General features: G+C 40.6%; 1 protein-coding gene across 3 annotated transcripts; it reads right to left on the bottom strand.

Moving 5' to 3' along the window:
• Window positions 1-13971: 13971 nt before the first annotated feature.
• Window positions 13972-91792, bottom strand: LOC148011582 (uncharacterized). 3 transcript variants are annotated; one of them, XM_087670137.1, is made up of 6 exons: window positions 91306-91792; window positions 88716-90564; window positions 88154-88617; window positions 15391-15788; window positions 15016-15076; window positions 13972-14920 (listed from the first exon to the last, which is right to left on the bottom strand). In XM_087670137.1, exons 2-6 carry the CDS (start codon window positions 90484-90486, stop codon window positions 14114-14116), a joined length of 3501 nt encoding a protein of 1166 aa, XP_087526263.1. In that variant the 5' UTR covers window positions 90487-90564; window positions 91306-91792; the 3' UTR covers window positions 13972-14113. The 3 variants fall into 3 exon arrangements, with proteins under 3 accessions (XP_087526263.1, XP_087526262.1, XP_087526264.1); XM_087670136.1 differs by lacking the exon at window positions 91306-91792 and adding an exon at window positions 90810-91135; XM_087670138.1 differs by lacking the exon at window positions 91306-91792 and adding an exon at window positions 90810-91134 and having other exon boundaries at window positions 15391-15776.
• Window positions 91793-134075: the final 42283 nt, after the last annotated feature.

The raw sequence follows: 134075 nt of genomic DNA, 5'->3' as shown, positions 1-134075 counted from the left end.
AAATCTCTTGACAACTAATTAGTTTGTAGTTCAAATATTCCCCCATGCATCTTCAAGCATAGCCTCAGTTTTATCTTTTCCTATTCATAAGGATTTCCTAATGCTTGCTGATACCAAACTCTCTTCACAACTAATTAGTTTATAGTACAAATATTCCCCCATACATCTTCAAGCAAAGCCTCAGTCCTATCTTTTCCTTTGTGCATTTCAAGATCTAGAAATCCACAAGCTCTTCATTGTCATGTAACTCTATAGTTGCAAAATTATCACCAACACCTAGTACATTGATTAAAGAATCAATATGCCCTTCATATGCTGGAACTTACATCTCATCATCATCATCATCATTAACATCATTTGAAGATTCAAGGGTAACATATTCCATGGTAGAACATGTATTTTTCTAGAACACCTCTTCCAAAGTCCTTGCATACAAGTACTATAGAAGCATGAAAGTTGCCTACATTCTAGAGCCTTTCCATTTGTCAAGGAATAGCTAGATACACAATATAATCCACATGCATTGGGCACATGTTTACAATCTAAATGCATGCTTCTATCCACATTTCCCTTTGTCAAGGAATAGCTAGATACACAATATAATCCACATGCATTGGACACATGTTTACAATCTAAATGCATGCTTCTATCCACATTTCCCTTCTTAACCTCCCAAAATACTTGAGTAACTAGTCATTCTTTAAAAGGATATATGGTCGTAGCCCTTTAGACATGGTTATCCTTAAAAAAGACACCATATCATCCACACATTACAGCTTCACAAAGTTTGTCTTTAGTTGCTCTTGAGTTAGATGTGTCTTGATAACAACACTTGCACCATCGTGTTTGCCCTTTTGTCACTCCCGCAAGCTTCACTATTGGACTTGACAAAATGCTTATTGTTTCAAGTGCTTCATCCAATTCGGCAATGGCTACCTCTTAGATAGCCGATACACTCCTCATACTCATCAATCTGTCCATTCTTCTCCCAAATGATATGAAAGTAAGAATAAACAAATCAACGACGGTGTAGTGAACTTAGTGTCTTACTTTCTGCTTAACATTGTGAAGCAAAAGCTTGATGATGGCTTTATGATCAGTGTGGTGGGTATTGATCCACCTCCCCTACTCCATAATTCCCAATCCAATCCACAAGAACTTGATCCAAGAGAGGAAATGCAAAGAAGAAGAGAGACAACATAATGTTTCCTCCAATTTGCCTCTCACCCAAGAAGGAGAAGAAGAGAAGAGTGTGTGTAAGGAAGAATCTTCACCTCTCAAGTCTCTCTCTCTCCCTCACTCTCAAGATGGAGTACAAGTAGATAGAATAGAAGTAACAAGAAGAAGCATACTCTCGAGTTTACACACCACAAGAATGAGCTTATCCATTTACTTTCTAGCCTTTATACATGGGGTTTTGATATTGTGCTTTCACTCAAATTGAATCCCTATCTCTCCTATTTGTTCTTGACCAATCTTTTTTGATTTATACATACACATTTAGATTACATCAACTATCATAAAAGTGAACAAAAGCTAGTACTTGCACCCTTTCCGAGTTGTGGGTGTAGGAAATATTACAACTTGCATGGGCACTATGCATGGCCCTTGAAATAATATTACAATTAATTGTATGACTATGGACATTGATAAAAAATCATTATATGCCTTGCACATTTTTCTTGATTTACACCTCTTTGATTTATGGCTTTTATCCACCTTCCTCAATTGGCTCTACCATTCTGTCGCATTTCCATTTTATAGTTGACATTATCCCCTCCTAGCTGCAATGGCACTTTCTAACAAAGGTAGTATGCTTCAACTTGCCTTAGAGATGAGAAATGATAGTTGTGGGGTCATTGAGAGGAGATTAGACACTATTATTGGAGCTCAACCTGGATATTGAAGTTGTTGGGAGTTCAATGTGGGAATTGGAGTTGTTTTAGTGTTGTCCCAAACTTAAAGACCCAATCAATGTATATGCTATGGTGCACTTACTATGTGAGTGCACATGCTTGCATATGCTATTACATAGTTAGAAGACTACATGATGGCTTCCTTTTGTTGATTGTTAATGAAGTAGGGTACCAATTGATTAGTAGCTAATGGAAAGTATTATCAATGGGGCATCATGAGAAGAACCTTGAAGTGCTTTGTGGCCCATGGAGCTCACAATCATGAATATGATGACAAAGGTTCTTTACTGTTTACAATGAATAGAGGTTATAATGCTAAGTAGGATAGTAGTATTAAATGATGCCAAGTTGACTTGTTGATTGTTGTGCTTCTTATATTGTTGCCATAGTAGTGAGAGATTGAAAAGGCTTGAAAGAAAAAACTTTTGTGAGTGACTCAAGTATATAGGTCTAACCACCATCAGTAAGCTAAGATTATTTGAGATGTGTCCTACCCTTGATGTGCCTTGAGTTTACATAGGGGAATATGAAGTGGGGCTAGGGAATTAGGGATGGAGTCAACCATTCGAGGCCACTTGGCATACCTAACTTAAAGACCCCTACTTGTGGTGCCATGTTATGTGTGTGCATATTTTTCTTTTTCTTTTCTTCATTTCTTTGTTTTGAAATACAATGCAGTGTAAAAGGATTTTTCAACCTTAGCGAGAGAAATGCAATAGCAAGATCAAGAGACTTAAAGAGGGCCCTAAGGAGGGATAAGCTAGTTGATGTCGAAGAAGTAATGATAGAATGATTTTATGGGACTCAAGGCAAGTCATCTCAAAGCTTGAGGCTTGGTTGATGAAGGAACTTTCATCATTTATAAAATCTTATCTTCTCATTGGTATTATGCCTTGTTTGTGGGGACAGACTGTGGCCAATACATATACCCTTGGAAGGGCGATTGTATGTGGAGCACAATCTTTATAGATGTAGTCTCTAAAGCCTCTTTTTGTCAGGTGTTTCACATAGGTCTTTACTTATTTGTGTTACCTTTGTAATTCTTAAAGGGGATGGCAGTCCTTGGTGGTTTTGCACATTTGATGTGTGAGCTTTATCACCTGTATTATCCTATATTCACTTAATGAAAATGTGAGATTACATACAATTGATATGTTTCAACTCCATTAATAGGACTCTATTAGAAGAAGTATCACTTGAGTTTATTTGTTTTTCTTAAAGGTATAAAGGCTCTTTCTCAACTTGCACACTAGGTGTTCCTTGTCTTTTTCTTCAAGGCCCTTAGGCTATTGCATATAGATCTCATCATAATGCAAGTCCTTGTGTAAAAAAGCCATCTTTACATCCATCTAATTAAGGTTGAGATCTAGTGAAGCAACCAATGCTAGTACCAAGCGTAGGGTCATTATTTTGACAACATGAGATAAGACTTCATCGAAGTCAACTCTATACTCGTGCTTGAAACCCTTCACTACCAATCAGGCCTTATAAGTAGACTTGGGGTATCCATGGATATTTTTTAGCTTGTATATCCACTTGCATAGTAGTGCCTTCTTCCCATTAGGCAAAGGAACCAAGTCTCATTTATGGTTAGTCTATAAGGACTCAAACTCTGATTGCATAGCCATGACCCACGAGTGACTATAATCTATGTACATGGCCTCATCATAAGAGAGAGGTTCACTTGCATCTGTCATCATAACATAATTTATTGAGGGTGTAGAGCACTTAAGCGGATGTCTAGCTCTAGTATGATGTCTCAAAGCAAGTGTGGGCAGCTAGAGCATTAGTTGTTGCTACAAGCTATCTATGTGGTTGTACGAGAGCAAGGGGATTCCTCTTAAAAGATCACCCTATATACCTCAACCACCTGCTCATGCTACTTATACATATTTTCGTCATAAAAAATGACATCATGGTTGTGAATAACCTTGCAAGCTTGTGGATCCCATAAGCGATAGTCCATCTCACTTGCATTCCCATAACCAAGAAAGATGCATTTCACGGACTTAGGGTCCAGCTTATTATGCTTTTCCTTGGAAACATGGCAGAATGCCTCACAACCAAAGACATAAAAATGAGTATATGGTAGAGGTTTTCTAGTCCATGCCTCCTCTATAACCTAGCAATCAATAGTGGTGCAAGGGGGCCTCTTATGTATGGCATTAGTAATTGCCTTAGCCCAAAAGTGTGGGGGTAAGCCTATCTGGCTAAGTATACTGTGGACTCTCTCTTGAATTATCTTATGGCATGCATTTGATAATATCATTTTGGGAAGGGATATAGGGACAATCAAATAACCCTTACCGTGCTCATCGGAAAACTACTCAAAATCTTTTGAAACACAGTTGCCCCCATTATCTGACCTTAGGCATTTTAGCCTATATTGAGATAGTTCTCATGAAGTGCAAGACAACGCTGAAAGGTAGGCAATATATCCAATTTCTAATTAATAGGAAAATTCTAGACCTTATGTGAATAATCGTTAATGATTGTGACAAAGTACTTCGCACCATCGAGTGAATGATAGGGCATGTAACTACATACATGCAAATGAACAAGAGTCAAAGACTCATCCATGCACTTCAAGCAAGACTTCTTATGCATACTACGTGTCTACTTGCCATATAAACAATGATCACAAGACTCAAAACACTTATAGTCTAGGAGAAAAATATATTAAAAATTGGTAAGCATTTTCATTCTTTTCAAAGACATGTGCCCAAGTAATGATGCCAAAGAGATACATGTGTAGCTGCTATAGCCATAGCCAAAACATGGTCAACTGACCCAAATACAAGAAAAGGATAGAGAGTACTAGACTTAGACCACGTGCAATAATAAGATTCCTATGAAAAAACTTCCATGATGAATTACCAAAAGAGACAACATAACCTATAATATCCAAGGTACCATTAGATATAAGGCTCTTCGTGAGATCTAGTACATGATGTATATCATGAAAAGTGAATATGTTATGTGAACCAAAATACAAATGGACATCACCAATATCAATGATTTGCAATCCTAGGTCATTATCCAAATGGATAGATCTAGTTATACTATTATAGGAGTGAAACCACTCTCTAGAGCAGTCACATAAAAGGAAGCCCTTGAAGCTATCAACCAACACTGAGTACATGACAAAGCATCACTAAGCTATGAAACATCCTAAAAGAAGCTATCAAGATAAGATCATTAGATATATCAGATTGCACTACATTAATCTCCTCAATGTTGAGACTAGACTTGCTAGGAACAATGCTGCAATCATCATTCTTGTCCTACACTTTACCCTTTTCCTTTTCCTTGCGCTTGTCTTCACCCATTTTATGGGACTGTGGTTGAATATGAACTACTTTCCCACAATAATGACAAGTAAGACCTGAGTTATAGCCATGGGACTTACTTTGAGACTATACATGTGTCCTAGAGTGAGACCTATTAGAGTCTCTACCATAGCCATTTCCATCCTAGCAGCCTCTTATAATCAATACATGGGATGTATAAGAAGCATCCACATTCTTTCTATTCACCTCTTTTGCCAAGAGCGCACTGTCAACATCTTGCGATTTCAGCCCATCCTTAGCACAAAGAGCCATAGGAAAAGTATCCCATGACTCAAGTAGACTACCAAGCAAAAATAAAGCATGGAAAGTCTCCTTGAACTCAATCTCTTACAAAGAAAAAAATTTAATGATGGAGTGAAACTCATTCAAGTTTGTAGACATAAAAGTCCCTTCCTTCATGTGGAGATCCATCAACCGTTTCAGCTAATACATTTGATATGCATAACTCTACTTGTCATAAAGATTCTTAATATGTGTCTAAAGCTCATATACAATCTGATTTCTAGTTACAACATTATAGTGAACTTGCTTAGAGAGTGATAAAATGATTGTGAACTCGCACAACTCATCCACTTCATCCCAAACCTTAGCCAAAATGTTTTTGGATTTAACACTCCTATTTTTGAATGGTACCATATCTAGGTCTTCCAATAGCTATAATTGGTCTCATCAAGTTTCTCAATATTAAAGATAGCATTGTTGCAAGAACCACTAGCCATAATGAGACCAAGCAAGTGCAAAGAAGGGCAAGATAGGTTGTTGTAATACCCTGTAAATCAGCCCCAAAACCACAACTAAATCAAGTGGGAGATAGGAAAATGCTACCAAAGTAATGAGCTTCTCACAACCTATAAGCAAAATACTTTCAAGTCTAGGTGACATCCCTCAAACATAATGTATAAAATTGAGATGATAGGTTGCTGTAATAAACTGTAGCAATATGCCAACAACCAACTGTGAGCAACCAAGGAAGAAGCTAGGAGTAACTAGCACTAAAGATTGTCACGAATGTAGTGTGTTAGAAACCATATATGCAATAAGTATAGACATCATGCACAACGTAGGTCTCAAAGGTACATGAAGAGAACTGCCAAGATACATAATCTATTGAGAAAAAGCTCAATACATAACCTAGAAGCATACAAGTACCACTAACAATATCTTGAAAGACATAACTACTAGGGCCAAGCCAAGAGATCAAATCATCCCCATGATTGCATCCAATAAATATCAACAGAGCACGTATATGTGAGTCCCACTATCTCACTATCATAAGCTCAAACTCAACTACATAAACAAAATGCTCTGTAGTATATCTAAGTGCTAATGTAGCTTAATACACAAATTCAAGTAGTTCCCACTGAAGAAAAAGTCGAATGCCAAATGAGCAAGCAAAGCTCAAAAAATCATGTGAATGACATCTGAGTATCTAAGATACATGAAGCATAAGCCGGGAGCATAAAATCCAATAGATTCTTCAAGCTCATAAATAACTGCATAAGCTACTGAAGTAACAAAGGCATGTAACCACAGCCAATATCAATGTGATGGAACTCAAATCTTAGCTCAAAGACATGCCATAGTATATCGAAAAGTATACATGACAATTGAAGTAGCAGTACATCCATTGGGTATCCCCTAAAGCATCAATGAGCATTAGGCATAAGCTTTTCACTAATAAAATGCTTGTTACCTATTATTATGGTACTAAAATTATAGTGAAATTTGAGCTATTTTAAGCTCAAATCAGTCCTAAAAGTATAATCATACCATTCATGCATAAAGTAAGCATCCTCAAAGCATCAAACATGCATTATGGAATTTACTTTTTTTTGTGCAAATTAGAACAATTCTATTCTACGTGAAGCAAAGAACCAAAAACTGTACAAAATTAACCTTGTGAGTGTCCAAATTTGTAGATCTCATCATGATCTTCATATCTAGCTATATTCAGAGTGAAAGTACGTGAGTGGAAGCAAGAGCTATGGTGGAAGGAGAGAGAGAGAGGTGTTGTGGAAACTTCAATAGTCACAATGTATAATTGGCCTTCCCTTTATTCAATTGCCATTGAAAGAATAAAGAATCAAGTGACAGTGATGGGTGCTCACAACCTATAGTGTACAGGTGTGTAGGTACAATCAATATGGTAATATACAGGCAGCTAGGCACATGCACCGTTACCCCCAATAACCTCCCAGTTAAAGACATTCCCCTAGTGAGGAGAGAACGAGAAAAATTTGACAAAGTACTTATGTACATAAGTACAACAAGATGAGGAAAGACGACATCTCATCCAATATCCATTAGCTTCCTAAGGAAGGTAAAATACTTTGTTAAGAAACTTTTTGAGAGCAAATTTGTAGGATTTCAATCGGTTGAGATCTTGACAATGTCAATGGACATGTCCTCAATGACCTCTCTGATGAATTGGTAATGCACCTCAATTTGTTTTGTCTTGGTATGGAAGACCGGATTCTTGGTTATGGCTAATTGGATAGGACTCATAGAATCTGAATGTAGTGTAGAGACTGCATCAATAATATGAAGGTTTTCCACCAAAAGGCCGAACTAAAAAGCCTCCTTGCAAGTCTCAATGGTTGCAACATACTTAACCTCCATAGTAGAGAGAGCCTTGCATTTTTTCACCTTGGACATCCAAGAAATATCGTCTCCAATAAATATGAAGACATAGCCAAAGGTGGACTTTCTACTATTTGCATGTCCTTCATAATGAGAGTCAGTATACTCTATGACTCCTATATCATGGCCACCACAATATATGCACATAGTTGTTGTGCCCTTCAAGTACTTCATGATATCATTGATGGCATCCCAATGTTGTCTGCTAGGGATATAGTGTGCCACAGCTCCCACTACAAATGTTATGCCAAGACCAGTGGCTATCATGGCATATATCAAACTATCCACGGGGGATGCATAAGGAATCTTGTTCATCTCAGCCTTGTGCTCATTAGACTATGAACAATTGGCCTAACCAACCTTCACATGAGAAGGTAGAGGATAGTCAATAGGCTTTTCATCCTACATATGAAACCACTAAATGACTTTCTAGATATACTCCTTCTATGATAGATAAAGGAGCCCCTTAGAGTGATCACACGTGATGTGTATCCCAAGAATATGTGAGGCATGTCTCATGTCCTTCATTTCAAAGCTTTTCTTGAGCTAAGTTTCAAGGTATCTAGCTCATCATGAGCTCTCCCAGTAATAAGAATATCATCCACATAGAGTACCAAAATCATAAGGATGTCATCATGACCCTTCTTCGTGTATAAACACAAAACGATAGGACTATGACTCTGTCCATGTGAATGCATAAAAGAATCAAACTTGTGGTACCATTTTCTAGGTGCTTGCTTAAGGCCATAAAGATTCTTTCTAAACTTGCATACTAGGTGTTCCGTGCCTTTTTCTTTAAAGCCCTTAAGTTGTTACATATACATTTCATAATGCAAGTCCCCATGTAAAAAAGCCATCTTTACATCCATTTGATAAAGATCTAGATTTAACTAATAAACCAATGCTAGTACCAAGCATACGGTCATCATTTTGACCACAAGAGAAAAGACCATGAAAATTAATACCATATTTGTACTTGAAATCCTTAGCTACCAATGTGGCCTTATAAGCGAGCTTGGGGCATCTAGCGATGCTTTTTAGCTTGTATACCCACTTGCATGGCAATGCCTTCTTACTACTAGACAAAGGAACCAAATCCCACAGATGTGGCTAATTGATAATATGGTAGTACTTGATGATGAAGCAAATCCTATGGTTTGCAAGTCAGGCCTAGCTTGGTATATTCTAGCTTACACTTATCCTATAGTTATTGTTGGATTTGACCTAACAAAGTTTACATTTGGTCTACACTTAATGCATCCTTATAGTTAACTTATATATACCCAACTTCTACATGTAGCTTATGCTCTCTCTCTCTCTCTCTCTCTCTCTCTCTCTCTCTCTCTCTCTCTCTCTCTCTCTCTCTCTCTCTCTCTCTCTCTCTCTCTCTCTCTCTCTCTCTCTCATATCTAATTATCCTTGTAACACTGGTAAAAGAGCTCTATCTCATCCTTACATTATGCTAGAATGTGAGTATCAAATCATTAGGAAAAGAGCAAAACAAAACACTATGTCAATGTCCATGAAACATTTGTTTCAATTTGAAGAAAAAAAAAGTCTTAATATTTGGTTGGATGAAAGGTTATACCCCAAAGATCCTATAAAAAGTAGTACCCCTCTTTTTTATAATAGCTCTGTATGGATGTGGTTTATTGGTGATGGTTATAATAGTTTTTTAGATTATATGCTTAATCTTATTTTAGAGAAGAATGCTCTTAAATTAGAGAATCACTTATGAACAAAACATAGAGATGTATTGTTGCAAAACTTATAGGATTGTTAACACAAGAATCATTCATTGGAGAAACACATCAAAGCATATAAATGAAAACAACTATTTTAGGCCTTCAAAATTGACAAAGAACTCTCAAGAATATTGAGAATCTCACATAAGGAGGAGATGGAAGCAAGATATACCTTTTTACTTAATCAATGTTGAATATAACTTTACTTATAATACTATCTGAGTTATGATGTTAATCTCATTGATATCTCTTATTTAGCCAAATGTAAGTGAGAGATGCTTCAAAGGCATCTCAATTTTATTATCATCTTTTTCCCTCAACAATCCGAAATGATATTCTTAACAAGAAAAAAATTCAAAAAAGTAAATAGAAAATGCTTAGATTCTTTTATTAAGCATCACTCTTTGGATTTTAAGAAGCTAGTGTAGAAAACTTTGGATATTATTGGTATTAGTTGCTCAAATATAAAACAATAATCGGCTATGTAATTTTTTACTTTCGAGGCCATATATGGTGAAAGCTATCAAACAAAGAGTTAATGGTAAAGTGATAGAAGTTTTGGGTAAGCCTTTCCATATCAAGGCCAACTTCAAGAGCGAAAAGAAAGAGGTTCTTTTTAATGAACTTAACAACATTTTCCTTGATCTACCTATCCTATAACATTTGATGATCATATTTTGTGATTTATCTTTAAAAGAGGTACAAGCCTAGGTAGGTAAGTCATAAATACATGTATGTATCATATGGATTCAACATAAGGGATTTTTAAAATACCATTTTTACACTTTTTTACATAGACAAGGATCCCATATAAAGGGTTTACTTACAGACTGAATAGAAAAGGGTTATGCTTTATTAAGAAAAAATTCTCAAATAAGGATATTTATAAATAAGCCTTTAACACGTGTGATATAGAAGGTATACATGTAGTGAATTACCTGAGGGTACAAGGAGTAGCCAAGTTTGTGATTAAACTTAATGAAAGTGAGATTTTAAACTATACAAAATTAAAAAAAGTCTCTATTACCTTGATAAATAGAGCACTTCTATCATGTCATTGTAGTGATTCAATGCTATTTAGTGTTCAATCGGAACATACTATCTAGCGGTTAAGAGCTTTTGAAATAGACATAGAAAATTTTGATAAATAATATTGGGTTTTCCATCAAACTTCAATACTTGAGGTGATTAAGAGCCAATTAGCAGGAGAAGAGCTATTTGTTAAGGGATTTTAAAACTACAAGCTCGAATGGCACATAGTTAGTGACTTGAAGGCACTCAAGTGCATTTACAATATGTCTAAAGGAGCAAACTCTAGATACCCCTACCTACATTGTATACCCTTAGCTCCACAATTGAGTTCAAGTAATTGGAATAGAGTTCCCTTTAGATATATCAAAGATCCATACTTCAATACAATTTTAGATATTCATTTGGCCAATGTTTGTATATATGTGCTTCATGCACTTTATAGAATAATTAAAAAGCTCATTCATATTTACATAAGGTTTACTTGGAAGCTAAAACCCTTATCAACTAGACAAGATGTTATAACAAACATCGGGTAATTTTCATTTGCGATTGATTTGTGGGAAGGTAATGTTGTTATTCAACCTAATCTTCAAAAGTCCAAAGATGGAAATTATCTTCAAAAAGCTATCTATTGGTGGAGTGAAGGCTAGAAGATTTCCAAGCTTTCATGGAAAGATTGGCAAGATAAACTCTAGAAATAAGGGTTTAACTATTAGATATAATCAATGGAAATCCCTACATAATGTGATTAAGGATCATGTTAATAATTGATAAATAAAAAGTTAAATTTTAAAAAAAATATTTTCAATTATAATAAAGCAAGGATATTGCTCTCTATTGGCCATGATGTATAGGGATAATATAAGAATGATCATACAAAAATATTCCATTCTCTACAAGATATGTCATTCTCCTACCGTTATACATTTCTTTACTAATCAAATCATGTATAATTTCAATAACATCAATAATATACTCGACAGATTGCAATTCCTCAAGATTAGAATAATAATATCTACAAATAAAAGTAAAAATTTTCATAATAAAATCCAATATCTAGTTTAATTTTAAAAAGCATTGAGAATAAAATACTTACATTTCAGTCTATATAATGAAAGGTTTTGAAATGCGGATAAATACATGTTGTACTAAATCTTCTCTTACACTATCCTTGTTTTCTCAAAGTTTGAAATCTTTTATTCTACCCTTCCAAGAAGAGATGAAAGAGCTCTCACATATCTGTATTTTCCTACATTCTATTTGTTGTATGGTTATCTAGCTACATTTACTAATAATGGTAAGAATCTATCTTTCATCAGTTTGGAATGAATTGATTTGAGAGCTTGGGCACCTTATTGAATGTCAAATTTCTACATTTGTGGCAAAGAGAGAGAGAGAGAGAGAGAGAGAGAGAGAGAGAGAGAGAGAGAGAGAGAGAGAGAGAGAGAGAGAGAGAGAGAGAGAGAGAGAGAGAGAGAGAGAGAGAGAGAGAGAGAGAGAGAGAGAGAGAGAGAGAGAGAGAAGCTACCTCTGAGAATAACGAAATAAGAGAGGGGAAAAAAACAAACACCAAGCTTTTTGGTCATTTCACTTTAATATCAATTGTCATTATCATACAATCCCACAAACATGTCATTAATGTAAAGTGGCTGAGACCCTCTATCATTAATACAAAGGATGCCATAATCACAACTATAAGGTAATAAAAATAAATATTCATAAGAAAAATTCATAATATTGTACCCATGTTTATTTATAAACTTATTTTTTTGTTATTTGTATAGTAGTAGAACTTCCCTTCTAGAGGCTTTACTCTCATTGCTCTAGGGTGCTCTCTCTATACATCCTAAAAGGCATATTTGAGACCTCAAGACTTTCCTAATGAGTGTTTTGTACTACATAGGCTCTAATTAATATACAAATCACATTTAAAATCTAGTCATGTTTTGCAAATAAAATTCTCTTTCGAGAAGTATATTATAACTTTACCTATATGATAACATGTTCTTTATTTTCATCACCTTTTGATTTCAATTTTTGTTGCTTGAATAACCATCAACCAAACATTAAGGATATACAAAATTGAACAATCTATAATTGCGAATACTTTACCCTCTAATTGGTGTGATTCTAACTATAATTAGTAATTTCTCTCTTGATTTCCATCCCTTTGTCTTTCCCTCTTTGTTATTGTCTCAATCAAACTTTCTAATTTCAATAATTTCCCTCCCTCTTCTTCATCTATACTAGGTCAACACTAATAATCTAACTTAAAAACAACCTCTACTATATGTTAGCAAATTCTCGTTGTTCCAAAGAAGCCACCCCTTTTGTTCTAATTTTAGTCTCACTATTTATATAGCTATTTTATAGTAATTTACCATGGCTATTTGGGGAGTGTCGAGAACTTAACATTGGTATTTTCTCCATGTGCAATCATGACATGAGAGAATGCAAACAAGAAAAAGCAAGTAATCATGATTTTTGATTTTCTATGACATCAGTATAATAAGCCTTGATATAGACATCAAGATAACCCTCATTTGTATATTGATGCATTGATTTTTGGTTTTCTATGACATCAATATAATAAGCCTTGATATAGACATCAAGATAACCCTTGTTTGATATTGATGCATTGATTTTTGGTTTTCTATGACATCAGTATAATAAGCCTTCATATAGACATCAAGATAACCCTCATTGTATATTGATGCATTGGTAAAGTCATGTATGTAAGCTTTGAACTAATGGAATGAGTTCCATATGAAGTAGTGGACTACCTTGGTTGTTCCTAAGTTGGTTCATGAGCATAACATCTTACAACATCTCATACAATAACTTGTGATATTCATATTCATTGGCAATATGGCATTTATTATAGCGTTCTCCTTCACATCACTTTTGAAAGAAAAGAAGCAAGAACTAATTGCAAGGTGCTCAATTGGAAGAACCTTTGCATGTGGAAGGGTGATGCAATAATGTGAGCAACTTATTAGTATCACGACATTATATAAAAGTGGTATTGTTTAATTGAGAGGAAACTAATAGAGGTGAGGAGGTCATGCACAAGGTGTCATAAGATTTGGGCTAATTGATGGCTATGAACAATTTCATTCACTCGAGGAAGATATGAAAAGTACATGTCACCTCAATTCTTTCAAGCAAGGGTTCTAACAATTGTCACGTACATAAAGCCTAGATATATTTAATGGTTAAGATTTGACAAGGTAAGTAAGCATATACCCTTGTAACTATAATTAGCACGAGTAAATTAGAGATGTAAGCGCCCGAGATTTAGACAAAATAGACGCATATCCTTAGATATTCGATGGATAAGATAAAACATTAGGACACCTTGAAAATGGAGTATTTTTTTCAAACCAAAGCCCACTTTGAAGGACAATTATCAACAATCATCATATTGAAATCATGAGAAACGGAGAATGTCAGAGTGTCGTGGCTCATCGTATAGGTGTTGCATGTCGCCAATATGATGATTATGAAAGCCGTTCGGCTGATCCGCAGTAGATTGTTGGAGGCCAAGGGTTAAGGTCACACCGTTCTTAATGAACGAGCCAGCGGAATGATTCTGGAGAATGGCGTTGCTGTTCAAGCCATGCTGCACATTGCCCACATTAGTAGGTAATGCGTGTTGTGATCTCATCAACTGTTGATGATCATGGTCTGTGGCATATGATCGATGGTTCTGATTGTGTTGGTTGTAGCTGTCGTTGAAAGTTGTGAGAGCGCCACCGAGAGCAGTAATGTCTGGTTGCACATCGATTTGGTTATAGTATTGGCCGCGGCCAATATAATGCGCCCGACTTGCATCATCGTCGCCCAACAGCTGATGTATGGAACTACTGTGGCTGACGGTGTAGCTGTTGTTAGGGAAGGAGGCCGGGAAAGAAACTTTGTGTTTGCCGCTGACATCGGCTTTGTCCGACGTCGATCGCGTTGTGCCTTGCTCACTTAGAACACACGTCGATCTGCTGATCTGCTCACACCTTAATCCAGCTCCAGCTTGGAAAAATGCTCCGCCGCCGCCGCCGCCCGATATTTGATCTGACGGCGCATCGACGGCGTTCGCTGATCCGTGATCTTTAGCCAGCAGCACTTCTGTTGACGACGTTGCTGCTGCTTCTCGCTCCAGCTCTTTCTTTTCCTCGTTGTACATTTCCTCCACCATTGGCTTCCACAGCCTAACTCTTGCATTGATGAACCAATTTGATACCTGACAATATTCAGCACACACATCACAGTTATGCACTCCGTGAAGTATAACCGGACTTATTGAAACAAGGGTTACGACGATCTCCAGGATTGCACCTGGTTTCTGGTGAGACCAGTGAGTCGCGCCAGCATGAGTTTGTCACTGTCTTTTGGGTATCTGAAAGCAGCATACCATGTCAGCTACAAGCCGGGATGAATAATTAATTAGCTTTTAGATGTAGAAGCTGGAAATGCCCTTTATTCGGAACTTGACTATTAAGTAAGAAAAGGAAACTAGAAAACTACGTACGTAATTACTGACTTGGTAACCCTCTGTACCTGTACCTACACACACACATACCTCGGTGGGACAATGACATGATGCTGCTGCTGCTGCTGTTGTTGTTTGTTGTTGAATATTGAATTAGGAGAGAGAGAGAGAGAGAGAGAGAAGGGAAAAAAAAAAAGCGGGGGGAGGGGGGAGGGACGTACGGGTGGAGGAAGTGCTCGAAGAGCCAGGAGCGGAGGACGGAGACGGAGCGCTCGGGCAGGCCGCGCTGGGGTCGCCAGGCCTGGTGCTGGAGGAGGCCGATCTGCTGGAGGGCGCGGTGGTGGCGGAGGCGCTGGTCGAGGAGGCGCAGGCGCGGCGTCTCCCCTCGGCTCAGGATGGGAGCCGCGCTCGACACCTCCTCCCCGAGCGCCTCGCAGGCCGCGCGGATGTGCCCGCCCATCGCGTCCCGCAGCCCCCGGAAGTGCCGCGACATTGCCCGCCGTGCCATCGCCGTGTAGGGCGCCGCCGCCCCCAGCCCCGCCGCCGACTCGAACGACGTCACCACCAGCTGCATCTGCTCCCGATACTGCCGATACCTCCTGTCCAGCTGCACCCACCACTAGCCCGCTTGTTTCCTTCTGTTCCTTTTCCTTTCTTCCACATAATTATTATATCTCTCTCCTCTCGCATCAGCATCACAACCATCTTATTCATATATATTCACACAAGAATCAAGCAAGCCATTTGGACATTCATTTAAATTTGAAAATATTTACTGTTTCATACATCTTCTTTGCAATCGAAAATTCTTGGAGGTTTAATTTTATCAGGAGATTTGCAAAGACTCGTGGCTAGCGACAGTAAGAGAATAGAGCAACTGATTACAGTAGGCTGTCGACAAAGACCAAAATTGACGAGCTTCTTGAGTCCCTCCAAGCTCTCCTGTGTCCCTAAACATAAAGGATCTATGGTCCGCTCCACATCTACAACAATTGTTCCATCCTTGAAACTGTAGTTAGCATGTACTCAAAGATCCCACCTAGCTTAGCACGTTATTCATATTCCCCAAGTTACATTTACAAGTCTCCAAATGAAGAGTCCTGTATGACAAATTTCCTTATTCATTTTAGAGGCCTATTGACAAACAGCCAGAGAACTCAATTGTGAGCACAGGGAGTTTCCGTAGTCCGAAGCCTCTTTCGCCTTTGTGAAAGGTTGCTCCTTGAAATTAGTATTCCTGAGTATATTGACAGTCCTCCACAACCATCGTCTTGCACAAGTTTGAAGTTTGCACGTGAGAAGGAGACTCCCAAAAATTTATTCACAACCAACCTTTGTCAGTAAAAACATTTTGCAAAACTTTTACATGCAATTTTCATGTATCCTTTTCATTGACCATAAGATAAGATAGCGTTTGTCCTTACTAAGTCAAAAGCAAATGTATTCGGCTGTATGGATACACGAGAGACTCGTTATGCATATTGATTGATGGCGCTACGATTTGATGCCCGCCGAAATCCATTTCCTACGAGCCATGATCGCTGTGGGTTGAACAGCATCTGCATAGAAGCTTGTTTCTTCGTGTTAAGCTCAGCATGTCCGACTGCACCGAGTGGAGGGTGGGTTACGATGCATAGACGGGAGCACTGAGCAGACGCATATTATCATGACTTAGTATTACACAGCTGTCTTTCTCCTGTCGAGTTGTATAAGGTACACAATCACAAGTACATATGAAAGGCTGTAATGATTATAATTCATATCGTAGCCTAAGAAGCACCCTTGCTTCCTAATAAATGAAATTGGAGTTCTCTTGCATACATGCTGCATATGGTGATGCATTCCATCTACATACGGCCAAAGTAGCCTAGATTGCTTTTACATTGCGCGATATGGAGTTGAGGGGTATGAATACATGCTCTTTTTTTCATTTTGTTATAGTGACTTCTTGTAGACCCAATATCTTCGAAGCCCTATTCTAAAATTATGTTGTCTATGCGAGAGTGACTCAACCTGGTCCGGCACCTCATAGTTGCCCACGACCACACATCTGTTAGACCTTTCGCACTTCTGTTAGGTTACCAGTCTAAGCTGCCATTGCGAGGCCATTAACCTTGCTTACATTTCTACTATCTGCGCAAGTTCATCTTCGCCGACTTGTCACAGCAAGCTATCTGGTAGCTAACAAACAAGATGCAGAGGGTTTCATCAATCTTCTTGCTTCTAGCTTGCGCATACCCTGAGTAGCTCCATTTATGCACAAACACATGATCTCTCTGCGCCCAATATCACTGATGAACGTGATATACAAGTTGTTTACGAAAGTCCCAAGTAGTAGGCTCAGTCCAGTGATTCAAAGACAGATAATGAGTTCCAATTTGGATTGATTAAAGGCAGGAGCTTAACAGATAATGTGTTGAACACAATGCTCGCTATGGAATGGGCCAAAGTCTCAGGCCAAAAAGCAGTGATGTTGCAGCTGGATGTAGAGAAAGCGTTTGACAAGGTGAAATGGACATACATGAGGGAAGTGATGTTGAAAATGGGAAATTTTGATGCACGCTTGGTAAATCTCCCGTACCTGCTGGGCAAGCAAGGGAAGGCTTTTATCTGCTTCAATGTTACTCTTCTCGAACATTTTGAAGTTAAAAAAGGGATAAGGTAGGGATACCCACCTTAGCCCCCTCCCGTTTGCTGGGCCAAACGGCCATCCAAGGCACACTGCAAGACATAAGATATAAAGGGACATAACCCTTAGGGCAAGGTTATCTGCAGATGATCGGCTCATGTCCATTAAAGCGGAGCAAAGGAAGTTTAAAGATAAAGCTATGGAACTGCTAAGCCTACATACGGCAACAGTAAGCTTCTCAATAATGTAAGTCCTCAGTAATTTTCCTTGCGAATGGCGAGCGGAATTTCGTTTTAGGTGCTTGGGATTTCCTATCGGTATAGATGCAAATGCAGCGACGAGACCTAGGTGGGTTCTAGACAAGCCGAGGAAGAAAGTCAAGAATTGCTCGACTTGACCACTCCCTCTAAAACTTAAGATAACGCAAACATTCTTATACGCCATGCTGTCTACCAATTGTCTACTAGAAGACATGGAATCAAAAGAAATTAGACACGCTGGTGGGAAATCTTTTCTCGGGAAAAGAGAAATTCCAGCAAATAATTAGCCCCAATATCAAGGCAATCTCTAAAACAACCCAAGAATAAAGGAGGATTCAAGTTGTTAAGACCTAACGTGGCAAGTCCATGGCAAGCCAGTCACTTCGAGCCAGTTCTTACTAGAATCATGGCAACAAGAGGTATCTTGGTCTTAGATAATGTGTGAAATTCCAGAGAAAAGTAGCAAAAGGCTCTGTAGCAATTGGGCTGTCGAGGGGGAGGAGATCCTCTAGTCACGAGCCTTGAGGATTGCCAAGGCTCCAAGCATCCTACTAGGTATTCAAGATGGGGCAAATGCCTTTTGGCTTTGGATCTTCGACCACCCAATAGCAAAATTGATAGAAAGAAGAGGACTAAAACTGGTCAAAATGGGGCTAGACAAGATAGAATCTCGGATGGAAAATGCATGTTAGTTGATTGTGAATGAGGCATGCCATAGGTACAATCCATCTCCTTGCCTTAGGATTACTTGGATGTTTATGGCTACCAAGCTAAGAAGTATTGGCCCAGGTTTTAATACAACCCCCTCCAAGGTGCTTGATTTGGTAATTGGGAAGAAAAAACTAGCGAAAAGCTCAAGTACCAAGATTGAGAGGCGATTCTTGCTAAGTGACTCCCCATCCTCTATCAACTGCAAAGAAGTGTGGAAACTAGAGTGCTTACAAGAACTAGTGACAAAGTTGCTTGAGGACATTTGGAAGCTAAAGTTACCTCTCCAAGATCGACTGTTCATATGGAGGGTAGGAACAAGAGCCTTTCTAATCGAGCATAAGTTAAAGAAGAGAGGCCTAACAAATGGACTGTGTAGTTGTGGAGCAAAACATACACTAGAGCATCTTTTCCAGAGCGAGACAAATATATCTTACGAAAAGTCTTGAATGACTGGAATTTTCCAAGCATAAGGAAGTGCTAAGCTTGACGGGGATTCTTGATCAATCCACAAGGGGAAAAAAACCCAAAAATATGCAAAAAGCCTTCGACTTCTCAGGAGACACATAGACCAATTTGATCTCTATTGCACATGTCTCTTCCTCACATAATGATAATGCATCTCAATGTGTGTAGTACATGTATGGAACACTAGGCTCCACGCAAGTGCCAATGTACTTTGACTATTAGAATGAAGATGGTGATGGAAAACGACTATCTAATATCCCAATCAACTAAAGGGGTTTTGAGCCAAACATGCTTAAGCGTAATCATAAAAGTTGTTATGTACATAGCTTCACAACTAAGAGAGGCCATAGTAGATTGCTTCTTACTCAACCACAATATAACAAGTTACCAAATGTGAAGCAAAAATCACTTGTACATATACTAGTGTCATAACTATTAGTCTAATAGTAATCCTTACTTGGGATAAAAATAGCCCAAGGTGTTGAGGACTACTCAAACATCAAAAAGTATGCTTTAGTTTATGCCAATACTTAGTGTTTAGGCTATAACCAAACTTGCTCATCTATGAGACTACAAGTTGGATGTCAAACCATATAATATATACATAAATGAAGCATCCAAAAACCTACTAATAGAGAAAGGCATCAAAGTAGTCCTCAATATCATGAAGGATCCAATTTAGACCTATCTCCATAGGTGCTTGCAAGTCTCAAGATGAAATCTTTGCAATAATATTTCAAGTTAACTCCATCATACTACTTGAACTAACTCCCAAATAATGATGCAATAGCCAAAATCTAACATGTCAAAAGCCAAGTCTAATTGAGTCCTAAAATCAATAATATTTGTCTCATTAGGGCTAGTAAGGAGTATATCATCAATATGAACCACAATGATTACAGGCATATCACCCTCATGTCTTATACAGAAGGTACTCTCACTTGGACTATTCTAAAGACCATGTGGTATTAAGTATACCTTGGATTCAATCTGTACTCTTTGTTTTTCTACTCCTTTTAAAATAAATCACAAGGTTGAAACGTGTATATCTCTTCACATAAATCACCATAGTTGTAATGTCCAATTGATATATATTTGAACTATTATGAGATGCTAACATACAAATGCGATGAATGGTCATCATATGGGAAGTAGGAGCAAAATCATAACTCTCTATCACAAGTCTAGCCTCAGATCAATCAACATTACCATCTACCTTTTGTTTCAACTTGTAAACCTACTTAGTTTTAGTGGCCTTTTTGCCAAGAGACAGGTTATATAAGAACCACATTGCATTTTTAACAATAGCATTATACTCACATTACATAACAGCCATGTAATTTTTCGAATTTTATCTCTTCATGAGAAATTGGCTCATCTACATCACACATACTAGAAACATCCAATGCATAATAATTTGATGAATAAAAGGAACTATGAGAGCTACAATGAGAATAAGTAGACAAAGGTGTCTCCAATTTATTGTCACACAAAATTTGGAGGATCTATTTTTGCATAGCCCTAAGATTGGCCAATCTATATGCTCTCATCAAGAAATATGTCGTCCACATTTGCATCAGAAATAGGTTGATCTATAGATTCATGAGAAACTTGCATAGGGTAAAAAGTTGTCTCATTTGGTATTATATTTGATTACCCACCACTTAAACTAGGTGATAAAGTGTCATATATAACTTCTAACAGTACATCTATCTCCTTGGTACATAAAAGTAAAGGTTACACATTATCGTCTACAAACACAAAATCACTCTATTGATTGAATATGGCTAGTTTGTGTATGATATATTATATTTCATTTACTTTTAGTGCTGCAACTAAAAAAGATACATTTCATAGTCTTTATTAACTTTTTTGCATTGTTATATTAATACTAAAATATAAGCTAGGCAACCAAAAGCAAATAAGCGAGCAATATATAGTATTTTGTGATACCAAGCCTCATATGCAATATAGAGTGTAGTGCATCCATGCAACATCTATTTAGGATATATGCTATAAATAAAATAGTCTTAAGCCAAAAACTTTGTGGCAAAATGCTTTGGTGGGACATCTATTTAGTACATAAGCTCTCAAGGAGAGCAAAGGGGGGGATCACTCATAAATATATATGTGTATCATGTGGGTTCAACATAAGGGATTTTTTAAATACCATTTTCATATTTTTTTACACATAAAAGGCTACCATATCAAGCAGTTCTTTATAGATTAAATAGAAAATGACTATATTTTATAAATGAAAATTTGATAGATAAAGTATTTATAAATAGGCCTTGAATGCACATCATATAGGGGCCATTCTTATTCTCAATTACACCATTTCCTTGTAGCATAGGTAGTACTTGTACTTTAGTGTTTTACCCCGGGTTTAGCTAGAGATATATTAAAGTCATTAAATATGTATCACTCCCAATAAAGAGTGCTCACTTTAGAAGTGAGAAATTTTCAATCGTGTATAAAAACTATTTGAAGAAGCATAAAAACAATTCAAACTTAGCTTTCATGAAATATATCGATACATACCTAGAGTAATCACCAATAAAAGTCGTAATACACTAATACATGCTTGGAACCATCATCAATAGAAGTCAAAAAGTATAGGTAATTACCAAAAGATAGGGTTTCCATCAAACCATAAATATCACTGTGTACAAATTGGAGTTTAAAAATAGCTCTCCCTAAATCATCTCTTGAAAAGAAATCACACTATACTTTACCAAATATGCAACCTCCATAAATATGCTCTATAGGTATATCAAGAGTAGATAATGAAGACATCATGTCAAATTTTTGTAGCTATAGTGAAGAAGAAGCAAACTAACAAAATTGTCAACATCAAAACATGGATGCAATGTTTTGCATTTAAAATGACTAACTTATTGAGCTTGTGTAGCCATAGTGAACCAAATGAAATACTCTTATCATCATATGAGAGAACAGCCCACTTATTGAGCTTGTATAGCCATACTGAAGAGAGATCTTGAATACTACATTTGTCTTCCATAAATTTGATAATCAAGCCAATCTTGGCAAGTGCAAAATGTAATAGCAAATTCTTTTTAATCTTTGGCCCATACAAAGTGTTTGAAAGTGTGAAAATACTTCCAATAGTAGTAGTCAATAAAATTTGGTCAACTCCTTTAATAGGACAAGAGAAGATATTGACATGTGGCAATATTGTGCCCAAGGATATGCTCAAAGCATGTAAAATAAGTGCACTATGAAGTAAAATGCTTAGTAGCTCCACCATCAAAGTAAAAAAGTTTTCCATAGAGTCAACTTTATCCATGCTTTTTCTATAATTTTTCGAGTTGGTGTAGGTTATAGTGAAGGAACTCACATGTGTGTATCTATATAGCGCATTGTTCATTCACTATAACCCACCTAGGTAGAGCTTGAAGGGATCAAAAACTTAAGTACTTGCTTATTACATGCACCATAGCCCACCCTAGTGCACCTAAGCAAGTTTCCTAGGGAAGAGGGAGAATCACCTCCCTCTAGTTAGATCCGCGAAAGACCCATGACAGAGAGGTGCATGGGTGACCAAGCCACCTTGATGGGAAGCCAACTAATGTGGGAGTTTCACCAACTAAAAATCCCTTGTTGATAGGTTCCCACAAAGGGAGTGCCCTACCCATCTTGGGCACATTGGCTTCTACGTGGTGTCCAGTATCGTGATGTTGCACATCCACCACTGCAAACCTGAGGAAGAGTTTTTCATTAGGAATTTAAACTCATTAGTTAGTGTCATTAAGAATTTTGTTTGCATATTGCATGATGCACGAGCACACATAGATAGGCTAGGCACAATTTTTTTAGTGCATACATTATTTTTGTGTGGAGCATCGTTTGATTGGTTGCATAGCATGGATTCGTCATTGCATAATTCTCAAATCATGAATGATTGGGCATGAAGTTTTATTTCATAGCATATTCTTAATAGGGCACATTGCATTGCAACACTTCTCGAAGTGATTAACCCAAAGCACAAGTCATGGATTTCAAAGACAGGTAGCATGGAAATTTTTCTTGTCACGAGATTTTGTGGCATGTTTACCCTACTAGTGGATCATGTCAGTTTCCACATCAAGAGTTAAAGATTGAATTTGGAAGTTGATGCAGCAACATGGTTAATGCTAGATTAGCAATTATTTGAGGTCAGAAGCAAAACATTGATGTTATTACTATTTTTTAAGGACTAGATTTATCAGAAAGAGATCATAACATTACTAAATATATAAAGCACATCCACTGACGATGGGCTTAGCTTGGAAGATCCTTAGTAGATTAAAGATTATTTGGGGGATTGTTCCTCAATCCACAACTAACATGGACACTTTCTAGAAGGAAAAAAAAAAAGATGAGAATGACTAGGCTCGGGTTTCTGATGTGCTTCAAAATTGAAATGAGGATATCAGTTAAACTACTGAAAGTGCATTGCCTAGTCTAGATAAGAGGAATTTTGATATGCCGTTTGAGCAAATGCTTCACATCTAGTCAACTACTGCTACTCCAAAAGCATAGTTTAAGGAGTCCTTATTCAGACGGTTTGGGATGTTTGGTGGTGCAAGCAGAAAGCCAAACAATTTGACGACTTCGCAAATAATACTAATTCAAAAGGATACTAAATGGAGAAAATAGGGGAATTCATTATGTTGATAACAACACAATGGTATGAATGGATCACATGCCTTATTGGCGACTATATTCTCGTAGGCATATAACGACATATTCCACAAGAAAATGTGTCTGATACGACGTCCATTGTTAATTATGGCCAGGATGACAACGTTTTAGAAGGCAATGATGGAGGCAATATGAATTAATATTTTGCATAAGCTACAAGCATAGGATGGCACTATAGTGCTAGGTGGCAGCTATCTTGATCGTGAAGGCAACATAATTTAGATCGTTACAATGATGGTGGCATATTCTATAGGCACGTGACAACGGTATTCATGGCAAATCGATGCAAGCATATTTTGAAACATAGGCAAAAGATAGACTCTTTAAATCAATAACATGACCGCACCTTTTGCAAAGAATCGATGACTAATATGAAATCAAAAGGGAAAAAAGACGACATCAATAATTACTTCGATGATGTAGGCATTGTAGGATGATAACGTTGCTTTTGAAAACCAAAATATTGGCCTAAAAAAGCTATTCGTTTCCATTAAAAGCCTTTAGGCTTTTTACTTTTTGGGAACAAAAATGTTTGAGTTCTTAGCTTTTGAAAAGCTAAAGGCATAAAAGCCGTAAGCTATTTGAAAAGCCAAAAGAAAGCACAATGTGTATGTGAGTATAGAAAAACTATATAAGAAGGGAAGAGAAGAGCGTAATCTTACCTTACCCTATACCTTGTAGAGGCTTTTTGAAAGAAACTTCTTGAATCTTAATAAGAGGACATTGCCTTACTCTTCTCCTTGTTACATTCCCTGTATCTTGTAAAGAGAGTGGAGAGCTTTTTGCATAACATTCTTATGACAAGCGATTTTCGTGAAGGAGGGATTCCATCTCGCAAAGTGTCCTTGTGAGGAGCGACTTTTATGAACTTTCGCATGTATTCCATGTGGCATCTGGTGAACCCGACGTGAAAGTGTCACTTTTGATCATCAAGATGGCAGACCCTTCAAATAATCCACCTTCATCATCGACTGTTTCTTCCTTTTCGATCGATGAGATGAAGACTTTGTTACAAACTCTTTCTTCAGCTATTATGATGCAAAATTAGTAGATGCAAATATCTATGTAGTAGCAATTGGATCAACAACGACTATTGCAATAAGAACAGGAGCATACGCTGGTGCAACTAAAGCGATCAAGGTTGTGGTTAGTGAGGAAAAATTATTTGATGGCCGAAATGTTTCAGCCAACATTAAAGCCTTTGAAATCCAAATGCACTTCTTCGGAATTCCGACCAAGTGGAGCAACTATTTTTTACGGCTTGTCATGCCTACTTTGTAGGTTAGAGTGACGTATTTGTTTGTATAAGACTCTAGCTAAGATGCTTTCAAGAAAGCACTCAAAGATGAATATTTTCTGGAGGATTATGGTATTACTACAAAAAAGACATTCAGAGAGTGGGTTTATCAGCCCAACAAAGGACTTATTGCTCGTGAATTGTTGCACGAGTTTGAAGAGCAATACAATGAGTTGGATGTACTAGAGCAAAGAGCTTTGAACTCAGTGAAAGTGGAGTTATCCTTACAGGTGACTAATCCTACACTTCAAGATGAGTTGGGAGAGCTGCTAGAGGACCATACACAGCCTATGGGATTGAAGATAGATTGGCAGGATGCTATGGATGCGATTTCTATATTGACAAAGAAGCAAAAATGGAAGGCTCGCTTATTACAGAACGGGATAGAGTCACCACTAGCGATATCTTCTCTTACCACGACTTCTCCTGTTGCACCATCTAGTACTTCTCCTATGTCTCACTCTGTGTCTATGCCTATGCCTATTCTTAGTGCAGTTGTCAGACCAACTACAAAACTGACTGTCCAAGATATGATGGAGGAGATATCAAAGAACTTAAAAGATGTTCAAATCAATATGTCTAGAAGGGAGAAGCAGTTGCTTAGTCCAACTCCAAATTTGAGTCCCAAAGCAAAATCTTTCTGGATGGTGAAATCTCAAGGATTCGAAGTGCTTGTTGAGGAGAAGTGGAAAATAGATGATGATCAGTTTGAATGTTTGAAGAGGGTAACTAGGAGGAGTAATCTAGTTTCTCAGCCTTTACTTCATGTCCAGAGCAAAGTATGGTTGAGGTTCAGAAGCCAAAAGTAGAGGAAGATCAGAAAGCCCTGAAGACAAAGGATTCGGCCGAAAAAGCAACCTTGAATCTAGTTGCTTTCCAACATTGAGACGAGTATGGGCTTGAAGAATGTGCTTGGCGATCGAATTCTTAACTACAAAATTGAAATCACTCTTAGTGAACAGGTTCATTCTCTAGCGAAGAATTGCTAAAATTCTAATTTCATGTTGTAAGAAAATTTGGGTGCTGAGAATTCTCAGCAAAAAGTGTTCTTTGCTAAAATATTTCAGCAAAAAGATTTACGAGGTACTGATTTATAGCAGCAAACATGATTTACAACTGAAGTAAGCTGTAAGTCTCAGTGTTGGGCTATTCATATGTGGCCTGAAAAAGATACTACTAATTTTTGTCAATCAAAAGAGTTGGGTGTTGTTTATACACATCAAAATTTGTGTTTGTCAAGGTATTTATAGCAAGGGCTGAAATTTACAGGTTGTAGCAAAGAAGCCAGAGTACAGACAAAATATAAGACAGCTGATAAGAAGATTAGATTGCCTTCGGACAATGAAGAGGATTTGCCAATGTTTATGCCATTTATGGATATGGATATGCATATAAGTGCCAACGTGATCAAGGCACAAACAAGACTTGTTCCATTGAAGGAGCAAAGAGAATTTGGAGCCATGGGATTGTCTAATGATCAACTAGCCAAAGAATAGAAGGATGCTATGGAGAAGATTTCTGCAAGGGAGAAGACCAAGCTATTCGATACTATGATGATCTATGAAAATATACCTACTTTGATTCGTCCATATGATCCAGGAGGATGTTGTGATAACCTATGTCAACTTACCTACTTGTCATATTATCTAGATGATTACCCATATGATCCTGGTGGGAACAATGCTGCAAGTGGTAAACAAGTTGGCACATGCCAGAGGATGTGCAGGTTTGGAGGGGGTGGATATCATGATTCTACGCATCTACCACTGTGAACCTAGGGGCAAAGTTTTTTGCCAAGAATTTGAACTCATTAGTTAGCATAAATAAGAATTTTGTTTGCATACTGCATGACACATGAGCACATGTAGATAGGCTACGTACAATTTCTTCAATTCATACATTATTTTTGCGTCGAGCATCGTTTGATTGGTTGTATAGCATGGATCAGTCATTGCATAATTCTCAAATTATGAATGATTGAGCACAAAGTTCTCTTTCATAGCATATTTTTAATAGGGCACATTGCATCCTAACGAAGTGATTAACCAAAGCACAAGTCATGGATTTCAAAGACATGTAGCAGGAAATTCTTCTTGTCACGAGATTTTGTGACATGTTTGCCCTACCGGTGGATCATGTCAGTTTTCACATCAAGAGTTAAAGATTGAAGTTGAAAGTTGATACAACAACATGGCTAATGCTACATTAGCAACAATTATTTGAGGTCACAAGCAAAACGTTGATGTTACTACTATTTTTCAAGGACTAGATTTATTAGAAATAGATCATAACATTACTAAATATATGGACATGCCTAATAACAATGGGCTTAGCTTGGAAGATCCTTAGTAGATTAAAGATTATTGGGGGATTGTTCCTCAATCCACAGTTGACATGGACACTTTCTGGAAGGAAAAAAAGATGAGAATGACTGGGCTCGAGTTTTGATGTGCTTCAAAAATTGAAATGAGGATATCAATTAAACTATTGAAAGTGCATTGCCTAGTCTAGATAAGAGAAAATTTGATATGTCGTTTGAGCGAATGCTTCATATCTAGTCAACTACTACTTCTCCAAAAACATCGTTTAAGGAGTCCTTATTCACACGATGGTGGTGCAAGCAGAAAGCGGAACAATTTGACAACTTGGCAAATAATACTGATTCAAAAGGATACTAAATGGAGAAAATAGGGGAATTCATTATGTTGATAGCAAATGGTATGAATGGATCACATGCCTGATTGGTGACTAATAAGGACATATTCCACAAGAAAACGCATCTAATATGCCGTCCATTGTTAATTATGGCTAGGATGATAGTGTTTTAGAAGGCGATGATGGAGGCAATACAAATTAATATTTTGCAGAAGCTGCCAGCATAGGATGGCATTACAGGGCTAGGTGGCAACTATCTCGATCGTGAAGGTGGTATGATTTAGATCATTACAATGATGGCGGCATATTCAGTATGTAGGTGATGGCGGTATTCATGGCAAATCGATGTAGGCATATTTTGAAATGTAGGCAAAAGAGAGACAAATTAAATCAATAACATGGCATACAAATTTTGCAAAGAATCAAGGGTTGATATAAAATCAAAGGAAAAAAGAAAGCATCAATAATGACTTTGAGGATGCAAGCATGTAGGATGATAACGGTGCTTCAAGGGTTGACATAAAATCAAAGGGAAAAAAAAGGCATCAATAATGACTTTGAGGATGCAAGCATTGTAGGATGATAACGGTGCTTTTGAAAAACAAAGCATTAGCTTAAAAAAGCTATTCATTTTCATTAAAAGCCTTAAGGCTTTTTCCTTTTTGAAAAAAAAAGTTTAGAGTTCTTAGTTTTTGAAAAGCTAAAGGCATAGGAGCCTTAGGCTTTTTTGAAAAGCCAAAAGAAAGCACAATGTGTATGTGCATATAGGAAAACTATATAAGAAGAGAAGAGAAGAGCTTAAGCCTACCTTACCCTATTCCTTGTAGGGGCTTCTTGAATCTTAATAAGAGGACCTTGTCTTACTCTTCTCCTTGTTATGTTCCTTGTATCAAGAGAGTGGAGAGCTTCTTAGGTAGCATTCTTGCGAAATGCGATTTTCGTGAAGGAGGGCTTCCATCTCGCACAGCGTCCCTACGATGGGCAATTTTTACAAACTCTCGCTTGTATTTTGTGCAACACTAGCCTTGTGAGTTACCTATTAGACCCCTAGCTACAAGTAACTCATTTTGGTGAAGCTAGCCGTTTAGTGATATCGCAAGGCCTTAGCTATTTGGCACATGGTGATCATGCCTTAGGGGTGATTTTGTCCTTTCCCAAGGATAAAAAATTATGAACTATTCGGTTCAGTGGGGGCCTAGCTAGTAGCAACTCGTGAGAGTCGCGAATGAGATTCCCAAGAAATTTGACCCGGAGGTCACTAAAGGTTTCACAGTGGAGCATGACGTGACAGATTGATCTTCCCCTTTCTAGCACACCACAGCACGGGCATAGACATAGTTGTTAGTAGTTATCCTCTAGGGTGAACCGTTTCTTGTAATACTAGGCCGCCAGTTCAGGAGAAGACCCATCTTCACTCACCTTCTCATATTCGTTCGAAATAAGTAACCCCACATGTCCTCATACTTACATTGCAGGTATGGTTTCAAGGCTTGATAGCTATGATGTTTGTCCCGCACTGCTGCGTGTAGTGGCACATTCGCATTTCCCATGTCCAGTTCCCTTCAGGGCTGGGTGTCTCGTCAAATCTCATACCCATGTTTTAAGGTGTGGGTATCTGGCTAAGGCGCAAGGCTCAAGCCCTTTACCCATCGCAGTATGCCACAATTTGGCGGGGGGATGTGTTGTGTAGTTCATGGTGTAGGGTGGACCCTACCTCCCATTATGGTGGAGTCCCTACTCTCCACCACTTTCCACTTGCCATAAGTCTTTCAAGTGAGTGCAACTTGCCCTGATTCAAGGCCCCATGAGTTGTGCACCATAAGTGAGAACCGGTACTACGCAAGCTTTAAAGAAAGTCAGTTGCATCCATGTAGGCACAGATCGTGAAGTGAGGAAGTGCTAGTGCGCATCCTTTCATCCCGCTCCAATGCTCTCCTTCGTGAGCTTGTTGATGGAAAGGTTCTCATCCACTGTGACACCAAGGTGTTTGTATTCGGTGCAGTGCTCGATTACCTCCCAACATAGGAAGAATTGTCTCGCCTTGAAGGACGCTCTCTTTCTGCATCGCTACCACAAAATATGGTAATTTTACGCTTGCTGAATTTGAATTTCATCTCCCACTAGGCCACCCAGTTGGAACTTGGATAGTCTGTCGAGGCTTTATTGGAGCTCATCCAGGCCGTCCGCCAATTGAATGACATCATTCGCAAAGAGTAGTGCTTGAAGCATCTCTCTTAGAAGTTAGGCCCAGTATGCTGCACTCTAGATTCTCCCCTTCATTAATTTAATGATGTCATTAATGGAGATGTTGAATAGGGTGGGTTTGTCGAACATCCCTTCCCACAGGGATGGGATCTGATAGCGAGTTTCCAATGCTCATATGCACAATCGACTGTCGGTGTAGAGCTCTTATTAAGCGAAGGGCCTTGCGCTCCATCCGGCCGTCTATAAGTTCACGAAAAGGGCTTCATTGGGCGTAGAGTCATATGCTTTCTGGAAGTCAATGTAAGCTTGCATATAATGTGGGTTTACCTGCATGATGGCGATGCTTGATTCTGTCATCCAATGTCACGACCTATGCAACACACACTACTCCACTGGTTTGAATCTAACCTGTCCTCCCTACAAGAAATTTCGCTTCTCTCATGTGTCAGATAGGTGTTGTGCCACTGTGGCTAAAAAGAACTTCGAGTAGCATGGATACCAGGGAGATGCCACGGTAGTTGTCCATTACTGTCACGTCAGTCTTTTTAGGTATATACACAATCGTTGAGGTGTCCATTTGTTTTGGTAGTTCACCTGATTACAAGACTACCCTCAGTAGTTTCAGTACGACATGTCCCATCTTGCTCTTATGTGGGATGACGGTAGCAATTACGGCATGAGTCCTTGCGTCTCTTCCATCCCGATGAATTTGCTCAACAGTAGTTGTTGTTGTACTTTACTATGAAGTGCAAAAAAATTGGAACTTCTAGCATTCCCAACACGACCCATTTCTTTGTATTTTCAACTTGCAAGATTGCAATAAGATGTACTTCCATTACTTGCACCATATTCAAGGGCCATTTACAACTAATGCATAACACGTCATAAAAGTCCAAATTGTATGCTTGGTTCCATTCAACTTGCCCGCAAAAGCCAACATATTGAATATATTATTGTTGCCATCCATAACCATCGACAACAACACATGATACAAAGGTTGGTTGTATAGAGGAAAAATTGTTTAAAAAATCAACCTAGGCTATAAAGAGACCCTTACCTCCTTTAGAAATGAAAGAAAATCAACCTATGCTAGTAAGACCCTTACCTCTTGTAGAAATGATTGTTCTTGAAAAATCTACATAAAATGACTAATAGCTTGTATAATATTGAAAATAGTGCAAATGGAGACTAAAATGAAATCGAGTAAAAAACCTAACAATGGCAAGCCCTATGGGCTATCATGTGCCCAATCTTGTCCCTATTAGAGGAAATGAAGTAAAGGATATTGATGACTTCACCAAAGTAGTCGAAGCTTGCTGTGATACTTATTGTTGGACTTAGGCTTATAAGCATGCACATATACAGCTTGGAGAAGAATAATATTGAGGGCAAACAACACAAAGCGTATAGAAAGCTAACAAAGAAGAAAATTAGAAGACTAACCTTGGATCGAATAGGCATACATATGAGACCCAACAAAAAACGTCCTACACAAGGAAAAAAGTGCTATGGTGATCCCAAGTGTATTTATACATATCATTGCCAAAATATGGTAATACAAAAAATATTAGTAGTTGAAGTAATGTAGATGCAATGATTTTTGTCTTTAGTAATCGAGTGTTTTTGGTGCATGGGGTTATAATTTTGGGCAAAAATTATCACTTAGATTTCTCTGTGTATGTATGATTATTTTGTTGCACCCTTTATATTATGGCCTGAGGGTAAGGTAATCATGGGTATCATTAGAATACGATATGATTATGTAAATTAGAAATATGGTATAAACCTTAGCAATAATTAGATAGGTCTTAAAACTTACTAGTGGCAAAACCAAGTTGTTGAAATAAGAAGAGTAGAAATCCCAAAAGTATACTTTTCATGATATTTGCACAAAAAGTAAAGAAATAAATAATTAAATACATACTTCAGGATAGTGTTGACTCATGCATGGGAAGAGATTGTACCTATTATTTTATTGTGCATTCTTATCTCTATTTCTCTCTTACTCTCTTGATTTCTCACAATTTTTTGTGATTAATTGTTAAAAGTATATTGAGGGGAAATAACCACATCACATGACTTCTTCTCTTTTACCGCACAAAAGATTAAGTCTCTTAAAGATATTAAGATAGGATTTGCCTTTGTCATTTCCTTAAGTCAATCATCCTCCATTGATGAAGCAGTCCTAGAACTACTCTATTTTCACCTAAAGCTTCTTTATGGTGTGATGCAATGGATGTTGACATGCAATCCCTTGGAAACAAATGGACTTGGACTCTTAATCCATCATATGTAAATGATCACATTATCAGAAGTAAATTAACATTGATGCACTTTAGTATTATATAAAGCTCTACTTGTTGCTCTATGCTTTAAACAAGAGTATTGTATTGATTATGAAGAGATTGTTTCTACACTTGACTTGGTTCACATTAGACTTATTTTAGCTTAGGACCTACATATGGCCTTTACATTCAACAAATGGATGCATGTATGATGTCTAGACCGCTTTATTAGATGGAGACCTTTTAAAAAAAGTTTGTGTGACATAGCCACACGTTATTACAACAAACCTAAATTTAACAACTATATTTGTCATCTATCGACGAAAGTAAGATCCCCACCAATTGAATGAAAATTTCAATATGTTATGCTCCCAAAGGATTACTTGGCATTGGCCTAGTGTATTAATGTTCATACTAGATAGTGGACACGAAGTTGAAAACATTTCCATTATTCTTCTTTATGTTGATGACATCCTTCATTAGCTTGGTAATGTTGAACAAGTGAAACATGAAATAATTGCCACTTTTTCCATTATGGGCTTAGATATAAGCCAAGAATTAAAAGTGACAAGCATTTTCTTAGTAGATCATTATATCATGTCACCTTCTATTGTATCACATAACCCCCAACACTAAAGTTCCAATTATAGTAGTGATGAAGTGAAAAAATGATTTAGAAAGGTAAACTAGATATAGGGGTATCATTTAGTCACATGCACTTCCTTAGATCTAGCCTTTGCAACTTGGCTATATTTAAGGTTTATACAAGACCCAACAAAGTAACTTGTGTTTAAAGATGCCTTTAAAACTTTATACTATTCTAATTAAATATAATTTTATGGACTAAGATATAAAAGTTCATATTATAGGAGGCTCATCTTAAAGGATATGCAAATGTGAATTGGGGCTCTAGTATACTAAGTCAAATGTCTACTTTTGGACTTGTTTTCTCTTTTCCAAAAGCTGACAAATCACAACAAAGCAAAAGATATCCCAACCTCTCTCTATCTTTTACTAAAGTTGAATGCATAGAAGCAATTAAAGCATCTAACTAAATAAGAGAATTGGATCCCACATCTATAAAAAGAGGTTCAAGTGCCTAGCAAAGTCTAATTAACACTCCAAAACCAAAGCATGTGAACAAACTAAAGCACATTGGCATAATATATTCCTTAATTACAAAACAAGTGGAAAGTCAAAAGGTCCAATTGAAATATGTGTCTAGCAATAATAGGGCAAAAACAACTACCTAGGATAACCACATCAAGTCTCATGATTTCTGAGTTCCCAAGAGTGCTTAATTGTGGGAAAGCAAGATGAAAAATATAGACAATAAGTACAAAACTAAAGAAAACCACAAAACTCAATAGTCACCACCAGAATGAAGAAGGTTCTTTCATGTATAAGTGAAGAGAGAATAAGCAATTAGTAGTTTGTAATTCCCAAGGCACTAGGCATCATGTAGGCCGCATACGGGCATCACACAAGGTAACCAGAGTAGAGTATAAGCATCAAATGCCAATGCCAAGTGTGGCTGCCCTGTTTCTAGCACTGTATAACAGTAAAAATCTGAGCAAACAAGGGCTCAATCCAACTCCAAAAGCCTATCCAAACAATGGCACATAATTCCCAACCATATAGGCATTTACCGAGCACAAAAGGGGCATCATCGGACCATCACCACTGATTTCAGGCATGAGAAGCAGTGGGCTGTCCTATATTACAGCATGTAGATCTGTGATTTTTAGCCTATCTGAAAATGTGGAGTTCAAAGCTCAAAGGTTAAGTCCCATAGATCAGTACCAAAGGGCATAGAGCAAGGCCAAGGTGGTTATTGAGTGCCCAATGAGCTCTAGGAGGAAGTGGGAGCTCGAGGAAGAGGAATGCCACGTGTGTAAAGTGTTGCCACAGCAAGGCACAGCCTGCAAAATCTCAGAGCAAGCCTAGACTGCCACGTGTGCTGGGGAAGACAAATGGAGAGGGTAGGTAGGTACTAGTAGTGCTCCAAGAAGCCTTGAGTGGGCTCAAACCACATGGAGCACAAGGGGGAACTGCTAACGGGCTACCCGCGGAAGCTTCAAATGATGGCTGCCCCTCTTCTTCCACCTGTTTAAAATTGAGAACTGAAGTAAAAAACTCTTCAAACTCTGATGCAATACCTCAAGGGCAAGGCCCTGAAGAAGCCCAACAATGACGGGAGGGAGCTCAGGAAGCCGAGGAGTGTCGGAAGCTCAGGAGATCGGCCATGGCTGCCGGGATGGAGACCCAATGAATGAAGGGAGTTGTTGTGAAGGTAGAGAAGCACCGAGTCGAGCTTGAGCAAGAGGAACCCAAGCTCTAATACCAGTTGAAAGGTGAGAAGGATCAAAGCTTGCACGCGAGCTATGGTGGGAGAGCAAGAGCAAGAAAGAGAGAGACAAGAAATGGGAACTCCAATAGTCACAATGTGTGATCAGGCCTTCCTTTATTTACTAGTCACTAAAATGAATGTAAAGAATAAAGTGATGTGACGGGCGCCCGCCATCTGCAGTGTCCAGTGGTGGGTACTGTCAATGTAGTAATACACGAGGCGGCATGGCGGAGGCGCCTTTACCCCAACACCTCTATTATCATATCTTAAGCATTTCAATATATACCTAGAGTGGTTCTCAACAAGAGCAAGTCAATGCTTCAAGGTAGACAAGACATCAGATTTTTGCTTAAGAGTATAAGCCTAGAACTTATGTGAATAATCATCAATAAATGTGAGTAAGTAATTTGCACTACCTAGAGATTGATAGGGCATGGGACTACATACATCCGAATAAACAAGAGCAAAAAGCTCACCTATGTACTTCATGTCAAACTTCTTACGCATACTATGTGTTTGCATGTCATATAAATAATGATCAGAAGACTCAAAACACTATAGTTTAGGGACAAAAGATACTACAAATTGGTAAGCATTTTTATTATTTTCAAAGATACATACCCAATGCGACGATACTAAAGAGATGCATGTGGAACTGCAGCACCAGCCAAAATATAGTCAACTAGCCTAGATATAAGTAGAGGATAGAGAGTACTTGACTTAACACCCCATGCAATGACAAGATTCCCATGGGAAATCTTCCATGAGCAATCATCAAAAGAAATAACATAACTTGCATAATCCAAGGTGCCAATAGAGATAAGGCTCTTTGTGAGAGCTAGTACATGACGTACATCATGAAGAGTGAATATGCTACTTGAACCAAAGTGCAGTTAGACATCACCAACACCAATGATCTTCAAAGCTAGGTCATTACCCAAACGGACAGATGCAATCATACTATGATAGAAGTGAAACCACTCTATGAGGGATCACATGAAAAAAAGGCGTTGAATCCATCAACCAATAGTGAGTATATTTTGACAAAGCATGACTCAACTATTGGTTCAATCCATCAACCAATAGTGGGTATATTTTGACAAAGCATGACTCAACTATTGGTTGAATCCATCAACCAATAGTGAGTATATTTTGACAAAGCATGACTCAACTATGAAGCATCCAAAAAAGAAGCTACCAAGACAAGATCATCAAATATGTTAGATTACACTACATTAATCTCCTCAATCTTGATACTAGACTTGCTAGGCACAATGTTGTGATCATCTTTCTTGTCTTGCACTTTACTCTTCCCTTTTCCTTGCGCTTGTCTTTGTGCATTTTATGGCATTATGGCCAAATATGACCCGCTTTTTCATAATAATGACAAGTAAGACTGAATTTACACTCATGGGACTTATTGCAACACTGTCCATATATCATAGAAGATTGAGACTTGTTAGAATCTCTATCATAGCCATTTTCATTCTACCATCCTCTCATAGTTAATGAATAGGATGTAAGAAAGCATACACATTCTTTATGTTCAACTCTTTTGTCAAGAGGGCACTCTTAACATCCTACAATTTTAGCCGATCGTTAGCATAGAGAACTGTATGAAAAGTATCCCATGATTCAAGTAGAGTACCAAAAATAAAGGATGTAAAATATCCTCGAGTCAATCTTCTACGTAGCTAAATGACTGATGATGGAGTGAAACTCATTCAAGTTTGCATACATAGAAGTCCCTTCCTTCATGCGAAGGTCCATGGACTATTTTAGCCAATACATTTCAGATGCAAGACTTTTCTTATCATAAAGATTGCTAATCTATGTCCAAACCTCATATACAGTCTGATATATTTAATTATAACATTGAAGTGAACTTGCTTAGAGAGTGATAAAATGATTGTGGACTTGCATAGCTGATGATCCAATTCATCCCAATCCTCAGTAAAACTGTTTTCAGGTTTGGAATCCCCATTTTTGAGTGGTTGAATTTGTAATATTTGCATTAAAACTTACCATATATGGGTCCTCCAATAGTTGTAAGTGGTCCCATTCAGTTTCTCAATATTGAAGATAGCATTATCACAAGAACCAATAGCCATGATGAGACCGAGCAAGTACAGAGAAGAGAAGGATGGGCTATTGTAATACCCTACAACTCATCCCCAAAACCACTACTAAATCAAGAAAAAGATTGAAGATACTACCAAAGTAATGAGCTATCCACAACATGTATACAAAAGATTGTTAAGTCCAAGTGACTGCCCTCACATAGAATACGTAGAATTGAAATGACAGGTTGCTGTAATAAATTGCAGCAATACGCCAACAATCAATATGAGCAACCAAGAAGGAAGAAGCCAAAAACAATTAGCACTGAATACTATCACAATTGCATTGTATCAAAAATCATACATGTAATAGACATAGACTGTGAGAGTGCGCAGCGAAAGAAGAACACGAACACAGAGGAGAGGAGAGATGAAGCAGAGAATGAAGGAATAAAATCTGCACTGACTGAGATGAATGCTTAATACACTGGAATGGACAGAACAGTCCCTGCACGTAGCCCGGAGCGTCAGTGAGGGAACCAGGACAGACTGGAAGCAGAGGCAGCACCAATGCCGGAGACGGAGACGGAGGAAGCAGTGCTGAACCTGCAGAGCATGAAAGAGATGAATGCTGGACTGACTGGGGGGGCAGCTATAAATAGCCCCCAGCCAGAAAACTGGCCGACTTGGCCAGATCTGGTCCGACTGGCCAGATCTGGTCCGACTGGCCAGATCTGGTCCGACTGCCCAAAATAATGGGCAGTCACCCCAAAAACAGCCCAGAACTGGGCTGTAAAATGCCCAGGGCTGCATACATACTAAGGCAGCCTGAAAACACACTGACAGAGCTCCTCTGTCTCCTGTCAGACTCTGACAGGAGCTCACAACCAGGAGATGACAGACTGAGACTGAATAAGAGCAGGCTAACACCCCCTCTCAACTCCTGGGAGAGACTGAAGACCCAAGAACCGCATGTGATGAAGCAAAGAAGCCTGAGGCAAAGGCTTCGTAAAGAGATCAGCTGCATTGGCCGCCGTAGGACAATAGACCACCACCAGCTCCGAATCCACGATCCGCTCTCGAACATAGTGATACTGAACCTCAATGTGCTTCGTACGAGCATGAAACACCGGGTTCTTGGCCAGAGCAAGAGCACTCTGGTTATCCACGCGCAGCTCCGTAGGTCCGGTCTGGGAAAAGCCAATCTCCGCGAGTAAGCGACGGAGCCAAACTGCCTCCATAGCGGTCGAACATAAGGCCCGATACTCAGCCTCTGTAGAAGAAAGTGCCACAGTAGGCTGCTTCTTGCTGCTCCAAGAGACAGCACCAGATCCAAGGGTGAAAGCATAACCTGTAGTGGATCGTCGCGAATCCACATCACCTGCCCAATCAGAATCACTCCATCCAGAAAGGGTAATCCCATCTCCATACATGATCCCAAAGGATCGAGTCCCCTGCAAATAGCGAAGAACCCGTAGGGCCGCCTGCCAGTGATCCTGGGTAGGAGTCTGCATAAAGGAAGACAATAAAGCCACCACAAAGGAGATATCCGGCCGAGTGTGAAGTAGCCAGATAAGAGAGCCAACAAGGCACCTGTAACGGGTGGGATCGGTAAGAGGAACTCCAGCTGTCAAAAGCTTGGACTCACGGTCCATAGGGCATGAGATAGGCCGACACTCAGCCATATCAAACTCCGAAAGAAGCTCGGAGATGTACCTGTGCTGCGAGATAAAAATGCCCTGTGCCATCTGATAGATCTCCAGACCTAGAAAGAAGTGAAGGATCCCTAGATCCGTCATGTCAAACTCTTGCTGTAGAATGGACCGTGTATGCTCCACCTGCTGAGTGTCGCTCCCTGTAATAATAAGATCATCCACATACAAGATGAGAAACACCGAAAGAGAATCCACAACCCGTAAGTAGAGGTTGGGATCATAAGCGGAGCGGGCAAAGCCACTCTGTAGAAAGAAGCGGTCAATCCGCTGGTACCAAGCACGAGGAGCCTGCTTTAGGCCATAAAGAGCCTTCCGCAGCCTGTAGACATGATCCTCCTTCCCCTGCACAAGAAAACCAGGAGGCTGTGAAACATAAATCTCCTCCTCAAGAACGCCATTTAGAAAAGTAGACTTGACGTCCATCTGATAGACAGGCCAACGGTGATGTGCAGCAAGAGCCAAAAGCACTCGGATGGTGGACATCCTAGCTGTAGGAGCAAAAGTCTCAAAGTAATCCAACCCTGCACGCTGGGCAAAACCCTTGGCAACAAGCCTAGCTTTATGCTTGTCCAAGGAGCCATCTGCAAGTTATTTGGTCTTAAAGACCCATTTCACACCAATCACCTTCCGTTTCGCGGGACGCGGAACAAGCTCCCACGTATGGTTTCGCTCGATGGAGTCAAGCTCGGCCTGCATAGCCTGTCTCCAAATATCCTATGCAAGAGCCTCCTCCACAGTGGAAGGCTCGGAATCCTGAAGAATCTGTGACATAAGAGCATAGTTCACACATAGTGAACTGTCCCGCTGGGCCTGTAAACGGGCTGATCGACGAGGACCTGTAGAAGAAGTAGGAAAGTGAGTAACACCTGAATCCTGCATGAGCCGGCGATACCATAAAGGAATCCTGAGAGACTCCTTCTGTGAGGGAGACCGGGGGGTCTCCGGAACGTGTAAAGCACCCGAATCGGAGAGGGACTCCCCCTCACCGAGTGAAGGTAAATCCTCCGCATCTGAAGAAGGCTGTGTATCCCGTGAAAACCCCGAAGAGGCGGTAGAAGAGCTCGTAGAAGACGAAGGCACATCCACCAAAGGGGTAAGGGAAGCCGAAGAAGGAGGAGGAATAGGGGGGGTGCTAAGGGTGATCCTGGAAGGAAGTGAAGGGAGAGAAGGTGGGGGGGGTCCGTCGATGACGAAGAAACATCGAAAATAGAACCATCAATCGAATCCTCAGAGGCCGAAGCCTCATCAAAGATCACATCCCTGCTCACCTCAACCTGCCGCGTCGTCGGGTCGTAGAGCCGATATCCCTTCGTGGTCGTACTATAACCAACGAAGATAAGCTTTCTCGACTTAGAGTCGAACTTCGTCTTCCTCTTCTTCTTGTCCACATGGACAAAAGCATCGCACCCAAAGATGCGAAAATGGGACACGGAAGGCTTCTTTCCAAAGAAAGCCTCATATGGAGTCATGTCCTGTAACGCCGAAGTCGGAGAGCGGTTGCGTATATGCACCGCTGTAGCCACCGCCTCACCCCAAAGGAAATGAGGAAGACTCCTATGCTCCAGCATAGATCGGGCCATCTCAATCATGGTCCGATTTGCACGCTCCACCACACCATTCTCTGATGGTGTGTTCGGATGGGAATACTCCACCCGAATACCATGCTCCCTGCAAAACTGAGAGAAAAGGTGAGAAGTGAACTCTCCACCGTGATCAGCTCGAACACCACGGACTTTGGAAGTTGTTTGGGTCTCCACAAACACCTGCCACTCACAGAAACGGGAGTACGCCTCGCTCTTGTACTCCAAGAAATAAGGCCACACATAACGACTAAAGTCGTCCACAATCAGCATCAAATACTTGGCCTTCCCAAGGGAGGCCGTGCCCATAGGTCCGCAAAGGTCGGTATGAACCAACTCAAGCGGTGAAGTAGCCCTCCTAGAAGCAACCTGCGGGTGAGGCTGCCTGTGCTGCTTGCCCCTCAAGCAGCTAGGGCACACAGTGTGAAGAGGAGGGAAATCAGGAAGTCCCTCCACCATCTTCCTCCTAGAAGCCCGGCGAAGAGAATCAAGGTTCAAATGACCATACCGAGCATGCCAGAGTAGCCCAAGCTCATGGGAAGTCCGCGCAGCCAAGGCTGTGAACGTATAAAGCCCACCCTCCTGTGTACCTGTCCAAAGGGCATCACCTGTAGAAGCATCCTCCACTGTGACTGCATCCGGAGTAAAAATAACGCGGGTACCTAACTGAGTAAGACCATGCACAGATAATAGGTTAAAACCCAAATCAGGCACATAGAGCACTTTGGCGGAGGAAGACCGCCTGTCGGAAAACATAGGTAAAGTCCCCACTCCATGAACAGGAACTGTAGAATTGTCACCAATGGTGACTGTACCCCCTCTGGAACGAAGATCCTGAAGCCAATCCTGACGGAAGGTCATATGTGAAGATGCGCCACTGTCAACGAGCCAAGGCTTCTCCGGAGTGGTAGAAGCTAGGGCAGTGTCTTCCTCAACAAAGAGATGCACAAACGCAGATTCTGTTGTGGCTGGGGCCGCCTTCGAGTCCTTCTCCTTAGGCTTCAAATGGGGATACTTCTGCCAACACTTCTCCTCGGGATGAGTGCCCTTCCCACAATGGGGACACTTGGGCTTCTTCTCCTTCGCATCCTTCTTATCTTCCTCCTTCTTGTCCTTGGACTTCTCCTTCTTTTGTTTCTTCTTCTTGCCACCACCTGTGGCAGCCGTAAATGCCTTGGTGGAGCCACTGGCTCCCACCTCTTTGAGTCGCTCGTCATGCTCCAAGACAAGCGGGGAAAGCTCCTCCCATAGGAGAGTCTCACGGGTTCTCGTAGTGATGAGGCTGGTGTAGAAGACATCATAGCGGGGTGATGGCAGCTGAGTCAACAGAATCATCGCCATATCCTCAGACAATATCAGACGACCAAGAGAGGCAAGCTCGCCTCGCATATCCTCCATCTTCGTGATGTGCTCCTTCATGGAAGAAGAACCATCAAGACTGAGCATCCGCAACTTCTTCTCTAGGGAAATCTTGTGGGCAAAGGTCTTGTGCTGATACAAAGACGCAAGCTTTGTCCAGACTTCCGCCGCGGTCTTTAACCTGTGAACATGTACAAGAACAGAATCATGGAGACTCATAAAAAGAAAGCAACGGGCTCGAGAGTTGAGCCGATCCCATAAGGCTGCACGGTCCATAGAGGTGCCATCGGACGAATCCACGGGGGGTCGGTCGATGGGCGAAGAAACAAGATCCCACAGATCAAAGGTATCAAGGATGCAAGCCACCTTGCATGACCATAGGGAATAGTTGGAACCATCCAACTTATCTTCCTTCGGAAAGGAAGGGAGAATCGGCACCTGGATAGAGGGAATCAAGGAAGGCATCCGCACAGTAGATGCAGTCTTCACTGAAGAAACCTTCGCAGTAGATGGAACCCTCTGAGATGCATGGATTGAAGAAGGACGAGTGCGAGGAGGGTCATCCCGTTGTCGAACTTCACGATAGTCCCGCCTCCGCTCAGAGGAATGATGAGAAAGAAGCTCATCCTCTGAGTCTTCAAAGCCTGAAAACTGGTAAGACATCTTCCAATCTACAAAATACTAAAGAAAATTGTGCCGCTGACGAAATAGGACCAACAGTGTGGTCACCAACCACCAAGATGCAGGCAGAAAATGCCTACAGCCACCTGGATCTGCACAACGCAAATAGATCTGATGGCGAACACCAGAATCGAGACCACCAGCACCGGGAACTTGCCCAGACAGAGGTCGCTTGCAGGATAGGAGCAGCCAGGGTAGAAGCGACCTGCAAAACAGCAAAACGCAGGCTGTAGGAGGGTCGCCCTGCAGCAGAGGAGGTCGCCTGGCAGCAAACGCAAGGTTGCTGCGTCACTGGATGACGTGGCAGCCCCTGTGTATAGCAAACGCAGGCTGTACAGCCTTCTGATGCAGTCGCCTGGCTGGTGTAGACCTGTTGGCAGCCTCCTGAAGGAATCGCCTGGCTGTTGTGGGACTGTGAACAGCAGCAGTAAGGTATTTCTCGCGTCCTCCGTGCTCTCAATCAGGCGATGATACCATGTGAGAGTGCGCAGCGAAAGAAAAACACGAACACAGAGGAGAGGAGAGATGAAGCAGAGAATGAAGGAAGAAAATCTGCACTGACTGAGATGAATGCTGAATACACTGGAATGGACAGAACAGTCCCTGCACGCAGCCCGGAGCGTCAGTGAGGGAACCAAGACAGACTGGAAGCAGAGGCAGCACCAATGCCGGAGATGGAGACGGAGGGAGCAGTGCTGAACCTGCAGAGCATGAAAGAGATGAATGCTGGACTGACTGGGGGGGCAGCTATAAATAGCCCCCAGCCAGAAAACTGGCCGACCAGCTAAACTGGCCGACCTGGCCAGATCTGGTCCGACTGGCCAGATCTGGTCCGACTGCCCAAAATAATGGGCAGTCACCCCAAAAACAGCCCAGAACTGGGCTGTAAAATGCCCAGGGCTGCATACATACTAAGGCAGCCTGAAAACACACTGACAGAGCTCCTCTGTCTCCTGTCAGACTCTGACAGGAGCTCACAACCAGGAGATGACAGACTGAGACTGAATAAGAGCAGGCTAACATAGACATCATGCACACGGTAGGTCTCAAGGACAAATGAATAGAATTACTAGATGCATAATCTACTAAAGAAAAAACTCAATACATAACCCAGAAGCATATAGATACCATGAAAAACACCCTAACAGACATAACTATTAGGTCCAAGGCAAGAGATCAAATTAGTCCACAATAGGATAAGTGCATCCAATAAATATCAAAAGAGCATGTGTGTGTCACAATGAGTCCCACTATTTCACTATAATAAGCTCAAACTTAACATCACGTAAATGACATTTGAGTATCCAAGGTCCATAGAGCACACATTTGAAAAGTGTTGAATCTAAGTAGACTGCAAGACTTTGACTATAGCATTGAAGTAGCATCCAAGGATAAGAATGATAGCCAATGTCAAAGCATCCATGGTCCAATCTTAGCCTAGGAGCATATCATAAACATATTCATAGATATACATGATAACCAAAGTTTTGGTACATCCAATATGTGATACCTGAGTAGCTTAAAGCATAATGAGCATAATCTTTATTAGACAACTACTTGTTGTCTACTATGAACAATAGGGATAATATGATAGTCAAAATTGAGTGAATGCGAGTACAACCAAAGCCCAAAAGCATTTTAAGACATGTGTCAGGCACCCCCAAGTATCACACTAATATTCAAGCATCACTACCAAGCCCCAAAAGCATCAGATGATGACAAGAGATTAATGCTTTTTTCAGATAAAGGACATTCAGTTTTGTTATTATAGCAATGAAATCTTTGAGAAATTTAAGCCAAATGTGGGCTTAAATCAATCCAAAAGCATAAGCATACCATCCGAGCACCAAAATAGCATCCTCAAAGCATCAAATATACATAATCAAATTTACTATTTGCTATTCAAACTAGAATAGTTCTCTTCTATATGAAATAGAATTAGAAAATTGCACAAAATGAGTGCTCGAATTTGTAGCTCTCCTCGTGCTCTTCGTTTCTAGTTATGTAACACCTTAATTTGATATCGTATGTAAAAGTTATGACCAAAATACGACAACGCTATCAAGTTGCCATAGTTGTTTAGACTTCTACATCATGCTCTATATCTACTCAAAATGGATAAAATGTCTACTCACTAGTCATTAAGCACTCAACAAGGCTCATCTAAGCCTTGGGAAGTTCATCAATAAGCGTCAACTAAGTTGGAACAAACCAAAAGAAGAAAAGCTTCAACGCATACCTCAAGAGAAAGAAACAATGGTTGCCTTGAAACCTCCAGTTCAAGCTTTGAATCCAGGCTAAAGCAAAGGATGAAGGAACTCCTCAAATGGTTGGCTTTGATACCAGTTGAAGGGAGTGAGTCCCAAGTGAAAACACACAAGTGGGAGCAAGAGCTATGGTGGAAGGAGCTATACTCACACACACACACACACACACACACACACACGCACACACACACACATACAAGATATGGAAACTCCAACAATCACAATGTGTGATTGGCCTTACCTTTATTCAAATGTCACTGAAAGAATAGAGAATGAAGTGATAGTAATGGGCGTCCACTAGTTGTATCGTATAAGTGTGTGAGTACTATCAATCTAGTAATATATGGGCATCTAGGCACATGCACCTTTATCCTCAATATCATTTTAGTTAGTTTGCTAGATGAAAAGGGGATTGAGAGGCTTTTGGAAAGGATTTCAAAGTGGAGGAACCAAAAAGCTTGTTGGAGAAGTAGAAATGTTGTCATGATAGTTGGGGAAGCTTATTTGGGAACCAACCAATTTCACCTCTCCAAACCACATGAAATATATAAGCCCATTAAATATCATGGAAGGTTTTTTGGTTGTGGCATTTAGATTGGATAATGGAGGAATCAATGGTGGCAAGTGCTACTAACCACTAAGCAATTGAGGTGTATTTTCAATAGGTATCTCTTTGTCCAATTGTCCTTTAGTTTTAAGAAAAAAATTAATATTTTATACTCGTTCTTACAATAATGATTATTCCTAAGAAAAGCCCACTACAAATTTCCACACTTGTCATGCTTGATAAGGGGGTATTTGGCCATAAGAGCTTCTTTTTGTCCAAGAAAAAGCATAGCCACTGAAGTTCTCATTGAGTGAAAGTGATTCTTTTAGCAATATAGTAACCCTGCATAAACTCAAGCCCACAAATCTAGTCATTTCTTACTATGGAGGGCTTTAGCTAGGCACAGAGTCACAATAGGCAACTCATGAGCTTGAATGCTTCAATAGTGGTCTTCATAGACCAATCCAAAGAGCGATCTTATCTCCTATCCTCTATCCCACTCACTCATAGTTAGCAAAAGTGACCCACACATAAATACCAGATTGCATTAGCTATCCTTGAGCAAGATATCTTTAACTTAAATCTATGAGGGAATAGAAAACCTTCTTGAAGCATATCTTGATCTAAATCCCTAGAAAATTTGTAGTGAAATATGTAAGCAGCAAGATAGCCCATAGTTTTCTCTCACTCATTCTTTTTAGCCAAGCGAACCTAACATCCATGCCTTAACTCTAAGCGATAACATGCCTAATCCACCTTCCAAGTGAAAATAAGTTAACAACTACCGCAAGAGATAGAGTGTACTACCTTGAAAACTCCACAAAAAGGATCTAAATAATGTCTAAACATTCAATCTATCTAATAGTGTGAAAGATTTTTAGTGAACTAGCTAAAACCCATTTTTTGGATTCCTCAAAAGCAGATTGGGGAGGAAGCAAAAAGTAATGGGTCCATGGACATCCTCAAGTTGATAGCATTGGTAGGAATCCAATTGAAATATAGCATAGCCTAAGTATTAATGAAGCATGCATCCAAGGCTTTGACAAACTAAGGCCCAAAACCAATCCAGCTAGTCACTTAATAAGCATGTAGCTTATGCAATCATAGGCTTTTCGTAAGTCAACATTGACCATCATGAGGATTTAATCCTAGAAGCTAGAGCCTTTGCCAATAAAGTGTATCTCGCATTCAACATAGTGTAAGTTATCTAATGATTAGCCTTTCTTATCTTAGGGGTATTGGAAAAAAGGTTCGTTATATTGGTTGATTCCAAAATGTCTTTGGTAGCCACATATTCAATGGGGATAGATCACACATGTCCTACCTAAAAACATCCCAAGAACTTGAAAAAACTCAATCAAAAGTCCATCCAAACTAGGAGACTTCACTTTTCTCATTTTGAGGATCAAGTAGTCCATCTTCATAAGCAAAAGGGTGAAAAAAGTGCATTTTCCATGAACTCTCTTTCATTGTCAAGGTTGAAGTCAAGTGTGATAGCCAAACATGCTCATATCTATACATGAAAATTGGTGTGAATGTTTGATCATCATTTATATCCACAGATAGCTCTTTGTCAGGACAATATAAAAGTATAATCTTCAACAAGATTTGATCAAGTTGTAAAAATTTTAGCACATGCCAATTTTTGTTTTATGTTATGTGATAACTGAAATAGTTGTTTAGGTAAAGGCCAAATAATAAAGGCCATGCAAGAAACCTTGTACCTGTACACATTATATTGTTCTATATAGGTGAAGATAGTAAATAATAAGAATAGCTTAGTATCCATCGAAAGCACTCTTACATGCTTAGTTTCTCCCACCCTCTTACATTGTCATTGTGTTGGCTCCACAACCCATCATACTAGATATATGCAAAGAGTACAAAGTGTCAAGTCTTAGCCCCCTAGCAACTACATGTAACTTTCACATATCTTCCAAAGAGTACATAGTTTTGAGTTTTATCCCTCTAGCAACTACAAGTGACCCTTCGCATATCTTCCAAGGATGACAGCCAAATATCACATGATAACCATAGTTATCCAATTGTCCAAACTTTTCTTTAAGCCTTGTACATGATGAACATTCTTGAATACAATGAAGGAACCGTTGGCAAGTAGCGAGTCTATGTTTCTCACTCCAATAATGTTGCAAGTAAAGTCAACTTCTTAAATGGGTACATCTCTTTCTAATAGACCACTCACTATAGGGAGTAATATGAAACAATGCTAGTTAATCAAGAATCCTATCTTGACGTATATCAATGCATCCCCAATTATAGACGTATATAGCACATCATCATCATCATTGGTTATGGTGTTACATCATACATAGCAACAAGAACACATCCCTAAGTATGGAAGTATATAGGACATCAGCATTGTCACTGGTTATGGTGTTGATTTCTTTAATCTTTGATTTTTATTTCTTCTCTTTCTTGCCGTCTTCATCACTCCTTTTCTTCCCTTTGTTCTTGCTTTCAAAGTATCCCAACTTTAAGGCAAGGTTACGAGCACAAAGGTAGAATTCTTTGAGTCCTCAAATACAATCTTTTGATGTAATAACTAACTTAAGCTAGTGTTAAACTCATTCAAATGATTGGATAGACAAGTCCCTTCCTCCATACCAAGATCAATGAGTTTCTTTAGCCAATGGACTTGTGATGCAATACTTTGCTTCTTGTAGAGAATATGTAACTTTTTTCAAAATCTATCTGCACCATCCTTAATGTCCTTTGCATTGAGGTGAATTGACTTGACTTTTCTCTTTGCATTTGATATTATTAACTTACTTTTATTGCACTATATTGTAAATCTGGTCTTTGTAATACAAAAAATTTATCCTATCCAATTTTCTCATTGTTAAATAATGCATTTTTTTTAGTAGAAGAAAAAGCCATACCAATGCAATATGTATCAAACACCGAGAAACCAAGGGAGTATCAACTATAAGATCAAAGAAGATGAATTTAGTTTCAAACTAAGTGCTAATGCCAAGGCCACACAATGGCTAATGCAATACCAAAATAACCTGCTTAAGCTGAACCAGTTCATTGTAGTTGCATATGTAAAAATAGCTTCAAAATATCTAATTCTCCACTCGTAAGGAGAGAGTTAGTGGAATCAATTTTCTTCCCAAACCAATTCAAGCATTAAGCAATTTCATTGCTAAAACAATGTGAATAGATTATTCCCGTTACATGTCCATGTTATGTTCAATTCCTTAAAGAACATATTTAGGCAATAGACATGAGATTTGTGGTCACCATAACTTTCAACAAGGAATCACAAAGCCACCTTCTATTTCCTTTTCTTTCCTTTATCTCTAACAAGAAATAAGTAGTACTTAAGCTTAAGCAAGCCTCTTGCTTGAATAAGCTTAAGCATGGCTGTTGTTAATCCACAAGTTGAAGATCTCCATCGAATGGTTTGCCTAGTACAATGCAAAAATGGTAGCAAAGGGTTCTAAGTAAGCAAAGAACATAGACTTTGATGACAAATTTTCACTAGTACTCAAGATAACTTCCATTCATATGGGCCTTTTATTGGCTGCCAAAGAGAATATTGAGCTTATACAAATGGAACTTAAGACGACTTTCTTGCATGGAGATTTGCACAAGCACATTCATATTCAACAACAAGAAGCATTTATTGTGTAAGATAGAAAAGATTTGGCATGTAAGCTCCACAAGAACTTATATGGTTTGAAATAGTCTCCTAAAAAATGGCATCATAAGTTTGATACCTTCATGAGATATCAAAATATATAAGGAGTGAGACTAGTTGCCGCTAATAGACACGAAAGCCTATTGATGTTAACCTAACAATCTTGATTGTTTGTGTAGATGGTATGCTTAATGCTAAAAAGACACTGCTAGACGTGGATACATTGAATAAAAGGTTACATGAAACTTTTGATAGAAGGGACTTAGGGAATGCATGTCATTTTGTTGGCATGTGGATTATGAGGGAGAAGCTACCTATCTCAAAAGCAGCACACTGAAAAGGTACTTAAGCCTTTCAATATGAAAAGAGGAAAGACTATCAATGTTGGATTGCCTCCATATTTAAAGCTTAACCAAGAGGGAAAGCCCCTAGTTAAATAAGCAAAAGGTTGAAATGCTAAGGTTCCTTATGTATCCATTGTTAGTAGATTAATGTATGTTATTCTTGCTACACGTTGAGATATTACATATACAGTGGAAGAGGTTAGCAACAAGTATATCGTAAGTCTTGGCACAACAAGCATATGAAAACAATAAAGAGAACCATGAGATAGTTGAATGATATGAGAGTTATGTGCATTTCCTTTTAAAAACCCAATGCATTTGTCTTTGGGTATGTAGATACAAAATTTGCAAGAAATGTAGAACATGGGATGCCTATGATGGGATTTTTTTCTCAAATTCACAAGGGGTGCACTTTCATGGGTCTCTTGACTTAGCCATGCATGCCTTCATTTACACTGAGACTCAATATGTTGCAGCCACTAAGGCATTCAAGGAAACCCTGTAACTTACTCGTCTAGTGAGAGATCTAGGCATTACAACACAAGCCTATTTTACGTTGTGATAGTCAAAGTGTCGTCCAAATGGTATAGAATCTTACTTTTCATGCAAATATAAGGGTCAATGAGGTGAAATATCACTTCATTAGGAAAATGCTTGAGGACAAGCATATTGAGGTTGTCAATTCTATACTTTCATGCAAGTGTAAAGGACATTGAGGTGAAGTATCACTTCATTAGGAAAATGCTTGAGGACAAGAGGATTGAGCTTGTCAAGATTCATATGAATGATAGCCACCCTATGGAGTTTCTCAAGAATCATTTATCTTTGGAGTGCTTCTCAAGAATCATTTAATAGTATCTTCACTTGCTATTCTTTCTTAAAGATGAATTGACCTTTTAAGTGGGAGCTCATGGGGATAAAGACAAGTGGCCAAAAGCCAAACAAATATCCTTGTATTAGTATACAATTTGTACAATCATACATAAGTAATGATAATGTAGAATAATAATATCTTAGTATCTACCACATTCCATCTTGTGGGCTTTCTTTCTCTCACTCTCTTTGCAGTCTCATTGCATCGACTTTGCAACGTCCCACCATTACTTTCTCTTAATAGTATTCCACCATTAAATGCTTTTGACTCTTGTCAAAAGGCTACATGTCAAGAGCACAAATGAAATTTCCCTTTAGAAACATTATGTTGAGTCTAAAGGAAGGAGGATCAAGGCATTTGTTGATAATTGCATGGTTACAAATGCATCAATCAATTAATGTTTAAGAGATAGACCCTTCAAGCTTAGATTCTTGTCCTAAATCCTAGAGTTTGGTCTTCATAATTTGCCTCAATATTTTAATGTTGTATTTCAATTCGTAATTAAATAATGTAAGCTCAAGCCCTAAAAATCTTTTGACCAAGTTTAGTTTCTAGCCCTTCCTACAAATATGTTTGGGGAGCTCATAGAGGTAGTATCAAGAACTTGAATCCTTCCTCTCATTTAACTCTCACAAGCATGGATTCAAGATTAAATATAATATTATTAGCATAGAGTCACTTCAAAAGCCATGATTTATCAATTTCTATTGATAAAGCATTCCCTGAGATGCATTTGTCTATTCTTGCTCTTCTTCTTTGATTGTTCCTATCAAGCAATTATATTTCTAGGTTTCTTGGATTTCTTCAGCTTATCTTCAACTTTTTAGTTGATTTTCTTAGAATTGTTGCTACTTTCAAGTCTTGAATTCATCCATATATCATTTTTTTCCAAAGGTAATTATCTTGGTTAGACTAATCATCATCACATTAGGCTTTATTGGATCAGATTGTTGAATCATTAGTGTCAGTTTGGCTTCACATAAGGGTATGGATTCATTATTGATGGTTTTCCTTTAGTTATTGCTTGATCTCTTAGGGACCATAATCACAAGCCTTAGCTTAAATAGCACATGAGATTTCTAATTCAAACATAGCAAAACTTGACCATGTCCACAACAATAATGGATTTTTGGGATAAAGCCCAATAGCTTTTTCGTGCTCATTTGGCTCCCAAACTCTTGCATAGGAATAATGCTTTGTAGAGTAGCAAGGGAATGATATGACAAATCAATGGGCTTTAGTGAGGAGCACCACCATGAGAAATGGAGGTGGGGATAAGGAGTTCACAAGAGAGGGAAGAAGAAGGGTGATAATTGGGTGAAAGGCTTCTCCTTGGCCTCTCAAAGCATCACCATGATAGCCTCGTCTACTTCACAAGCTGATTTTGGACGTTGGTCCATGACCAATCAAATCAGGTAATCTTGAATGTCGATACATTGCTTGGTCAACTCCGACGCTCGGCTTACGAAGACATGCTCTTGGGGGCCATATGTGGAACATGGCCCTACTACAACATTAGTACTTTAATGAAGACTTGTCAATTTTGAAAGAGTGTTATGTTAAAAAGACAATTAAAAAAACTAGCAATTCTTTTAAAAACAAGAGGCGCCGTTTGGTCAGTGGATGAGGCTAGTTGAGTGAGAACAATGTTAAGGATGGAACTACACATGTTTCTGGATTGAACAAATCGTAAGTAGCTAAAATGGTAGAATTTGCCAATAGTATCAAAGGCTCCATAGGAAGAGTTGGGATAAATTGCACTCGATATATGTGAGCAATCATGACCCCTACTTTTTAAAAAAGTAAACCCAATCAAAAGTAAGCCTAGCCCACAAAAAAATGATTACCGAATTTTTTTGCTAGAAACCAACTTGCCATAAGGTATTTGCTATATATGACTTTAAAACTTACCAAATCCGAAATGTGTACAAAGCATAGTGTAATAGTTGAAGATTTGTCTCGTTATTGAGAGATTATAGATTCAAACCCTCCAAATTTTTATATATTTAAACTCCTCTATTTAGTTTTTTTTGTTTCTCATTAGAATTTTTATTTCTCCCTACAAGTTATTTCCTTAGAATTTCTTATCTCTCCCTAGAAGTTATTTCCTTAAGTTTGGACTTCGAAAGCTTGGAAGATGGCTCAAAACAAAAATGTAAACATGTAAAAATCAAGGGTTAAATATGAAAATTCTAGGGAGAAATCAAACAATCAAAATACTCACAAGGAGAGAAGTTTAAGGTTCAAAGGTTTTGAACTTATAACCTCTTGAAAATGTGGCAATTTTTTTGACCATTACATTATCCATTGTACATGTAGAAATTGGTAAGTTTTAAAGTATTATATAGTAATTACCTTTTTACAAGTAAGGTTTTGGCAACAATTTTTTGATAATCACTTTTTGATGGGCTGGGATTACTTTTTTGGGCTAGGTTTACTTTTTCAAAAAGTAGCAATCATAATCACTCGCATGTATTGGACGCAATTTGGACTATAGATCCCAACTCTTTGCGGTCTTTAAGACCATCTGGGAGATAGTGCTAAGGGGGGGGGTGTATGTGTATTGGGGGGGGGGGAGGGGGAGGGGGGGTTTTGGCAAGCCAATCTTCACAAACTTTCAACCATTATACTATCCATTGTGCATGTAGAGATTGACAAGTTTTAATCTCAAGTTTTTGGCAACAATTTTCCAATAATCACTTTTCGATGGACTGGGATTAGATTTTAGGGCCAATTTCACTTTTTCAAAAAGTACAAATCACAATCTCTTGCATGTATCGGGCACAATTTGGACTGTAGATTCCAACTCTTTGGGGTCTTTAAGACCCTATGGGAGATAGTGCTAAGGGTGTGTGTGTTGGGGGTGGGGGGAAGATGGGGGGAGGTTTGGCAACCCAATGTTCACAAACTACTCTTCCTTATTCTATTAAGGGAATATTTCTTCTTGTGTAATGTCTATCCTCTCATTCACTTTGCTAAAAGCTTGGCCTAAAGTTTGTCTCTTCTCTATTTATTAAGTGACCCTCCAAAAATGAAGAATATGTGAGACTCGTTCATGCCGCTTGATGCCTCGATTTTTAGTCTAAAATGCTTCAGACATTGTATTGACAAGCCATAGAGTTCTAAAGTCCTTTGTTTTCTATGTTGAACACAACTACATTATTGCTCTTCCTTGGTCTTGACATTAGGCATTTCATTTTACATTCTCAAGTTATCTTGTAACTAAGGAGTTGGTTTTTTTTTCACTTCCAGTTATATTTACCTATATGGGAATTGCCTAAACATTGATAACATTATGCAAGCTTGCAATAGAATACACGCGTGTTCACCTTTCTATATAGATGAAGCTATAATTACATGATATAGAGCCATTTCACTTATCTTTAGTGAGTTGAATATAAACACAAAGAAGACCCTCATACTCCTCCATAACATTTGCTTCTTAGGGAGTGAGCCCTAGAAGCACAAGTGACGAATGTGTGACATTGATGATATTCTTCTTGATGTGTGGCTTTGTGCTATTCAAGCCAAATATTGTAACATCATTTTTTTGTATTGACTTAATGGGGATGTTGACTGGTTGAATAGGAACAGAGTGTCATCTATTCGTGATAAATTTCCAAATAAAGGGTTTTTTAGTTATACCTTGAATGCACGCAATAGTAGTGGTTTGCATGTATTGAACTCTTAAGATATAAATATGAGAGACCATGTTTGGGAGATTTTCTTTTGAAGCGTCATAGTAGTATTACAGATTTTGTTATTATGCGTCATTCACGGTTGACGTGAATCATTTTGTAAGCTTAGAGAAAAACAAGGAGTTGCAGATGGCATGATTAATAGCTCAAATGGAGCTACAATGTTGCAACCGACAGCTCCTGATTTTTCAATACTATAAAACACACATCTATACGTATGTCAGATCTATTTATTTGTGATATGTGATACAGTTGTAAGTTTCTCTTTGGTTCACAAAGCACATCTATTGACCTCCTTACAACCCCAGTTCCTTGCATGCACGAGCTGCATCAATTGGTTTTGTTGGGGAGGAGCCCGTTTTAGATAGATGATGGCTATTTTGGTAGGGCATTGTGCTTCCTCGAAAGGGAGAAATCGGCCATCTGGGATTGGCCTTTCACAAGCGGACGAGTTGCATTATGTGGTTTTGAAGATGAAGAAAAATAAATCTCGAGGCATGGATAGATCAGCTATTGAGCTTTTCCAAGAGTGATCAGACATCTGTTCTGCAGATCTGACAGAGATGATTAATTCAAGTTCCAAGATTAGGTTTAGCTTTCCTCTCCCCTGAATGCGACCATCATCAAATTGATTCCCTCGAGTGCCAGACAATTCTTGTGTGAGGATTGGAGGCGAATTCCACACCTCAATACTTCTTAGGTACTTATGAACGCGTTGGCAGCCCAAAGGAGGTCTCTGTTTGGAAAGGGAATTCATAAGTTGCAGTTTGGCTTTGTGCATGGGCAAAAGATAGAATGGCCATTCTCAACTTGGTATTGTCGACAGACCACAATCTTGCTCCTCGATTAGAAATTTATAATGATCAACATGCATCTTGCTAAGGCAAACGACGTGTCCTTTGGGATTTCATGCTAGCAAGGCTACAATTTACCTTTTGTAACATGGTCAATGCTTTGTTTTCTAATGCTTCTGGATGAGTTGTTGGCCGTTGTTATTTTCAGCATCCCTTCGAGATTAAATGCTCAATGCCGCGATAGGGTTTCCCTTTGGCTTCCCTTCTATTTGCCATGGTAAGGAATCTCTAATTATTTCTGAATGGAAAGAAGTAATCAAAGCACTGCCCTTACCTGGTGGATCGATATTTAGCAATCAAATATTTGCAAACGACGACACGAACGTCATTCAAGAGGATGGGGAGAAGATTGGGCATTTGGTGCGAGTTTATGAGGCATTTGTGAGGTCTGGAGCTCTAGGAACAGTTGAGATGTTGAAACTTGACTTTGGTGGCGAGGACGATAGTGTGTCCTATATGACTTCCATTGTAACGGCTTGGTCCCAAGGAGAGTCATCGGATATTTTGGATGCCCCATCGGTACCCGTGATAGTGACGTGACGTTCTTTCAATGTACCATGTCACATACAAGGGCCCGGTGGAAGGAGGCGGCTTGTCTCACAATCGATTGTGGTTAGCACATTCTGTAGTCCACGATTGTCTATGTAACATCAGTGTTTCCATTCTATGTGCTGCATGGATGCAAAAATTGTATCAGGAATATAAGGATGGGACGAACTGCTGCCCAGAACGAAACAATCGAAAGCAGTGTGATTCATAAACCCTACCTACCCCAATATCCGGTCAAACTGAACAGAAGTCGGCATAGCCCTCCGTCTGCTTTGGAGCTACAGAAATGTTAGATCGATTTGGAGAAAGATGTACGGAACCAATCATTTCTGGGAATCAAGCACAAGGTGAATTTGGTCCTATAATCTGCCATTTGGACTGTTTCTTGGGTTTTTCAAAGTCCTACTAACATTTTTCCAAGCTATTGCAAGGGGTACGCAACCTTTTTGACTACTAGCTACCCTTGACACTAGTGGGAAATTGGAATGCTGTGCTTCTTAAGCTCTCTAGGCCACTTTGAGTTGGTCTCTATGGATTTAGTAGGACTGCAATGTCAGCTCTCCACGTGCTCGAGTTATGTCTTGCTTCCACACCATTTTAAAAATATGCTTTTACCTAGTCTTAACAACAATATTGAATGTCATAAAAGCAAGTGGACATTACAAAACATTGATATTGTCCGTGCTACAATTAAAGCAAGAGTACATGTGGCAAGGCTAGCCATGCAGTGGTCAGTATGGGGCTTTGTGTGCAAAGGCATTCGCACGACTAACCAGAAGAGTATCGAGGATGCAAAATGCTTGCAAAATGTGTAAGTGAGGATGTAGATTTTGTTCATGTAGTTGAAGTTGAGGAGCTCACTCAAGAATAAGAGGGCACAAATCAAGCTACTATCAAAATAGTGGATGTCACGATCCTACTATTAATGCATAGGACACACCACTTCACCATGTCCCCTAGATAGAAGCAATCCGAAAAGGGTTGTCTACCATGTGTCTCCTATTCTCTTATTATGCCATATGAAGTCATTTCAAACATTTTCAAGAGATCTATCACATCTATGAATTGCATGTTGTCCATAAAGGCTTTTTATTTAGTTTCCTCCTCCCCCATCATGTAGTTTGTTCCATGGGACCTGCCACTCTAATACACTGTCATGCTCTAGTTACCTCCTAGAACAATTGTTTGATTATCCAATGTTTCCAATAACAACCATTCCCAGCTTTGTGCCTTTTCTAGTGAGCTGTTGAGTGCATAAATAAAGGCTACATATGAACATCTTGACCATCGACATGCAAACTTGCTCGTATTGCCATGCCTTTCTCATTTGATAAATCTTGTGCTAGTCTAAGTGTTGGGGTAAACGCCAATAGCTAATAGTTGGGTGGGCATCTCTTATGCATGTACACATTATATATTCATATATAAGTCAACATAACAAAGAATAAAGATACCATTCATTTTGTATCCACATAGGTTTGATATTCTTTCCTCTCAACCCTTTTGCACTCAATAGTTTCTACCTCATATCTTACCATTGTTTCCCTCTCAATTAGTATCAAAGTGATGTTAGTGTTCATGGGAGCCTGTGCTTGGAGCAAGGAGTATGAGGAGTCAAGCTTTGTCGCCAAGGTCCAAAATTTAAGCTTCTTCTTCAACATTGATACTTGTTGACTGCACATTGATAGAGGTACTATTCTCATCACTAGGATCTAGATCTGAGTCAAGCAAGTACTTGCGCCATTGAGGCTTGATTAGGGGCTACAATAGCCCACTTTGAGGGCGAATTAGCAGCGATTTGTGGTTGGGTTTGAAACCATTGAGGGTCAATTTGGAGCTATGATAACCATTTGTGGATGGGTTTAAAATAAAATAATTGGGCAGAGAAGAGGAAGAGAAGGTGAAAATAAAGGAATAGGGATAGGGATAGAAGGAAGAGAAGGGGATAGAAAGGTAGAGGAAGAGGGAGAGAGAGTAGGGTGATTAAAGAAGAAAATGGCTTGAAAGTTAAGCTCAAGAGAGGGAGAACGATGAAGATGGAGGATGATTTGAGTAGTAAGATGGAGGGAGGGGCATGCCCTTTTATAAGGGCTGAGATAATGGAAAGAGAAGAGAAAGGAATGTAAAATAGGAGCGAGTGTGAAAGAAGAGAAGTTTGAATATATAGTAGCCCAAAAAAATGGCAAATTTTTTTAAAAATATGCCAACAAACATTTTAAAATGTCAGTTTTTTTGTACAATTCAAATGTACACAAATCTTACGTTACTATACGAATTAAATATACAGTACAGTACCATACGAAACGTACCATACACACATAGAATGCAACCCTATTTCAGAAGCAAAGGAGTGTAAGCAAGAGATCTTAAATCTAGCAAGAGACTCAAATAAGCTCATGCTCCACTTACTTTGAAGTAAGATATCTCCTTGTGTCTCTAATAGAGAAACAAAATGATTGAAAGACTTGGTGATTTGCCAAGGTAGTGATGTCTATCAGAGTCTTATAATCTTGATTCTATATGTGGATGACATGTTGATTGATAGGAAGTCCATTATGGATGTGGATCCTTTAATGATGCCAAGAGGCATATTTCACGGTGGATTCCGTGCCACGGTAGATTCCGTGAGGTTTTACAGTGGATTTCGTAAACTTTGTTGACCGAGGCTTATACACAAAGTGGATTCTTTGTGCGAGAAGCTGATGGGGATACCTATCCTTTTCGCGCATTTCATTAATTTAGTGTGTACATGGGTGATTCCAAAGCGAGTGATTTCGTAAAATACATATTAAATTAATAAACGTTTATGAGTTTAGAGTGCAGACTCATGATAAATTAAGGTTAGGATTGATTTCTAACCAGTTGATTTATTTATGTAGCTGAAGACTACTAGGTATTCACTTTTGTTGGTTTAATTGTATTGTTTTACTAACGATTGTGAATGCTTCAGTTGATGTCTAGAGATAGCAGCAGTGGCGGAGGAAAGCATTGAATGATAGCGTGTATTCGAGTTATCACTTATATTTTAATGGACGCATACCTTAGACATGGCACCTATATTTTATCGCACCTATTTATTAAGGTGCTGGATATCTATTTATTATTTTTGCATGCACATGGACGCACGATTATGATATTTGTATTTGGACATTGTATTGGGTATGCCTAACTCTTTGGGCGCCTGTCCATTAGCTTTATTTCTATTTTCTGCTAAAGCAAACTCAAAAGCCAAAAGCGTGCTATTTTGTAATTTGGGCTATTATTTGAGCTTGAAGATGATTAATACATAAAATACATGCTTTGTGAAGTGCTCACACAAGGCATGGGGAGAGATTACACCCAATTGGTGTCTTGTTCATGTTGTGCATGCTTTCTACCTTGAGTTTTGTGAAAAAAGTAGAGTTATTTTGTTATTGGGGACCTTCCAACGCTCACTACGTGAGCATACAGCATCCGATTTGCGCACCAATAGTATCAGAGTGAAGTTGAGATCGAGAGCTTCTAATCGCTATCAATCTTACACGAAGGCGGACCTCCTGGAACGATCGAGTTCTACAGTCAGTTTCATCGCGAACGGTCGATACGGGTGGATTCCTGGCGATCAGGAACCTCTGTCTACAGCCTCTGATCGCGAAGGACCGGCCTGAGGAAGCGGAGGACCACTCCTACATCTCTCCTTCCAAGTCGTTTTTCAACAGAGAAGAGATAAGCTTCCATATCTCCAAGTTTAACTTCAAAGTTAATTAAGCTTTAGTAAAAAGCTTAACAAGAAGCTTTAAAAAGCTTCAAGAATAAAATCCATCAAAAAACGGCAAGAGTATGCACTAAACGGCATCAAAACGGCAGCAGACGTCCTCGTGTCCATGATAATCACACAGATTCTATTGAGCTACTAAGATTCTTAATCTCCTAAGTTCTGCAAGTCTTCAAAGCCTGCAAGTTCAAATTTACTTACTTTGCAAGTCAATCAAGTTTCCAGAAGTCAAAACTGACTTATTCCAAAACCTCCCATAAGGACTGTTCTTGCGCAGAAGCACTGAACTGCAAAGTTGTTCCTTGAAAGACTCTGTTCGCATATGCAGACTTTCTGAACTAGTTTTAGCGCACGCAGAAGGTCATACGCAGATTTTACGAAGACTTTAAATCTCGCAACCGCAAAAGTTGAAGACTGTAAAAGCCAAACAAAAATCTATAAGCCTTCTATACTCGACTTTGAGCTACGCTCATCCCGCTAATTGGATTTTGAGAGTGTGAGGTCTTTTGAATTTTTACAGGATGACGGAACAAAATATGGATGATTTAATGGTTAAATGCGATCTTCTTGAACCTACAATGGAACAAAAATTGGATTTAATTATGATGCAGTTGGATGAAGAACGAAGAGCCCGGCAAGCCTTGCAAGTTTAATTGGTCAATCTACAATGATCAACTACCGACAAAGATGGATCACAACCCAAAGATCTTATCCGATGAACCATCGATGCGACTCTCAAGCTCAATCCATCCGCAAAGAAACAAGGATAAGTAAAAGAAATTTCAAATTCCTTACTTTCAATGGAACTCGAGATGAAAAGATTGTTCTTGCATTCATCAATCAGTTTGATGATTACTTTCATGAAGAAACATATGCTGAAAAAGATAAAATTAAGTGTGTCACTAATCATTTAGTGGATCGAGCATCTCTTTGGTGGATTGGGATTCGTAAAAGCATAGATTGTCCCACTACCTGGGAGAGTTTCAAAAAGAAGTTTATACAGAATTTCGTTCCTCCACAATTCCATGAAAAAGCCATAAAGCAATGGACCTTCTTCAGCAAAGAGATCGTGAGTCTATTTCCCAGTACACTGAGCACTTTTGGAATGCTTTACTCCAACTACGCATACTTTAAGACGTACCTGAAGCAACTCACAAGCGCAAGTATATGTCTGGATTACTTGGGCATTACTACGCTGAAGTCAATATGTTCAAGCCTGCAACTCTTGAAGATGCAATTTCTTTAGCTCATGACATTGAAGACAAGCTTCGAGAAAGAGACAAGCGTCCACAACAATTTCAAGTAAATGGTAACTATGATTCTAAACAATTCAATTCAAATTTTAGAAGATTCAATCAAAGTCAATTTCCTTCATCATCTTTCTGTAAGTCTTGGACAAAACCACCTCCTTTGCCATCAAATACCAATCAAAACCCTAAGCCATTCTCACAACCAAATTCCAATATTCCTAGACTTCCTGCCATTGCAAACAATGTATCTAAAGCCAAACCTATAGTATGTTAGAAATGCCATGGATCTAGACATCTAGTAGCTAATTGCCAATCGAAGAAGCCACCTGTCCATATCAACTATCTTGGAGCAATGGAAGATGAAGAATATGAGAAAATGCCTGACTTTACAGAAGATGAGGACGACATTGCTACTTCTTCGGATACTTCACCAGGTATGCCAACTCCACATTCTTTGTTGACAATGAAATATTTAGTGCATGGAAAAGAAAATATTATTTTGCATGATGATGGTAGTACACGTGATTTTTTTTTTTGCAAAGTTAGTGAAAGAATTGAAATTACAAACTGTTCCTACGCATTATCGCATTACAGCAGCATTTTTAGACACAAGGTATAATGGAACACAAGAGGTGCATGATTTAGAAATTCAAATTGGTGAATACACTGAAAAAAGAAATTTTCTAGTAATACCATTACAGTCTAGTGATATTATCCTAGGTATGCCTTGGCGTCATCAGTATAATCCTGACATAGATTATTCCACGCATTCAATTAAAATTCATTTTCAAGGAAAATACATTACATTGTATGGTATGCACGCATCTAATAATTTTCGACTGCTTACTCATACTCAAGCTAAACGTGCATTATGTAAAAGTAGTAAATCTTATCTAATTTGGGTGAATGAACTTCAAGCTAAAGAAAAACATATGCACCCTAGGCACAAAGAATTCCTTGCACAATTTAAAGATTGTTTTGCTGAAGATCTACCACCTGGACTACCTCCTTCACGTCTTAAAGACCACAAAATAGATTTAATTCCTGGTACACAACCACCCTGTAAAGCACCATATAGGCATAACTAGATTGAACAGAAAGAAATTCAAAATCAAGTTGAGGAATTATTAAACAAAGGATTGATTAGACCTAGTAGTTCTCCATTTGGTGCACCTATTTTATTGGTAAAAAAGAATAATAATACCTATCACATGTGCATTGATTATCGTGTCCTAAATAAGATTACTATAAAGAATAGATATCTAATTCCTAGGATAGATGATCTTATGGATAAACTAGGAGGTTCTACCATATTTAGTAAAATAGATCTTAAATCTGGTTATCATCAGGTGAGGTTAGATAAATCTGATATATTTAAAACTGCATTTAGAACACAATTTAGTCATTATGAATTTTTACTGATGCCTTTTGGACTGACTAATGCACCTGCTACATTTAGTAGAATGATAAATCACATATTTTTAAAATATCAGCATTGTGTTATATTATTATTTTATGATATCTTGATATTCAGTAAAAATGAGAAATACCATTATGAACATCTGTCTTTGGTTTTCAAGTTGTTGAAAGATAATCAATTGTATGCTAATCCGAAAAAGAGTAAGTTCTTTCAAATAGAAATTGAATATCAAGGTTATATTGTATTATCAGAAGGTATTAAGGTTGACCCTAAGAAGATAGAAGCAATATTAAACTGGCTTATACCCAAAAATGTGTATGAGTTACGTTCTTTTCTAGGTCTTGCTAGTTTTTACAGGAAGTTTGTGTAAAATTTTTCATTAGTTGCTTTGCCTTTGACTAAACTTTTAAAGAGATGTATTGTTAATCATTAGTTTGATATTAAAGAAATGTATTGTTTATCATTAGTTTGATAATCAACAAAAATCTTTTGATTTATTGAAACATGCATTAACCCATGCTCCTGTATTACAACTACCTGATTTCAATAGACAATTCTTTTTAGTAGTTACTGATATTAGCGGATCTAGAATAGGAGCCATACTTATACAACATAATCATCCCATAGCCTATTCTAGCTGTAAACTGAAACCATCCGAACTTAAATATTTTACATATGATAAAGCATTGTTAGCTGTTGTACAAGCTTTAAGATAATGGAAACATTACTTAATGGGTTCTGAGTTTATGATTAAGACTGACCAACAAAGTATTAGACGTCTCCTTAGTCAACCCAAATATCTGACTGACATATCAAATGGATAGCTTTTATTCAGAGTTTTCATCCCCTTATCCAATATCAACCAGGAAAAGAAAATATAGTAGCCGATGTTTTAAGTAAAAGACCGACTATTTTCATAATCTCTGTCATATCATTTGATTCTCTAACTCCTATAAAAGATACTTATAATCAAGATATTACTTTTCAATCAGATTGGAATAAATTAGTTGGAAATAACTGGATTCCTATTGATTCACTGTCTTACAATGATGGATTCATGTTTTATGAAAAGAGATTATGTGTTACAGTCCCATTTAGATCTTCTGTATCAAGGTCATAGAGATATCATATCTACTTTGCGTACATTGACAGAAGATTTTTATTGGCCACATATGGACACTAATGTATCTAACTTTATTTCTGAATGTTTGGTTTGTCAAAGAGTTAAGAGACATCATGGTAAACAGTATGGTTTACTTATGCCTTTATCTATTCCATCAAGACCATGGGAACATATTTCTATGGACTTTATTACTGGTTTACTTTACACTAAAGCTAACCATGATATGATTTGGACTGTTGTAGATAGGTTTAGTATACAAGCATATTTCATTACATGCAAAAAAACTTTAACAGCATCACAGGTAGTAGAATTATTTTTGAAAACTGTTTTCACTAATCATGGATTACCAAAAGTTATTATTTTCTACCGTGATTTTAGATTTTGTAATAACTTTTGGATCACTTTGTTTGCTAACCTAGGAACAAAGATTGATTTCTCATCTGCATTTCACATTGAAACTAATAGATAAACAAAAGCTACTAACAGTACTATTTTAGATCTTTTATGAGCTTACACTATTTCTAAACCACAGACATGGGATACACATTTGCATTTACGGCAGTTTGCATATAACAATACACCACACACAGCTACAAAGAAAGCACCGTTTGAAGTGATTTATGGTTATAGATTGTCTACACCTATTGCATCTTTATCAAATAGAATTCAGAGTGCTGATGATATTGCTAACATACACGTTACTATTTTTTATGAGGTTAAAGACATGATTGCCAAAGCCCAGCAATCATATACAAAACAAGCCAATAAGAAAAGACAGGCCATGAATTTCAAAGTTGATGACTATGTTTGGTTACGAATAGAAAAACGTAGATTACGAAGTGTAGATAAACACCCAATTGTGAAATTAGCACTTAGATTCTATGGACCATTTAAAATCATTCATAAAATCAATGACAATGCATTTAAGTTAGAATTACCACCACACTGGAAAATTCACAACACCTTTCACATTAGTTTCTTGCGACCCTTTAAAGACTAATTACCTATACACCCTGTTTATGAAAAGCCACCTTTGTTAGATGAAGAGACTAAAATCCTTGAGCCTGAAGCTATCATAGATACTGACTTTATGACCACTACAACTGGCCGTAGATATTCTAATGAGGATAATTGCTATCCCACTCCGAGGTATGATGCCAAGAGGTATATTTCACGGTGGATTCCGTGCCACGGTGGATTCCGTGAGGTTTTTACAGTGGATTCCGTAAACTTTATTGACCGGGGCTCATACACAAAGTGGATTCTTTGTGCGAGAAGTTGATGGAGACATCTATCCTTTTCGGGCGTTTCATTAATTTAGTGTGTACATGGGTGATTCCATAGCGGGTGATTCCACAAAATACATATTAAATTAATAAACGTTTATGAGTTTAGAGTGCGCATTTGTAATAAATTAAGGTTATGATTGATTTCTAACCAGTTGATTTATTTATGTAACTGAAGACTGCTAGGTATTCACTTTTATTAGTTTAATTGTATTATTTTACTAACGATTGTGAATGCTTCAGTTGATATGTAGAGACAGCACGCGGAGGAAAGCATTGGAGGATAGCGTATATTCGAGTTATCACTTATATTTTGATGGGCACATACCTTAGGTATGGCACCTATATTTTGTTGCGCCTATTTATTAAGGCATTGGATATTTATTTATTATTTTTGTATGCATATGGACGCACGATTATGATATTTGTATTTGGACATTGTATTGGGTATGCTTGACTCTTTGGACGCCCGCCCATTAGCTTTATTTCTTTTTCGTGCTAAAGCAAACTCAAAAGCCAAAAGCGTACTATTTTGTAAATTGGGCTATTATTTGAGCTTGAATATGATTAATATATAAAATACATGCTTTGTGGAGTGCTCACACAAGGCATGGGGAGAGATTGCACCCAATTGGTCTCTTGTTCATGTCGTGCATGCTTTCTACCTTGAGTTTTGTGCAAAAAGTAGGGTTCTTTTGTTCTTGGGGACTTTCCTGCGCTCACTACACGAGCATACAACATCCGATCTGCGCACCATTTAAAGAAAAGATTATATGAAATCTTGGACGTGAAGGACTTATAAAATGTCGATCACATTCTCACTCTGTGCATTATATGATATAACATAAAAATATACTTTATTTATCTCAAAGTAAAAATACATTTCTAAGGTATTTGAAGATTTCAATATGGAGAGGGGGAAGGTTGTTAGTATTCCATTGCCTCTTTGAAACTAAGCCAACAAGATATCCAAATGAACAGAAGGATCAAATACTCAAGGTTCTGTATACATGCACAATTGATAGCTTGATGTATGCTATGGTTGCTACTCATGGAGACATTGCCTATGCAATGGGAGTTAGTAAGTAGGTGTATGGAAAACCTTGACAAGAAGCATTGGGAGATAGTAAAGGCTATTGTGAGATACTTGAATGTCACAAGGTTTATTTGCACATGCTTCAGAAGAAAGGGTACATCTGGTCTTGGATCCTAAGCAATTCATTATATGTATATCCTCTATATCACGTATGTTGAAGGTCTATTTATAAATATAATTGTTTATGAATTTTTTGTTAATCAAATATAATCCTTTTTTATTCAACTTATAAGTAATCCCTTTATATGGAACCCTTATATATGTAAAATTAGTGTTAAAATATCCCTTAATATTGAACCCATGTAATATATACATATATTTATGACTAACTCCCTAGGTCTTAAACATATGGATATTGATTTTGCAAGGAGTTTAGACTCTAGGAGATCTACTACATGTTTTGTCTTCACTTTCACGTGTGGTGAAGTCTTTTGGATCTCTTGATTTGTAGCCATGTATAGATTTATATGCCCATAAGACAAAGTATGTTGTAGCCACTAAGGCATGTAAATAAGTTATATGGCTTACTCATCTAGTGCAAGACTTAGGCATTACAGGAGAGGTACCTACATTGCATTGTGATAGTCATTGTGTCATTTAGTTGGACACAAAGCCCTATCTTTCATACAATGACAAAGTACATTGAGATGAAGTATTACTTCATTAGAAAAAATTTTAAGCATACTACATTGACTTGTTGAGATCTATATGGATGATAATCCTGCACTTCTTCTCGCGAAATGTTTATCCTCTTAAGTGTTTTCCACACTAGAAAGTGTTAATGGATATTTATAGTATCTTTACTTTATTTTTATACTCCCATAAAGGCACATTGGGCTTTAACTTGAGAGATTGTTGGGTAAAGACCAATGACCAATCTCTAGGCAAGCACCCCTTATATATGTACATATTATAAGGTTATATATAAGTGAAGATAACAAATTCAAATACATGTACCATTCATTTTATACCCATAAAACTCTTTGATGTTTTTTTCTCTCTCAATCCTCTAAAGTCTATAGCTTTTGTCTCACATCCACCATTGCTTCCCTCTCACTGAGGACCTCCTTGATTCTCTATTTTGAGAATTACTAATGCATTGGTATCCCTGGACATCTATAGCTAATGGTTGATCTTGGTGTATCTAACTTTCTTGGATCGTGAGGACATCTGACTTGCTTTCTTGGATCATGAGGATATCTAACTTCCTAGTTTGAAGCATTCTCTTACACGTTGCTTGTGAAATAGATCATATTGCTCTTAAATTCCAACTTATAGTGGTGAGTTTCTTGGATATCATATCCATCTGATTAATTTTCTTTATTGCTATCTAGATCCTCCATAAGGGGCCATAAACATTGGTAAATACTTGTGTTCTTCTTGCCAAATTCTTAAGTTTTTCCTTTTGCATATTTGGCTCCATTGAGCTATTCAATGTTTTGGGTTCTCCCATGCTCTTACTCATACTTCTCATTCTCTATGCAAGGCTTTAACTTTCTTTGTTACTCTCCTTCCTAGTTTATTTATTGTTTTCTTTGTCTTGGCCATTTCCATTTCATACTTTCTATGCTTCTCCCACGACATCTATCCTAGTGATGTTCATAACTTGAAAAGTCAATTTCATACTATTCTAAAACATCATGTACTTCTATATCCCATGTAGCATCACTCCCACTCATAAGAGGAACCATATAGATATAAGAGCTATGGATGTGGAGAAAGCATTATTTATTAACCAATGTATAGCTAAAAAGTTATATGTTGATCCATCACCCAACAAAATATGGGAGCACCGTTCATTGATCATAACATGCATACAAATCAAGTAATAGAGATTAAGGATAGATTGCTATGGAGAGAGTCAAATAACACTCATACTTGTTGTTGATTATTAACAATTCCAATGTGGTGCTAATCATGGTATGTGACAAAGATGCGACATAATCATAGTGGATTATAGTATACCAAGAAAGACATGGTGATAACATGAGATTGCACTCTCAACGATGATAATTGATATATTCTCTACTCAATGCTACAATATAAGGCTTCATTAATAGATAGCCTTTTTCCTTTTCACGCATAAAAGTGGACATCTTACGTGGCATCCTTATCTTAACTTTTCTATAATCAATACTTATACACTTACCTTGCACCTTTGGGATGCTATCACACACATACACACATGCCCCCATAAATATTGAGCTTACATTCTCAACATCCCCTCTTAAGCAAGGTGTTTACTTTACTTTGTCACCATTCCAATGTAGCATTGCACTATCACAATTGCTATCTCTCAACACTTCCCCTTAATGCTATATTGGAGTGCTATCACATGACTAGACACATCTAGTCCATATGCATGTCACTATGTGTGTACAATATTCGTTTGAGCACCAATTGCTCGAGTGAACCTATCCCATCCTTTTTGAACAATTACAATGTTTTGGGAAAGGCATGAAAAATCCACTCATACATCTAGCATGTGTACTCTCTTACACACCACACATTTACAAAGTCTTTATGAGATCTCAATCTCAGGCAAACAACCCACACAAGCCAATTCTTGTGGCACCTCATCTTGAACACATGTCAAGACTTACATGCATAAAAACAACCGCTTTTGAGCCCTATGCAGCTCATGTAGGAGAACCCTCATGTGATGGGTGAATACAAGCAAGTCTTTTGCTTTGGGCACTTAGGCTTGAGTATGATTACCACACAAGCACATGGGTGAACAAGACTTCATCCAATAGTCTTTTCTTATTGAAAAGAAATGGGATTATAAGTGTTTTAAAAATGAATAAAGAGAATCACAATAAGATAATATGTCGTCGTTGAGCCTTATACACCTTCTTTCTTATATTCCACCCATCATTTTTACAACTCTAATTTTCTCGACTCTAATTGAAGTTGTTTGATGCTCATGGTAATGGTCTTATGGCATGCTTATCCACCTCTGCTTGCTTTTGTGAGTCATTGAAGTAGGAAGCCACAATAACAACAATGTTTTTGATAGTGCTTTTGAGGCAAGCCTGGTCTTATGGCATGCTTATCCACCTTTGCTTGCTTTTGTGAGTCATTGAAGTAGGAAGCCGCAATAATAACAATGTTTTTGATAGTGCTTTTAAGGCAAGCCTCGAAAATTTGTTTCATCTTTGTCTACACACCACAGATGAGATCTCTTCTATCGCAAATTCCTTGACCTCACCTTTGTGCTGCATTGAGATCATAGGCTTGTCACCAGGGTCAATGTGGATGGGGTTCATGGCAACATGGTTCTTGGCAACATTACCAATGAGCTGCTCAATGTCGGTGAAGGCGATGCATGAAGGCATAGTATATTTTCCTTGGTCATTGGCAATGATCTCCACACAATCATGCTGCCAAATTCTAATGTAGAAATAGGTGGTGCCAAGGTCGATACCAATGGAAAGCTCTTCTTTGTCCATGAAAGATATAGCTTAGTTAAGAAAAATGAATTAGAGAGATGGAAGGTAGCCCAAAGTGTCAACCAAATATCTGAAACTAACAATGCTTAAGTTTCAACCTTGATAGGGACCCATGCCTCCAGTGTTTCTCTCAAGAATCTTTGAATTCTTGTACCAGGTTCTCAATGCCAAGAGCTCTTAAACATGGATTACTATTGTGTTTTCCATATCCATTGCCCTCTCTTCTAACTCCACATCTTCTTCATCTTCACCTTTCTCTCTTTTTGCTTTTCAACCACAAGTTTATTTGCAATCTTCTAGTGCAATGCAAATTAGCACCATAAAGCACCTTCATTAACTCTTCCTACAATGGTAGATGTATTTTTGTTGCCTCTTGAGCCTTTGAAGTTTACTCAAAACTTTGAAACCTGCAAGCTCTTTCAACATGCACCTTCAAGGGTGCTTCTTATATGCTTCTGCCTTTGAGAAGGCTCTAAGATACTAACCATGTGAAATATGTTATTGCTTCCATTTCACATACTCATCCTTGAGCATAGACATGAGACAAGCCTCAATTGACATGCTCCAACTTAGGTTGTAATTGGCCCAACTCCACTTACCATTCTAATGAAAGCAAACATATGTATCTTCACATGCTCCTTTCTTAATAGCAAGAGCAAATAGGACAACAATGTCCACAACTAGCAACCCTTCTCTTATTTGACAATTCTTCCATGCTAGAAAAAAATAAGCAAAGAGATGAAGTGACCAAAAACCTTTGACTTCTATCGGAAACTTCTTTAATGATGATGTTGGCAACACATACTTTTTGAAGACTTGACTTATTACTTTCATGATTCAAGGCTCCTCTTGCATCCTTCAATGGCAACCTTCACAACTATTTGAAATAATGAATAACTAAACTAGCAACAATCATAAAATTTCATCCCCTTCAAATTTTTAAGCAAGCAGGTAATAATGAATGTGCAAGATTTTGAGAGAAAGAATGGCTAAAACACACTAATGCTAAATCTAATAAAGGGACATACAATGATATCTATATATATAAATACATCATGATCAAGAGCCCTAGCCATGGCTCTATTACCATGTTAACAATCTCAATGTGGGGTTAATCATGGTGTGTAACAAAGATACCACATAATCACAATGGACTAAAGTGTACCAAGAAAGACATAATGACAAAATGAGATTGCACACTCGATCATTGATATTCCACTCTACTCACTGTTTCAATACAAGCCTTCTTTAATAAATAACCTTTTGCCCTTTTACTCATATAAGTGGCCACCTTAGGTGGCATCCTTATCTTGACTTTTTCATTGTCAATACTTATCCACTCACCTCACACCTTTCCGGCACACCTTTGTGGTATTATTACACATATATACACACCCACATATACATAGCTTACATTCTCAACATTGATTTGATGGCTAACATGTACAATCAAATACTTAGAACAAGTTTCTAAAGGAAGCCCCTACATGATATGTATTTCTTTTTCTTTGTCATTCTTCACAAAAAGTGTTGACTATATCCTTGTTATGATCATGTTTCTCTCCTTGAAACACATATGGCTCCACACTCTTTAAGTATTTTTCCTACTATACGATGAGAGATCCATAGGCCTTGGCATCTTGAGATGGCCTTGTTGATAGAGTAGCTCTAGGAGCAACCCTCTCTTCATCAAGAGATGCACCTAGGATGCTTGAAGGTTGTTATCCTATAAACCACTTTCAAATATCACAAAACTTTGTTGTAATTTTATTAAGGGCAACAAATAGTTTTCTCTAGTGTTGTAGTGTGATTCATTACACTCATTCATGGATACACTCTTAACTCACAAAATTCACTATGTATAAATCCTTTATATCACTCTAAATAATCTACATTCATGGATACACTCTCAACTTGGGAGATTCACTACATATAAACCTTTTGCATCATGTGCATTCAAGAACTATTTAAAAATAGCCTTATCTGTGAGTTTTTCCTAAATACAACATACCCTTTTCTAATCAATTTCTTATTGATCCCTTTATATGGCACACTTAAGTATGTTTAAAAAAAGTTTAAAAGAGGTATTTTAAATATCCCTTCGTTTGAATCCACGTGATATACCTATATATCTATGAGTGACCCCCCAAGACTCTCAAGCACATATGCAAGTTTATCATGTTGTATACAGAATAGTGAGAACATGATATAATACTTGACATTGAGAGAGGAAGATTTTTGCATATCCATGATATCTGCATATAGTGGAGCAATTTATAAAACTACAAAAACTATGTGTTAGAACTCCATAGGCATTGTATGCCAATTTTGTAAATGGAAGATGCTCTTTATCTGCTCCAAAAAACACATCTGGCACCTTCAACTTCATAGTTCGGAGTGCTCTTTATATTTTCTAAAACAAACTTTTGAAAACTTTCTTTGTAGGATGGAGCAACAAAAAGGCTTAGCTTCATGATTAGTTACATTACAGTTAAGCATGCTTGGGTTATGAAAGTACTAGATTGGTGATCTACCAAAAGGTTAACCTTTCGAGAAGTTTTTTCTTCAACCAAAACATTGATTGTCGAGTGTAGCCAATGCTGCTAACAGAGCATCTATAGCTCATTGCCAAGTATGCCAAGATATATGTCTTCATCGCCTTAATCATAAGCTACAAGAGGGTACCCCTATGCAATATAGTCTAGATATACTCGATTGTGGCGGATTAATTTTTTATGCAACCTCTCTTTGATACTAGTGTTATGCATGCATGAATACCTTGCCTTTGATGTGTACAAAAATTAGAAAAATATTGGATAATCTCCCAGCCACTCGAGTGAGTGAATAGCTTCTTAATATCTTTAGGGAGCCCCAGGGACTCTTCATTTAGAGTGATCTTGGTGAGTCCATTCACACTTATCACCCATCCTTTGATACTTTGGTCTGTATATCCTTGTGTTTATGTCTTAGCATCCTATGCCCTATTATAGGCTATCCCCTGATCCCTTAACCACATTAACATCTTAGTGTATTCACCTATTATTTGCTATTAGTGCTACAAGCAAGCTATCCTACTCATCGTGTCTAATCAAGATCCTTGTCTTGACATGTTTACCCTATATCACAAAAATCTAGAAGCAAATTTGTACAATGTGGAAATACTAAAGTTTAGTCATCATGTGAATATACGTAAGCAATAAGGACAAGGGTAAGACCATGTAAGATTAATGGTATTGAATGAGGTGCTTAAGGACATCTTACATTTTCAATTCTACAAGGATTTTTTATTTGCTAGGTATTAGTCAACAAGCATATGAGATAATGCATCATGTGCAATTAACAACTCGTTTTGGGGCAAAAATTATGCATGTCTTAACCCTTTTAAAGTATGTAGCATAAGAGTAGCTAGATCTTGTGCAAATGAAGCAATAATAATGTGCATTTAACACTCTCATTCATTGTAGAAAAAATTGGATATACCGAAAGAAGGTTCTACTTAGGAAAACATTAGTGTACTAAAGAATAGATTTTTCACTTTTTTCTTTTGGGGGGACAAAAACTCTTCCAAAAGAGGGAGCAATGTCAAGATAAGGATCCTAAGCAAACATGTTCCATGTTATAGCTTGATTGTAATGGTACTAGCACAAAAAGAGCCGAGATGCTAAGAGATTAGCACAAGGCTATGTAGAGTAAAGGGTCAAAGGATGGGCAACCAATGTGAATGGACTTGCTAAGGTCACTTGAAATATAGAGTACATGCATTTGCCTAAAATTACTAAGGAGGTAATAAAATAGGCTATTCACTTGTCAAGTGGATGGAAGGTTAATTTAGCTTGTCCTAGCTTATGTATTTCGGGAATTCAAGGCAAACCAATGTGTATGGCAAAACATTTTCTTTGAATATATCATCCACTGCATTTTTGTTACACATAGGCATCATAAGTGCTCCACCTCCTCATACCGAATTCTCAATCAAATTCAAGTGCTTTTGACTAGTGTATTCCATGGGTATAATTTTGTAGTGGATAGTCTCTTTCTCCAATTGATTGATATTTATTCTTTTCCCTTACGCTCCTGTAATGACTCACATTACCCTGAAGGAAGTGGTTTTAGAGTTCAAGCTCTTCAATACTTCTCTTGGATATACGTAGTTCATGATCCAAATTCTACTTTTTGACATGTAGCACCTTAATCTACCTTGCAGCACCTTGGTCTCTTGAGCTAATGTGTATATACTGTTTTGTGGATTCACTTCAAAGTGTTTCGTGCTATGAGCATTGGATCGGTAGATCACATGCTACTTTGGGATCAACTCGTAAAGAAAGAGGTCTTCTCATCCTCTTCTTATTCGCATCATCGATCGACTTTCTTTCTCAGTATCGGCCTTATAATCTTGAAGTTACACGAACCGTGGTGTCACATCACCTGGGGCATTTCCCGCATACTGATCAAGCACACGGGTGACGGAATGCCCTGATCCCATGATAACTGTGAAGTATCGGGTCTAAGAGACGCACTTCCTGTTCGGCGCAGAAGTGTGTCAAAACCCTTTAAATGCTGCCTTTTTGGAAACAAACGAATCGAAGAGAATTACTAGTGCCTCTCAGCGGTTGTACAGAGACTCCATCAGACTTATTACTACGGAGAACCGATACCACAAACGTCTTGAATGTGCATTATCACTTCACTCAACATTTCTTGTCGAACGGAAAGCGAATAATATTAGTAGATGGCATGATGAACGATGCTGCAGCCCAAAAAGGGTTCCCAGCTAAATTGCCTATGCTCTGCATCCAAAATCGAGCGGAACGGAAGGCCCTTGAGAGCATCCTCATGGTCACTGCTCCTGATACAAGTATTCCGCCTCGCACCACACCAACTGCTCGCTGTGGTTCAGATTAAGATAGATCGAACATTAATGGGGCGGGGGCGGGGGCGGGGGCGGTGGGGTAACCTACTAACCAAAAGGAGCTCCTTCGGCATGCCATCCTGCATGTACGCTGATTAATGCATGGTCGTGGTCATGAAAGAATACCATAAATTAACATCACATCATGCAACAAGTGGCAAGGATCATAAACACCTCAACGAAGATGTTGTGGTCCCGGAATCCACGAGATGCTCGAACGACGTCACATGCCACTACGCAACCATTCAAATAAAGCATATTGCAAACCCCCCAGCCCCATTAAACAGCTACTGGCGAGATATCCAGGGCGTCGACAAGGAATTAAAGATTTACATCTCAGAGTCTCACGAGTCACGACTCAGGAGTACTCAGCGGGCCAGTTGCCTTCAAATCGTTTGCTCTGATGCCAAAACGTCCTCGGGACGCCTCATGTGCACAAGGTCTGCCACAAGGCGTGATTATTGTACTTACTAGCCGCCGGCTATGCAAGGCCATCAGTAGGGGGTTCAGCGGTACCTTATAAGTAGCTGTACCTGAGCACTGCCCATAAGGCATGCTTAGACAATCGGTTTGCCTTCCTTCATTGAGTTTTATAAATTTATCACAAGTAGAGTCCGTCGGTAACGCCAATAATATTTTACAGTTTATTTATGTGCATTGAACGGCAATTGATTATGGAGGACTCTCTCTCTCTCTTTGGTTAGAATGGTTACTCAAAGAGTTCCCAAAATTTTAACACTAGGGTATGCCCTTAAGGCCATCTTTGTATTGTTGTGATATGTGGGGGGTGTGTGTGTGCGCACGCATGCTATCATGTTTATTTTTTCATACATTACAAGGCACATTGCTCCTCGAGGAAAAACCTCCACTTTTGAAAGGTTGACATCTTCTATGGAAGTTCATGATTAACTTAGATGAAGTAGGTGCTATGCAATACAAAGGTTGGAGTTAATCAAACAATGTGCATTGAATTATTGGAATCTAAGTAAGCATCACATGATCAAAAGCACATGAGGAAACTCAATTGTAATATATGGAGATCATCCACATAACTTTGTAATGGTTAAGGTAAACTCATCTTTAATGCTACTAAGCACAACTGATTGCACCTAGTAGAATAAGGCACATAACAAGTGCACATTAATGAACATCACAAACCCCTATCATAGAGCAAGCATAGACACATTTGATAGACAATTTTTATGGGTGCATCTCAATGCACTTTCATAAGAACATATATGTCTGCATCTAAATTAGAATCTAGACGCGCTTATAAACATTCCATTGGACACATTTGGTGATTTGGCATCAAAACCCATGAAGCATTCATTAGTCATGGCCTTAAGGGAAAAATAAACATAAATAGTAGCAAGAAGTAAAGATAAGTAAGCTAGAAAGAAAAAATAGAGACTATGTCCTCTTGCATCTCCAAGCAAGAATAATCGTATGCAGCCACCAAAGAAAAAAGCAGAGCTCCTTCTTAAAATTGTAGGCAATGGGGAAAAGCACCCCTTTCTTCCTCGAGAGCTTGCTCTTATCTTCCCCTTCTTATACTAAATTTGTGAGAAATGTGATTCTATGTTGGAGATGGGATGCCTATACTTTGGAAGTTGCAAGCTTGTGTTTTGCTAGTTCTTTCCTTGAAACTTGTGCTTGACAATTCCTTTCTAAGAATTGCATGCTTCTTTTTTTAGAATATGCTACACAAGCACATCTATAGATGTCTCTAATAGCACATTTGACATTGTCTCTTTTTGTATCATTTAAATATGTTTTAGATGTGTGACCAACGACCATAGAAAAACTAAAAGAACTATGATGTTGCATAGCACATTGCCAAGTTGCATTTTACATTTTTTAAAAAGCATTTGTGACATGAATAATGGTTGAATTTTAAGTTAGCCTCGAAAATTTGGGCATATTATTTGTAATACATTAGCGTTTGAGGAAAGGATTGAATACTACTTACATTTGAATTGAAAATCTTTTCAATCAAAAGATTTTAGATTGAAATATTTTTAATTTAAAAAAACTATATTGAAATATCCTTGAAATTTGCATATTGTCACAAGCTTTGCAAGCACTTGTGTTTGAGTATCTGGCTTGACTTGGTATGAAGCTTGATTCAAAATGGATTTTTGACTTTTTTTTTCAAGTTAGAGGTTATCAAAATACTTTACAAGAAAATTCAAATAGTTAAAATAATTAAATGAGTTAAATCACTTGAAATACATAAATTAGTTTAAATAAGTAATTAAATTATTCTAGTTAAATAATTAAATTAATAAAAATATTTAATTTAATTATATAGAAAACTAATTAAATATGTAAATAAATATAGATTAGTTTAAGAGTTTTTTAATAAGAACTAAATATAAGTTAGTCTAGACTTTATAGATTATATATATATATATATATATATATATATATATATAGAGAGAGAGAGAGAACCTCGAATGTGTGTGTGTGTGTGTGTTTTTAAAAAAAATTTAAAAGCTTTATGGTGGAAAAGACTTTTATTTGCACATGCAGGCATTATACGAGAAGACCCCAAATAATGCTATAATATACATTTAGAAACCATTATTCAGATCGAATATTGCTACCTAGCCACATAGCTACAATGGTTACATTATGTATGTATATGTGTGTATGTGGGGGACTACACATTTGTGTTTGTGTACGTGTACAAATGCATCTCCATGCAAATGGAAAGGATTTAGTATGGGTATGAATGTCTATCACCATGCCTTTGTGTTTGTTCGAACTAAGCTTATAGAAGGCACAAATTTAGACGTGATGTAGGCTTAGGGCTAGGCTTAATGTTGGCTAGGCATTGGCTTAAACTTTAGCATTGGCTAAGCATAGCTAGGCTAGGCATAAGCTAGAGCTAGCCTTTTCCTAGACCTAAGCCTAGCATAAGACTACAGCCAGCCTAGCCCTAGACCTGGGCCTAGCGAACACCTTAGCTAAACATAGTATAAGTCTAAAGCCTATGTAGCCTACCTAGCTCTAGTGTTTGTCTAGTCTATGCATAAACCTAGCTTAGCTTAGCCCTAGCCTAAGTCCGCCCTAGCCTAACTTAGCATAGACCTAGCCTAATCAAAGCCTAGCCTAAGCTTGAGCATATATAGCTATGGTAGGCATAGATTGTCGTAGGCATTGACTAGGCTAAGCTAAACTAGACATATGATTTGCTAGTTTCAAGGGAGGCTATGTTAGGCCAAGGTTTGTATAGGTACCCGAGAGGTCCACCTAAAAGAAATAATCTATATAACGTATGCTCAAAGGATACTAAGAAATACCCTTTCTTTATATGCTATAAGGCCTTAAAATGGGCCCTTTTACATCAAAGCCTAGCCTAAGCCTAAGCATATATAGCTATGGTAGGCATAGATTATCCTAGGCATTGACTAGGCTAAGCTACACTAGGTATATGCTTTGCTAATTTCAAGGGAGGCTATGTTAGGCCAAGGTTTGTATAGGCACCTGAGAGGCCCACCTAAAAGAAATCATCTATATAACGTGTGTTCAAAGGATACTAAGAAATACCCTTTCTTTATATGCTATAAGGCCTTAAAATTGACCCTTTTACTTTACTAAACTTATGGATTTTTTAAAATTATAATTAAAAAATTTATTTTATAAATATAATCTTGCAAATGTTGGGGTAAAATGCCCTTGGGCATGCCCGTGTACAGTGACCACCCATATTCTTTATTCATATATATAAGATAGTGCAATAAGGCTGTCATATCATTCTTGACAGCAACTACATTGTGTGTGCTATTCTCTCCGGCATCTTTCTCTTCTCCTTCTCCATTGTCATTGCATCCCCTTCAACTGGTATGAGAGGTTGATCGTGGAGATTGGCCCGACATTACTTCAGCCCGAATTGAAGACCTAGAGCTTGGAGCTTCAATTCCAGCCATGGCTTCTTCCCCCCAAGGTAAGATTTCATCTCTTGCCTCTCCCCGGTCCTCATAGGCTCTTTGCAAGTGTTCTTTGACTTCATTGGGCACCTTGTATGCCCCCATTTTGCCCCCTTATCCTTAGGATAACTAGCAGGCCCCACAATAGCAGCTCACATTTTTTTTGCACCTATTTCAAAATTTGGCTCAAATTTTTTATATTTTTCTTATATCTCGGGCATCCAAAACTTGATTTAGGCAAGGTAAGAGTCTAACTTGGGTTTTGGCACACTCTAGACGCAATGTTGACGTTAGATCTGCCAAATTCTGATCACAGAATGTTCTGCAACAGATTTGAGTTTGATTTACAACAAGAAAATGTCATGCTCTTAGCTTATGTGATGCTCCCGAGACTTGTATTTGATGCCCAGATGCTTTGGGGATGTTTGATCAATGTTTTGAGATGCTTTGGGACTTGGTTTGAGCTTCCATAGCTCGATTTATGCAGGGATTTACTACTTACATTGTTTGGGCAGCAAGGTTTTATCAGGGACGGCTTATGTATAATGCTCTTTGTTGACATTCGGGTGTCCTGTTGGATGTATTGATGCTTGGTCATCACGCTTTATTGCCCGGATATACTATTTGAGAGCTATTCAGCCTTGATTTAGATGCAGACACTTCATTGTTGTTTGGAATTTATGCTACCTTGACAGGTTATTTTATCTCTAGTTTGGTTATACCTATGGTCTATAGGTGCTCCTGACTACTTGGGATGATATGCTGATGTATTTGGATGATGCCACTTTGACGTTTATACTCACAAATGCTTCTTGAGCAAAGAGTAGAGCTCAATTTTTGGTTCGCAATCATTTTCTTTATAGCTAGCATTTCACTTAACAAGGTTTATGCCCTGTGCTACCCATTATGGAACTGATGTTTGACGTGAATGCTTTTGGGTTCGCCGCTGTAGTATGGCAGATGTTTGGGCTTGAATCGACTTGCATTTGAGAATTTTGTGGAGTAGTTTGCATTTGGTCGGCTTATCACTTTTGCAGCTTGGATGCTATTTGGCCCTTAATGCCATGATTATGGATCTTGGATTTACTTGGATGCAGATGCTCCATTGTCTTGGCAGTTGGCTATTGAGCTTTCATTGCTCATTGATGCTTGGTTCTTTGCGGGCTACTCCTTGATCAATAGACTTCTTGACAATGCTTGGGTTTAGCAATTATGGCTTTGTTGCTTCTGTGTGGCCTAGCTTCTATGCTAGTTGGATTGCTTTTGCCCATACAAGTTAAAGAGCAGTTGCTCTTGATGTTGACCCAGCTATGCACTTTGTCTACTGTCATGTACTTTACAAAGCCACTTATTTGGATGTTGTTGTATAGATACTTGGGCTTCTCCTAGAGCTTGACCATTGCAGGATCTTATGCCACTTATCGGTCTTGCATTGACTTGGATGCTACTATGTGGTATGATGTACTGCAGAGTCATGTTTGCCATTATGGTTATGGATCATATTTTGTGACCTTTGTGGATCATGCTAGCTATCGTATTTAGGCTTTTCCCTTAGTGCGGATTGAGGATGCCGCAGTTATGCTTGATAGGTTTATGGATTCTGTTGGTTACAGGCCTAGGTTCTTGTAGATGGATTATGAGAGTCATGCTATCTCTCCCTGCTTTCAGTCCTATTGTCAACAGTCTGGCATTGATTTCTTATGTCCACGGTACTATGGGATTGCTCATGGCATGTGCTTGACTTTACAAGCAAAGGTTGCTTCTATGCTTACCACAACTGGGTTATCTTATGGCTTTTGAACTGGGGCCCTTATCATGACAGTCTACTTGCTTAATAGGATGTCGTGTCTGACTTTGGATGGTATTATACCACACAAGGCATGGAGTGCCATGAGATCCTCCTATGATTACTTGAGGATGTTTGGCTGCTAGGCATTTATATGTATGCTAGATATGCCTATGTCATGCAGATGCATCCTCCTTGGTTATGAAGATGGTGACTTTCAAGCTTATAGGTTATGGGATTTGGATACCCAGCAAGTTATATGCAGCCACCATGCTGTCTTTTATATGATACTGACATCTCTAAAGCCTCTTGATGCACGTTCAGTGCGCTTTATGGTTGATACTACAAACGTATATCAATCTTCCGCTTTGCTGAGGCCACATACTATCTTGAGACCATGTTGCTCTTCTTCTATGATTGACTTTGGAAATTCTATGTGCTCTCAGTTGTCTCCTATATGCCACGTTGATGCTATGCGCTCCTCTAATGCTTATACATTACAACCTTGCACTCATGAGTTGTGCTTGCTTCATGAGAAGCATTCTTGGATTGCTCCACTATATGGAGTTGTGGGATCGATTATTTCCTCAATGTCATGGACGCGAGGATACTTGACTCTTCTTTCACAGAGGTTCCCGCTTATTGCACAGCTCACTTTTCGATTGGGCGTTGGGTGAGACATCATGATTCCTCACCTTGTCTCTTTTTATTTTTCTTTGTTTTTTTCACTCCTTGGCCCATTGGCTTTTTAATGGAAGGTTGTTGGGGTAAAAGGCCCTTAGGTCTACCCATGTACAGTGACATCCCATATTCTTTATTCATATATATGAGATAGTGCAATAACGTTGTCATATCATTCTTGACAGCACCTACATTGTGTGTGCTCTTCTCTCTCGCATCTTCCTCTTCTCCTTCTTCACTGCCATTGCATCCCCTTCAGTAAATTTTACTAAAAATAATACCCTTTCTTTTGAACTCGTGTGGTATCTTACATGTTCTATAGGGTGGACCCCTTGGGTATAGGCATAACTTGGGCTAGGCGTAGGTTAGGCTATGCATAGACGCAGGTTATCATATCCTTAGGCTAGTCTAGGCACTAGTATAGGATAAGCATAGGCTAGGCTAGGCTAGACTAATTTGAGTGTATGTCTAAGGCTAACTTGAGTATATCCTAGACCAATTTGAGTATACACCTAGGGCTAGTGTGAGTCTAGCCTATGTTTTCCTTATGCCTAGTGAATGCCTAGCCTCATAGCCTAGCTACACATACAATAAGCATAAGGTAGATGAGGCTAAACTAAAAATTTGACTAGGCATAAGGTGAGCAGAAGCTATGTTAGGCTACAAACACTACTAACTTTTGAAACTCAAAAATTTAATAATGTTAGTTATGTATGAAGTATTTGTAGAACTATTTAAGCTTATAAAGAATCATTGAAAGTGCAATTCAAGGTTATTAATGCACTTTTTAATCGTAAGAAAAATGGTCTATGTCTTGGATAGACTAAGGAGATTATTAGGTTGGTGTAAAAACTAGTGTGTTAACTATTAACATATTATATACAATTGGAGCACCAACTAATTGCCCACATAATATTGAGAGTGATATTTTTTGGCACAATCAATTTATGTATTGTTGGTAAGCTCATGCAGATGGCAATAGAGGCCAAAACATGTAATGCCAAATTGGAGTTCAACTAGGTTCACTTGACATTGCGCTCCAAATGTATCTCTTTGCCAAATGTTCCTCGTGCTTCTCCATGACATACACTTCTCAGAGAACAAGCTCCATGTATACCACTGAAGCATCAACATCCATAATGCCCATCCTAGCATGTGTAATTGCAGAATGTAGATTTAAGATTAGTTGTGTCAATGGATCAACCTTTAGCTCCAATATTACATTTTTGTAATTCAAGCCAAAATTTGGCTTGAATATAGATATGCACACTCATGAAATCTCATAAATAGACAAGGAAACATGTTTGGGTGATCTCCTTATTATATTATACTAGAATTATGCATTTAGTTTTGGCATTTTATAATATTGCTTAACATCTTATTGAATATAACATGATGCACATTATGCTAATTGATATGTTGGTTTGATTTACTATGATGTATTTCTTCTAGTGAATAATTCTCAATGTTCATACATGCAAGATTGAAAAACAAGAAGCTACTGATTGCATGGTTGGAGCTTTATTACAAGCTACAATTTTATGACTAGTAGCACCCTAATTTCTTTAAAAAACCAAAGAGTAGTGTGTTTTTATCAACATTTATATTCGTATATATCAATGTGTCTAAGCTACAAATGCATTGATATACATGGACCATTGATGTACATTTATCAATTCATAGAGCTATTAGTCTACCAAGAAAGCATCACTCCTTTCTCTTGGGGAAACCAACTTATGTTTTTACTTCTAACAACAATAGATATAATAGGTCACCTAGTTGTGAGTGCATGGGTAGGAGTTAGTTTCAAGACATGTTTTCTAAGGACATTTCATTTTCACTTTTTAAAAAAGCACATCCCTTCTCAATAATATACCCATAATTTTTCAATGCAACATTACTCAGGTATGCCACTTCCCACATGGAAAACTCTTTAATAGATTCTCTAGGTCAAACTTATGCACTTTTGAGTTCTTGCTTTTTGAACAATAATGAGCTACTGATAGTTCTAACATTACTTAAATGATGTACTTTTGGAGTTGGTTATGGTATTGTGCTATTGCCCATGCCTAATGCGATGAAGATGGTTTCGATTGTTGTAAACTAATGACAGACAAATCCTTCCTCCTCAAGGTACTATTTTTGAGCATGTAGATATTAATTATGATTCACATCAATTCCTTAATATAGTTACAAATTATAGTCAAACATCCCCAAGATTGGGTAATAAAAGCTATTAAAGATCACCTCTTGGATTACCTAGTTTTTAATACAACCCCTTGCCACTTCATGATGCAAATAGAAGGTATTACAATACTCCAGCTTCAAGATAGACTAGATCTTTTGCTTATTCATCATTCAAAAAGTTCAACAAAGCTCATTGATTGAGGAAGGTTGATTTGAATTTGGATAGAATTTCCTAGGGGTATAAAAATCACCAATGACTTCATAATGTAGGATGTAGTCTGTTGACCCTTCAAATACTTTAGCAAATGAATTTGATACCCATCTACATACTCATGAGTGGTTTGGCCATTTGTGACCTATTGATGATTCTAATTGCCTTGAATTATTTCTTGGTCATGGGGATAGAAAATAAGATAGCACTAAACTAAGTTGCACTATGACAATGCAAGACTAACCATGAAAATATATAACAAATGATGTGGTGATGTGTGTGTGTTCCTAGTCGAAGGATATCCCTTACACATGTTGAGCCAATTGTGCTCATGTGTCAAATATTTCTTACTATATTGGAATAGAAGTATAATTATCATTTCCTATGTTGCTAACGAAAATCACCTTTTCCGTCCAAGCCACAAGTTTTTCTAGAACATATAATATGAGGATGAGCTAGACACAAAGAAAAAGAAAATAGTATAAGTATGTTCTTTAATATTAATATGAGACTAATTGTATCACATTTCATAGATAATCAAACAAAATGATATATAGTTTACTTCATACATGAGATAGAAAGGACAAGCATTATGATGTTGCTTGACTAATTAACAAACAAAGCATATGAATTTGTTAAATGAAAAACAGTTTCATTATCCCAAAATATATGTTGCTAAACACAAACAAAGCCTAACAATTTTGGTTATGGTTTAGGAACACTCTATTTATAAGAAGCATTGTTTGATTAATAGTAAACAAACTATGAAAACCAGTATTGTTATTTAATCATGAACACCATTTTGTAGGTTGAGTACACAATATCAGAGGGTGATGCAAATCTAGGTGGACAAAAGAGTATTCTCCTTGACATTCTTAGGTACATTGTATATTAGATATAGTTTGTACCATATGCCTTCAAGATATCAACTATTACTTTTATGTGATTTTTAACGCATAGACCCACCGATTGGATTATCTAAGCTCATCATATATGCTACATAAATATTTATGTTCGAGTAATTTTTTAAGTAAGCACTCGAAAGTGTGCTGCTTAAATAGAAATAGATCCACCAATTGGATTATCTAGGTGGACAAAAGAGTATTCTCCTTGACATTCTTAGGTACATTGTATATTAGATATAGTTTGTACCATATGCCTTCAAGATATCAACTATTACTTTTATGTGATTTTTAATGCATAGACCCACCGAATGGAATATCTAAGCTCATCATATATGCTACACAAATATTTATGTTCGAGTAATTTTTTAAGTAAGCACTCGAAAGTGTGCTGCTTAAACAGAAGAAATTTATAACACGTAGCCCTACAATTACCCTTGAAAGAGAACATCCACTATGTATGAGATGTTATCACTTCATTGATTACTTCAAGATGGCTTATAAGTACTAACCAAGAGCCTAGGTTTGACCTATAAAAAATATGTCCATTTCAAACCGCCAATAAAGATTCATATTCTATTTTGATATATGGCTTTCTACACCAATGCTTCATATATTTATGTGACACTTTTGATTTATTATTCCCAAACCTTTTGCATCCTTGGGGGCATAAAATTGATTACAAATGGCTTATGTTGTATACCAAAAAACTATGTTCTAACAATACACCAATAACTTGTTTGTTCACCATTTTAAGTCTCCACTTGTGATAATGAAGAAATACTTTCACCAACTACTTATCCACCCTATAGATTGGGCATTTATTGACAACTTCTTCATGCCATCCTAGAGATTCTATTCCTTATTTTGCTATATAAATACTATAGCTATATAAGTAACATTGATAACTAAACCAAAGAAAACATTTGATTGATGCTTAAAGAAGTCTTCTTGTTCTTTTCTACAGGCTTGTGTACTCCTAATAGTTTTTTGTGACATGCAAACTCATTATCATGCCTATTAGCATGTTCTCTTAGATGCATTGAAAAAGAAAAAAGCGGTGATTGCACATTTTATAAATGGCTTGGTGGACAACCTATCCTTCTTGTACATTGCAATGAGAGGTCCTCAATAATAACCTTGCCATTCGCATAGAAGCCTACTTGGCATGCATTGTAAAAGAAAATGACATTAATCTCCCCCTTCTCAACCCCCAAACAAATCATCAAGACAAACACTTCCAACTAAAATAATTCCATTGCATGCTATCAAAAGCTTTCTCTTGCTCTATTTGAACTAAGACTTATTGGTGCTAAGGTTTGACATTGCATCAAGAATTGATGTCCCCTACAAGAAGTCAATATGAATTTTGTGAAAACATTTTGCAAGGGTAGTCTTTATTCTTTTGGCAATTGTACTAGTTGAAATTATTTTGTTGTGCAAGAGATTTACTCTTGTAATTATTATATTGCGCAAAACTTATACTTGTTGCAATAAGACCTATGTAATGTATTGATCTCTATAAAATGTGTCAATATCGATTTAGCAAACTGTTTCAAATATTGAAATACAAGGATTAGGGCTTAAACTATACCTAGAAGACCATCTCTATTAATCATCTGCACAATATATTTAGCTTTCAAAAGTTTGAAGAATCTTAACCAATCATTGATCAAGTTCATTTTGAGGTTATATCACTAGCTTACTGGCCTACATAAGGTAATTGTAATTTATTTCTCCTCCTTGGAAATTTTTCTTGAGTACATGCAGCGACAAAATGAGGTCATTTCTCTAACAAGTGTTACAAAATCCAATAACATTAAGTAACTTTTATCTTGATGTATACGGGACTCAAGATGATTGGGAAATTTGTATTCTTAGATCTTAGACTCGTGGGACTCAAGATGATTGGGAATTTTTTATTCTTAGACTCCACCTTCACACTATGAAATAATTTTGCATTCACAAGCCAAAAAAAGAAGCATACAAGCGATCAAGCCTTCCCCTATGAGATGTGTCTTGAAATTGTTGTGCGTAAATGTTAATCTATCATGGTGGAATGCTATTTACACTCCACAAGCCTACAATTGAATGTCATCAAGGTACTAAACATTGAGTTCTTTGACAACTAGCCAATCAAATGTCATGAGAAAATTTTGCTCATATTAGGTCTCCTACTAACATGGAGTCGTAAATAAGTTATATATCAATGCATTTTTACCAAATGGTTAAAATGCTTTATCTTATAGTTCTAAGCATAAATAACCTAATCCAAACCAAAAACTTATTATAGCTATTTATATGCCTCAATCTACCTTTAGATGTACTAAAATTTGAGGTAGGGTGAGGGCTACTCTATAAGGCAAAAGCCATCCCTAAAAGATGCCATCATCAGATTGATAAATTCTTATCTCTAGAAAAATTAGGCGATCTTATTTCATATACTAGTTCATACATTTGGTTGAAATTCATATACCAATCTTGTTTCATATTAGGTGATCTTTCATATGTCAATCTTGTAAAAATTTCTTGAAATTGATAAATTCTTATCTCAAGAAAAATTAGGCAATCTTCTTTCATATATAAGTTCATACATTTGGTTGAAAAAACAACATTTTAAAGAAAGCATAAAAAGTGGTATAATGTTATCCTTGGATGTGTTTTATCCATGTCAAAGTAGTTCCAATGAAAGTTTTGGAACATAATTGTTAATTGTTGAGAAGGATTTCTAGAAAATCTCAAATTGAATTGCCTTATTGAAATACCCTCATTTATGCCCCTAAAAAAATAGACTATTCTTAGAAAATATGGAAAATAGCCACATTATAACATTTTGCATTGAGTGAGGCTATTTTTTAGAGTTATAGGGTGAGATTAGGATGTCCTATAGATTGCCCTCCTTTCCACAATTCATAAACCAAAAGTTCTAGAAGGATATCACAAACGAAGAGTATAAATTCCTAGTCTATGGACTACTACACCTATCTATATGTGTTTTCAAACCCAATTGTTTTTTTGGCTATGCTTATCTATGTTCAAGGCTATTTTGAAAATAAGCATCATAACCTTTAGTAAAAGGCAACATATGTATTGCCTATCCAAACATTTCTATAGCTTGGATAGGATGACTAACTAATCTATTTCTTAATTAGAATAGCTTTACTTTTTGTAGGATATTTCACTTTATTAATATTACAGTAGTACAATGCTCTTAGGGGGACTGGGGCAGTCATGTGGCCACTTGTGTTGCCATCCATCTTACTCATAGTTGACATACTACCAATTTCTTGAGTTTAGTTTGTAATGTTTCTTACCTTGAAAGCATGAACTTGCAAACTTTCTCCAAGTAACACAGTACAGGGAGCAGTAGGGGAGTTCCCAAAGACTTCTGGACTACAAGGACTGCAAGCAGGAGCATTAATGGCGGCTTGGACCAAGTTTAGAGGGAGGAAGACCGACTTTGGCAGCTTGTGGGTCATTTTTGGCCCATTTTGAAGGTAAACTCTTAGTAACCGTGGTCACAGGAGTTAGAAGAAAGTCTAATTGGGGTTACTTTTCAAGGAGGGTCTTCTCTCTCCTCCTTCCACAAGCTGCCTGCAAGCTCTCATGGAGAAAACCAGCCCCAAATCTTGCTCTCCCCCTTCTCCCATGAAGCATCAGCCTTTCCCCTTTACTTTCTAAAGCTCAAAAGCCACTGATCAAGTAGGGCTGAGCTAGGTGGTCATCCCCAACCCTCCAGGAGCAGCCCCATAATTTGCGGCGCAAAAAACGGGCTGCTTCCTGGCCTATTGGATAGCACCCCAACCCTCCTCTCCTTGACATCGCTGGCTCCACTCCTCTTGGGCACAATTGGACCCTAAGTGTGTTTTTACTGATTCACCATGTTAGATAAAACTAGGTCAAGCTAGGTAGGGATAAAGCATCCAACAACATATGGATCTCCAAAATCAAAATTATGTGTCAAGAAATGAAGGTAGAAACATTTTTCAAATGTTTTGGATGCAATAGAATATCTTTAGTTAGCAATTTAAAAATGGTCAAAACTTTTTCCTAATTCAATGGAAGAAAGGAGCTAGTTGAAATGTGAGAGTTTTGGGGGTGGGGGGGGGGGGGCGGGAATAGTGGGTTTAATAACTACATCTTATCTTCTTTAAGACAAACTGGATTTTCAACTAGTCTTTGGGGAATCTGTATGGGAAAAATACACTAAAGGACATTCTAGGCTAGTTGCCCACTTAATACGTATTAGCCAATCAAAGTTCTTCTTTAAGGGTTAGGCACCCGCAGTCCTTTACACACTAGAGAGGACATGACTTGTCATTTACTTGCTAAATAAATGAACTTCTCACCTACTTTTGGACGGGGGAGTCTAATTCACCCAGTTTGTAAAATAATAAACAAGGATGCAGTTTTTGCATTTGCAACTAATGTAAAAAAACATATAAACTTATTTTATTTTCACATTTTTTTTTACAAATTATGTCCTTTTGATGTGGAAAAGCTTTGTAACCATGTTCGTGCCCAGTTTCAAAAATTGCATGCCCACTCTCAGAAGAGAGGTTTAATGTCCATCATTTGGTGTATAACCAACCTTATGTGAACATCGGGTCAGAAACACAAGTGATCATGTGTAAGCAAAGCCAGGGATGGATCCCGCCCATGCAAGGCCATCTATGCGTCGAGGTGGGAGAGAGAATCGAAACAGAATGTGATGGCCACAACAGCCATGCACCATGCCACATAAACTCGTACGGGTAAACTGTCAAGTGAGCTTTTGGAAGTACAGTTGTGTCCGGAGACGTAGTCAGTGTCATGGCTCTCAGATCTAACCGGCTATGCTTGCAGCCTGCAACTAGAAAGTTTTGAGTTGAAAGTTCAGAAGGTCATGCATGGTACTGTGTGTCATTCACGATAGTATTCATAGAGAGAAATTAAGTGGCTACTTTGTGGAGGAACTGAACTACTTATATCCACGATAACACTAAAGCCGAAGGACTTGAGAACGAGTGGTTTTGACGTCTGAGATGCGATTGGACCGAACAAGAGAGATCAAGAGCAATACCATCTCGGGGGCTGAATACGCAAGTAATGCTACATCCGAAGATGTACCATGTAACGGTGATTGGCATATAACATGTGAGGAATAGCATTATTTACGAACCAAAACTCGTGGAAACTGGGGTGATAAATGTTGTGTTAACGACATTATAAATGGCAATAAAGAAGCGAAACACGCACATACCTCTTCAACCATAGCAATAAGCCGCGCTTTCTTCATTTGGAGGTGGCATCTCTCATCAGCGGGTAGCTGCTTGGATGACAGGCCGTCAACTTGCACTGCAGCAGCTGTCTGCTGGGATGAAGATCGGCCTGCAGCTGAACGAGGCGTGGCGGCAGCTGAGTGATCTGGGTCGGATGCCTGATCATGATGATTATGACGATCGTGATGACGTTGTGGATCTTCCGTAGCTTTTGCACTTAATACGGGCTTGCCCGTTGATGGGTCGATATTACCCGGCTGCTTGTTGAACGTATGATGGGAAGGCAGAGTTGCAGCAGCTTTATTAGTTATCCCATGTTGAGGATCAGGCCAAGGTTGCTGGTGCTCTTCGTTCTTTGTGTTCCCTCTTCCAACGCTGCAGAACTCATCAAGGAGTTGCTGGGCTGCCCTTAGATATCTGGAGCTCCTGAGAACGCCAAGAGAGCCTAGGCAGAAAAGCGGCGGAAATAGATGACTACCGATGGTCAACACAAGTTGGATTACTGGATGGGATTGGATAGCTGAGCCAAAGCCAAATTGATACCTGAATGAGAGAGCCTCGAGTCCAGTGGGGACAGGCTGGCTGGGCGGTGCTGTTGAGGCGTAGGGTCAGGCGGGGCGGAGAAGAAGAGGGACAGGTCACCGGCCGGTTGCCTCAAATTGCTCGCGAACTTGTCGTCCCCTTCAATATTAAACGTCCGCTGCAGGTGCCTATTGAGATGCTGCTGCGCCGCGTTATTTATATTGAAGCTTTTCCGAAGATCCATTTCCGGGGTCTTATCCCAGGCGTACTGATGATGATCAGAATTGGGAACGTCTTGCTGCATCGAACTGCTGGCCGGTAATAAGAAGCCGCTGCCTGCACCGGAGGCGCAGCTGCTATAGTTGTCGTTGGAGTGCCTCGTGCCGCCCACTGCTGCAGCAAGAAGCAACTGGGGAGCATGAGACTGATTGTAATGAAGGGAGCTCACTTGTGGCGGCGCAGCCGCATGAGTAGTACTGCTAGTCATGGTATGAGAAAATGCATGGTGGGAGCCGTTCGCACCACCATTATCTATACGAGGTAACAGCAGCAGCTCTGTTGAGCCTGTAGTTGCAGAGTTGGCGTTATTAGCACAGCTCCAGGTAACCAGCTGATCCTGGATATGGTGGCGGCTGACCACGTTGGTGTAGCTCTGATCATGTCGTCGATCAGTAGCTGGTCCTCCCCCTTCCCCTCCTCCTCCTCGGTTAGACGTTCCTGAGGAGCTGGTCAATAATTGTGTTGAAACCGACCCAGAAAGCCTGTCATATAATAAGTACTGCTCCTCCAGGTTCCCTGTACCAGTCATATGGCCACCTTGGGCTTGACCTAAGCTCACTTTGAGGCCTTCTGGCAATCCTTGGTCATTATATGTATCCACAAAATCTGCTTCCTGCACTATATTGGCATCAGCCAATGCAGTGCATGTACTATTGTTACTGGAGTGTAAGTAAATATTGTCTATGTTCGTCTGCGCTTGCGGACCGAACGTCATATCACCGGCCTGAAGCAGTGTAGTGGCGGCATGTGACCTCAAGACTTCTGAACCATGATCGATGACCTCGTCCCCTTGAATGAGAACAAGAGGGCTAAGGTTCAAGCCTCCTACAGAGACAGTCGACTTATCTTCATAACCAGTAGTCCAGCTAGTCCTGAGCTTAATGTTGGATGTCCGCGGCGCATTAATATCGGCAGAAAGCCCAGCTCCTCCTCGTCCTGCAGCTGCTGCTGGTCCTCCTCCTCCTGCTACTCCTCTTGCAGAGAATACATTTTCGAAGCTCAACGTCGTCGTCATTGGGGCAGACTGTTCCGTTGAAGCTGGCAGCAGGTGCTTGTTTTGCATGAGATGAGTATTGCTGCTGGCAGCGGAATATTCGATGGCGTTGCTGAGATTATGATCCTGATTGAGAGCTACCGTTGTGATCTGCATGCTCGGGCCGAAGGCCTGAGTACTATAGAGGTTACAAGCTGGTGGTCGAGGGAAAACACGACCTCGGAAGTTGGGATTCGGCGACCTGTTAGAAGTACTCTCGGACAAGTTGGATTGATCTGATGAATTCGCCAAGCTTGACCCGAATGCGGTCGATTCGGGTGAGTGCTCCACATACAAGCTCGACGGCGCAGCTGCGCCTGCACGTCTAGACGGCGCCGCCTGCAGGTGCGCCCTCTGTCCCGACGGACTTCTTAAGAACAGGTGCTGGCTCGTCATTTGCGTTTGATGCTGCTGCTGCTGCTCCTGCTGTAAATTACTCTGGTTCCCTTTCGGAAACGAATCCAGCAAGGCTTCCTCCATGGCTAACTATATATGATCAGTACAATCGCTAGTTATTACATCGTCATGTGCGTGAAACATGCCTTGTTATCCTGCCTCCTGCAGCCAGCCAAATATGAATTGTTAAAAGACAAATCCTGGTGGCAGCACTAACCAAATAGACATGAGAAATGAAGACTGGAGTAAAATCTACGCTTGCAAAGGTGCCATTATCCCACAGGAGCTGCAAAACGCCGAGACGATGGAGGCATGGCCTAACATCTCGTGTGCAGGAGAGTGAAATATATAGGTCGACATGTTCGGCACGACACATACAAACCTTCATGACAGGTTTGAGCTCTTACCAATCAGGCGACACAACAAATGAGAACTATCGCAATGTTGTGTGTCCATTTTTACAAACTTGATCATCAAAAGTAAAATCCCATGAGATCACGTCGCGGGACGAGCATTCCCAGCGGATAATTCGATCAGCTCTCCTTCCCATCCGGAAGTTTCTGCGGCTTCATAACATAGCTACACCTATTCCTATTACTAGAGGGAGATGAGCTCTGCATACTATAGAACAGCTGCTAGTGCTATCTGTTAGGACAAGTGAAGGAAAGCTTAAGAATACGCCAGCAATAGCTCATGCGACCCAAGCGTATCGTGATTCGTGAGTCGTGATGTGGGATTGTGCGATCGAAGAAATTGACACTAGTGGATGTGGTGCTAATGGGTTCACGACATGACCTGATCATTAAAGGCTGGCAAAAGTTACCTACAACTAAAGGACCGTTCAGGATCCTGCACTAACAAGGGGGGGGGGGGGGGGGGGGAAGGGGGAAAAGGCATACTTACAGTTAGTTTTGGTGGCATGGCAGATCGAAGTAACGCGAGGCAATATAGTGAGAAAGAGTAGGTAATCAGAAAGAAGAGAAAAGGAAGGGCCCTAGAGTAATTTGGAAGACGCATCCGATGAGGTAATCACTAGTATTTGTTGAAGATTATAAGCGGAGAGGTAGAGGTAGGCGCTGTCGCATGCAGGTGGCACTGGACGCTGATGATCCCAGTTCGCCTTGTGTGAACCAAAAACCAGAAAAGGCTCGGGTTTACTGGCTCATGATAGTATATGTCCGAAAGAAGCACTGCAACAGCCCAGCCTCCCTAGTCCCAAATTTTCATCCTAAAGTGGCTGACCAGTGACTGCAAGCTATCCTTTCGCATTCTTCTTGGGGCTATTAACCCTAGAAGAAGGCGCTGCTGTTGACGTACGATGGGGCCGAGAAGCGACCAGGTGTGTGATCTGGACTCTGGGTTGATGACAAAAAGATGCACACCATGAAAAGAAGGAAGCCTGTGACCTGTCCAGCTTGCACTCCTGCAAGAAAGGGGGCGTCATTGTCTGAGATTGAAAAGAGCTGCTGCTTTACCCAGAAATTAAGGGGAAACATGGTACCGAGGGGGAAATGCATGCCTAGGTAGAGAAGACGAAGGAAAGAAACTCATGCTGATAGGGGAAGGTGACTTCTTGCGAGGTGGACCTTGTTTGGCCAAAGTAACGTACCCTTAGGTGTCGTTCGTTTGTGGACTCTGGAGAGGAAGGGCGGGCGAGGAAGGATGGGAATCGGAGAAGTTCAAGAAGATAGATTTTGATGTTTTTTTGCATCAAAGTTCGATCTATCCAGAGCATAGTAGGCATGAATAATGAATTAAAAAGAGTAAGAGGCGGCTTCAACATGAAAAGGGCTCGGTCAAAGAAACACACACACACACACACACACACACATTGGCATTTGGAAATTGAAATTGGGGCGGGGGGCTTGGAGTTGGCCCCCAAAGCCAAACAGCAGCTGCAGGATGGAAAATGGGTGAATCTACACAATCATTAAAACCCCCTTACAGGGTCGTAAGCAAATGTACACGCGCACCTAGGCGCACGACCCTGCGCCGTTGTCATCATCACACAACGTCCTTTGCCTTTGCTTTTAAACGTTAGGCGGCCCTACATCCGTGGTCCAGGGACTCCCCAGTCGACACGCGTCCGAGGGGCTTCTCCTCCTGAGAGTCCTTCCCCACCTACATCTAAAAATGTAAATCTCCCTGTATGGGCGAGATACGTTCTGATCAGCACTTTTCCCCTCCACTCATCTGAGACCCCCCGCCCCCCCCCCCCATCTGGCACCAATTATCGAGAGAAACAAGGACCGACAGGCACACACAGCGCGAGGAGCGCGTCGTACCTTCCTCTCTCGTGCGTATTGTGGTCCATCATCCCCGTCTCGCTCGCTTTGCTTGCTCCGCTAAACTTAGAAGAGGTGTGCTACATATGTTGTTTCTGTTTTGTGTGCTTGGATGGCGACGTGGATCTGAAAATGTATAGAGTGTTGTAAATTACATCGGCTGTAGTGTCCAGACTCTAGCGAGTTTTTAAATTTGAAAGAGAAATCGTTAAATCCTTAGATCCGACTCTTTTACCATGAAATCTAAGATATTTGAAGCATTTAACGTTCAGGTCATGGAAGTTATAATAATAAGAAATAGAATTGAAAACTTGCAATGAAATGTTAGCAAAAGCATGCGAATAAATTGTGGAGGCCCGAGGCCGAAGGAAATCTATCGTCTTCTCAATATTGTTTTCCACGAATCCGAGCTTTCAAAAATATCCAGGAGGTTCCGCAAAAATGGTTTCCATGAACCCTCGCTTGCGGGAAAGTGAGCGGGACAATTCAGGAGGGTGTGCCGTCTACGTCCCACACACATTACTACTGTTGCGAGGACACGGATGCCGGACAAGCATCAAAGGCGCCACTTTTAGCTTTGGTTTTGGCTTTATATGTATGTATGTATGTATGTATGTATGTATGTATATTTTACCTCCTCCGCTCGGTGCTTGCAATCAAACACAAAGAGCACACACACACACACACACGCCTGATCTGAATTCTGAAGCGGTCCAGCAAAGTTTCCTGTCAAAGTCCACGTATCTACACGTTTTGTAAGGAAGGCTTTCAGGCTGCGAGTACTATTAAACCGGCTCAAGCCTCAGCGCCTACTGAATGGCACAGCTACTTACTGCTATCCCTAAAGAGGCCATCAACGCAAATGTACCTCGTCCTGCAGCGACCTCTCTGTCCCTGTCTCTCTCTCTTTTTCTCTCTATCTTTTGACGTCCACAATAGTTGTGTGCGCAAATTTCGTATATAACATGTTACTGTCTATAAGCAGGTTTAGAATTATATGTGTGAAGCATACTGCGTCGACAAACATCCCACGCGAGTTAATAACCGCTTACACAGCGAATGAGAGCCCCGGTGAGGTCTCCGTTCATTTGTGAAGGACGTGCACGGTAGCATCCTGAATCTTCACCAATTCTACAACACTAAGGCTCGTCCTCTGTTTAAAGACCTACAATGTGTGTTAGATACAGTATTTGACGGATATCCACGCTACGAGTCTCGAGATATGGAGGGCATAGCCGTCAAGCTGCTCCCCGGAGACAAGTAGACCATAACCTTGGAGTGATAATGTGAATTGTCCTAATGCGAAAGGACAACTGAAAGGTCACTCAAAGTTGTATGTCAAAAGAGGGAAACGTTTGAGCAATCTTATTTATCTCCCCTCCCTCTAGAAAGGTAATTGGCCTATGGACCTAACCTCTAAGCTTGGAGAAGTTATACATGTCCCAAGCAGTAATCACACAACCTAAGTGATCCCATCTCCCAACAACCACCAAGTGTGGATCTCCATGTGTATAAACATTGTTGTGTTGAAATCAAAACACTAACTTTTTTTGGGCGTAACATTGATGGTTGCATTTCTTTTTTGTTAAATGTCATTTCCTATCAAAGCAAGCATTTTGAAAGATAATCAAAGAACATGGTGCAACTCTAATAAACAAATGCACATTCATGGTGAGCCATTAGACTAGACCAAATTTAGGGCAATCGAGGGGGCTAGTCCATGAATCCTACCCTAAACTCAAAGTCCTTTTGCTAACTAGATCATCTCAAATCATTGCTTGCTAGAGTCTGTCCTACAACTAGTCCTCACATAGTGCCACAATCATGGCCCTCCATCCTTCCATCTAAACGTCTCTTTCTTGGAAAATTAGGTGTACCTCGAGGATGTCTTTGAGGCATCGATCAATGTTGGACGGCCTAACTTTGCTCTAGCTCTATAGCTCTAGAAGTGTGTTGAAGAAGCAGAAACTGACTTCCCTAAAAAGCATGTGAAAATAAGGTGTACCTCGAGGGTGTCTCTAAAGCATCAATCAATGTTGGATAGCCTTACTTTGCTCTAGCTCTTTAGCTCCAAAAGTGCATTGAAGTAACAATTGACTTCTCCAAAAAGCATGGGGTCAATCAAATAAGAAGGAAAAGAAGAGATTTCTCCAATGTAATTGACTATCGAGCTAACACTTTACATGCAATAAGTGACACTCCTATTGACAAATGTCTTGTGTCTCTATTATAGGAAACTAAAGACTTCATCAAGGCTAGGAGAAAACTAAACTAAATCTTGTAGGGTACAATTCCAAGCCAAAGTGGGATATCAAGGGAGATGTGCCTACATCCCTACTCTTATAGTCACTAAAGGTGAAGTAGATGGGAGACACAATCACAACTATCCATGATGAAAATGGAAGCATTATGACATATGCACTTCCAAGTAGCCTAACATGGTCCCTCCAAAAAGAGCCACCATGATCTCACGCCCATCCACCATAAGGAGCTAGATCTTATCATCCATAAGATGAAAAACATGAAGACTCTTGGGAAGGTTGGATTACCTATAGGATTCTTCAAAGCAACATGAACAAGATTGTGGCCAAAGCCCTTGCCATATGGTTCCTATTGTTGTTCATCCATTTTGATATGGCTTTGTACATTGTAGGAAGGAGGATACATAGTGCCATCCCCAACCTTATGTTGGCCATTGATAAAGCATTGAAGCATAATGGAAAGTTTCTTCTCATCAATATGGACTTAAGATTTAGCTTATTATTTTGTAAAGTAGTCTTGCCCCTCTCCTCTAATGCTATTGCTAGAATTAGCATAAATGGGTTCTTATCCAATGAATTTGAATTAGCTAAATCCATGTGACAGGGTTCTCTACTTGCTCCATTTCTTTTCATTGTAGCCCCTAATCCACTTCCTCGTATGATTGACTATAAGGCCCAAGAAGAAGCACTGAGTGACCTTCCACTTCCCAATGGTGCTCAATCTACTCCCATATATTCATAAATGATAATTCAAGTGTCATCATTGCCAATAAAAGAGCACACACATACTACTATAAGTCTATGAAGATTTCACCTTAGTTTAAAGGCCTAGGGAGCCCACCTTATAGAACATGTAAAATATCACGTGAGTTCAAAAGAAATGGTATTATATTTAGTAAAATTTACAAGATTATATTTACAAAAGAGAGTTTTTAATTCAAACTTGAAAAAAAATTGTAAGTTTAGTAAAGTAAAAGGGATCATTTTAAGGCTTTATAACATATAAAGTAAGGGTATTTCTTAATATCCTTTGAATGCTAGTTATAGATGGACACCCCGAGTTTCAAGGTTGGTAATAGGCAAAACCAAGATAAGATTCATCCCCCTACCCATAGAGATAAAGATGGATTGGCTAAATACATATGGCTTGAAATATGTCTCCTCGAGCATCCCTTTTCACTATCCTAGATACTCGCTTGGAGTCAAATTCACTTCAACACAAAGGTTCTCCTGGATTTTGGATAAACTCCAAAAGAAGCTGTCAATATTCAAGAATTTTCCTATTAGTACACTTGGTAAGTTGACAATTTATGGTACCATTCACTCCCTATAGTTTCTTTTTCTTTGACAATGTGTTTCTTCTCTAAATCAAATTGGAAAGTGATTGAGAAAGTAAGCAAGAAATGCATATGGAGCTTTGGCAACTCAAAAAGTGGTATTCTATTTCCACAAACATCATAACTACTCCTCGGTTGTTGAAATTGAGGATCTAGTGTCCTAAAGTAAAAAATTTCCATTTAATTCCTCAAACCTATACAATTAGATGACACCCACGCAAGTTTGTGGTGAATAGAAGAGGAAACCCAATATGCATGAAAGGGAGAAAAGACCCCACAATGCCCTTTCATCGAATTTAAGGAGGATTGGAAGATATACCTTTTTAATAGTAGGTCCAAATGTGGAAATTTAGATAAAGCAGGGCCCAAAAATAGAGCCCCTCATCATCTATCTACTTTCTAAAAGGTAGATCAGATGTGGAAGCGCGAGTGGAAGTTAGAAGGGAGAAAGAGCTATGGAGGTTTAAGCAGAAAGAGAGAGACATGTATATGGAAACTCTAACCGTCATAGTGTGTGACATGCCTTCCCTTATTATATTACCACTAAAAGAATAAAGAATAAAGTGATAATGATGGGTTCCTACCAATTGCAACATATAGGTGGGCGGGTACAATATACAAGTAAATGTAGGTAGCTAAGCAAATGGAGCCTTTAATCCCCAACAACCTTCCACCTAAAGATGAATATACTTGAGTATGGAGAAAACAAGAAAATTGACAAAGTACAAAGTGCGCATAGAAGTACAATAGGATGAAGAAAGACATCATCTCATCCTATGTCCATCAACTTCCTAAGGTATATCATTCCATTGGGAAACTTTAGTAAGCAGATCTCTAGGATACATATTTGTAGAAATATTGACAAGCTCAATGGATCTTTTCTCTACCACCTCTCTAATGAAGTGATAACACACCTCAATGTGCTTTATCTTTGCATGGAAGACCAAAGTATGAGCCAAGCGAATAGCACTCATCGAATCTAAATATAATGTAGGATTCATAGTCATACCAAGTTTTGCAACCACACAACCTAACAATAGGGTCCCCTTTGCAAGCCTAGTGGCTACAATGTACTCAACCTTAGTAGTAGATAAGGCTGTGCATTTCTATATCCTGGACATCCAAGAGATAGCACCTCCAATAAAGGTAAAGACATACCTAGAGTGAGACTTCCTATTGATCGTATGTCCTACATAATCTGAGTTAGTGTAACCCATGATTCTCATATCCTCGCTACCATAGCAAATGTTCTGTTAGGACGAGTAGCTATCATGGCATATATCAAAATGCCTACTATGAGTGCATATGAAACCTTAGCCATGTCGGTCCTCTCATCATTTGATTGAGGGCAAGTATTGGTGTAGAAAAAGCAGATTAGGCCATGGAAATCCAAGGGCATAAAGTTAGAAAATTGAGATAGAGAAGATTGGGATGAATTGGATGAGTTACATAAATCTATGATGATACTCTCTTTGTCTAAGCAAGCATACTTCAATATTATCTCTATTGTTACTGGTACATATGATTTATGTAAGAAGATATGTGATCTATGTGACAAGTGGAGTCCTATATCTTAGCTATATTGGTTGAAAAGCTTGTTGATCTTTGTATGAAGGAGAGCACTCCTATAGCTTCTTATTTGAATGAGTTCCACTCTATTTTCGGTTAGCTTTGTAAAAAAATTACACGGCACAGCGAACAGAATCTGAGAAAGAGATAGAGAGTACACAAACAGATAAGAGAAGAACCAGTAAATTCTTTAGCTCCAAACAACTAATACAAAGATGGCTCTATTCTCCTGTGCGCTTCCACTATGTGAAGCTTAGATGGCGATCTAGACAAAAGATAGGTGAAGAGCTTAAGGCTAGCTGGAACAACAACTCTGACTAGGTGAAAGATGAATGATAGATGGCTGTGAAGGGGTTTAGCTTTTATAGCCCGCGAAGGCCGTTAGGTCTGCTTGACCGACCTACCATATAAGCCTTCACTAGTCGGCCAGGGAATATTCCCTTTACCATCGGGCCCGCAAATCGATGCAATGCACCTCGAGTTACTACCAGCTTAACCACTCCGTCTAACCCAAACATTAGACCCACAACGATCACCTTTTTTCCATTCGGTCACATAGACCTCATCTGATATACAAGTCAAGACTCAACCAATGTCCGGGCTTACATTTGGCTTCTCCTCATAATGGGGGCCTTACAACTTTGAGCACCATGGATCATTGGTGGCACCTAATGAGGGTGGGGCATTGATCATATCTAACAAGCTTATCTCATATAGCATCAAGTTTGAGGATAACATAATGTCTCTATTCTTGCTTATCACACTACCCTCACACTACCAGAGTCATGGGCTGAATTTCATACTACCATGAGTGTCAATCATCCAGATGATGGTTTTAAATGCAATGATGTAGAGAGTGATCTACTTATAAAAGAAGTAATAAAAAATATTATTTCATGCACTTATAGCTAGCAATAGAAATGGTGGAAATAATAATAACTATGGGAGAGTCTCAGAGCCTAACAAGGGCTCTTGTATAAGTCTTGCAAGCATATGTGCTTTTTAACATGTCATTATTGTGGGTAGCAAGGTCACTTTAGGCCATAGTGCCATAAAATGCATAATATAGACGCAATTAGAAAGGCAAAGAAAAAGTGTATGAAATTGCAAAATCTACTGAGATTGTACCTAAGTCTAACATGAAGATAGAGGGGATAAATGCCTTGGAGTATAGTTTTGATGATTACATTCTTGCTACTTCATCACTTGATGCTACTCAATTGACTAATGCATTGTCCTCTTACTCTTAATGTTGACTTCTTGATTCGAGGAGGAGGGGAGGAAAGGGGGGGGGGGGGGGGGGGCATGAAGGCTTCATTCCATATTTCCTCACAACACCAATGGTTTCAACTACCATACTGTTACAAGTTCTATTAGACTAGAAAATGTCACATATTTGATATCATTGGAATAGGTGATATTAGATTGCAGTTTAGTATCGGTGCTCCTTTTGTACTTCATGGTGTACATCATATCTGAGCTTTGATGAAAAGTCTTATTTTAGCTGGATAGTAACATAATGACAGATACTATGTATCTTTTGGTAGAAGATCATTTGTGGCAGTCTTCTTTTGGATAAAGGTGCCAAAGGCTACTAGCCATTGCCCTTGCTTGTTTTTAGGTGTATTGACCATATTTTGGTTGTGATTGATCTCCAGATGTATCTTTATGGCATTGTCACCTTGGGCACATGTCTTTACAAGGAATAAAAGTATTGATATGCTTTGTAGTATCTCTTGCTCTTGGATTATTCTTATTTTGATTCATATAATCATTGTTTGTATGCATGCAAACTCATAATTTGCATGAGAAGTATGGTTCTATGCATGTGGGTGAGCCTTTATCTCTTATGTATTCAAATATCTGTAACCCCAAGTCCTTAAGTGCTAAGCATTTTGTTATATTCATAGATGATTACTCGCATAAGATTTGAATCTATCTTATTGACTAGAAATCGGATGTGTTGCTTATGTTTTAGCACTTCTCGCTATGATTGAGAACTAGTCTAGACATAGGCTCAGTATAGGCTAAAATGCATTTGGTCTAACAATGGGGATGAATAGGTCTCCAAATATTTTGAGCAACAATGTGATGAGAGGGATAGCATCAATTAACTATCCTATACATCGCATCCCAGAACAGTATTGTAGGGTGCATGAACAATACTATTCAAAAAAATGTTAGTAGTATGCTTAGTCTAGTAGGCTTATTGTGGCACTTTTGACCGAGGCAATTACTGTTGTCATGTATCTCATTAATAGATCCCCATATATTTCTCTTCATGTGGTAGAGTTCTAAAGGAGGTATAGTCTAGTAAACCTTCCTTATGTGCACACTTACGAGGCTTTGGATATGAGGGTTTTTACCATATTTCTAAAGACATGCATAATAAGTTAGATCTAAAATTTATCAAGTGCACTTTTGATAGATATGGTGATGCAGGTGACATGGGCTATCATCTTTGGCATTGGCTTCAGAAGATTATCTGCAACCATTTTGTTTATTTTCATGAGAAAAAGATGCATATGAGACTAGAGCAATTGATTAAGATACATATGGTGGTGATTTTTCAAGAGGAGCCTCTCGTTACATTACAATCAGCCCTAATGAGGTAGCCTACTATAGTTATTGATGATGTAATAGCCCAAGATCCACCTCTTGTGCATGATCATGATGTTGGATAGAGAGAGAGGCTGTGTAGGCCTAACAACTAGCAGTTTTGAGACACTCCGTTAGAGTTTCACATCCTCTTATCACTATGAGCTCTCTATGGATTATTTCATGGTGACAGACTCTATTGAGCCACTTACCTATGAGAAGGCTATGCAAAGAGGTGATTCTCATTCTTAAGAGAGGGCTATATAATCTAAGTTTGATTTGCTATAGAAGAACCATACATGGAACTTTGTTTCCTTACTTAATGTAAAGTGTACATTGCCATGCAAGTGGGTGTATAAGTTGAAAAGTACCCCTAGTCACACAAAGTGGTTTCTAAGGGTTTTAAGTAGCAAAAGAGAGTTGATTTTGATGAGATATTCTCTTCTCTGGTGATGATTAAGATGACTACCTTACACTTAGTCTCAACCTTAGTTGCTTAGTTGGATCACTCTATCTAATAGAGTGTTAAAATAACACTATTATGTACAATATACTCATAATAAATTATATAATACATTATATATTATATTTATTCTTGCACTAGAAGAAAGAGGGGGTGTTAAAGATGCACCAAAAAATGACAGGTGTCGCTTATGCGAAGTCCATTTTCTTAAATTTTAATTTTTTGTGGGTGTCGCTTAAGCGATGTTCAAATTGTCGTATAAGCAACGTGATTTTACGTTGGAAATGAAGTCGCTTAAGAGGGTGACACATAATTGCAATGCATTAAGCGACATTTGCAATATGGATGGCATCGATTAAGTGACACTTTGTAAATTTTAATTTCTTCACGGGCTTTTCCAACCCCAGAGAGAGAGAGAGAGCCCTCGCCTTGACCTCTTCCCTCTTCCCTCACTACAACATATAAATGCTATTACGACGTTTATAACGACGTTTTCTTTATATATGAAAAATATCCCCATCCTCGCTACAAAACCGTCGCTATTTGCCTCATTATTTAGTGACGCTAATACCGACGAAAATAGCGACGAAAATAGCGATGGTTACAGTGGAATTTCTGGCGCTAATACCAATGAATGCAGAATTATTTTGCGACGCTAATACCGACGGTTGCAGAAAAAAAAAATTGTGGCAAAGCTGTAGATACAACCCTGCCACAGTTAGAGCCACACAGGGCTAAGAGACAATTCATGTTGTCAAAGAAGTTAGACAATCGATCCCAAATAATGACAAGACTTTGCAAATAAGTACTTTCATGACATTAATTAACACAAATGTGCACTGCATTGATAAAGAAAATAACAGAACTTAAATTTAGAAGTGCTACTGCGACAAAGCAAATACGTATACACCTGTACATCAATATGTGGTGAATAACATGGAGATGTGTATATGGAGTCATGCCACAACATAGAAGTCGGAATCATATACACTTAGCTATTGCATATGGAGGATAGAGGCCATAAGGCCTTACATAATACAAGATGGGGAGTAATCCTATGTAGCCTAATCTGCTCTCTACGACTCATTCGCATCAGAAAACTCCTCTCGCTTTAGTGGCATACTGAAGGGAGCCTACGACAACAAATACATATATACTTGTGAGTACCAAATACAAACTGACATATAATGACAGATTTCTCAAATTAGGAATGATATTTATTACTACTTACCAGTCCTCCGCGAGCATAGAGCTTCTCGATCAGGGCACTCAAGCCATGCTTCTTCCCGTATGTCACCTCTAGTGCAATCGGGTCGCGATTCGTAAAACCTTACTGTGGCACACAAACATTGAAAAACAACGTACTTGAGATTCATGTTCGAAATACATACATCAACATGGATGTCATTAAATTAGAGTACTCTACCCTATTAATACTTACGAAATCTGCCCGGAATGTTGCGTGGCCACCGCTACCAAGGTGATGCACCAATCATGCGTCCAAGCGCGCCTTTGTTGCATCCTTCTGCTGCTTCCACTTATCTGGAGTGGATGTCGCCTCATCCTGGAGATTACTCTAGTCCTCTGTATCTAGCCACTTCGGCTTCGATTTGCCCTGCTTGACTGCTTCGCGTGCATCAGACCGCCTATGCGATTGATAGTTACGCATACGCGTTATCATCCACCCTCTCGAAAATCTATCGTTGCTAGAGGGCTGAGGGAACTCTCAATACAATGTATTGATTATGTACTCCTTGCTGGCATCTGGGATCTCCTTTCACTTGTGTGTAATGTTGTGTTGAAATACTTGTTGGCACAACTCATGCATCCTAGAGATGACAGCTTTTCTCTCATCATTCATGTATAAATGGTCAGTGGCCTTATCTATGAGATACGAGTAACCTGCAAGATTTTGCAAACGGGTACTTTCATGACATTAATACAAATGTGTCAAACATAACTTGAATTGATAAGTGCTACTGCGAAAAATGATGGGAAAATACATACCTGGAGGAGTGGATTTCGTGTATTTCTTGTCGGCCCTAGGAGTGATCGATGGGGTGTGTGAAGGAGTGGGAGCAGTAGATGTATGCCCGCCACCGCCAGTGAAAGACGGTGTCGACTCCTTGGTTGCAGTGCGAGTGGGAGAGACTGCATCTGTATCCCCACAACAAGAGTGACTCTGAAGCAAAGCGAGACCTGCGACTGTGTCTACTGGAGACCGAAGCGTCGGAGAGTCTAGAGTCTGCCGATCGTGCTGAGGTGGAATGGGAAAGCTGTGCATCGGCTCTATCTCTGACCCATGCTAGCTGCTCCAGTGAGAAACGCGCTAGTATTGCATCAATGTCATCATCTGTAAAATCGCGACTCATCTTGCCGTCCGTGCCCAAATCCTAAACCTGCACATACAATGAAAATAATAATATTAGATAATGAATTGCAAGACATAATAAAACTAAGACTTAATTTGCAAGACTTCATTTTAAAATAATAATAAAAATTAGATAATACAAAACACCATACTCCAAAAACATACAAACTGTCCTAATCGATTTGCAAAAAGTAGCATTGCTGTAGTGGGAGGAACGTTTTGATCGAGTCACTTTTTTTTAGGGTTCCACAATCCCATCTTGACATAGCTCAGTATACACCGGGAGATCTATACAAAATTCTCCACAAAATGAGGACTCTGCTTCATTTTCAAAAAACCCATCCTCTATCTCTTCTATCTCCATAGGTGAGATGTCTTGGTCCTCCAGGCAGTTCATCCTAGTTTCTTGTATGCCTTCTGTCATTGCCGCTATTAAAGGCGTCTCTTCTACGATCGGTACGGGGGTTCTGGCAAACACAGGGATACTCCTAGATATCATGGGAATGACATACCACCATTGAGGTTGTTGCGGACTAGGGAAAAAGATGACCTGATCCATATTACAATTAGTATAAAAGTCCACTTTGAGATTGCTAAAGCGCGTCAAGTATTAGGGACTCTTACCTGCTCACAGTGATTTGGCAAAACAAATGTATCACTCAAATCAGTCCACTTCTTCATTGAGTCAATCTCAACAAAGCCACTTGGCCCTCGCCGAACAGTTGCACCTGCTCCTTTGAGAGTAACCTTGAACCATTGCACATCAAATATGGTCACGGAGAAACTTCGATAGTCCACTACAAGGATACTCTGTAAACATCCAAAATACTCCATCTCTGCAACTACACGGTTTGGATCTGTGGCACGTCGTCGGCTTTCCTACTCAAACATTGCCATCACTCCACAGTCCATTGTCGAGCGTAACTTGTCGATGTGCTGTACTCTGAAATGTCGTCCACGTAACCATGCTGCACTATGGACCTTATACTGGGAGAAGAACAAGTATATTAGTTGCGATTTGTAGTATAGATTGTAATTTCTTGGGATTGCATACCTTGGGATTGCATCCATGTGAGAAGTCCCACTCTTCTTCAGTAACTGTTTCTCCATCTTGAGATGCTTTGGTTAGGGCCTCATGTAGCCATCTAGTGGACATGAGTAGAGGCATCTCCTCTAAGCCCTTTGGATATCGAATGGGTTGTTTCTGTGTACTCCGTCGAAAGTCAGATCTTGCAGACTCTCGCTCAGCTCGAGCATCCTCATACCGTTGCAGTCACTTCTCCATCGTAGTGCTATGCAGCATACAAAATCGGTTCACCTTGGACTCCATGGATGTGTCCATCTCCTTCTCTATTCCCTTTCCCACTAGAACATCTCCATTCAGACGATCATCCTCCTTAAGTGACCATATCAAGCCTTTGTCCCGATCCACAATGGACAACCACTCAGAAATGTACACCAAGGCCTCCAACACTAACTAACCTTCAACCATGCTACCCTCAGGATGAGCCCATTGTCGCACAAATCCCTTTAAGGTCTTCATGAACCGTTCAAGGAAAAACATCCATCGACTATGGACTAGACCTACAACCTACAATTCATCTACAATATGCACTAGAAGATGGGTTTGTATCGTGAGCATGCTAGTGGGAAGATACTTCTCCAAAAGACAAGCAGTCTCTACTGCCATGCATTTCGCGGATTCAATCGATGATGTGTGAATCTCTTTTTGGGAGCCAAACTGAACCAACTTGGACAATTTGTAAATGGTTGTTCGTACCTCCAATGTCAGAGACCCCGCGATTGCGATCAGTAATACGAACTGTGAAAACCATGTAATTAATATTGTGTATAAACAAACAGAGATTCTAAAATCTAATATGCAGAATCATGCCATACGCAGCCTCATACCGTACATACCTGACACATCTTATACCAATCATGGGATTTGAGTCCTGTCAGTTGGTCATCCTTTGTGAATGCTATCTTGAGAGAACGCATTAGGCCAGTCGGCATGCGAAAGGACTTGATGTTTTCCTTTACTCGTCGCACTCCATTGCCAGACAAAACCCAAGGAGCGCGCGGCAATTGCACTCGACCGTCGATGCCACTTACAGGCCAATATGGTTCCATCTTTCCCACTGCTTTCAAATCCATCCTCGCTCCTAGTGTGTCTTGCTGCCCAGTGAGGTGGTCCCATAGCAAGCTACCCACATTCTTAAAAATGTGCATGGGATCTAAAAGGTGGTTAATTTTCAGTTTTTTCCAATAAGTCAACTCATAGAAAATTGAGAAGCATCGCATTCCACTGGAAAGCGAGTCTTGGTCCACCAACCTGCGATCAAACCAGCTCAGTGTCTTCATTCTCGAAGGAGGATGGCCAAGAAATCCTTCTCTCATGACATGACCCTCTAGCAAAAAAGCCCGATGTCCCTCAAATACCATCTTCTTCATAAATTTTGACATACGAGAATCCAAACTTGGTCCACATAGAGGACATGCATGGTAACCTGACGTGACTAGCCCTGCAGAACACACATGTACAATGAGGCATGTCATAACACCAACATCGTTCAAAAGAAAACTAGCAAAATAAGAAAACACGCTTTACTAGAGCATTCTCCATAACCTGGAAAGTCATGCATGGTCCACATTAGAATTGCCCTTATAGTTGCGGATTGCCTACCAATATGTTTGCTCATGTCCTCCACTACAATTCCCTCCCATAACTCCTTTAGCTTATCAATCAGTGGAGAGAGGTAGACATCCATATTCTTAACTTTGTATCGTCCAGGCACAAGCAAGCTGAGCAAAAGGTGTCTTTTCTTGGTGGAAAGCCATGGCGGTATATTGTAGTTAACAAGGACCACAGGCCATTCGCTCAATCGCCAAGACCCACGGACCACTTATTGTTTCAAGCGTTCCAAGCGAGCTCTAATGGCTATCTCTCACCTAGTCAATGCGCTGTCGATCCTACGAGTGTAGTGAGCTTACCTTGATGCTCGATAGAGTACCCTCCTCTCTCTTGCACTCTGGTAGCTCCACGATTCTTGATGCTAGCTCAAGCATCCTCAAGCCTCCTCCATCTCCAAGCTCCATCCTCCATAGCCGTGCACGCAAGAGAAGAAAAGAGAAGAGAAGAGAAGAAGAGGAGAGGAGATGGTGAAGAGCTTCACCCTCTTGATCCCTCACTCTCGCACACACTCACTCCCTCACACTCTCACACTCCCTCTCTCAAGAGCACACACAAGCAAGAAGGAGAGAAGAAGAGAGAAAGAAGAAAACTCTTTTTGCCACACACCAAAGAATGAGCTTCTCATTCACTTTTCAACTTTATATACAAAGCCCTAAATCCTTTTTGGGCGGTCATCCCCTTTTCCCTCTTTTATATGGCCGACCGTAGCCTAGGCCCTTTTTCCCATTTCCCACCAAAGAATGAGCTTCTCATTCACTTAGCCTAGGCCCTTTTTCCTATTTCCCACCATTCTAATTTATCCTATTCCCAACTAGTGCGTACACTTTGCACAGGAGCGAGCCTGGCACTCTTTTACAAAGATTCGGGGGCACTCCCACATTTTAATGGTGCGCCTTTTTCTCTTTTGTTGTCTCAGGCCAACATCGAGGCTTTCTGAGGGTCGTGCTTGAACATTTAAATTTTTCAGGAACTACTTATCGGTCAAGGCGCCTTTTTCTGCTTTTATCGTGTACCTTTTTTACTATTTTCATTTTTCCATTCTCTGCTCCTTTGTGCTGCGGAAAACACAGTAACATTACCCTCCTCCTAGCCAAGTGCCCGTCCCATGGCACTACGGTGGGACGTAGTGGCTAGTTAGGTTGGCTGCTAGGTGGAGAAGGTAGGTGGTGGATACTGCTTCCAATGTGGTTGGGTGAATGATAAGTGATGGGGTTTAAGGACAATGACCAGAAAAGATTCTGGCATGCTTTAGGCTCCATGAAGATACTCGGCATCTTTCACACTATTGTGGCGCCCTTGTGTAGCTGGTCGTCTTTTGAGTATCCGAAACACTTGAAGTAATAAGCAGTCTCTTAGGAGGATGGTATTGGAGGGATTTATTCTGGAGAAACCCCTCGAATGCTGTTTGCCTTGAAAACCCGTGGCCTTGATTGAAGATCCTTGTCTTTGAGTAGAAGGTCTTCAGTTTTGAGTTGAAGGTCTTCAGGCTTGTGGAGTCAATAAGCGATCCATAGATCTTGAGGCGTTGGGCATGGATCATTGGGCGATGAGGTTCCAAGATCTATGCCAATGGCAGTTCTACCTTGACTTGGTTCAATCAGGGTAGCCATCAGTAGGCAGATGGCCAGATGCTGGTACAGGAAAATAAGTTTTGATCATTAAAGGATGCTGTGGGCGATCCTCTTCCGTGGGTAGCCATGTCTTGAAGCGCAAACATAACTTGCAAGAAAAGTTGTGCACTCCCTAAGGGGTGTGTCTGTCTCGTCGTGTAGTGTGTGGTGCCCGTGGCAGTGGAGCTAGGAGATGGGTCTAACCTTGGGCAAGCCCTTGATAACGTCCCACACTTGAGGACCCAGTTCGTGCTTCGTTGGAGGTGCGGTGCAAGTCTTAGGGTGATAGGTCTGAAAGTCCTGCCCTTGATGTGCCCTAAGTGTGAAGTGGGGAGGGGGACTAGGGAGAACCCTAGGTGCGGTGATTGTGGTGCTTCTTTCTTCTTCTTCTTCTTTTTTCATTTTTTGCTTTTTTTTGTTATAAAATATAATAGCATAAGGAGGCATATATGTGGAGACAAGCGATACAAGGGCATGACAGGAGTTTACTCCTCGTCATCTGAATGGCGGGTAGGGGATGGCGGAGGGTGGGGGGCCTTGTTAAGGAATTTTCAACTCAACAAGTAGCCCTTGAGGTTGAGGTTGGTTTTGAGGGTGGTGGTAGAAAGGAAGGGGTGGTTACACTGGGTAAATTTGTTGTCGCTCATATCTTCGAGTAGTGCAACACAGAAAGATGGCAAAAGAGAAGCACGCATCATGAGGCGAGTCATGGTGCTACTGTCTATGGCGTTGGGGTCAAAATAGAGGGGTGAGAGGTGGCATTCTTGGGGTGCGGGCTCTTGGTGGACTAGGATCCTAATTAGCCTAAGATAATTACAAGTGGTAATGAATGCGGGGTCAGGACAGGAGGTGAACTCGCTAAGAAATCTATCTATAGAGCTATACAAATCAGGGAGGGTAAAGAGAAGGGCGTCCCTATAGGAGGTGCTATTGGTGTTATAGATAATGGGGAAGTCGAACTTGCCGTGGATGGACGGATTGAAGTCTACCCCTACCCTTTGAGGATACGGTATAAAAGTAGGGTCGTTTCTCTCAGAAGGGAGGGTGTTGCAAAATGCCATCCACGCGTCAAGGTTGACGTAAAAAATGCGTCTCCTCCAAGTGGATTGGCAATTATAGCCTTCCACTGATCTAGGCACCTGGAGGACTTTATCCTGCCAAAATGCACGGTCCTCGGCTCCCCAAGCACTTGGGTGGGCCTCACGCTCCGCTAACCACTTGGCTTTGAGCCTTGCACCCATAGCGATGACGTCCTCTACAAGTTGAATGGATAGTACTCTGTTCAAGGTAGTAGGAAACTCAAAGCGCAAGTCAAACCGGTCGCGATTATATTCCTGTTGTTCCGAGATAATCAATTCAACACGGAATTCAGCAGGGGAATCTTGAGTACGCGGTAGGAGAGGGGCAGACTATCTTGGAATGGGTCTAGTATTCAGCTTTCTCCTTGCCTTCTCTACCATCTCTTTCCTGCGGTTGGCTTGGGCTGCTCTTCTCTCGGCAAATGTATCAGGGGGCTGCACTTCCACTTATTGTGGCTAAGGGGGTGGTGGGACGTATTCCTCCTCCTGAGGTCCCAGATCGAACTCCGGTTCACCCCCTTCTGCTTGCTCGTCTTCTTGTGCTTTTGCCTCTGTGAAATCGAGATCATCTATTTCCTGCGCCGTCAGGCCTACCTGTGCAAGATATCTTCTCTGCTCCTCTAGGCTCTGCGGCGGGCCTCCTAGGCACGTGCAGGCCTGCTCTGAGCGCTCTGCGTGTAATGGTTAGTTTCTTTTACAGGTGATCATTGGCTTCATCTCCTTATGGTCTGGTGGAGTGGAGCAGTGTATTGAGGAAGGTGTGCTGTTGGGCTATCATGGAGAGTTGGGCTGCCTCTGCCGGATTCTCAGCCAACACCATGTCTCCTTCGGCTTTGGCTAGCCGGCGTGCTAAGTCCCGTATTCTCTGCTCATTGTGATTGGCCCATTTTTTGCTCTTTTTTCCATATCTTCCAGGCTCTCCCCATGATGGAGAGTCATTGCCATGTGTTGTTGCTGCTGGGCCTCGAGCTCACGGTGTAGGCGGGACTGCTCCTGGCGTTCATCTACGATCTGTGCATTGAGCTGGTCTAGCTTCACCTACATCCTTTGCACCTGCTCTTCCCTTAACTGGTCCAGCTCTGCAACCTCCTGTCTGATCTTATCAAGCTGGCTTTGTGCTTCCAGGTTGACTGCAGATAGCTGATCATTCTTGCACCGAAGGTGGGCATTGGTTTCCCTCTCCTCGTTGAGACGCTTCATCAAGATTTTTCTCCTTCCTTCCCAAGCAGCGTCACATTCCTTCAGGGCCTTTAATTCCTCTACCTCCTTAGTGCTGGCTTTCTCCTTGAGCGCATCGATCTCCCTTTGATATTCTGTTATCTGCTTCATTCTCTCCAGAGAGTGGCCTGTGATTCTCATTCTGCTGCCAGCTCCTCCACGGCTGTCCTCCTTTCTTCCTTGGCCCTTTCCAACTACAAGAGCATCTCCTTGACATATTCGTCGTATTGGCCTGCTGGAGGTGGGGAGTGGGGCATGGTGGTAGTGGTGACAACATCTTCTAGTTTCTACCTTTTCAGCTCTGGCCTTGGCTCCAGTTCAGTCGTGGCTGCCCTTTTGGCTCCTGATGCTAGGGTGGCCACGGTCGCTTCCCTTGCCAGCTCCCGTTCCACCAAGAATTGTAGCCAAGTGACCACGTTGCTCTCGTCGACATTTGGGGTGGAACCTTGGGTAGCGGTGGCAAGGGGTGTCATCATGATAGGAGTGGCTGGCATGGAAGGTATGAAGAGGGGGAGAGTTGGCATCATCGGATCCTTTCCTTTTCCTTCTGCAGGGGGCAGGGGTGCGATTTCCGGCACACTGGTAGTACTGGGACCAGGTGCCTCCGTTTGGTGCGGGCCCTCTGCGCCTTCCTCTCTCTTTTGTGCTGCTCCTCGATGGAGCGACGGGTTGCTAGCTCTATTTCTTTCTCTTCCTTCCTTCTCAGCTCCTCCTCGGTCTTCTTTTTTCTTTCCTCCTCATCCTTGACTGACTCCCTTCGAGCCCTTTCCAGATCTTCCTTCTCTTTCTTCTTTCCCTCCTCTTCTCTTTTTCCATGCAGGGCTTTGGTTCGTTGTTCCTCATGCCTTTGTGGTGTAGCCTGGGATTCTCCCTCTTCGTCTGCGTCCGTCTCCGTTTCATCAGACGACCTCTAATTGCTCTTCTGTGTGAGACGGGGACTGTGACAATGACTCGTCACTTTCTTCGTCGCCTCCCTCTTTGTGTTCTCCTGCTTGTCCCTGCCCTAGTGTTTCTTGGATGATTGCCGTAAGGACACCTCCAAACCCTATGGTGGAGGCCTTAAAGGATGATGCCTTGCGGGTCGATCGGCACGACGGGGACTCCCCTCCCACGACTCTTTCTCCTGTTGCCAGGGCCTTCGTCGAAGCCTCAATTATCTTCCTCTCGAACCCATTAAGGTTCACCTCATCCAGCGATTGCGTCGCAATGCTGTCGAGCAGAGGTACATTGATTCGGGTCATTATGCTGTTGTACCTCTGGCTTGAGAACAAGGCGTGCACCATCTTTGCATGCAGCTGAATTTCTTGGTTGGGGATGTCCACCAGGCTAATTCCATCATTGGTGTGGACCTTCACTTTATCCATCCCCAACATGGGGTAGATGTCTCTTTTCGGCTTCCTTTCCACCTTATTCGGCAGCCTTAGTGCCCTTTTCACAAACTCGGGGGTCAGCTTGATCTGCACATGTCTGGTGGCTTCATTGTCGTGCAACCTGATGGTGCCCCTGTTCCTGTTGAAGGTGCGCAAGAAATCAGCGCACAGGGTGTAATCTACCCTCCAGCCCACTGCGTCTAGGTACTTCTGCAGGTGGCACTGCTCTATGATTTGGCGTACCGCTAGCTCTTCGATGGCCAGGTCTTCAAGGTTGAAGACGTAGCGGAACTTTAACTGGTTGAAAGCTCTCATTTCCACCGTAAGGCCCTACTCTACTCGTTCCTCCTCCGAGAAGGGAAGCTTGCCCGCTTTGTCTTGGCTTGCCATGATCGCCACCTGCACGTTCAACCATTTCCACTTTTAGTACTTTTGACAACTAATTTGCTGGAAGAATAAAAGCATAGCAGATTTTATTGAACATAGCCTTAACTTTGCCTTTCAGACTTTTACCACCACCTCTTACCCTTGCATTTCAAATTTAACAGACGTTTCACACTTGGTTTACTTTTTAGATTCTATTTTGTTTATTTTTTTACATTCCACTATATTCCGCCTTCCACTACATTCCACCTTACTACCCCTTCCCCCTTTGGAAAAGAAGAATCTGTCCTAGGATTGGAGGTTGCGAGGCCAAGGTTTTCAGCAAAAAGGTCGTCGCTCTATTTGTGTAGGAGCCAAGCATAGAAGTTGGGGTTATATTCCAATTGAGCGGCACGGTCCAGATCAAAGGGTCGAATCCCTACATGTGTGATGTACGTGAGAATATCTGTGAGGAAGTCACCAGAGTCGACTCGACTTGTGATGTGGAGCTCTTCCTCTGTTAAGAGATGGTCAAGATAGGGATGCCCCATGATATGCTCGTCCATGGGTCGACCTTGAAGAGTGGTTAACACTCTATACGAGGTAGGCGTGACGTAGGTGGGATCATACTCTTCCGTTTTGATGGCTCGGGGTTGTTCGGCGTTGGTCATTATGCGACATTCGTCAACCTCCCACTGCAACCTAAGAGTGTACCACTGCCTTAAGAAGGGTGATCAGTATCAGCAAGGTGCGATAACCTTGCGATCTCTTGGTCAGTGATAGCAGATGTTGTCCATGGATCATATGATGTGATGAGGCGTTGCTTAATGGCTTGCTCTTTGGAGACCTCACTAGCGAGCAACTCACTAAGTAGAGCGAGAAGCCTATGCAAAGGCGAATTCAAAAGTCTCCCAAGAGCAAGGCATATTGCGCACTTCTGTTGAAAAGGGTTCCGCTAATAGACCCAAGTCCAAGTGGTCATAGCTGAGGGCCAGCGATACAAAGGTGGCATCGAGCCGTTTGATACAGTCCACCACATCATCTCCGGTGTCCTCTGCAAGGTTAGCAGCCAGCGCCAAAAATGACTTTCGTTCATAGGAGGGCGTAAGGCTGACGGGTGGTTGAGGTTTGCTAGAACTAAAGGTCCTGACAGTACAGAGTTGCGGTTGGGAGTCCCCTTGAGCCTGCAACCGGGCTCTTTGCAAGGGGGTGCGTTAGGGTCGTTCACAGCAGCTGGGCTGCTGCATTCAGCTTTGCTGCCGAGAGTCGGGTTGACTTGGTCGAATGATGCCACCTGTGGTGGTGGCCGTTGCTTGGGCCGATAGGTTTGTGCGACTCTCTTAGGCCGAAGCGTAGAGGAGTCGGATGGCTGGGGCTCTGGAGAGTACTGCGGCCTATGGTCTTGAGGTGTTGGGGGATGTGGGCTAAGCAGGCTTGAGGGTAGCGTAGGACTAGTGCCTTTGGCCGTAGGGGCCTTAGGGATCCACAGTGAGGCATTTCTTTCATAGTAGCCTTGCGCACGCAGGAGGGTTTTAGGGGCCTATATTTGCTTAATCACGCAGCTCTTCCAGTGATTGTATCTTGGTTTCCTAGATTTAGAGTTATAGGTCTTATGCAGACAGGCGCGTCTAGTCCTAGGCAGTTCTCGAGGCTGTTTAGGCACCCATTGGAAGCGAGGATGTTGGGCCCTTACTTTGATTGCTGCGGTCTGCGGTTTATGGGAATGGGGAAGCGGCAGACGTGCACTACCCCCCTCCTTAGTATTTCCTACGAACGTTTCTATCAGTGGCCCTGCGAACAGTGATGGTGTTACGCAGCCCTTTCTGAAGGCTGTGTCAATGTGCACGTTGCCGATTGCTAGGTGGATGCGCTGCAACTCATAATCAACATTGCAGTGAGTCTGCTTTTTGAAGGTTTGCCCGAGCAGTGACTCCATGCTTGCGCCATAGCACTCGGCAACACGTAAAACAGCATTGGAACAGTCTCAGACTCGATAGAAACGGTGACTCTGCACTTGCCGAGAAGTGCGTAAGATTGAGCCCCATATGGGCTTAATTTGGCAATTGTGGGTTGAAGTAGTGGTTTGTCAAGTTGGATCCAATGCTTGTGCGTTAAGACATTGAAATCTACTCCCTCATCAATCAAGGCATTGAAGGAGCATGTTTGCTTGGTAGTGACTGTGACACGGAGGTAGGTGGGCTCTACAGCTTCCTCCTTATTCTCGTAGATTTCAGTGATTGTGGCTACTCGTATTTTGACCAACGGTTCTAACATTAGTGGCTCATGCAAAGGATGAGTGGGAGGGTAGTACTTCTTGACACGGCTGCCATTGAAGAAGCATATTCCTTCACCGTCCAGGGTCTCAAGCTTGACATTACCGATTCGGCTAATTGCTCGAACCTTGAAGGGTCTGAGACCTCTGAATTTCATCCTTTGCTTATGTTCTTTACCTGAGCAGAGGAGCACTAAGTCACCCTGCATGCTTGTCAAACCAGCTCTTGCTTCGGGCTTTCTAGCAGATAAGTGCATGGGTGGCTAGAAGACGAGTTTCTGACAGGCATTCTAGCTTGACCAAGCATTGCGTCCGTGCTTCCTTCCCTTTCCATCGTTCTTGGAGTGCTATTCTCAGGCTAGGGACGAAGAATTCTACTAGTAAAATTGCTTCAGTCCCATAGGTCAGCCTAAAGGGGGTTTGGTAGAGACGGCCGTTTTATAAGCTGTGCGGTAGGCCCAAAAGGCTGCCATCAACTTGTTGTCCCAATCGCTTTGTGAGGCTGAGACTACTTTAATCAGAACGTTGATGAGAATTTTGTTAGTTGATTCTACCTGGCCATTAGCCTGAGGGTAGTATGGTGAGGATTTGCGATGGATGATAAGAAAGGTGAATAGGAGATATGCTATCACTTCGTTGATGAAGTGTGTGCCTTGTCGCTAACCAGTTCGATGGGGCAACCGAAGCGCGAGATCACTTGCTCCCATAAGAACTTGGCAGTCATCCTAGTGTCGTTTTTTTGTGTGGCTCTCGCCTCTGCCCATTTCATGAGGTAAATCGTGGCCACCACGATGTACTTGGCTTGTGAGTACTGCGCCGCGGAGCTAATGGGTCCTATGAAGTCAATTTCCCATTTTTTGAAGGGTTGGCGAGCAATAACTGGGGTTAACTCCATTTGATCCTTATGAATCGGGACTTTTGTCCGTTGGCACTCGTCACAATGCTTGACGAATCGCTTAGCGTCGTAGAAAAGTGTCGGCCACCATAGTTGGGACTGCAACACCTTCCATGTTGTCGTGTCTCCACTAAAGTGTCCTCCTGCAATGCTGCTGTGCACCTCTGAGAGCACATCATGCATCTCATGCTCACATACGCACCTACACAGCAATCCGTCTTGCCCCAGCCTATAGAGTTGGCCTGCAATCAGCTGGTAGGGCTGGATCTTCAGGATCAAGTGCCTAAGTCGTGCCTTTTTTATTGGTCGCTCAGGTAGTCCGTGCTCGAGCACTTGGACTATGTCATCTGCCCAGTATGGTGTCAGACCAGCCTTAAATAGATGTCTCTTGTGCTGGACAGGTGAAATAAGTGGGTGTCAGGTAACTCGTCAATGATGCTCTGTCCAACAGCTTTTCTTGTGGGTATACGGGACATGTGATCAAACATGTAATGCTGTTTTTCCTTTCGTACCACCACGGAGAAATTGAACTCTAGGAGCAGGAGGAGCCATCGAGCTATGCATCCTGTAGCACAAGGTTTGTTCACTAAATAGAGCAGGGCTTGATGGTCCACGAAGAAGATGAAAGGGGTGGCCAATAGGTATTGCCGGAACTTCTTCACGGCGAACATCATGGCTAATCCCTCTCTTTCTATTGTCGATTAATTCATCTCCGTCTCAGTGAGTCTCCTGCTAGCAAAGCTCACTAGGTAATCTAGGTTATGCTCACCAGGTTGGCAACACTGCCCCCATGGCAAACTTAGAAGCATCGATTTGTACGTGGAAGGTAATGGTCCAGTCTGGGGCTCATAGAATCGGTGATGTTGTTAGAGCCTTTTTCAATTCTTCGTATGCCCATTGGCATGCCTCGGTCCACTCGGAGACAGCCATCAGCTTGTACAATGGCCTGGCGATCAGCGTGTAGTTCAGCACAAACCGTCGATAGTATCTTGTGTGACCTAAGAAGCATTGAACTCCCTTGTAATTAATTGGGGGTGGAAGATCAACGATAACCCTGACCTTCGAGAAGTCAGTGGCAATGCCGTTCTTCAACACCACGTGTCCTAAGATGCATCCGTGCTTCACCCAAAACTGACATTTCAAGGGATTCAAGGAGAGACGGTAGAAGCGACACCGTTCAAAGACTGCGCGGAGTTTGTCTAGGTGTTCGATCCAGGTCGAATGGACACACAAATCGTCGACAAATACCTCTAACTCCTTGCGAAGCATGTCTTTGAAGATGGTGCACATGAGGCGTTGGAAGGTGGCAGGGGCATTGGTCAACCCAAAGGGCATGACTATGTATGCAAAGACGCCCCACTCAGTGGCAAAGGCGGTCTTGTGCCTGTCTACAGGATGCACCTGCACCTGGTTGTACCCTGAGAAGCCATTCGGAAAGCTGTAGGCTTCCTTGCCTGCCACCCTCTCAAGCATGTGCTCGGTGTACAGCAAGGGATAGTTGTCTCTCTTTGTAGCAGCGTTCACCTTCTTGTAATTGACACACACTCGAATTTTACCGTTCTTCTTCATCACAATGACTATAGGAGATACCCAGTCTGTGTGCTCAATTTCGTAAATGAATCAAGCTCTCATCAGCTTGTCAATTTCCTCTTTGACAACATGAGCATGTTTTGGATTCATGGGGTATGGTCGCTGCTTGACCGGCGTTGCATCCGACGTCATGGGTATGTTGTGAGTCACAACACTCGGATCTACCCCCCGTAGCTCTTCTAAGGACCAAGAAAATATGTCTATGTACTCCCATAAGAGAGCGACAAGACTCAACTCTTCTTCTCCAGTCAAGTCATCGGCAATGAACACTAGTCGGGGTATCTCCCCTTCCAGAGCTAGGTTTACCTCCTTGAACTTGGTTGGTCCTTCGATTGGTTCGCTCGTCTGCCCTTGATGCTTGGCACCAAGCAGAACCACTACCCTATCCCCTTTTTTGAATTTAGTGAAGCGTTTAGGGAGGTCCTGCAGCTTTTGCTATTCTTCTGATCGTGCATCCCTGGGGTGCTTTGCCCTATCCTACCTTGACCGTCTGCGTCTCAGGTGGGCGAGTAAGACCCCCTTGGTGTGTCTAGTCATGGGCGGCCTAGGGATCTCTGGGTCACTATCCGAAGTAACTTTCCACTTAGAGTCAAACCCTCCATCTTCACTAAAAGAGGTGGTCTTCCTTGGTGGCCGCAATTCGGATGGCGATTCGGTCCTAAGTATTGATGTCGTTCCTAATTGGGCTAGGCCTGCTTGTTCAAGGTCTATGGCCCCTATACATTCCAATCAGCACGATCACATTTCATGCGCAAGACTCCTTGCTCCAGTTCAAGGGCCTGCTTTTTTTGCAGCTTGGTGTCTGCTCGTATCTGCTCAATTTCTCGTCCTTCAGTGTCGTACTCTATGGTATCCACTTCACCCTCGCTCTCATAACTGAAGGATTGGTAGTCTTCATATTCATCGTAGGAATCTCTGTCATTCGACTGCCCATCATCTCCTAGGGCTTGGTATACCCCGTGTCGTTGGTCTAGAACCAGGGCCCAGTTATACATGAGGTTTAGCTCGTACACCTTGGTCCATTGCCACTTAGAATCCTCTAAGAGATCCTGGAGCGGTTTGAAGTTGGCAGCTGGGTTGCCCGCTAGTAGCTGGTCCGTTAGGTATTCTAGTACCCCCTGGATTTCCCTTTTGTTGGATGGCACTTGGAAGGTAATAGGCTTAGGCCTTCCATGGAGGCTTGTTGCCATCATGTAGACTGGTGTAGAGAGTGCTTCATTTGTCTTACTGATTGTTTTGATGGTCTGCTCAAACACCTCATGGTCTGAGAATGGCAGATCAATTGTAGCAAGAACGTGCATCCAATCCCGCTCATCCTCTAGGCATGGGATATACTTAGTCAAGGATCCATAGGGCTCCCTGACCTGAGTGTTCCCTTTGAGCATAGCAGAGATGGCGTCTACGTTGACTGGTGAGGTCTTCCAAGTGTCCATCTCTATTCTTACGGCGTCAGTTCTATTGCCAAGGAAGATCAAGCCGTTACCCCAATCTTCGATGACTCTAACGTTGCGCATCTAGGGTCAGCCTAATAGAACATCATAGTCCACTCCCTTCATGACTATAAAGTTGACAGAGAACTGTCCGGACACCTGCGATCTTCACTGGCCAATTCTTCAAGACCCCGAATGGCTTCACTCTCATACTATTTGCTAGCGTGACGTTAAACCTAGCAACTTCGACAAGCGGGTTTCCCCAAGTCTACAGCACTGCATGGCTAAGCACACTAACCCCGGTTCCCATGTTTACGATTTCCTTCCTTGTTGTGTCACCCAGGGCTAGGATCGGCAGGACTGCGTGCATCTCAGAGCCTTCCCAAAAGGTGTTGACGTGCAAAGATTTAGGCACATAGTGCAGCGTCAGACTTGGCAATTGTGTTTCTACATCCTGGTCTCAAGGGTCTGTCGTGACCTGCTCTTATGATCCCTCTACCCACTGCTTAAGATCTTGCCATAGGGCGGGGTGCTACTTAAGCAGATCTCCCAGGCTAAGTGTTACAGTGGTGGTCACTAACGTGGTCAAGAGATCATTACGTCCTTCCTTTAGCCTCGACTGTCCGGGCCAATGGCTGCGGTTGATCTGCGGCTCTGTTGCATCTAGGCTTGGTCTCAGCGGCACTGCTTGTGGCACAGCAGCCTCGGCCGACTTAGGTTGAGGCAGTGACATTGGCATGCTTATGCTGGAGAGATCATCGATCTTGTCCTCTATGATGGGTTCAGCATCTTTGAGATGTTGTTGAGCCTCCCTCACCCATTTCTTCACCTTTTCTATGGCCTCTAATTGTCGCTTTGGATGCGGGTATTCCCCTATCTTAGCGCTTCCCTTTTCGGCCATCTTAGGGGCTGAAGTCTCTGCCTCCATGTCTGAGACTTTCTTCTCAGCAGGTAAGGTCGTAGCACTCTTGGTCTTTAATGCGACCTTAGCTTCCGATCTCTTCTTTTTCCACTTGCGGCTTTTCTTTCCTATTGAGGTAGCGTCAAGATTGCTAGGTCCTGGCAGAGAGATGTCGGCTTGCTTCATTGGGCTCGGGCCATAACTCGCAAGGGAATAGGTGTGGCCTCCCCATCGGGGTTTTCGACACCAAACAGCCCCAATGGGATGGATGGCAAATTAGCTGAGCTAGAGGATGGCTTCCGCTTTGGGCAGTCTATGAAAAGATTGGTGATTCCGCACTCTGCGCACCTTTGGTCAGCCTTGTCCCTATTTTGATGCTCTCTTTCAGGGCAGCGTGATGAGACATGACTGGGGTGTCCACAAGTCCAACAAGTAACTCGATCCTGTGGCTGCCCTCCTAGGCCTCTACCCCATCCTCGTCCTAACACCATCACCGACACGGGTCGATAATCCATGAGGACTGCGTTGCCCTCGTCGTCATGCGAGACGTAAGGGTATATGTAGGTCTCTTCATCATTCGGCTCCTCCACATAGTGTACTGGAGCGTCGCTCGGTGGGTGGGTCACATAAGGACCAGGCGGTCTAGGAGTGCCTGTAGGATTTATGTTCATTCTAGGGACAGTTGGTTTTATATCATTAGGCGCAGGTAGAGCCAATGGGGCTCCCCTTCCGAAGAATGGCTACGGCCTGTTAGCTAGATAAGGTTGGCCATAGGGTTGTGAGTATGGAAGTCTTCGTAGTAGTCTGCAATGTGTGACATCGTGGCCAAACCTACCGCAGTTAGCGCAAGGTCTTGACCTAGGGTCTTGACACTCGGCCAACAAGTGGTTTCCGCCACAATACACGCACTGGATGTGCGGGCGCGTTGGTCATCTCAACATGTCTTGTATCTTGGCTAATTCCATCTTGACCTCAGCCAAGCCTTGGTCTGTCTCGGTGGCCTTCCCCTTATCTTAGGATGACGGGTTTGACCGCTCACTAGAGGCTGACGTTCTCTCTAAGCTTCGTGGGTTGGTCTCTTCTAGAGTTGAGCTCCTAGAGCTTCGCTCTTTCAGCTGGTCATCGACTCTAATGGCTTCCTCAAAACTCTAGCCACCATGTCCTACTGCAAGCTTGAATTGCCTGCCAATGCCTTATATAACTCCTCATCTCTAATTCTGCTGATGAATACAGTTGCAACTGCTTTGTCAGTCGGTCGCTCGCCTAGAGGGATTCTCTTAAAGAGACTTCTCACATGGGTCACGTAGTCACGGATGTCCTCCTTCTCTTTCTGCTTGACATCCATCAAGCGTACTAGCAGGTTATCGGAGTATCCGGGCTCGGCGAACCTCTTGACGAAGAGATCCTTGAGATTATTGAAGTTGGCTCGTTCCACGGCATCCAGGCTTGTGTACCATGTCCTACCCTTGTCGCCTAAGCAAAGCCCGAATGCTTGCAAATGTTGAATCTGGTTGTTGAAGCCGTTGGCTTCGTAGACTTACTCAAACTGCTGAACAAAGCTGTATGGATCGTCATGCGGTTGGTACTTATCGAGTTGCTTGGCAACAATCGATATTTTGGCCTGGCTCTTCGAGCCCTGGTTTGCCCCTAATCCTGCAAGTAGAGACGTTGCTAGTGCGGTAGTACTCTGCTCTACTGCAGTGTTATCGAGCAGCCATTTCATGAGGAGCTGGCTCAATGTCAAGTCTCCTTCTAGCGCTCTCTCATGGTCTGTTCGATTTCGGCCAGCCAAGTTCAGCACTCGTTGCACCTCATGCAGCTCCATGCTTTGCCTTTGGCTCCTAGCATGTTGATCCCTATTATAATCAACTATGCCTTGCAATGCCTTGTGGGCTAGCCTTCTCTCCTCCTCTAGGTCTGCAATGATTGCATCTACTATCTTGCCGCGGTGCTCATACCGGGCGTGTGCATCGTAACTGCTTACCATCTACTGTATAGCGTCTGGGAATACACTCAAATCAAGCTCCTTGTTAGACCGATGGTCTGAGCTTTCTTCCGTCATGGTCGAATTCTTGCACCTCGCTGCGCTGTCGATCAGATTGACTAGTCGTGGCAGATCCTCGTCGTTGGCGCTCCTTGCTTGGTTCTACCCTGTGCTTCACTTGTTTGTCTATGTCTTGGGTCCTCTCCTATTGGTGGGTTCCTTGAGCGATTTATCTGGGTGAGTTCCTTTGATTATTAAATACAAACCTAAAGTTATGATCACTTGGTGAGTGTGTCGTTTCTCGTGCACTTGTGCCCAATCAGGCTTTCAGGCTTTTTAGGTGTGCTTCAAGTGTGGAAATTCAACGTGAGTGCCGCAAGCAATTCCTCGGCGTCTCACTCACTCTCGCTCGTGTCGGGCCTGATAGGCTTTGTCACTCAAGTCCTGGCCGTTCTAGTGGGTTCTAGGGTCTGCGCTGATTCTTACCGTTCACTAGGGGGTAGGTTGCTAGGGAGTGCTCCAGCACTATCCCTTGGTCTTGACTTCTACGTCGGGAACTGCCTACAAGGCATTCGTCATGTCATCCAGGAACGGGTTGTGCTTCCAGTTGCTCGTGGGGGTCAAGTTTTGATGTTTTTCCCTTTTTTTTTTGTCCGACTCTGGGAATCGAACGTCCGATTTACCAGTGGTCCGATTCTAGTGGTCCGATTTACTAGTGGTTTGATTCTAAGAATTGGACCAGGTGGGTCCGAGTTGAGTAGTCCGAGTCTCAAAATCGGATGGGGGTTAGGTATTTGATTTTAGAAAATCGGACCAGTGGTCTGATCGGACCAGGTGGGTCCGAGTGTTCGATTCTGGGTGGTCCGATTATGGACTGGTCCGATTCTAGGAATCGGACCGGACCGGATGGTCCGATTGCTTACGTGTCCTAATTTGTCCAATCGGACGGGGTTGGTTCGAGTCCGAGCGTCCGAGTCGGATGGGTTGGTGCGATCGGACGGTTGTCCGAGCGTCCGAGTCTGAGCGTCCGAGTCGGACGGGTTGGTCCGATCGGACGGTTGTCCGAGCGTCCGACTCTCAAAATCGGACGTCCGATTCTGGGAATCGGACACTAGGTCAGGTGTCCGATTCCATCGGCTTGACGAACTTTCGAGCACGGATTCGTCCAAAATCTCCAGATATCTATGACTATAGACTACAAAATTCACCAGTAATGATGTTGGAGTGTGGGGGAGAGATCTATGTACCTGGGGATCGCCGAATGCAACGTCACTCCGTGCCCTAATCGATCGAACGGTCGCCCAAGCTCTCTCTCTCTCTCTCTCTCTCTCTCTCTCTTAGCTAGTTGCAAATGAGGATTCCCTTTCCCTTCCAGAACTTATAACCCTGCTAGTCATTCCCTGGATGCTGCAGATCACTCTCCTAGCGATTCCTACACATTCAAATGTGCATTTCCTCCATTTTTCCCCTGTTTTCCCCGATTTTCTCCCTGTTCTATAGCAACAAGCCCTCTGCTTCTCGGGTGTGATTTCCTACTGTTAACCTACTCTAAACACAACATAAATCGAAAGCAAAACATTGAACTAAATTCTCCATGTTTTTCAATCATCAAACAATCAGAATATCCCAAAATACTTACCTATTTTGAAGATAAAAAACACCCAACTTCCTACCTATCTCAAGCTCCGTTTTGGGGATAAATACCCTACTTCGATGCTCGATATGAGGCGCGCAAGTGCTCAATCTTGAATCCGTTGGTCCCGGTAATGTAACCAAAATGTGGGAGCTTTCACTCAACTGCCAAGACCCACGGACCGCTTATTTTTTCAAGCGTTCCAAGCGAGCTCTAATGGCTATCTCTCACCTAGCCGACACGCTGTCGATCCTATGAGTATAGTGAGCTTACCTTGATGCTTGATAGAGTACCTTCCTCCCTCTTGCACTCCGGTAGCTCCACGATTCTTGATGTTAGCTCAAGCATCCTCAAGCCTTCTCCATCTCCAAGCTCCATCCTCCATAGCCTCGTGCGCAAGAGAAGAAAAGAGAAGAGAAGAGAAGAAGAGGAGAGGAGATGGTGAAGAGCTTCACCCTCTTGATCCCTCACTCTCGCACATACTCACTCCCTCACACTCTCACACTCCCTCTGTCAAGAACACACACAAGCAAGAAGGAGAGAAGAAGAGAGGAAGAAGAAAACTCTTTTTGCCACACACCAAAGAATGAGCTTCTCATTCACTTTTCAACTTTATATATAAAGCCCTGAATCCTTTTTGGGCGGTCATCCCCTTTTCCCTCTTTTACATGGCTGGCCGTAGCCTAGGCCATTTTTCCCATTTCCCACCATTCTAATTCATCATATTCCCAACTAGTACGTACACTTTGCACAAGAGCAAGCCTGGCACTCTTTTACAAAGATTCGGGGGCACTCCCACATTTTAATGGTGCACCTTTTTTCTTTTTTGTTGTCTCGAGCCAACACCGAGGCTTTCTGAGGGTTGTGCTTGAACATTTAAATTTTTCAAGGACTAGTTACCAGTCAAGGCGCCTTTTTCTGCTTTTATCCTGCACCTTTTTTGCTATTTCCGTTTTTCCATTCTCTACTCCTCTATGCTGCGGGAAACACGGTAACAAGCACATTTTAATGGCTTTCAATAAAGAATCATACACATCATAATATACCTGAATAGCTCTGTCACACTTGCATCGCTCCATCTATACTTTGTTTGTATGCTCAACAATGCAAGAAGTGTCTTCAAATGGGATACCTGACTCCCATCATACAATGGAATGGCAGCCTCCGCAATTAAAGGATCTTGGGATTCTAAGTCCGTCGGAAGCAATGATTCGATCATGTCCTCTAACTCGGGCTCCAAAAAAGCAGGAGGATCGTCCATATCTCCATCATTCTCACCCATAAAAGGGGGTTGAGAGTTATCACCTTCTATGAGACAGTTAGTTATCTCGGACAGCATTTGTATAGAGCGTGGATGAACCCGTCTTACTGGATACAAGAGATCTGCGGACTGCAATGTATCGATATGGCCCTGACCCTGTAAAGGACATTAAGGAGCTAACTTCTAAGATAATCCCAAACTGTTATACTTAAATCAATTACATGTCATATAGTAATGAGAGAGAACTTGCTGCAATCTCCTAATTCATGATTGCTTGGTCGATTATCTCAATTCGAAACTCTCCATACTGTTGCACATGCTCTATGGACAAATGATGTTTTTGACGAATGGCCAATTTGCATTGCGTGCATGGACAGGGGACATGTTGATTGAGCCAAGCCTCACGATCCCCACCATGTTGGTCATGAGTGCTAGACATCTTGACTATGATGTAATGGAATGATAATTTAATAACGATTCTATATTGTATATTGGGACCACTTCACTATATATATATATATATATTTCAGGTCTTTTTTTTTTAAATTTTCGTACCTATCTCTTTGAGTTCAGCTCTAAACTTATCTATCTTTGAGGTCGGCTCTAAACTATGCTCACACACATACATTTTTATAACTGTTAATAGATCTTCCACTATGCCTTGAAAGGCACAACTCCTTTTGAAGCCTTTATTGGTCAAACGCTAGTAGTGAGTTGTTTGAAAGTTTTTGGAAGCATTACTTATGCTCATAGAAAGAAATTAGACTCTAAATCTCTCAAACGTATTCTCATGGGTAATAATAACATCACCAAAGCATTTTACTTTTATGATCCTAGAAAAAGAAGTATTTCTACATCTAGAAATATCATTGTGGATGAATATGTAGTTTAGAAAGATCTTGCAAAAGATACAATCCAAACAAAACAAGCATCTCATTTCTCTTTCTCTACATCTCTATCTCTCTCACTCTCTCTCTAAAATTATAATCAAGCAAAACAAGTATCCCCCTTCACACTCCTTTCCATTTCTCTTTCTTTCAACACTTCCTACCCTATATACATTGCAAAGATTGAAGAGAACCAACACAAGAAAAAATATAAAAACACTCTCTTCCATTTCTCTCTTTCAACACTTCCTAACCTACATTGCAAATTAAAGCAACACAAAGATTGAAGAAAAACCAACACTTTCTAACCTACATTACAAAGAATAAACCAACACAAGAAAAAATTTGAAAACACTCACTTCCATTTCTCTCTTTCAACACTTCCTAACCTACATTGCAAAGCAACACAAAGCAACACAAAGATCGAAGAGAATGAATACTTTCTAACCTACATTGCAAAGAAAAACAAAGATTGTAAAGAAACCAAAATAGGGCATATCGTCGTACTCTCTTCTTCTTCCACGACCTCTTCGTGCGGGCGACACTCCTCTCCTTGTGTGCGGCTTGCGGCTTGCTTCCTTGCTCACCTCCCTTTCTCTCTCTCCTTCTTCGCCTTGCTTCTGCAATTTGCGCACGCGTTTGAAAGAAACATTCGGGTTTCCGCGAAATGTTACCAGAGTAAGTCATCGCTATTAGTGTCGCTATTTACATCGCTATTTGCGTCGCTAAATAGCGATACTAATAACGACGTTTTTAGCGACACAGATAGCGACGCTAATACTGACACATTTTTTGACTTAAAATATTTCGAAGATTAGCGACGTAAATAGCGACGCCAAAAAAAAAATGTCGCTACTTAGAGTCGCTATATGTGTGTACCCTTGTAGTGCCTCTCCCCCTACACACACACGCATACCCATCGACACACTCTTCCCCCACCTCCCTCCTCCACCCCACACACACACACACATACACATTGAGAGAGAGAGAGAGAGAGAGAGAGAGAGAGAGAGAGAGAGAGAGAGAGAGAGAGAGAAAGAGAGAGAGAGAGATTCTTGCTCCGGCCACACCCTGCATCTCATTGACGAGTGTCACCTTGAATAAGTCGCACTGGTCGCCTGACAAGCACCTCGAAGACATTCCAGGTAAGCGTCTTCTCACAAGAACATTGCAACACACTATGGTCGAGCATCCTAGGACCCATCACCTAATACAATTGAAGATATATGTGTGTGTGTGTGTGTATATATATATATATATATATATAAGAGATAATATAAGATCTATTAACATCTCTAAAATGCCAAAATGGTCTATGAGACCATAACCAATACAACTGGTATCATCATCTCTCATCAAAGAAGAAGAGATAGAGATAAATGCGTAGGTCTACATGGTGGATTGGGATCAGAGGTATGAGAAGTATGGAGAATTGAAAAGACTCAAAAAACTAGGTTCACAAAAATTAAAAGAGTGTAAGGTATCTCCTCAGTTTATGGAATCCACCAAGACTTTGCAAGCTACCTCGGACTGCGTCAGCGCACCAATCTACATCTATGACGAGCAATCGTGATGCGAATGTGACACATATGGGCATGCCTATGTCATCGAGTAGGTACTCTAGGGCATCATGCTCTGCACAATGCTGTAGCTTTGTCAATGTTGAGTGTTGAAATGACTTGTTTTTTTGGCTAATTTTTATTGTTCTTGAGAGCTGAATGGTTGATTTTATGAGATGATTGATTGGTTTGAAAGTGTTTTGAGAGTGTTTTGGATAGGTTGGAATGGTTTTATTAAGCTCATGATGTTTATTAGTAGAGATGTGATGTTCTGATATGTTCTGATTGGTCCTGATTGGTTCTGTTTTGTTATGTTTTCTCTCTGAAAGGAGGGATGGAGTATTGATTGATAGGGTTTGAGATTTTTTGAAAGCTTATTGAGTGATTTTTGATGATTTGGAATGGTTTTGATATGAGTTATGTGGTTCTCATGCTTTCTGTTGACCTTCTGTAACTCTCTGATGAGTTTCTATAGACCTTCTGTATGCTTCTGTATGTGTTCTGTTGGATGAGAGTGTAGCTTGGAAAAGTTTTCTAGCCTTGGAAAGAGGTGAATACAAGTGCAAAAGAGCTAAAATAAGTGAAAGAAGTAGCTGCTGAAGACTCAAGTAAAGATTGAAGTGAAGTGACAGTGGTGAGCTATGAAAGGACACTATAGTGGCTCTGGTGACTCTTTATATCAGACACACCTCTTGGGAGGGGTATCCACGACCTAAGAAGGATTATTATGAGTGATTATGAGAGATTTTAGTGAGGATATGATGTATTATTGATGGAGAGAGAGAGAGAGAGAGAGTCAGAGATAGCCAATTCTACTAAAATAGAGTGATTGTATATGAGAGATTGAGAGAAAAGACTATGAAGACATTGAAGATGAATACTATGTGATGTATTTCCATTCAAAGATGGTGTATTCCTTTGCTTTCTTTGTTCTATTGATGGATTTTGTGAAGATATTGAAGAATATGGTTGATTCTATCAAATCCGTGGGAGATCTACATGATGCTACATGAAGATTTGTTGTGCGCTGGTGTTCTTTTCTTCATTGTGATCATATAAAACATAATAAAAAAGCTTGTTGATGTTACAAGATAGATTTTCTTGCAAGAGAATTCCCTTTTTCTTGGTGTTCCTCTTGGAACTCCATGTTTTTGGTGCGCAGTCGGGGAAACTTGCCATCAACAAGCACTAGAAGAGGCTGAAAATGAAGGAAATGGCATTGCCAAGAAGAGAAGAATTCAATGGATATTTGTAAAGTTCCTTCTTCCACTGAAGAGTTGGAATTTCTCATAATCAAAGCCACTTTCCACAAGAAGTTCATCCCACAATGGCGGAAACACATCACCATCATGATGCATACTCTATGTAGTGGACAGTTTCCTCTTCCTGATGAAGTAGCAGAAACTTGCATCTTAGTGGCAAACTGTTTGGGAATAAACTGAAGAGCAGAAACAGAGAGAATGACCATCTATGGAAGATTTGGCATTCATTGAGAAGTTTCTAGATATCATCAAGTGGGAGGTTGTGAAGAAGCTTCAAGAGTCTTGGTCTGTAGAGGTTCACAAAGACAAGAAGGAAAAGAGTTGGAATTTGTTCGTGGATGCTCAACAGCAAGATACGTGGGATGCTTGGTGTTCTGATAATCTTCTGTTTGTTCAATTAGAAACCCACTGGAAGTTGGTAGACAGAGTGTTCTTCACAACATACACTATTGAAACCATCAGAAGCTGGCATTACTATGATGATGGCACCACCACAATGCTTAGACGTATGCATTTGACACCTTCAGAACCGAATACCTTCCTCTGTGCAGCGGCATGAAAGCAGAATTCAAAGACATTGAAAAGGAAGAAGTAGAAGAAATGTTGGCAAGAGAGTCCTCCAGAGACTGAGCCTTCTGTTAACCCTCTGTGGAGCACTAACAACAGAGTGGAGCCAACCCCCTGATGAATGACGCAATAAAGAGGAAAGCATTAGAACGAGTCCAGAGGTATGTGAGAAGAGAGAAAGCAAAAATCAAAGCTGAGAACGAGCTCGCAACAGCAGAAGCCGCCTTTGACGCCCTTGCAGAACTCTTTACAAAAGTCCCAATGGCACATCAAGCCCTTCCTCCTCCTGCTGGAGGTCCACTTCCAAGCCAGATCCGTCCTGGAAATATTGATGACAGGCCAACGAATGTAGTCCCGTTGCCAGTTTTTAAGGGAGAGTACAATGAAGACCCCAATCTTCATGTAGTAGAGTTTATGGTAGCATGTGTGGCTAACAATGCTAGAACCCTTGAGCATTGGTTAGCAATATTCCCTGCCACTTTCAAGGGCGCAGCGTTTCAGTGGTATGAGAGACAAGCAGCAGGAACTTTTGGCACATGGGACGACCTGAAGTTGGCCTTTCTCACTAAATTCAGGCGTGAAGGTTTTGAAGAGCGGATGCGAGAGGAATTTATGAATTTAAGTCAGTCCTCTGGAGAAAGAGTAGAAGCTTATGTCTCACGAATGGAATCCATCCTGAAGAGATGGACTAACCATAATCTAGATGATGGCATTCAGAAGGGAGTGTTTCTCAGAGGATTACAACCAGAAGTTCGTAAGTTTGTGGAGCTACAAAGACCAGCCACACTGCAGGCTGCAACCAAAGGTGCAAGACTGTACGATGAAGTGGAAGCTAGATTAGCAATGAATCCAGGAAGAGGAGTCCTACCTCCTCTGATGCCATGAATGATGTACCCACCAAATGCAGTCCCAGGGACAGTCCCCTACCCTTATCCACAGATGCCCCCAGTATCACAGTACAGTGCACCAAATCCACAGTGGCCACAATCAATGTCTCAAATGATGGTTCAACCACAACAACAGTGGTCCCAACCAATTTTCCCAATGCCAAATCAGCAGCAACAGTGGAACCCTACCAACTGGAGCCAACAGCCAACAGTTCAAATAGGAGCTCTGAATCAGAATCAGAACAGAGACCCCTCTGCACCAGCCCAATCTGTTTATGCAGTGATTACAGAGACTCCTCAAAACCCTACTACCAGTACCTCAGGAGGAGAAAGCTTGAAGGATTACTTATCCAACTTAGTTGCAAGTATCAAAAAGGAGTTGATGGATGCGATTACAGAGCAGTTACAGACGCTGAAAGTGAATACCGCCAGTATATCTAATGTGGCAGGAGTAGGAAGAGATGTGATGCGGTCAAATACTTGGTGTGGTAAATGTCATCAAGCAGGCCATTTAGCCACTGAATGTACACGAAAACCAACCATTCCTGGAGCCTTCTGTTCCTACTGTTTACGGAAGAACCATACAGAGGATATTTGCGCTCTGAAGGAGACGCATGATAGGAGAAGGAAGGAAGAAGATGCAAGATTCAACTTGTTGGAATCCAAAATGACAACACAGGATATTGGGCCTGAGCTTAGGGAGTCTGGTCCTAATTTCGGACCCAGAAGATTTCCATCCCAAAGTTACAGAGGAAGATAGTCTGGCGGTGGTCAGAGATCAGAAGTGGAGTGTTACAGATGCGGAGAAAAGGGACACATTTCACCAAATTGTCCAAATCCCAGAAGGTCAGTGGATTATAAGCCCTATGCAGTCGATGCAAAGGAAAAGGCCACACTGCAAAAGACTGTCCAAGCCCAGCCCCAGTGAAAAATAGTGCTACTGATAGTCCGGCCAAGGCCCAAGAGCCTACCTCCAATTTAGTGGAATTGGAAGTTGCTGCCATCACGCGTGCAAAGATGAAGGAACTACCTATCTAGAAAGAAAATAATCCTCCTGCCAGAATAGTGAAGTTCAATCTTTCACCAAAAGAACAGAACAGAACAAAGCCTGACAGTGCCGTACAGAGCACCACAGTGCCACAAAGAGTCATAGAGACAGTTCCAGAGACAGGACCAGAGGTCCAGGAGATAGAAGAGGAGGAAGTGCCACAAGTGGCAGAATAAGTTCCCATGATGCCCCTGTTGGAAGAAACAAGGAAAATGAAAATGCGTGTTGCCCCATTTCCTAACCGGTTAGAGAAGCCAGTGGATCCTATTAAGGAATACGATCTGGTCAGAGATCTAGATACCTTTAAACCAAACCTCACATTCCGACAATTATTGATGTTGTCTCCCAGTTGCTAAAAAAGGTTCAAAAGTATACTGAAAAGAAGACGTGGCTTAAGGATTGCTCCCTCAACATCAACAAAGTCCAACAAAGCTCCGGAGTCTATAAAAGAAGTGGATGTCGCTAACGCCTTCCTAGATCCGAGTACCCCAGACACTGGCGTTTGGATAGAAGGCTATTTCATTGCAAATGCACTGATTGATGGTGGTTCATCAGTGAACATTATGACGGATGTGACAATGAAGGATCTCGGCCTACAAGGTGTGCAACCAACCCAATGGCTCATCAAACTGGCGGATCAGAGTAGAATCAAGCCTTTGGGCATTCTCCCATATGTGAAGACTACAATGGCTGGAAAAGATTATTGGCTAACCTGTCTGGTGGTGAAGCCAAACTCTTATGGTACATCCTACCCTTTGTTACTGGGCAAACCATGGCTTTTTGAAGCCAGCACAAGGATGGATTGATTCAAAGGAACCTTGACCTTGGGTAGAGGACCCAACAAAGTGGTGCTGAAGCTCTATGGTGCTCAACAAGGACATGGATCCACCTCCTTGGAATTATCTTCTGACTCCCCTAATGAGGCTATAGATGGCACATTAGCAGACGAAGGTGCTGTCAAACAGATCCTTCCCAAGAAAACAATGACACGTTCCTTAACAGTGGATACTGTAAACCAACTCCCAAAAGATTCAAAGCCATTATCAATGGGTGAATACTTCCTGCCTAACTAGGAATGATTTTCGAAATCACTTTTGACAGTGAGATAGAAGCATGGATGTACTGTTCTCCCTGTTACATGGCCATAGCAGAGCCAGAGACAGAGGTAGAATATGAATCAGAGAACCTATTCTTCTCTTACAGAGCTCCTACAGAGCCAGAGACAGAGTCAGAGACAGAGACAGAGATAGAAGAGGATGGAGATGATATGGAAGAAGAAGGTTATGAAAGCGAGATGGAAGAGTTTATCCCACCCGAAGAGGATATATATGAAGAAGTTCCAGAAGCATCAGAAGCAGATGAGCTCATGCTGTGGGACAGAATGGTGATGGTACCATTTGGTCTGGTAAATGGATCTTCTCATATGAAAAATCTTTATAAGAAATGGATTAAGAAGAACAAGCCGTCTTTCAGCAGTGGCTCTTGCCGTCCTCACCCATCCTTGCCAAAGAAAGATGATGATGATGCACCGTGCCAACAAGCACCAGTCTCACGATTTCAACATGCATCAGAGGGTCCCTGTTATGTGACGTTCCTGGACGTGTCATCAGAAGATGAGTCTTCAAGCCAAGAGGTAACTAATCTTGAAACCAAACCCAAAACGGCTCTAATCCCATTTCAACATCTCAAGGAGCAACCTAAGTCTCCACTAAAAGAAGAAGTTGGTTCTAGTGGGACATCAAAAGAGGATACCACTCCCTTGAAGGAGTCAGATCTGTACCCAGAATCAGTCCGCGGGACCTTCATCCGTGAAGTAGAAAGCGAAAGGCAGTTAACCTTTGTGGATGCAGATGGCACTGAACGCCACTTGAAGGTGGGTAGCAGCCTCCCAGAAGAGGAGTTGTCAACCTTGTACAACTTGTTGAAAGAGAATTTGGACGTGTTTGCTTGGTCCTACAAAGACCTAAAGGGGATTGATCCTACAATATGTCAGCATCATACTGACTTGGAGCCTGATGCCAAGCCAGTACAGCAATAACAGAGGCGAATGAACCCGAATTATTCCACATTAGTGAAACCAGAGCTGCTGAAGCTTCTGGAAGCCGAGTTCATCTATCTAGTGGCAAATAGTGAATGGGTCTCACCCATCATGGTTGTACCCAAGAAGCATGGTAAGCTTCGTATATGTGTGGATTTCCGCAAGTTGAATTTCAAGACGAAGACGGATCACTTTCCGATTCTTTTCACAGACCAACTATTGGACACAGTGGCAGGACATGAGCTTTATTCCCTTCTAGATGGATTCAATGGATACAACCAAGTACATGTAGCAAAAGAAGACCAATCCAAAACAACCTTCACCACAGAATGGGGGACCTACGCTTACCGAGTGATGCCATTTAGGCTCTGCAATGCCCCTGCTACTTTTCAGCGAGTCATGATGGCCGCATTCCAAAATCATCTGCACGACTTTATTGAGGTATATTTGGATGACTTCTGTGTCTATAGTTTGATCTCTGAACACTGGGGACACCTAGAACAATGCTTTGATCGATGCCGGGAGTATGGGATTTCCCTCAACCCCGACAAAAGCATCTTTAGGATCTCTTCTGGAGTTCTGTTGGGCCACATTGTCTTTGCACAAGGGATATCAACAGACCCTGCAAAGATCGAAAAGATCGCAGCTCTGACAGCATCCACCAACCTCAAACAGTTGAGGGGATTCCTAGGCCATGTGGGTTACTACAGAAGGTTCATAGCCCATTTTGCAACAAAGGAAACCTCCTTGCACAAGCTTCTGAGGCAAGATGCAGAGTTTATTTGGATAGAAGAATGTGACATAGCCTTCAACACTTTGAAGCAGTGTCTGATTGAGGCACCCATTCTTCAACCTCCTGATTGGACGAAGGAGTTCCATGTACACACTGATGCATCCATTCAAGGCTTAGGCGCAGTTCTCTGCCAGAAGGGCTCCTCGAAGCTGGATCAACCCATCTATTACGCAAGCCGAAAAGTCACTGATAGGGAATGGAACTATACAGTGACAGAGCTGGAGTGCTTGATAATGGTGTTTGCCCTAGAAAAGTTTCGCCACTACCTCCTATCTACCACTTTAAATTTTATGTGGATCATGAGGCCCTGTCCTTCTTGATGAACAAAGCGGATGTGAAAGGATGAATGATGAGATGGCTCCTTCTATTTCAGGAGTTTGACTTTGAGGTAATTACCAAACCTGGCCGTTCCCATGTTCTGACTGATCATCTGTCGCGTATCCCACAGACTGTAGATGAGGAGCAGGATGATCCAGACCTCCTTGATGCTTCCCTATTCTTGGTAGAAACTGTAACCCCCTAGTATGCAGACATTGCCAATCTGCTGGCAACCCAACAATACCCTCCTGGCATTTCTAGTCAGGAAAGGAAGAAGCTTATATTAGAATCAGCCCCCTACACCCTGTTAGGCAGTGCACTGTATAAGAAGGGCAAAGATGAAGTGCTTAGAAGATGTGTTGCAGGAGATGAGATTGGGATTATTATGTAGGCTTGCCATGACGAGCCATGTGGGGACCACTTTGCAGGAGAAGCCACAGCCAAGAAGGCTCTGCTAGTAGGATACTGGTGCCTACCAGTCATAAGGATGCCTATGATTACTGTAAGCGATGTGATGCTTGTCAGAGGATGAGGAAACCCACGAAGACAAGTGCCATGCCACTGCAACCTATTCTTCCTTTGAAGCCGTTTGAGAAGTGGGGCATCAACTTCGTCGGCCCGATCGATCCTCCTACCAGAAGGAAATAGAACAGATACATCCTTGTATGTACGGATTATGTCACAAAGTGGTGTGAAGCTAAAGCTCTGAAGCGGGACGATGGTAACAGCGTAGCCCTGTTCATGTACGAGAATATCATCACCCATTTTGGCAGTCCCTTAGAGCTGGTAAGTGACAGAGGCACTCATTTCATTAATAAAGTTATGGAAGAGTTGACAAAGCTGTATAAGATCCACCATCGCAAGTCCACTCCTTATTACCCTAGAGCCAACGGCCAAATCGAAGTCACGAATCGCATCCTCTGCTCGATCCTGACAAGAACAATTGCCGCACATCGTCATGATTGGAATGATCGACTTATAGAGGCCCTCTGGACGTACAGAACCTCCTATAAAGCAGCCACAGGACAGACACCCTTCCAGCTGGTGTATGGTACAGAAGCTGTTTTCCCTATTGAATTGGAATTGCCCTCTTTGAGAGTGGCTATCCAAGAGCATTTGGGGGACGATG

The sequence above is a fragment of the Lygodium microphyllum genome, chromosome 28 (assembly GCF_053477565.2).
Source record: "Lygodium microphyllum isolate KBCC chromosome 28, Lygodium_microphyllum_v1.1.10, whole genome shotgun sequence".
Taxonomy (NCBI): domain Eukaryota; kingdom Viridiplantae; phylum Streptophyta; class Polypodiopsida; order Schizaeales; family Lygodiaceae; genus Lygodium; species Lygodium microphyllum.
Note: the sequence above shows the minus strand (reverse complement) of the source record. Positions and strands in the feature narration are given on the sequence as shown.

What these genes read in the sequence shown, in the direction of transcription:
- LOC148011582 (XM_087670137.1), bottom strand. Translation starts at nt 90,486, where the DNA reads ATGGAGGAAGCCTTGCTGGATTCGTTTCCGAAAGGGAACCAGAGTAAT. An exon ending in TTATTGCTATGGTTGAAGAG is followed by an intron (nt 15,789 to 88,153) that starts GTATGTGCGTGT and finishes CAAGCGGGCTAG; the next exon opens with TGGTGGGTGCAGCTGGACAG. An exon ending in TTCGAGCACTTCCTCCACCC is followed by an intron (nt 15,077 to 15,390) that starts GTACGTCCCTCC and finishes TGCTGCTTTCAG; the next exon opens with ATACCCAAAAGACAGTGACA.